General features: G+C 47.0%; 4 protein-coding genes, 1 long non-coding RNA gene and 7 other non-coding genes across 12 annotated transcripts; 6 read left to right on the top strand and 6 right to left on the bottom strand.

The window, feature by feature from the left end:
- The first annotated feature begins 17887 nt into the window (after nucleotides 1-17887).
- LOC122701446 (oxysterol binding protein) lies at nucleotides 17888-49165 on the top strand. Its single transcript, XM_043914390.1, has 14 exons — nucleotides 17888-18871; nucleotides 23042-23250; nucleotides 25395-25645; nucleotides 30401-30596; nucleotides 30819-30921; nucleotides 31230-31284; nucleotides 31467-31598; nucleotides 35951-36196; nucleotides 36463-36583; nucleotides 43143-43246; nucleotides 44280-44375; nucleotides 45107-45288; nucleotides 46126-46346; nucleotides 46504-49165. Exons 1-14 carry the CDS (start codon nucleotides 18498-18500, stop codon nucleotides 46644-46646), a joined length of 2433 nt encoding a protein of 810 aa, XP_043770325.1. The 5' UTR covers nucleotides 17888-18497; the 3' UTR covers nucleotides 46647-49165.
- Nucleotides 49166-53899: 4734 nt separating this feature from the next.
- On the top strand, nucleotides 53900-53972 carry TRNAF-GAA. Its single transcript has one exon. It is a non-coding gene; the product is annotated as a tRNA-Phe (tRNA).
- Nucleotides 53973-58459: 4487 nt separating this feature from the next.
- Nucleotides 58460-58532, top strand: TRNAK-UUU. Its single transcript has one exon. It is a non-coding gene; the product is annotated as a tRNA-Lys (tRNA).
- Nucleotides 58533-58687: 155 nt separating this feature from the next.
- LOC122701439 lies at nucleotides 58688-61505 on the top strand. Its single transcript, XR_006343084.1, has 3 exons — nucleotides 58688-59194; nucleotides 60384-60470; nucleotides 61313-61505. It is a non-coding gene; the product is annotated as an uncharacterized LOC122701439 (long non-coding RNA).
- Nucleotides 59292-59364, top strand: TRNAF-GAA. Its single transcript has one exon. It is a non-coding gene; the product is annotated as a tRNA-Phe (tRNA).
- On the bottom strand, nucleotides 60216-60288 carry TRNAK-UUU. The gene has a single exon. It is a non-coding gene; the product is annotated as a tRNA-Lys (tRNA).
- Nucleotides 61506-65165: 3660 nt separating the features above from the next.
- Nucleotides 65166-65248, bottom strand: TRNAL-UAA. The gene has a single exon. It is a non-coding gene; the product is annotated as a tRNA-Leu (tRNA).
- A 395-nt stretch (nucleotides 65249-65643) lies between these two features.
- TRNAR-UCU lies at nucleotides 65644-65729 on the bottom strand. Its single transcript is given in 2 exon segments — nucleotides 65644-65679; nucleotides 65693-65729. It is a non-coding gene; the product is annotated as a tRNA-Arg (tRNA).
- Nucleotides 65730-66014: 285 nt separating this feature from the next.
- Nucleotides 66015-66087, top strand: TRNAV-UAC. The gene has a single exon. It is a non-coding gene; the product is annotated as a tRNA-Val (tRNA).
- Nucleotides 66088-72190: 6103 nt separating this feature from the next.
- Nucleotides 72191-73126, bottom strand: LOC122701433 (olfactory receptor 4D9-like). Its single transcript, XM_043914372.1, has one exon. It carries the CDS (start codon nucleotides 73124-73126, stop codon nucleotides 72191-72193), a length of 936 nt encoding a protein of 311 aa, XP_043770307.1.
- An 11947-nt stretch (nucleotides 73127-85073) lies between these two features.
- LOC122679823 (olfactory receptor 4D9) lies at nucleotides 85074-86009 on the bottom strand. Its single transcript, XM_043880614.1, has one exon. The coding sequence runs from the start codon at nucleotides 86007-86009 to the stop codon at nucleotides 85074-85076; it is 936 nt and encodes a 311-aa protein (XP_043736549.1).
- A 15748-nt stretch (nucleotides 86010-101757) lies between these two features.
- On the bottom strand, nucleotides 101758-102693 carry LOC122679681 (olfactory receptor 4D11-like). Its single transcript, XM_043880570.1, has one exon. The coding sequence runs from the start codon at nucleotides 102691-102693 to the stop codon at nucleotides 101758-101760; it is 936 nt and encodes a 311-aa protein (XP_043736505.1).
- Nucleotides 102694-112261: the final 9568 nt, after the last annotated feature.

Raw genomic sequence — 112261 nt, 5'->3', positions numbered from 1 at the left:
TCACCCCCTGCCTTCCCTTCACAGCCGATCAAGTGAAGGCTTGATGATTATCTCTTCTTTTCTGTGCTTTTATCTTTTTTTGTTTGGTTTTAATTAATTAAAAAGTTTCTAAATTTACATTTTTATAGGGTATTGTAAATAAAAACAAATTGTATACTTGAAAAGAAATATGTGTCTACATTTCTGCTTGTTACTTCTGAACATGCTTTTTAACGTGTTTCTAGCATATTTAGATAGATCAGCAAACCTCTTGGTGCTGGGGATTGGCAAGGATGGTATCACCTGATGTTTTTATCTCTTATTTTGTCTTAAGGGAGACAGATAAAGACCTTATGTTTATGGGATAACTTTCCTTAAAAACCTAGGGCCTCCCCTGAGGGTTCAGTGGCTGAAACTGCAATCCCAGTGCAGGGGAAGTGGATTCAATCCCTGGTCCAATCCTGTGTGCCACAAATAAATGCATATTTTTAAAAAGAAAACCTAGGATGCTTTCAACAGTCACCGCCCCCCCCCCCCCCCACACACACACACACTTTTAACTGCAAAGCAGAATTAGAAAATTCAGTGGATAGACCACAGTTCACCTTCTTCTCCTCTGGGCAGCTGAGAGTTTATTTAAGAAACTTCACAAAGCCCAGTTTGACCTTAAGCTGCCCTCATGGTTGGTATTTCCTTAGCTATCATTTATATCTTCTCAAAAGAGGTAAGAAAAAAAAAAAAAAAAAGAGGTAAGAAAAAATTGGTAATTCTTTGTAGTAAATTCATGTTAGCTATTTCAAACTTAACCACAGCATCATTTATAATAGGAATATTAGAAATAACCTAAATGCTCACTAGTGGCTAAGTGATAATCTCTGTGTCATGGACAGGTATAATATTTAACCATGAAAAGTGTTTATGGTCTCGTGTGGGGGGAAAGCAGAAAGTATATATGCTTGGAGTGCAGTTCTTTTATGAAAATGTATATGTGATAGGGAAGAAATAGGGAGGATATGCTTCCCAGGTGGCTCAGTGGATGCAGGAGACACAGATTGAATCCCCGGGTCGGGAAGATTCCCTGGAGGAGGGCATGGCACCCCACTCCAGTATTCTGCCTGGGGAAGCCCATGGACAGAGGAGCCTGGCGGGCTGCAGTCCACGGGGTCACAGAGAGCTGGGCTGAGCGAGGGCGGTGCTCTGCAGGTGCTCCCCCAAAGACGCGCCTCTCTCGGTGGCGGGACCATGGGGAACTTCCTCCTGCTTTGTTTTCTCCAGATCTCCCATAGAGAGCAAGCATTGCTTATATTCTGAGAAGAAAGACTGAAGAGCTTAGTTACATTAGAAAACACTTAGGCGGATAATGTTGAGCATAAGTAAGTTCTATACATGTATATGACTTTATGGGGGCAGGGGGAATGGAAAAAGGAATACAATCCAGGGTGATTGGAGGGCGGTGGTTGCCTTTAAGGGGAGGGTTGTGGAGGATTTTGTGTGCAGGTGATTGTTCCTCGTCTCCATCGTACAGACTGGCTTCAGTGAGCATGTAGTGCTATTAGAACCAAAAGGGGGTTATTCTCAAAAAACTGCTTAAAATCATAGCCCCCTACCTTCTAGTGAGAAGTGCTAGTAGGACAAGAATGTCTGATCTCGTGCTTGATTTCAGAGCCAGTGTATTTGACTTTGAAAGGTGAATGTGCTGAAAAAAAATGTGAAAGCAAGGCAGTTATCCTGTGAGGTGTGGTCAGGTATTCCATTGTTAAACACTTAAAATTCCAGTGTTAAACAGTTGAGGAATCAAAGAACCACTTTAAGTCCAAGCCGTATCTCCCAGTGAGTTTCTATATTTACAGAAATTGCATTTTTTTCCTCACTTACTGCTGAATCAAAGTGGATGGATCTCAGCTCCATCCACACAGAAAATCTCCTCAGGTCCGTTGCGGCGTGAGAATCAGTCAGCTGGCTTTCACCAGAGCTGCCCTGTCTGTCTCAGAAAGGCTGCGATGACCTTCCGAGTTTGACGCAGACCACCGACTGCCCTCCACCGTCTCCCTGTGGAGAGCAGTGAAGTCCTTTGTGTGAAAAGTCCACGTGGGGAAGTAGTGGGAGGCATCTTACACTTCTCCTCCCCCAACTATGTTTAAGTATGTCGGCACTGTGATCCTTAAGAAAATAAAATGTGGGTTTTCAGGCAACAAGTCCAGTGTCTTAAGACCACAGGTAGCAGGGTTTTGACCATTAACCTTCTTGAAGCAGAGGCACTGTAGTGGATAGATTGCCGGTCACCTAACAACCTCAGCTTTGCCTTTTATTTTGTGAATGTGGCATGTAAGACTGTTGCAAGGAGCTTGTTTACTCACTGTGACACTCTAAGCTCTGCGGTTCAGCCAAGTGCATTCTCCAAGGTAACTGTTAGACAAAATCAGGCCTGAGACCTCGGAAACATCTCGACGGGGACTAGGTAGTCAGTGATGTGTGCACTTTCCCTGCTGTGAGTAGAGTATCTCTTAAATCGCTTATGATCTAGTACCACTCTAAAGGATTCCACCACCACCCCCAGAAAAACCCTGGCTGACAGTTTGATATATTGTCCTCCAGGTGGTTTCTCTATGCTTGTATGTCGATATAGAGAGATACCCCTTTTTATTTTAATGATTGTATGGTGTTCCACTGCATGCCATAATTTAACTGCTCCCCTGTTAATAGATTCCATCCTCATAGTTTTTGCTAAGTTATTATCGTTCATCCAGCAGTGAACAAAGGTAACCCAACAATTGCTGTTCAGTTGCTCAGTCATGGCTGACTCTTTGTGACCCTATGGACTGCAGCACGCCAGGCTTCCCTGTCCTTCACCACCTCCTAGAGCTTGCTCAAACTCACGTCCATTGAGTCAGTGATGCCATCCAACCATCTCATCCTCTATTGTGCCCTTCTCCTGCTGTTAATCTTCTGTAACATCAGGGTCTTTTCCAATGAGTCAGCTCTTCGCATCAGGTGGCCGAAGTTATTGGAGCTTCAGCTTCAGCATCAGTCTTTCCAATGAATATTGAGGGTTGATTTCCTTTTGGACTGACTGCTTTGATCTTGCAGTCCAAGGGACTCTCAAGAGTCTTCTCGAACACCACAGTTCAAAAGCATCAGTTCTTCAGCGCTCAGCCTTCTTTGTGGTCCAACTCTCAGATCCACACATGACTACTGGAAAAACCATAGCTTTGACTGTACCGACCTTTGTTGGGAAAGTGATGTGTGCTTTTTAATATGCTGTCCGTGTCTCTATAGCTGTTGTTTATAGTGTACAGAGAGCACTGACATTCATTTTCTAATTCAAGTCTTCTCTATTATCTTTTAAAATACTAGAATGGGCAGCTATGATTGCACAGTACCCAAACAAGATTAGCAAGACCATCCAGCTAGTAAGTGCTCCGGTTTAAGATTTAAACCGGAAGTTTCAAACTCCATATCCAGCATCGTGTCTACAAGAAGGCTCCTGCTTCTGGATACATGTTTCATGTAGCAGCAACTGAGAAGCTGCAAGCATTTAAGGACACATCTGCAAACTCTTCTGATTGGGTTTTAATGCCTTCATTTCCAGTAGGCAGATTAAATAATTCCCTCTCAGTAGTGTCAAAAATGTGATTCAGGTTTTAGCTATTGAGGTCCATTACAACATATAAGGATCAGAATTTCAGAAAGGCAGCTGTCAGGCATCTGTGTGGTCCTTTTGGTTTAAGCATTTTGAAGAGATTTTTAAAAAGATTTGCTCCCACACTTCCATCTCAATATTTGGAAATGCATTTTCATTTATTTTTTTTTTTGGAAATACATTTTTATATTGGATATATTCAGTCCTAGGTAGTCAGTTCACTCTTCAGCTCACTGCATTAATATGGGAACTCCACAAATGGAGCAGCTGCCTCATTCCCAACTGTGCCCCAGTTCCCAGCACACAGGCCACGCCAAGCAAGCCTCCAACTAACATCTTTTCATAAAATAGTTGGGCCACAAAGAAACAGCTTGAAGGGATTGTTCAGATCTTCAAAACTGAGAGGACAGACCTTAATGGCATGAACTCATCTGTGTGTGTTCAAGGCCCATTCCAAATGACACTGTCACTCATCACAACAACCCCTAGGTTGGAAACAATTTGGTACAGTAAGCCAGACAAGCACTCATGAATGTCCAGCATTACTCTAGGCACAGAGGTGACAAAGGCTCTGCTCTGGGGGGATCTGTACTATAGACAGGCCTTGAGGAGGAGGTGACATTGAAGTGGGCACATGAAGACTGAGAAGCTGGGAGGAGCATCCCAAGCAGGGTGAACAGGTGACCTCTGCCCGAGATGAGAATGGGTGGGGTGCTCCCGGGACCGTGGCAGGTTAATGTTGCTGGAATGGAGTGACCACACTGCCTTGAAGGGCTTTACTCACATTGCAGCGGGAAGCCTTCGCAGAGTTTGTAAGGAAAAGCTTGGCAGAGTTTTTAAGGAAAAGTACAAAACTCTTTTTAAAAAGTCATTTTGCTCCGTAGGGGGTGGGGAGGGAGAAATGAGGAATTTGGGAATAACAGATGCACACTACTGTATAAAATAGATTTAAACACCCTACCATATAGCACAGGGAACTATGTTCAGTATCTTGTACTGATCCATAGGGGGACAGAATCTGAAGAGGCTATAAGTGTATATATGGATGTGTGCGTGTGCACACATCACCGCTTCAGGCTCGCTGCGGAGCGGAAACGAAACGACGTTGCAAACCAGCTCTACTCCGGCAGCAACAGCAAGGCTCGCGGTGCAGCCCCGACGCCCCAGCCCAGCCTGGACTGTATTTGGGGACAGTGCCCTGGACAGGCATGAAGGCACAGTTAGGGAGCTTGGCTTGGACATGAACGTGCGGCTGTATTTCCACAACCAGCAGGACCTGCTGTATGCCACAGGGGACTCTGCTCAATGCTCTGTGCCAGCCTGGATGGGAGGGGGGTTTGGGCGAGGATGGGTCCATGGATGTGTGTGGCTGAGCCCTGTCGCTGTTCACCTAAAACTCACATCGTTAATCAGCTATAGGCCAATACAGAATAGAAAGTTCAAAAGAACAAGAACAAAGGTGAAAATGAAGTCATAAGTAAATAAATAAGATGAAGTCATTAGGGTGAGTTCTAGCCCACTGTGAGCAGCGTCCTTACCAGAAGCGGTGATGGGGACACAGGCGCAGGGCCTGTGAAGACTCCAGGAGAAGACAGCCGTCTCCACGGCCAGACGTCGGAAGAAACCGGTGCTGCTCACACCTTGATTTCAGACGTCTCGGCCCCAGAATTGTGACAAAACACATTTTTCATCATTTAAGCCACCCTGTCTTTGGCACTTTGTTATGACAGTCCTGGCAAACTAGTAGGTGTCAAACATTTATCATTAACTTTTTTTTAATTTTGAAAAACCCTCAGGATAGTAGAAGAATATATATCCAGCTATTAACAATGGTCATTTCTAGAAGGTGTGGTTAGGAAGAATTTTCATTTTCTATATTTGCATTTCTGAACCTTTATATCTTTTATAATGATTATGTTTTGGTTTGTATTTAAAGGAAGGAAGAAAAGGGAGAGAGCATGGACATGACTTGTCCAACATTGTAGTGAGTGAGCGGCAGAAAAAGAAAACCTGAATTACATTCACAGTCATTTTCCAACTTTTCTCCGTCTAACAGAGAAGCAGACACCTTGTATGGAACTTCCAAAAGTGCTCCTTAAAAGAAAGGAAATGCCTATTTGTCCTCCTTTCCTTCCTCTTCTTGCTGCCTAGAATGCAGTTACAATGACTGGAGCTCCAGCAGCCACCTTGGGGCAAAAGGGAATCTCAATGACAGCAACAAGGCACAGTGGAGCAGAAAGAAGGAGGCTTTGTCTGAGAAGAGTTCAGTGAGCTACCATACGAACCCTGAGCTGCCTCCCTCTGAATTCCTTTTATTATTATTTTTTAAATGTCTTTAGATGTGAGAATAAACTCTTATGTGTTTAAACCGACATAAAGTGGGCCTCTGTCCCCAGTGACTCAGTAGTAAATATCACCTGCAATGTGGGAAGGTGCAGGAGACTCAGGTTCAATCCCTGGGCCAGGAAGATCCCCTGGAGGAGGAGATGCAAACCCACTCCACTATCCTTGCCTGGAGAATCCCATGGACAGAGCAGCCTGGTGGGCTACAGTCCATGGGGTCGCAAAGAGTCAGACATGACTGAAGTGCCTCCACTTGTACTTGCAAATAAATCTAATCCGAATCATTACAAAGGATTTTTTTTTTCAGTCATTCAACATGAGAGTTCATTAAGTGCTCTTGGGGAAAAACATTTTTTGAATGATCTTTAAAAAAAATTATTACAAATTTGAAGGCATTCTTCACACACAGCCTCCATTTTCTCTGAAGTACAGTGCATGATTAGCTGGTGTGAAACCCAAGGCTCTGTGTAGCCTAAAGAGGTTGGTGAAAATGTTAGTATAGCCCCTGGGAGAAACAGGGATGGGGCCGGCTAGTGATACTTTTTAAAGATAAAGGTATCACAGTAGTTCTGTTACATTTAAACCAAACATCAGTTCGTTGTGCTTATGACACCCGATTTAATTCTTTGAATAGTTTCTGTCATTAAGAGAAAAAAAGATTTCCAGGCATCAGTTATATGAAGCCTGCCAAGGCTGAAGAGCTTTTTGTATCTATGTTTGAATGCTGGCTTTGCTTTTATAAGATATTTTGCTTGTTTGATTCTCAATTTTTTAAACTGTAGATGGGGTGGTAAAACAACTGGAACAGCGACAAAGAATAATTGAAATTACATTTGTAAAAGTGCTTAACACACAGTAAAAGTTGATACTCCCTCGCAAAGTACTAATCCGTTTGTACTTTGTAGAAAGTTCCAGTATTTCTAGGTTTGTCATACCCTCTAGGAAGGTGTGGGTGGGGTCCCACTTGGATGAGTTACGTTGTGCTGCAAAGATAGACTTGTGTTAATGAACACAGTAAGGCCCCTACATAGGAACCTTTAAGTTGTGAACTTTCAAAGCTGTGAATGTGCCCAGGGGAGGAATGGAGAGAGACAGAAGGAAGAATGAAGAACCCAGGAGATTCAGGACAGGAAATGGCCAGGGGATTGCCTTTGTTTGAGCCACGGTGTTAGTTTCTCGGGCCCAGGACCCAGATGTAGAACGGTGCACGAAGGCTGCCGCAGCCGTTCAGATTGCAATCCAGTGCTGCCGCCTCATCTAAGACAGGAAAGAGAGACCCACAGAGCCCAGGATCGTTTTTCTCAAGAGGGTAGATAAGGAACTGAATCCAGCAGGGAGCCAGGACCCGTGCCATCAGGGTCAGGCGTGAACACGCTTGCCGCTCGCCCCCGTCTCCTACCGCTGCCCACCCTGCAGCTCTGCCGTCTCCCCCTCCTCCCCCTCCTCCGTCAGTGACTCTTCCCGCCTGTTCGCTCGATGCCAGCCTCCGTGTGCCACTGTTCTTACTGTACTATTGTACTGGAGAAGGAAATCGCAACTCACTCCAGTGTTCTTGCCTGGAGAATCCCATGGATGGAGGAGCCTGGTAGGCTACAGTGCATGGGGTCGCAAAGAGTCAGACACGACTGAGCGAACTCCCACTCACTCACTGTACTTCTAAGGTACTGTACTGCAAGATTAAAAATGTTTATTTTTTGTCTTTGTTTTTTGTGAATTACTTGTATGAAAAGTATTATAAACCTATTACAGCGCAGCACTACAGAGACTGTATTAGTTGAGTACCTAGACTAACTGTGGTGGACTTACAAATTGGATTTACAAAAGCACTCTCAGAACTCACTCGTATGTCGGGGACTTACTGTAGTGTCTATCAGTCAATAGTGCCCCCTGCTAAGAGGTTAGGGATGTGAATTTTCCCAGCTAGTATGCAGCTTCCCTTTTAAAAATTTACAATCAATCCCTGTGTGATCGTCTGTAAGATACACAGAGAATGTGGTCTTTGCTCTCTGGTCACACCCAGTTCCCTTGTAAACTACAAGCAGAGAGTGAATAACCTCCCCGGAGACCTGGCTGAAGAATCTGTCCTCACTTCTGCGCCTTCCTAGTTTCAGTAAATTTCATCATCCTGCTGCACAAACTTGAATGCAAGAGGAAGACCAAAGGGCTGGGATGTAGTTCTGGCTCCTTCCACATGCCCAGCGTGCACCACTGGCCACCTCTGTGGAATAAGCACCCAGCTGTCTTGTCTCAAGACCGCACACCTGCAGTAGACCAACCCAAGTTCAGATTTCCCCGGAGCTGAGGCTTCTGCTGTGAGTGCCTCTCAGTTCAACTTCTCCCTCTGATCCTGTTTCCTTCACCCCTCATGGGTGTTGTCCCTGGGAGCACTCCTCAATTAACTTATGAGGCGAACCTGACTTAAACTTGAATTTCTGCTTCATTTGGTTGGGGACACACTGTTGCCTTTTGAAATCACAAATTACTTTTTTCCGGTAAAAATTTTTTGTATTGATTATAATGAAGGCAAGACTGGGAAACCAAATACCTGGACTGATCACATCGATAAGATCTGCATGATGAAACTATTATTTGGCAAAACTTGGGAGAGCAAGCCAGTGACAATGTGGAGAATAATAGAAAAAAAAAAAAAAAGCATGAAAGTTACCTAAATATGTTTAAAGCTACATCCACACAAAAGCATGCACAATAATCTTTATAGGAGCTTTACTCACAATTGCAAAACTTGGAAGCAACCAAGTTGTTCTTCAGTAGGTGAATAGATCAATTGTGGCCCATCCAGGCAACGGAATACCAGTCAGTGCTGAAAAGAGATCATCTATCAAGCCATGATGGGCTTCCCTGGTGGCTCAGTCAGTAAAGAATCTGCCTGTAATGCAGGAGACCCAGGTTTGATTCCTGGGTCAGGAAGATTCCCTGGAGAAGGAAATGGCAACCCATTCCAGCATTCTAGCTGGGAAATCCCATGGACAGAGGAACCTGGCAGGCAACAGTCCATGAGGCCACAAGAGGTGGACACAACTTAGGGACTAAGCCACCATCAAGCCATGAGCAAAATGCTGCAGGATCCACAAGACAGGAAAAGTTCTGTTTTCATTCCAATCCCAAATAAAGGCAACACAGAGAATGTTCCAACTACCATACAGTTGTGCTCATTTCACGTGCTAGTAAGGTTATGTTTAAAATCCTTCATGCTAAGCTTCATCAGTACTTGAATCAAGAACTTCCAGATATTCAAGTGGGGTTTAGAAAAGGCAGAGGAACTAGAGATTAAATTGCAACATTCATTGGATCATGGGAAAAGCAAGGGAACTCCAGAAAAACATCTACTTCTGCTTCATTGACTATGCTAAAGCCTTTGGCTGTGTGGATTGTAACAAACTGTGGAAAATTCTTAAAGAGATGAGAATACCAGACCACTTTACTTGTATCCTGAAAAACTTGTACTCGGGTCAAGAAGAAACAAACCAGACATGGAACAACTGACTGGTTCAAAATTTGGAAAGGATCATGACAAGGCTATATATTGTCACTCTGCTTATTTAACTTCTATGAAAAGTATATCACACAAAATGCCCAGCTGGATGAATCCCAAGCTGGAATCAAGATTGCTAGGAGAAATGTCAATAACCAGAGATATGCAGATGATACCACTCTAATGGCAGAAAGCAAAGAGGAACTAAAGAGCCTCTTGATGAGGGTGAAAGACAGTGAAAAAGCTAGCTTAAAGCTCAATATTTAAAAAACTAAGATCATGGCATCCAGTCCCATCACTTTATGGCAAACAGAAGGGGGAAAATTGGAATCAGTGGCAGATTTTTTTTTCTTGGGCCCCCAAATCATTGTGGACAGTGACTGAAGCCATGAATATGAAGATGCTTGCTCCTTGGAAGGAAAGCTATGACAAACCTAGACAGCATATTAAAAAACAGAAAAAAAAAAAACAGAAAAAAAAAACAAAAACAAAAACCAGAGACATCACTTTGCTGACAAAGTCTGTCTAGTCAAAGCTATGATTTTTCCAGTAGTCATGTACGGATGTGAGAGGTGGACCATAAAGAAGGCTGAAGAATTGATGCTTTCCAGTTGTGGTGCTGAAGAAGACTCTTGGGAGTCTGGACTGCAAGAAGATCAAACCAGTCAATCCTAAACCAGTCAAATCAGTCAGTGAAGCCAGTTGATTTCCAAGGAAAGCAACCTTGAATATTCAATGGAAGGACTAATGCTGAAGCAGAAGCTCCAATACTTTGGCCACTTGGTGTGAACAGGAAACTCACTGGAAAAGACTATGATGCCAGGAAAGATTGAGGGCAAAAGGAAAAGGGGGTGACAGAGGATGAGATGGTTAGACAGCATCACCTACTCAATGGACATGAGTTTGAGCAAACTCTGGGAGGCAGTGGAGGACAGAGGAGCCTGGTGTGCTGCACTCCATAGGGTTGCAAAGAGTCGGACACGGCTTAGCAACTAAGCAACAGCAACGAAGCATCAAGCCATGAAAAGACATGGAAGAACCATAAATGGATGTGACTAAGTGAAAGAAGCCAATCTGAAAAGGCTACATATTATGTGACTCCAACTCTATGACATTCTGAGAAAAAGCAAAACCATGGAGACAGGAAAACGATCACTGGTCACCAGGGGAAGGACGGAGGGATGGATACGCATGGAGGATTTTGAGATCAGGGAAACTGTTCTGTATGAAGATGCAGGTTTGTTTGTCTGTCTCGGCTGTGCCCCAAGGCATGTGGGCTCTTAGTTCCCCTGCCCGGGGTAAAGCCTGTGCCCCCTGCCTTGAAAGCACGGAGTGTTACCCACTGGGTCGCCAGTAAAGTCCCAAAACTATTCTCTATGATACTCTAATCGTGAACACACGTCAGCACACACTTGTAAGACTCACAGAATGTACAACACCAAGAGTGAACCCCAGGGATTTCCCTGGTGGCCCAGTGGTTAAGTCTCAGGGCTCTCACTCCCACGGAACTAAGACCCTGCAAACAATGTGGTGAGGCAAAAAAAAACTTAAAAACAGGGTCACTATCCTAACCCTGGGGCTTCCTAGGCGGTATAGAACCCACCTGTCAATGCAGGAATCATAAGAGACACGGGTTCCATCCCTGGGTCAGGAAGATCCCCTGGAGGAGGGCATGGCATCCCACTCCAGTACTCTAGATTGGAGAATCCCATGGACAGAGGGGCCTGAAGGGCTACAGTCCATGGGGTGGCCAAGAGTCAGACACGACTGAAGTGACCCAGCACGCCAGCACGCTACGCACTTTTAATTGCTTCCCATTGTTCCTGAAATAAAACCCACGCTCCTCAGGAGGCCCTGGAGGCCTTTCACACCTGCCTTCTCTGCCTCTAACCCCTCTGCCTCAGGTACTGCCTCTCTTCTTTCTTCACACAAGAAAGACTATCCCCATCCTTTCATTTCTCTTTCTAATTCCTCTCCAGCCCCCAGGTGCTTAAAGAGGGTTTACCCTGTTTGGAACAGGTTGCACCTGCCGTTCTTTCACAGCGCCCTGCTGGTCCTCCGGGTTACTTCAGGTATATTGCAACCGTCCATATTTTCTCTGTGCAAGTGTGTGTGTGTGCACACAGTCACGGCCGACTCTTTGCAACCCCATGGACTGTAGCCCGCCAGGTTGCTCTGTCCGTGGAATTTTCCAGGCCAGGAATACTGGAGCGGCTTGCCATTTCCTCCTCCAGGGGATCTTCTTGACCCAGGGATGTAGTCCCCATCTCTTGTATCTCCTGCATTGGCAGGCAGATTCTTGACCACTGCCCCACCTGGGAAGCCCATGCAGATACTGTATATACTCATTTGTATGCTTCTGGTTTAACATCTGCCTGTCCTTTACATTCCATGAGGAACTACAGCGTATCCATACATTCATTACTGTGCCTCCAACACTTGAAAAAGCCTGGGGATCATATGGGAGATGCTCAATTCATATTTGTGAAATGAGGAAACATACTGGGCTTGAGACAGAGCAGGATTCTACGGTCCTTGCCTCCCCTCCACCATGCCTTTTGTCTGTGGAAAACCTTAGTCAAAGAATATGTTTAATCAGAGAAGTGAAAGATGTGAAAACAAAGGGAAACAGTCAAAGGAGACTCAAGAATAACAATGCAGTCATTAAGCAAAGTCAAGGACTTTAGTTCTTTCTCAAGGGCTACAGATCATATTCAGAGCCACATCCTGTGAGCTGTCTTGTTGACACTGAAACACCAGGTGGAGAAGTTAACTACACTAATGACCGGACTGTACCCAGGACATGAGCGGCCACAATTCCGAGAACTAGCCTCAAAAAGTATAGGAATAAATGGACTGGAACTAATGATTAACTGTACCTAAAACAACAAAGATGATGCTGGTCAGACCACCAATAAGCAATCTGAAGCTGACTGTTCGAGCTGACTGTGCTGTTTCTGCACGTAGCACGCCCACCCCCCTACTCTGTCTATAAAGCTCTCCCTCACGGCTTGCAGGGTCAGGGGATGGGGAGTCAGCCTCTGGACAGCTGTCCACCACCCTCCCCGCACCCCCAGTTGCTGGCATCTGAAATAAAGCAAACTTCCCTTTCCACCAGCCTGGCCTATTTATTGGCTTTTGTTCGGCAAGCAGCCAGACCTCTCACCCACTCGGTAACAGGCTGTCATGAGGGAACCAGAGATGAAAGAGATACAGATCACACACTGGGGGATCTTACCCCGAGGAGGGGTGACGTGGTAGGAACACAGCTAGCTACAGAGCAAGACAGCGAGCATCACAGGACATCCCGAGTCCCAAGGAAGCAGCGCTCTTCTGAGCAGAGAGCTCAGAGCAGACTCTGTGGAGGGAGGGAAAGGAGAGCGAGAAGGCGGTGCAGACGCAGGGATCAACGCAACTGGAGTGCGGAGGGCATCAGGGCAAGAGAGGTGGAGCGGCTAGAAAGGAAGGGTAACCAGCTGCTCAAAGGCCTCACTTAGCAGGCAAAGAAGTGTGGGTGGCTGGAAGCGTCGGTGGGCAACAACATTAACTCAAGTCAGCCTTTTAAAACCTTTAAGGAAATGTTTTCAGATATACGACAGAAATAGGAATAATAGTACAACACCTGTGTACTTCTCACCAGCATTCAACCATTAACGTGTCTGCGTGCGTGCGAGTTGTGTCCGACTCTTTGCGGTCCTATGAACTGTAGCCTGCCAGACTCCTCTGTGCCTGGGACTTCCCAGGCAAGCATACTGCAGTGGGTTGCCGTGCCCTCCTCCAGGGGATCGAACCCGCTTCTCCTGGGGCTCCTGCACTGCAGGCGGATTCTTTACTGCTGGCCTACTGGGGAAGCCCAGCCTCTGTCTACTTGCCTTTATAAAGGAAACCAACCCTAAATATTCATTGGAAGGACTGATGCTGAAGCTGAAACTCCCAATACTTTGGCCCACCTGATGCGAAGAGGAAAAGATCCCGATGCTGGGAAAGACTGAAGGCCAAAGGAGAAGGAGGGAGCAGAGGACGAGACGGTTAGACAGCATTACTGACTCACTGGAGTGAGTCTAGGCAAATTCTGGGAAACAGTGGAGGACTGAGGAGCCTGGTGTGCTGCAGTCCACGGGGTCTCAGAGAGTCGGACAGGACTCGGCTACTGAACAGTGCTAACAGGCTGCCTTTATCATGTACAGGTACATAGATGTGCTATGATAAGCTGCTTCAGTCGTGTCAGATACACAGATACACACATGTAGATGTGTGTGCGTGCATATCAAAGTCCGTATTACTTTGGGAGGGGGGGCTTTCTTTCTTTCCTGTTCTGACCATTTCAGAAGAAATTTACAGATTCCTAATACTTCTCCAAAATCTGTTTCTTTTCGTTCAGTTTTACTGAGATCTAATTAATATACAGCACTGTGTAAGTTTAAGGTGTCCAGCACAATGATTCAACAACATCATTTCATGATGACTACAAGTTTAGTTCATATCTGTCATCTCATAGATACATAAGAAATAGAACGATTCTTTTTTCCTGTGATGAGCACTCTTAGGAGTTCCTCTAACTTTTATACATAAGGTAGAGCAGTATTTATTACACTTATCATGTTGTACACTACAGTTTCTAGGACTTATTTGTCTTGTAACTGAATGCTGGTAACCATTGGCTACCTTCACCCTACTCCTCTCGGCCCCCTGCCGCCGCCGCCACCACCGGCCCCTACCACAAATGTGATCTCCTTTTCTATGAATTTGTTCTTCAAGTATAATCGACCTACAACACTGCTAGTTCCTGTTACACAAGATAGAGATTTGATACTTATAGATTTCAAAATGTTCGCCACAGAATGTCTAGTTACCATCTGTCACAATACAAAGTTATTACATAATGACTCTATTCCCCACAGTCTACATTTCATACTTTTGCAACTGGAAGCGTGAACCTCTTAACTTCCCGGTTAATTCCTCTCCTTCCCCCACCTGCCTCCCCTCTGAGGACCACGTTTGTTTTTTGTATCTGCCACTCTGTTTCTGTTTAGTTATATGTTTGTTCATTTTTTGAGATTCCACAAGTGATAACATACTTTCTTTCATGTCTTTCTCCATTTACTTCAGTAAGCAGAACACCCTCAGGGTCCATCCATGTTGCAAAACCCCATCCTTTTTATGGTTTAGTAATATTCTACATTTTCTTTATCCATTCATCTCTCAGTGGATCCCTAGGCTGTTGCCATGTCTTGGCTATCGTAAGCAATGCTGCAGTGAACATGAGGCTGCAGATATCTTTTTTGAATTAGTATTTTCATTTTCTTCAGATAAATATCCAGAAGTGAGACTGCCGGATCGAATGGGGCTGTTCCACTTCTAGTTTTTGAGGAACCTCCGTGTTGTTTTCCGTCGTGGCCGTACCAACTCACATTCCCACCAACAGTGCACAAGGGGTCCCTTTACTCCACACCTCTGCCAACACTCGTTACTTGTTAAATATTTTTTTAAATAATAGCCATTCTGACAGTGTGAGGTGATAAAACACTGTGGTTTTGATTTGCCTTTCCCTGATGATTAGGGATCATCAGGGGAAACGATGATATTGAGCATCTTTTTACATGTCCAGTGCCCATCTATAAGTCTTTTTGGAAAAATGTCTATTCAGAGCCTCTGCCCATTTTTAAATTGGGTTGTTTGGTTTTTTGAAGTTGAGTTGTAGGAGTCTTATGTATATTTTAGATATTAATATCTTATCAAATATAGCTTGCAAATATCTTCTCCCATTCAGTAAGCTCTTTTCATTTTGTTGACAGTTTTCTTTGCTGTACAAAAGCTTTAAAACTCAAGTAGGCCCCATTCGCTTATATTTTTTTTCCCTTGCCTGAGGAGACATACCTTCCAAAACATTGCTAAGACTTATGTCAGAGAGCGTACTGCCTAAGCTTCCTTTTAGAAGTTTTATGGTTTCAGGCCCTACATTCAAGTCTTTGATCCATTTTGAACTTCTTTGGTAATATGGTGTGAGTTTGTAGTAGTAGTCCAGTTTGATTCTTTAGCAGGTAGTTTAGCCATGTTCCCCAAAACCATTTATTGAAGAGGGTGACATTTCTCCAGAGTCTAAAGATACTTTCATTCATAGCCATTATACAGTATTACATTGAACAAGTGCAATAACTGCCTAACATCATCTAGTACCAGTCCATTTTCAAATTTCCCCAGTTATCCTCCAATGTCTACAAGAATAGTTTTTTGTTTTTGTTTTGTTTTGTTTCATAATCAAAATAAAGTCAGGCATTTGTTGGGGAGGTCTTTTTTAAAAACATTCTTTTTTTTTTTTTAATTTACAACAATCACCACGTGACTCTGTTACTATATCACTTTTCCTTAATCTTTCTATCTTATCTTCTGTAAAACCAGTTGTCTTACAGACTGTCTCACATTCTTGATTTATTCAATTGTCTCCTTGGGGGGTTTTGTTTAACTGGTTCCTCCAGCCTCTGTAAATTGAAGGATAAATCTAAAGGCTTGACTGGACTCAGGATCAAGAAAACGTAATTAAGTGGAGCTGTATACTTCAAGCTGCAGCACACAAGTTCAGTTCAATTTAGTCACTCAGTCGTGTCTGACTCATTGCGACTCCATGGACTACAGCACACCAGGCCTCCCTGTCCATCACCAACTCCTAGAGTTTACTCAAACTCATGTCCATCGAGTTGGTGATGCCATCCAACCATCTCATTCTCTGTCATCCCCTTCTCCACCTCCCCTCAATCTTTCTCAGCATCAGGGGCTTTTCCAATGAGTCAGTTTTTCACATCAGGGGGCCAAAGTATTGGAGTTTCAGCTTCAACATCAGTACTTCCAATGAACACTCAGGACTGATTTCCTTTAGGATGGACTGATTGGATCTTTTTGCAGTCCAAGGGACTCTCAAGAGTCTTCTCCAACACCACAGTTCAAAAGCATCGATTCTTCGGCACTCAGCTTTCTTTACTGTCCAACTCTCACATCCATATGTGACTACTGGAAAAACCATAGACTTGACTAGATGGATCTTTTTTGGCATAGTAATGTCCCTGCTTTTTAATATGCTGTCTAGGTTGGTCATAGTTTTTCTTCCAAGGAACAAGCATCTTTTAAAGCAGCAGACAAGGGACCTCATAAAAAATGTTGGCTGTCCCAGGGTTAATGATAACCCAGTTGGTTAACTGGGTTAAGGTGGGGAGAGCCAGATTGTCCTCAGTGTAAAAGTATGTGTTTCTCCTTTGTGGTTGGCAACTAAACAGATGGATGTATTCGGCAATACAACTTACATTTTCTAGCTGTTTAGTTTATCAAACATGTTCATCTATGCATTTAATCAGAACAATATCGCTATAAGGTTTTATTCCTTTTTAACAGAAATGAAAACTGAGGCTGGGAATGCTTAAGTAACTTTCCCAGTCAGAGGGCCACTAAAGGTATGACTCAAGCATAAAGGAGTTCACTTTAGTTGAGTTAAAACAATCCTCTAACCTACATCTAACTGCAGATTTTCAAAGTGCATTTTATCTCCAGAATTCGATAAATGTCTCTTCTCTGAAAAACGTTTTCTAAAAAAGGATATTTTTCTTTATTTTCCTGATACTATGAAGCACATTGCCAAGAAAAAGCGATTTGTTTTCCAGCCAGCAGTACTTCTATTGTCCAGCAAAATTAGCAAAATGTAAGAGATGCCAGGTTCCCGAAAACTCCATTTGTTAACATCTAAACGTTAAATGAGTTACTTAAGTTCTTTCACAGATGTGTGAAAAAAATCAGTGTATCTAAAATATTCCGTGCAAAGTTAAGCATACACACGTGCGCTTATGATGCTAAAACCAACAAAGGCCTTTAGGACTGTTAGAGACATGGGTCCCAAGTACAAATAAAGTCAGGTCCTCGCAAGTCCACTTACGCTCACAGCTGGGTCAGCAACTCGTGGGACAAAATCAGGAGAAGCATATGACAGTCTAGAATCAAGAGATAAGGTGTGTGGTACTATGAGCAAACCAGGAAAGGGAGTTAGGATGGTAGATTCTGTAGGACACTGGGAAGCCATTTCTGGGGTCCCCAGGAGGTCGGGCCTCCAACTCGCAGGGAAAAACTCAGGCAAAGGCCGACTACGCAGAAACACTCTTCCCAACAAACTGGCGATCTTAACTCAGAAAGAGCTACTCCAACACTGACACCCAGCATCAAAACACGCGTTAGAGAAACGGACGGTCTTTCCCGACTCGCAAACTTCCCCAAAGGCGGAAGCAGGCGGGCACGCCCCCGAATTGCTCTTCCCGGGTTTTATTGGCTGCCCCGGCCTGCCCCGCCCCCTCTCAATTGGTCTCTTTCATTGGCCAGAAGTGTCACGCTCCAGCGTTCACAGACAATTCCAGGAGCCAATCATCTCCAACCACCGCCCCGGCTCTTCGCGGACTTGTGAGTGACATCCACTCCGACCAATAATAAATGAGAGTGAAGATGTGAAGCGTAGACTCCGCCCCTTTTCCCTCAACTCGTTCAGTGAATGGTAGTAAAGTTGAGCAGCTGATATCAACCACCAATCCGTCAGGGCGGAAGAGGGCCGCGGAGACGACTGATGGGAGGAGGTGACGTGGCGGTGACGAGTGCACAAACTGAATGAGTGGCAGAAATATTGGCCATTCGACAGCCACACAGGCTAGGCGGTCTGCATTCTCGAGTCCTCCCTGAGCGCCGGAGACTTCGGGAAAGCGCCAATGAGCTTGACCTGAGTCTGATTGGCCTTCACCTGCACCAATCAGCGCCGGGCCTGGCGGAAGCGTCCCTCCTCGGACGCTCACTGGGCGCTGCGGCATGACAGGCCCCAGAGAAATGCCAATGTCCTAGGGGCCCTCCGCAAGTGACACTCAGCGGCACCAATCGACTTTCTTCCTCCCCGCGGCCGGCCTGGCGGGGCGGGGACGCTGCGCGGCGGCGGCTGAGGCGCTCGCCGAGTGGGGCCCTCCGGGCGGCGACGGCGGCTCTCGTAGGCGGTTCCGGTCGTGTATCAGCGGGCGGCGGCGGCTCATGGCGGCGACGGAGCTCAGAGGAGCGCTGGGCCCGGGCCCGGCCACCATGGCGGCCCCGGGCGGCGGCGGCGCCGGTCCCCCCGGCGTGGGAGGTGGAGGCGCCGGCGGCCGCGGAGACTCCGGGCCGGGCTCCGGGCTCGTGCCGGGCGCGGCGGCCACGGTGGCGGCGGGCGGCCCGAGCCCTGGGGCCGGGGCAGTGGCGGCGGCGGGCCCGGCTCCCGCGCCGCCGGCGGGGGGCTCTGGCGGCTCGGGCGCCGGGGGCTCGGGCTCGGGCTCGGCTCGCGAGGGCTGGCTCTTCAAATGGACCAATTACATCAAAGGCTACCAGCGGCGGTGGTTCGTGCTGAGCAACGGGCTCCTCAGCTACTACAGGTAACTGCTTCCGGGGCGCGTCCCCCCAGCCGCCCGCGACACAAGCCCACCCTCGCGAGAGTGGGCGCGCCGGGACGTACGGCGCCGCCCGCGTGCCCCGCCCTCGGCATCCCCCGGCCCCCGGCCCCGCCAGTTGCTCCGGGAGCATCGCGTCTCCTCTTGCGTCGTGTCCTCAACAGCGCCTCGGTGCAGCGAGGAGTCCGCAGGGAGGGCGCCGGTGTCGGTGCTTACGGGGGCAGAACCCGGGCACCGCTCCCCGGGAACTTGCTGTCAGAGTCCCGAGGCTTGGTTGTCTGTGCCCCGGCTCCAGAATTCAGGGTTATCAGCGGCCCTTGACGTTCCCGCCGTTGCTCCCTCCACGTTCAGGCACAAGGACGCCACGCACAGGGTGGCCTCGGGGTCTGTCCCCAGTCCTAATCTCCTCAAGATTCGCCTCAACTCTCGCCTTTGCACAGCCCACAATGGAGACGCGCCCTCCAGGGTTTCTGATAGTTTTGTCAGCTCCCGCGCCCTCCCAAGGAAGATGGTTAAGTGTTCCAGCCAGGATTGCTGGGGGCCAGCTGGTTAGTTCGGTTCAAGTTTCCTCAAAAGTAGAGTCCATGTCTTTTGTTTGACTCCTGTTTTAGCAGCGCTTGTGTTGGGACGTTTAATACACGTTTGTGGTGACTCACAGTCTTGCCATAACATAACATGCTTTTGGCAAGACCATTCTATTTGAGACCCGAAGGAGTAGTGTTAAGGCTATATTTCTTGCCTTCTGCCAGGAGTCGCTTTGCCACTGGGACAGTTTGGGTGAAGGAATCTCTTTTCCCTCAATTTCACTGTCTTGACTCTTAAAGAATTTTGAAGGAGAACTGAAGATGGGAGTTGGAGGTTGTTGAAGTAGGAGCACATTTTTACCTGGTCTCTAACATGGTAGAAAATGCCTTAGTGCATCCTCACTGTTTAAGTGACATTAATTGTGAACGTTTATGTGTATCATTTGAATTATTCAGAATTAACTTTCGTTTTAATCCTTTTAAATTATTTGTCCGGGACTATCAGTTTAAGGTTAAATCACAAATCTAAAGTTTTTGTTTGTTCCAAAGTTTTTCCCCTGCTCAAGTTCATGTTTTCCTGTTACACTGACCATCATTCTAATGTTAACTGATTCATATCCTAGCTTGGCTTATAAGTCAGTATGAACACTGATTCCCCATTTTTTAATAGTTGTGTATGAGCTGAAAGCCTTAAGTGTGTGGTCATTTTTCCTCATTCAGGTTTTTAATCAGATCTACTTCCCAGCCCAGTTTAGTCTTTAATCAGTACCTGTCTTGGTCAGTATTGATCTTGGTTGGACAGTAATAATGTATATGTTGTTATCTCTTAAGTACTTGTGACCACTTTTAATTTCTCTCCTACAAGAGCTAGTGGTACCTGTCTGACCACAGCTAGAACGCCTTCCCAAACATAGCAAACTATGTATTGGGAAATATGCCCCCGGGCCTGTCCTTGCCAGCCAAGACAGTTCCACCCACAAACCAACCAAGGAACAGCGTTCAGAATTATCAAGTCTACACGCTACCCTCAAAATCACATTTAACTACTTTCTATCAACCAGTTGGTATTCTTCCAAACTGGTTCTTTGGATCCCCATGTTCTTAGGGTTCATTTAGCCAGGTCGTCTTGCCTTCTGCTTTTCATGCCTCCAAAACCATCTCCTGTATATGCCTTTTACAAAATACGGTTTCTTTTTAACCAAGTGCTTCCTAAACCCATCCTCTGATGAACTGTCCTAATAGGCTTTGGCAGGCCGCCTTTTTACCTATCCTGTTCTTCATTATATACAAAGTTACACAGCTGTCCTGTTACTTAAAACCATATGTAGAATTCCAGCTCTCCCAGACACATCATGACAAGCCCATAGAATTAGTTTTCTTGGCTAGCTTCTAGAGATGGAGCTACTGTTTTGGCTGGCCTTTTGCAGGAAGAACTTACTAATCAGAAAACACCACCTAATACTGTGGTGCCTGAAGAACTTCTCTTGCACCCTGAAAAGCAGTTCTTTTGAAATACTTCTGCACTAATCATTTATAAGCAGAGGTGTATCTGCTTGAGCCAAGAGCTCCAGAGTCAAGCCTGCTCAAACTTCCAGAGTCCTCTGGTATTTTTAAAAGCTATAGACTGTATGATTCGGGAAACTTTTTTAGTTCATGGACATGACCTGAGCAGAGGAGATTCCTAGGAAGCGGCCTGTGGAAAAGATCAGCGCGTTGTGAGGAATGTGGCAGAAGGTCTGAGTCGCACCTTTGGAGTAGAAAGTGAGGGTGAGCCGGGAATTCAGCCTGCATTATTCATAATGTAACTGAAGCGCGGGGCGGGGGAGGGGAGGAGGAGTAGAAAGCAGGAGTCACGTTACAGCGTGGCAGGTGCGGGAGGTGGAAAATGGCCTGGTTTATTGAGACCCCCGCCCTCCCCCCGGCAATCCCATGCTTCTCGGCTGTGCATCTGAGGAAGAAAAACCAGTTTCATGTGACAAACCGAACAATAGCCAAGCTGTCATCCTAAGCACAGTGAACAGGCTTTCTCAAACCTACCCCAATCTTGGTTTCTAGAGATGGAGAGAATGTCGTCATTTCCGGCATGCAGGAATTTGGGATGTGCTAGGTGTGTTTGGCCACTTGGCACTCGTGAAAGAGAGACGGCCCTGCTTTGCACGCTGGCAGTTGGCAAAGGACTTTGACCTCTTTCTGTTCCAAGTTGGTCAGGGAAAACTGCAGTCTCAACATGCAGGTCCCCTGGGCAGGTCCACCGGTGGCGGGGAAATGAGCGCAGGTCGCCCTGTACCCTCGGCTGCGCTGGCGGCTCTGTTTTATGCCAAGTCTCTTGTAGCTTGTTGTCACCAAGCAGGGCTGTAAGGTTTAAAAGTTAGCCTATTAATAGAACTGTCAGTCAGTAGCAATGGAGAAAATTTTTACACCCAGTCTTCTGAGAAGAGATTTGCTGAATTTCTCCTAGCTATTAATAGGGTGGCTTAGGAGTTCCCACCAATAGAGGTCAGTGGACCTTAGGAAAGAATATATTCCTGAAAGATTATACCACCCCGTGCTCCTTTAATGAATATTCTTTCTTCACTCCCACAGAGACCTAGTGATTCCTCTTTCATATCATTTAAGCTGTATTTTATGGCTTCCCTGGTGGCTCAATGGTAAAGAATATGCCTGCCAGTGTGGGAGACACAGTTCTATCCCTGGGTTGGGTTCGATCCTCTGAAGAAGGGAATGGCAACCCACTCCAGTACTCTTACCTGGGGGATCATACCGGGGACAGAGGAGCCTGGTGGGCTACAGCTCATGTGGTCGCAGAGAGTCAGACACCACTTAGAGGCTGAGCACACACACACAATATTTGATACTCTAAACATCTAAGTGTGCCTTACACGTCTGCAAGATGGTTTTAAGAGTGGTATGACAGTTCTCACTGGGGCTGAGTTATAGTGGATTGGGGGAGTGGATTGTTCAATATTTATAAAATGGAGCTATTCTTTTAACTTTTTTTTTTTTTTTTGGCCACACCACGTGGCATGTGGGAGGTAACCCATGCCCCCTGCCCTGGGAACAGTGTCTTAATCATTGGCCTGCCAGAGAACTCCCTCTTTCTCTTAGAGAATAAGATTATTATACAGAATTTGGTTGCGTGAGTTTATAAAGCACCCTTTGACCTTTGATAATTGTATCTTGCTAAATGAAAGGTAACTCCTGACTGTAAAGGGGCCTGAGGGGACTCTGGGGGGATGGAAGTGCTCTCCGTCTTGATTGTGAAGGTGGTTGCACAGTTGTTTACATTTGTCCAAGCTCACTAAATTGTACACTTAAAATTGCTGGGTTAATGCTCTCTGTAGTTCGCCTTCAGTGAAGCCTGTTTTTCCAAAGCTCAGGGTGAGGGGAAGAGCGGAGCAGTAAACTCCGACTCAGAACACTTACAGGCTCAGAAGGGAAGTCCCTGCTGATTGGCTTTTTAATTGGAGGGAGCCATGCGAGGAGAATATTGGAACTTGCTGATTCCTAAGACTGCGGTACTTTTGAAAGACGGAGCTGTGACGTAGGATGTGCCGAGGGAAGGCGCATGCGTCTGTGAAGTAGGCTGTGCTGAGGCCAGGCGCGCGCCCGCTCAGCTGTCTGCCTCTTGCAGGTCGAAGGCGGAGATGAGGCACACGTGCCGCGGCACCATCAACCTCGCCACGGCCAACATCACGGTGGAGGACTCCTGCAACTTCATCATCTCCAATGGGGGCGCGCAGACCTACCACCTGAAGGCGAGCTCGGAGGTGGAGCGGCAGCGCTGGGTCACGGCCCTGGAGCTGGCCAAGGCCAAGGCGGTGAAGATGCTGGCCGAGTCAGGTGGGGCGAGCCCCTGTCGCGCAGACCTCCTTTGCCCCCACTGTCATCTAATTACCAGCTGTCTGCTGGCTGAATCTCTCCTGGAGGGCTGGCTTTCAGCTCGGCAGTTCAGCCCCTCAGGGGACGTCTCGTGATGTCTGGAGACGTCTTATTGCCACTGAGGGGGGTGGTGCTCCTGAAACGCGGGAGCAGAGGCCAGGGCTGGAGCTCCCACCAGCGTTCAGGACAGCCCCTCGCCTGTCCCCGCCAGAGGCGGCTGGCCCCAAATGTCAGAACGGTTGAGATTGGGAAACTCTTGTCTTAGAAGCATGGCAGTTACCTTTTGGCTTCTAATGCCCACCGACTGCCTTAAAATCTTGAGAAAAGATGATTTTATAAATCAGTTTTATTGATTTTATTGATAAATCAGATCCAAACTGATAAGCTCACAGGTTGGATCTGTCCTTACTGTTTCCTTTTCTCCTGACATCTTCTCACTTAACTGTTTGTTTAGTTGAATTGAAACCAGCAATCTCCATAGACTGCCAAAAGCACGATATGTGAACCCCCTGGCACTGGGCAGAGACCCCTGATGGTGGGCTTGCTCTCATGGCAGTAGGGGCAGAGGGGCTCCAGCCATCCCTCATCTCTGCCTGACGCCTGGGTCGGCGACCGGAGCTGTTTCATGCCTGAGATACATGGGAAAAAATTACTTGTGATATTTTCTGTGAAAAATCTTAATTTTGCTAGCATAGTTTCACTAAAAAGCACAGCCTGCTTATGTTTTGATTTTTCTTAAAGGAAAATGGTAGTTTAATCATACTGAGCTTGTTCGCTTAGAGCTGACCGCGGTGCTCACCTGCTGACTTCTGTTCATCTCTTGTTCTTCTTATCTCTTGTGGTTCCCCATGCTGTGTTTAATGTCTCTTAAGCAATGAAAGGGAAGTTTCCTGCTTTATAAATCTCTGGGTCACAGGTATATTCTGACTCCGGCCCTGCCCCTTTATCTAGCAGATATAGATAGGGCAGGTCTTTCCGTGTTTCTTTTGTTTTATTTTAGTGCTGACTTTAGCTCCCCCAGAGGAAGGGACATGGCTGGAAAAGAACTTCGCAGTTACACAGCGTTAAGGAGAATACTTAAGGACAATACTGCCAGCGAGAGGCAGGCACAGCCCCTCCGTGCCTTGTTATTCAGGAGGCATTTAACAGCAGGCCTTGCATGGCTTCCAGTGCAGCGGTGACTTCAGTGTCAGATGAATTCATCATGAAGTTCCTGAGTTCTCCCGTAGGAAAGAGGAATTATGTGTCTTTTGATGATGTGAGAGTGGTTTACAGAGGGCTGGGCTGCAGGACATACAGGGGCCTGCTGACCACCCAACAGATGATTGTGGATTGGCACTCATAGTCAGATTGACTGTTTTGGGACCCTCACGCTAGGGTTAAAGGCTCAATAATTCATTCCCAACCGTAAGAGCCATTTAGTTTCTCCACCCTAACCTCTCGGTCACCTGTTCACAGACTTTAGTGTGCATCAGACTTACCCAGACAGCTTATTTGAAATGCAGGTTCCTGGACCTTGGCTCACACCAGCGAGATCAAAGCTTTTCTAGGGGTGGGACCGGAGGCTCTGCACCTTTAGGAAGAACCCTGAGTGGGCTGTGAGGGGATTGGATGAGGGTGGCCCAAAGATGCCGGCCTCTAGTTAGAAGGCAAGTAAGTACTAGGGATGTCGTGGACAGCACGTGACTGTGGTGAGCTCTGCTGTGTGGTGTGTTTGAAAGTTGCCAAGAGAGCAGATCCTGAAAGTCTCATCACAGGGAAATGCCTTCCTTTTGTGTCTGTGTGAGGTGACGGACGTTGGTTACTTTAGTCATTTCCTGATAGATGCAAGACGTGCGTGTGTACACCTGAAACTTACAGCAGCATCACACGCCAGTTACGTCTCAATAAAATCAGAAAAGCACCAGCAGGAGAAGTGCCCACTGTGGTCTGCCCCAGGCGTCTGCCGCAGCGGGCCGAGGACCGGTGCGGGGGATCGCCTGGCGGCGGGGAATCCGGCCGGTCACTGCGCAGGCTGAGGGTGCGGGTCCGCTCGCAGCGTGTTGGGAGCGTTCCGGCTCTCGGCCCTGGGCCCGGAGTTTACCGCTCCCCTTCTCGCCTCACAGATGAGTCAGGAGACGAAGAGTCTGTCTCCCAGACTGACAAGACGGAGCTGCAGAACACCCTGCGGACCCTGTCCAGCAAAGTGGAGGACCTGAGCACCTGCAATGACCTGATCGCCAAGCACGGCACGGCGCTGCAGCGCTCGCTCAGCGAGCTGGAGGCCCTGCGGCTGCCGGCCGAGAGCAGCGAGAAGATCAAGCAGGTCAACGAGCGCGCCACGCTCTTCAGGATCACGTCCAACGCCATGATCAACGTGAGCGCCCCGCGGGAAAGGCCACTCCCGCCGTGTGCTGGAAAAGGGCCACGCCCCTCCCGCGTGGTGGGAAAGGCTGTGATTGGCAAGGCATAAACCATGGGTCCTGCCTCCCTGTTCAAGGGATTTGAGTTGCAGTGTCTGTTGCGTGAAACTGAATAGGGTGCAGGAATAGAATGACCCTCCACGCTGCCCTGCTCGAGTGATCAGGAGGGCGCTGCCCAGCCTGGCTTCTGCCCCAGCAGGGCCTCTGATGGCGACGCTGAGTCCTTCACCTTCGGGGTTGCGACTCTTTCTTTCTCTCTCTTTTTCTTTCATTCTTTCTTTCTGTCTCTTCCTGCCTCCCTCCCTCCCTCCTTATCTATTTTTCTTAACTCTATCTGTTGGGACTGAAAGATCTTCATGGGTCCTTTCCACCTTTCAGTTCTTTGAGATTTCCATTGGAATCTGACCCCTGCTTTGCTAGTGCGTGCTGGCCTGCAGTGTGGTAAATGGGGGGCTGGGCCAAGTAGTACTGAAAACCTTGGAATCCGGGTGAGTCTCACCTTTAGGCTTTGAGAGGTGATAGATCTCTTTGAGAGAGCTCTAGGTGATGGAGCTTCCCTGGTGGCTCAGATGGTAAAGAATGCCTGCAATGCAGGAGACACGGGTTTGATCCCTGGGTCGGGAAGATCCCTGGAGAAGGAAATAGCAACCCACTCCAGTATTCTTGCCTGGAGAATCCCGTGGACAGAGGAGCCTGGCAGGCTACAGCCCATGCGATTGGAAATTGTCAGACACGACTGAGCGACTAACACTTCAACACACTTCGGGATGATAAGACGACAGACTCAACCTTGGGCACTTTGCTTTTCAAAAGAAGGGGCCAGTGCTTCTGCCCCCTGCGGCTCTTGGCTCGTGTGACTCGTGGGTCTGTGGGGCCCATCAGCCACCTGGAGGCAGGGCTCCCAGTAAGCCCAAAGTGCACTGGCACTGGCGATGTGGGCCGGGTGCCGGGTGCGGAGTGAGTGTGGTTTATAAACTGCCGCGTTTCCCTGCTGGAGACCAGTCCGCACCCGGCAGGTGATTTTAGTCACCTTCCAGGTAGGAGCACAAGAAGCATGGTTCTCAAGGCCCGTGAGAAGCCAACTCTGTGAGAAAGGGCTTACACAGGTGGTGCTTTGTTTTCCTGTCTAATTAAATGGCAGGAACGTAACGCTTCCCGATAGCTCGGTTGATAAAGGATCCGCCTGCAGTGTAGGAGACCCTGGGTTGATTCCTGGGTGGGGAAGATCCCCTGGAGAAGGGAAAGGCTTCCCACTCCAGTATTCTCCAGCTTCCCTTGTGGCTCAGCTGGTAAAGAATCTGCTTGCAATGCGGGAGATCTGGGTTCGATCCCTGGGTTGGGAAGATCTGGAGGAGGGCATGGCAACCCACTCCAGTGTTCTGGCCAGGGGAACTCCATGGACTCAGTCCATGCGGTCAGAACGACCTGGACACAATTAAACAACTTTCACACTACCTTCAGTAGGGTCAGATTTTCCCCCTTATTGAAGAAGTGATAAGGAGGATTCTGTTTAGAACTAGTTTAGTTCGTGCAGCTCCCAGAAATCAAAAGTCTTTTCCTTTGACCAAGGGAAATTTTACTTTCCTGCATGTAAAACCCCTCAGTAGAAAGTTGTGGTGACTTTTATTTTTGCTCCCTGTTCTGAGGCTCTGAGCGCTCCTCCGTGCTCCCACTCACACACAGGCGGGCAGGGAAGTCACTCTGTCCACTGAGGGCTTGGGGGCAGATCAGTGTCTCGGCAGCGTCAGCTGTGCTGCGCACCCCAGCGCGGGCGCCGGTGTCTCTGGCATCTGGTCCTCTTCTCTTTCCAGACTCGTCCACTTCTTGGCGCCTGTTTTTCTCGTCCTCCTCTGATCAGGAAAACTCATAAATCATACAGGTCATTTAATCAATAGTACATAAATATATGTATGAAATAGAACGGCTCAGGAAACAATTGTCTTACCTTTTATCCAAGTCTGCTCCCATGACAGTTTTTCTTTCTACTATGATAAATATTTGCTACATAAAACACCTCTTGCTTTAAAAATGTCTCACAAAACTGAAACTTTATTTTGGACTTTTCCCTCGAAGACATGCTTGTCTTTGTTCCCGAGCTCTAGGCGTCCGGAGCTTGTGTCTGCTCTCACTCTCTTCTCCAGCGTGCACGGCCTCTGCCCCTTTTGTAGCCAGTTATTGCTGGTAAGGCATTTTTTTAATCCATGTGTTGTTTCCTAGGGGATAATGGTAAGGCCTGAAAAGTGCTGTGTAGCACATCACATCTCAAAACAGGCAGTGTCAATGCAAAGGAAGAGTGCGTGAGTTTCGCTCAGCTGCCTGCTTGCTTAGGATACAGCTTTTCTTGCTACCAGAGTGAGTCGCTAAGCAGGGGAGTGAATTTGAGACTGTTAGTGTATCCATTTACTAATTCAGTGAACACCTATTGAGCACCTTCTGTGTTCTAGGCACAGTGCTAGGGGATATGGCCGTGGTCCCTGCCCTCAGGGAGATGACTCTCCGTTTAGGGGCCGAGAGGTGAACAGATGATTATGGAGTGTGCTGAGCGCCCCGAGAGACAGGGGCACAGGCTGCTGTGCTGTAATCCTTGGGGGTCCAGCTCAGACTGGGAGGATTTGAGAAGGTAACACCTCAACTAAATTCTGGAAGACCTGAGAGGTCTTCCTGTGAAAAAAAAGGCACCCCTGATTCGGGGCCGTGGAATCCAGTGGCCCCAGGTAACCGTCTCTGTTGTCTGGGGCGCCTCCTTCCCCTGTGACCCCAGTTCCTTTTCTGTAAGTGGCGATGGTTCTGCTCTTGGGGTGTGGAAAGGCTTTCATGAGCTCATGGGTGTTGAGAGATGGGCACAGTGCCTGGCATGCCGTCGCCTCTTGCTGACCGAGTTGTCACTGGTCTCAGGGGATGTGGGGCAGGAGCCTGTCCAGGTGTGGCCGGGGGGCCCATCTCTGCCCCGCAGGCTCTGGGAGCCGCTCCGGTGGAGGAAGGAGCTGAGAGAAGGCAGGAGAGGCGCTCGGGTGGCAGGCATGCTGTGCGTGCAGATCCTACATGGGCTTGAGGGGAGTCGGTTAGGAGGGGACAAGACCGACTCTGGTGCAGGCGTAACTGTAGTTGCAAACGCATTGTTGAGTGATGACTCGGAGCCAGGTCTTTCTGAGAGCTTTACCTGTTCCCGTTAAGCAACGCTGTGAGAGCGCTGCGGTTGTCATGCTTGTTTCACAGATGAGGACGGTGAGGAGCCTCTCGGTTCAATAACTTGCTAAAAGTCCAGTTAGACAGTGGGATGGAGCTGTGATGACCCAGGGTATGCTCTCTGTGCCACCTGGAGTACAGAGTTTGGAAAGAAGTATAAAGATGGCAGCAATGTCAAAGAACAGTCCGTAGGTTCTGATCGTTGGACGTGGGGAGGGAGGAAGGCTCAGAATCCAGGAAGCGCCTTCCTTCTCCGTTAGGGCAGGTGGAGAGCCTGCCACTGTCCTTGGGTGGAGATGTGAGTGGAAAGGGAGCGTGGCGAGTTCGGCAGGAGGATGCTGAGTTTGAGGTTACTTTGAGCTGTTGGGTAGTCTGATCTGCGGCTCCCCGAGCACAGAGCCGGAATTCCTGACTCCACAGGCCGTAGTCCATAGGTCAGGGTTGAAACCATGGGAGCAGATACTCTATTTACCTTTTAGTTTCTCTTTAACATTGTCTAGACTTTTAAGCTTCCATTGCTTTCTTCCTCCATTTATTTATTAAGTAAACTTTATGGACTCCCACTGTGTACAAAGCAGCCAAGTTAGGAGCTGGAGATAAGTATGTGAATAAGCTATGAACGGTATCTTCAAGTCACTCATGATCCATCTGGAGAGAAAGTCACGCCCCTGCTGTGGATGCTGAGAAAGAGAAACATGTGCAGAGGAGAGCCTGGCTCCTTTGGGGATGGGGGCGGGGAGTGTCCCAGAGAAGTAACAGTTGCCACAGATCTCAAAGAATGAGGCGCACTTGGCCAAGTAGAAGAAGGAGGCGGAGGGCATTCTGGGCCAAGGGAACAGCACTGGGGAAATCTGTGTGTCTGAGAAGGGCGCGCTGGGGGGGGCGGGGCTCCGGGGCGGGGGCGGGGCCCTGTGTGTCCGCAGCCAGCGGTCAGGCCTGGGTCTGACCCACGCGGAGCCTGGGGCAGGACTGAGCAGGTCGGGTTTGTGTTCTGTCTCTTCTCTGACCCCTCAGATAGGCGTTGGCTTTTGAGGTCGGTCGTTCTCTTAGTGACCGAGATAGAGGCCAAGGATGTTTCCCGTGTCTGGTCTGACGTGGTGCAGACTCGGCCACTGTTGGCGTTGCGTTCCTCTGCTGTCGGCAGCTTGAGTGTGGTCGGGAATGGGTCAGAAGCCACACGCGGCGCCCCAGGCTCTCTCCCCTCCCGGTCAGCAGCCCCCCGTGGCTGCCACAAACCTTGGTCTAGCTTTGCTGCTCAGCTGGCGTCCGTGTGGTCCTCATGACCAGGAAAATACTAACCGTGACAACCGCACTCGGGGTTCTCTGTCTGTTTTTCTGGGGTTGACCTTGGTTGTGTCACGGAGCTGGCTGTCCCTGACGCTGTGCCGTGACAGCGAAGGCCTTTCACTGTACTTCACTGGCTCGGGTCCCCAGAGTGAGATTACTCGGTGGGCTTCCAGAGGCCTGGGGGGTCTCTGAGTGGTCGAGGTGAGGGGACCCGTGTCCGCTCTGTCTCCATACAGGCCTGCAGAGATTTCCTCGTGCTGGCCCAAACCCACAGTAAGAAGTGGCAGAAGTCCCTGCAGTACGAGAGGGACCAGCGCATCCGCCTGGAGGAGACCCTGGAGCAGCTGGCGAAGCAGCACAACCACCTGGAGAGGGCCTTCCGGGGGGCCACGGTGCTGCCCGCAGGCGCGCCCGGCGCCGGTGCCAGCAAAGGTGGGGGGCTCGGGGGCTCGGTGGGGGGCTCGTGCGGCTGCCGGCGGAGCCCCGGGTCTGCAGTCAGTGCCTCACCCGAGATGGAATTCAGCCCTCCGTGTCTCCTGCCTCTCCCGCTGCTTTCTGCCTGTTCCTGTGTGTGGTTTGTGTTTGGAAGGCCTGCCGTGCCGGGTTTGATAAATGTAGCAAAGTGAACAAACGCGGCTTGTCCCCTCCTGGCAGATCAGTGCTGCTCTGGCAAAGGCGACCTGAGTGACGAGGATGACGAGAATGAGTTTTTTGACGCCCCTGAGATCATCACCGTGCCCGAGAACTTGGGCCACAAGTGAGTTAGGCTTGACTGCCCTCCCCCCTGCCTGGCCATTGAAAGGCTGGAAATGTTTCCTTGGGAACATCCTAGTTGTTCCCAAGGCCTGGACTCTTTGCCCTAAGTGCCTGGGAGAGTGTCTGTCTTTACATGAACAGCTTCTCCAGAGACGTTTATTCCTACACGCTCTTCTCAGTGGCGTCTCTCGGTCACTCGTGAATAAGTTGGTGCAGTGTCCTTAGCGTTCTGCTTTGTAAAGACGTGGCAAGGACCGCTGTCTAGTTCTGCTCGTTAGTCTCATCCTCATCCGTTTCCCACCCGTGTAGACGCACCGGCAGCAACATCAGCGGAGCCAGCAGCGACATCAGCCTTGATGAACAGGTAACGCTCACCTGGGGTGATCAGCAGGGGTGGACCGAGTGTGTCCAGGGATGTGCTTGTAAAGTACTAAAGTGGAACAGGAGATTCCGATTTTTTTTTTTTAGCATGGGGGAAGGGAGGCTTAGGAATCCTGGATTGTCTGTTCTTTGCGGGTCCCTGAATGGCTTTGTGTTTGTGCTCAGTACAAGCACCAGCTGGAGGAGACCAAGAAGGAGAAGCGGACGCGGATACCGTACAAGCCGAACTACAGCCTGAACCTGTGGAGCATCATGAAGAACTGCATTGGCAAAGAGCTCTCCAAGATCCCCATGCCGGTGAGGGTCTGGCCCACCGGGGCTGCTGCCCGGGGCCCCTCAGGCCTGGGGGGCTGCCGGGACAGCCAGGCCACGCCCCCCCGCCATGGCCGCCTGTGGCGGGACAGGTGTTATCCGTACAATCACAGACTAGAATCCATCATCTAGAACCAGGGGCTTTCATTTGGGCTAGGTTTCTGGTATGCTTCCAGATCAGTGAGAATCAGATGCGTTGTTCAGAAGCAGTGATTTATGAGCAGTTTCTTAGGCCAGATGTACTGGGGCCGTGCAGAGATAAATTCAGTATCGTTTCTGTTCTCACGACCCATGTAGTTCAAGAGACAGGCACGAAGATGGGTAGCGGACCTTCCTTTCAGTGATCGTCTGGTGGGAAATGCCGCTCTCACAGAGGCTTGGGGAGCGCAGAGCAGAGCAGCTCATTCCAGGCGGGACGCTGGGGCCCGTGTCCTGGGGATGGTGGCGTTTCCCTGCCTCCCATCAGGCCCACCTCGCGTCTGTCCAGGCTGCTTTAGAAGGGGCCGGTTTAGGATTGCACGCGTGGTCCTGTCACCGCTCCCCTGGGAATCCCTTGCTCGCTGCTCCCTGCTCTGAGCGGAGTCCACCTCCCCCGGGGCTTGCCCCACCCCCGCCCAGGAGGCGTGCCCTCTGCACAGGCATTGTGCCCCCGGGAGCCACCTCAGGTCCGCCCCGGCTCCTCGGCGTCTGCCCACACTGCTCTCTCTGCCCACACTTCCCTCAGCTCCCACCCGCCCTTGCCACTCCGCTTCTACCCTGGCTGGTGCCTTTTCTTCAGGAGCCGACTGCAGAGCCGTCTTCCAGCCCCCTTCACCCAGGCATCCCGTCAGGGCGAGCCGTCTCATCCCTGTGTCCCAGCAAGTGCCCCTGTTTATTTCTGGGCGGTGGGTTTCACCTTCTCTTTCATCCCCTGAGCGTTTACTGGCAGCCAAGCTGCTGGGGGTGTATCAGTTAGGCACAGGTTCAATTTACAGAGCTCAGAACACGTTGGTTTAGACCCAGGGTCAGCAGACTGTGGCCTTGGAGCCAACGCTGACTGCTCTCTGTACAGCTTACGAGCCGAGCGCCGCTTTCATAGTTTTAAATGGTTGGAAAATGTCAAAAAGAGGCTAGTATTTTGTGATGTGAAAACTATGTGAAGTTTAGATGTCAGTGTCCTTGAGGTTTTATTGGAATGCAGTAAACGCTCCTTCACGTACCGATTGTCCATGGCTGCCCTCCTCCTAGAACAGCAGTGCTGAGTAGGTGTGACAGAGGCCATATGGCCCTCAAAGCCCAAATAGTTACAGTCTGGCCTTTCACAGAAAAAGCTGGCCCACAAATACGAGCTTCAGTCACCATCACGCTGGAGTCCAGCAGCAGGTGGTCGGGTTCTGGTCAACACTTCCGCTGCCGTGACCAGCCTCCCCCGGCCTGTGGTCCTGCCCCGTGGCCTTGGTTCCTGGGTGCTGGGGGGCTGCTACAGCCCAGGCCCTTGGGGGGCGAGGAGAGGGCACGCCTGCCTTTTCTGGGTGCTTCCTGAAAAGTGCATGAACCATCCCCTTCAGTCTCTTTATGTACTCAGAACTCAGTTGCATGGCCTCAGCTTGCTAGGGATCACGACTTCTGTTTTTGGTGCCGTGGCCAGTATGATACCTGGGTATTCTGCTGCCTGTGGATGAAGGGGAGAGAGGAGTGGGGGGGCTGCAGATTCTGCCCATGTGCCGTCCGGAGACAGAGGCTCCCGGCCGCTCGGGGCCTACGGAGAGTGAGCGGTTCTGCCTCCCGTGGATGGCGTTCTGCGCAGACCATTTTACTAGTCTTCATACCTTTGGTGTGTAGCCAGGGCCTGGCAGATATATATCGTTCAGCAAATGTGAGTCTTGGAAAATAAATAGGTTTGTATATGAGCGTGTAGGATTTTGGTAGAAAAAGACTCCTCTCCAGACCGGAAGGGGCTGTGAGTAGGCACAGGAGAGAAACGTAAAATGATTGGTTCAAGGGGTGGGGCAGGGGGTCTGAAAAAGAAGCCCCACTCTTTTGGCCCAGCGCCCTAAGAAAGTGGTAGGAAAGGGGGCTGGAAAGGCCAGTCATTGCTGTGGAAATTCAGTTCCTGCTCAGAGGAGCGTCTCTGCCCCCATGACCCCTGTCCCCTTCGGTTCCTGCTGACGCTGCCGCAGCCCGGCCCTCACCCATCGCCCGCCTGTGCTGGCTCACAGGAGGCTGAGCCCCCAGGCGGCTTCTTCTCTGTCTGTCTGCGGGCTGTGCTGGGGCCCCAGGCGAGGCCCCAGAAGGCATCTGGAGTGGGCGGGAGGAGGGAGCCGCCCTGGGGTGCTCCCCGCAGCTGCGTCCTGGGCCGCACTCCTGCCGGATGGGCCCAAAGGCCTCAGCTCCTGCCCGGGCCTGTGGCCTCTGTGTGCAGTGACCCCACGTGGCCCTCGGTCCCTGCAGCCTCCCGACGCTGGCGGCTTCCTGCTGCTGCTCATCTCCAGGCTGTCTCTCACACTGCTCCGCGCTCCGTCAGCCATGTCACTAATGCCTGCTCCCTTCCACTTTGAAGTCTCAGATTTCTCTGTCCCCGGTGAGCCCTCTGAGTGGTAAAAACGACAAGTAGGAAAAGCCTGCCCGCTCTTGGAGACGCTGTGGGTCCTGGCACAGCTCTTGGGGGCAGGGCCGTGTAGTGTGATGAGTAGTGATCACCTGCCGGCAGGCTGATCTGTCCGTGGTCGCCAGCGGAGCGCATCCACGCCCCACTTTCCCCGAAACGTATGGAACTGTTACTGCCTGGTGGATGCAGCTCAGCTCCTGAGAAGTGTTGTCCGCATAGTTAATAAGTGCCCGCTTGTGAAAGACCTGGAGGATTTGCGTTCCGTCCATCCATTTCCCCTCCATGTGCATTTTCCTCATCATATAGCTCTTCTCTCCATGGACAGGTGGTGGTGGAGTCCGCTACTTGAAGACTGTTTTAGTTGAGGCGTGGTAGATCATCCTTCCCCATTGGGAAATTTTCACAGGGAAATGCTTGGCTTATTTCTCAGAAAAAACAGGCCCTTTTTAAAAATACATAAATGCATAGAAAAAATATGGAAACTACTAAGGATGGTTATCTTTGGGTGATGGTATTTCAAGTAGATTTTTTTTTCCTTTTAACTTTGTTTCTCCAAAGTGTTATAGCGGAAATTACAAGATATTTCGTAATTGGGAAGATAGTAAATATTAGGGTAATATGTGACTCATAGAGATTGACTGGCAGGAGGTTGGATAAAAATGCAGAAAAAGACAGGAAAAGAGATAGGACTCTAGGAAAGAAAAGTGTTGTTTTTGCATGTTTCAGTAACCAAAATGTTGCTTTCGGTCAGCCTCATTCAGTCCCAAGGGTGGTTCTTTCTTCCTTCTTCTCTTCTCTGGACTCAGAACTCAGCTGCCGGTATTCAGGCTTGTTTAGCTGGGCTGCTGATTAAACAGCGCCAACCTCGGAACAACTGGGAACCTAACCTCTTTTGATAATAAGTTTTTAAATAGTAAAGTCATCATACGTTCCAAATAATCAACTTAGAAGCTGAGTCTTTGGGGGTGAGGGAGAACAGTCTCTTCTTTTGACTTCTCTGCCCCCGGTGGGTTGTACAGGGCCTGGCACCTGTTAATTTGCGGCCTGAGTGGGTACCTTCTCCCCAAGAGAGGCACACACAGACACACGCTCGCTTCATCCTGTAGTCGAGTGCCCTCAGGTTGGCTCTAAACTTGAAGACAGGAGCCCTCTCTCTGCCCCTGGCGCGAACACTCCCGGGCCAGAAACACAGCTCTGCAGCCTCAGAGAAGGAGGCAGCACCCTGGCCTGATGGGGCCCTGGTCTGAGACCAGTGGTGGCCCAGTGTGGAGGGAAGCTGGCCGCTGCAGCCTGCTCCCCGTCAGGACTGCCCCCTCCTGGACTCTGCTAGCCTTCCTCTCCTCCTCAGAAGGGTTCCATGCCCAGCCTCCTCTCTGGGTGTCCTGGTACCACGTCCATTCCCCTTTCGTTCACTCATTCAATGCCTGTTTGGTGACAGGCGTCGTGGATATGCAGTGCTGAGCAGAAGAGGCGTGGTTCCCATCTCAGCTTTCAGTTAGCAAATCAGTGCAGGCGGAGATTTCCGCAGTCCCAGACGCGAGCAGCTCACCGCCGAGAACGGGCTGTTGTTGGGGTCAGAGCTTAGAGCGTCTCCGCTGAGCACAGGCTTCTTTTCCCAAGGATCCTCTTTATCTGAGATGTCTTGACATCTCAGTGTGTGTCTCCACCTGTGGGGATAAAAAAAAAAAAGAAGAAATGGTCTGGTGTGGCTGTGTGGGCAAGGCGTTTACATCTGCTCTTTTCCTGACAGGTGAACTTTAACGAGCCCTTATCCATGCTTCAGCGCCTCACTGAAGACCTGGAGTACCATGAGCTGTTAGACCGGGCTGCCAAGTGTGAGAACTCTCTAGAACAGCTCTGTTATGTTGCAGCTTTCACCGTGTCCTCCTACTCCACTACTGTCTTCCGTACCAGCAAGCCATTCAACCCACTCCTTGGGGAGACCTTTGAGCTGGACCGGTTAGAGGAGAATGGCTACCGATCCCTCTGTGAGCAGGTGAAGGAGCCTCAGGACTGTGGCACGCTTCCTGCTTGAGGAAGAGGGGATTCGGGGGGTTGCTCCCCACCCTGGGCGTTAGCATTTGCAGACATTCCAGACGCTGCCACCCCAGACTGCCTTCCTCTCCTTCTGGACGTCAGCCGTGGAGGCCCTGATGCTCACCTAGGGCTGTGGGCCTGCGCCCTCCAGCGGGAACCCGGGGCGTGACTGGGCGGCGTCTCCTCCCCTCCTGCCTTTTCATTGGAGCTCCCGGTCTCTTCCAGGTGAGCCACCACCCCCCCGCGGCTGCACACCATGCCGAGTCCAGAAACGGCTGGACGCTGCGGCAGGAGATCAAGATCACCAGCAAGTTTCGCGGCAAATACCTCTCCATTATGCCTCTCGGTAAGGCCAGCACCTGGGTGGGGGTGCTCCAGGAAGGAAGGCCGTCCTGGCGGGACAGAGGAGGTTGCTGGTTCTGGAGCCGGGAGCCTGGAGGCCTGGTTCGGGTACTGAACCTGGGAGCCAGCTCTGCAGGTCACGTAACTTCTCAGCCGTGGGGTGAATGAGGGCTGAGAGACTGTTTAGGGACCCACTCAGTCACAGGTTCTTTGTCTTCTTAGCTTACATCTGACGCATCTTTATTTTGGGGGGCTTCCCTGGTGGCTCAGATGGTAAAGAAACTGCCTGCAGTGCAGGGGAAACAGGTTTGATCCCTGCTCTAAAGATCCGCTGGAGAAGAGTGGCAGCCCACTCCAGTGTTCTTGCATGGAGGATCCCATGGACTGAGGAGTCCATCGGGTTGCAGAGAGCTGGACAGGACTGAGCAACTAACACTTTGACCCTTCCTTTTACTTTTAAGTACTATTTTAGGATATGCATCTCAGCGTGCTCTTTAAAAGTTCTGTCTTTAAACTGGTGGTGTTGCCCCTCCTTCCCTAGCAGGCAGTTTCTCGCCACAGACCAGAACTCCTGTGGCTGCAAGGTTAGGTTTCCTGGCAGCCCCTCCCCCTCCCTCCATCAGAGGGGTTAGGTATCCCTTATGTAAGGGGTAAGCTCCAGGTAAGGTGAAACTTTGTTTTAAAAGATCTTACTGGATTACACGTTAATTTTGCACTAAGACCTAAAGGATCCAGCCTGGGAATAGGAATCCTAGTATGCCGTGTTAGCATGTCTGTGCTTCAGGTGAAAAGCAGTTATTCAAAAAGTGTAGCAGGCTCTTGATGCTCTTTGCAAGTTCAGCAAGAGCAGCCACGTTTGACCCTGTATGTGTCGAAGAGTGAATGCTGGTCTGCAGGAAAAGAAACCCAGAGCAGATCGAGAGGCCAAGTCGCCTGGAGACAGCTGACAGTAGGCGCCTGAGCTCTGTGTGCCTTTCGCTTTCCGGGTTTTCATCTTTCAGGAGGCAGAGCTGCAGGGCTGGGTTGTTGCAGGACAGCCTTCTGCTCTATTCCACCCGCTTTCCCTCAGAAAACACACAGTGTAACAGGTACAGTGCAAACCAGACATTAGAAAAAAATCCAAGGATGTTGGAAGTGAAACTGAAGTGTTAACTTTATTGCTTCATGATTAATATGCAAGAGACCCCAAGGTGAAAAGGAGACTAACTGATTTCAGTCTTGATCTTATCCTGAGAACCTGTAAAAAGGTTCTAATTGCTTAACTGTCTTTGAAGCGAATAGTTTCAGAAGTGTGTTAGGTTGAGAGTAGTAAACACTTGAGATGTTCACTCCTAATCTGCAAACCTGAGTGTCAGTGGTTATGTTGCCGTGTAAATTCATCCATGCAGAAGAGTTTCAGAGCACCCTGAGGATCACTAAAGGGGTGGATTATATGTATTTAATTCTGAGAGGGTATGCATTTTAAAAAGAGTAGTAGACCCAAATTACCAATGATCTGCTGAACATTTTCTCTGTAATTTGACTAATCTCAAATTCTTTAAGGGGTAAATAACTATAGTAACATGATAAAAGTGGTAGATCCAATTTTTAAAGAGTTCAAAAATTGTTTGGATTCCATTCCTATGGTTTTTTAAGGATTCGATATTGAGTGTATCTACCACATACTAGATGTAGTTCTAAGATGTTTGGGAAAATATAAGTGAACAAAGCAGAGATCTCTGCCTTTGTAGGGAAATTGAACAAAGAATTGACGTGACAGGAATCTGAATACAGAGATATAAAGAGGGATTTCCAGATGTTAGCCCTGGGGATGGTTGTATTTAATACTTTTGCATCCGTGACTTGGAAGGAGAGTCATGCAATTTAATTTTCACATATTCAGGGATGTTCACCTCTCAGAGGGTAAATCGTTAAGCTGATGGATGTCACTGGTGAAAGAGGTACACACAGGGTTATAAGTGAGGCAGATAGAAGTCTGAGTCTTCTTGTAAAATAGACTTTGAAAAGGTTAGAATTCTTGCAATCTGGAAAAAAGAATGCTTCTAGGAAAGCAATGTAATTGATGTTTGTAAAATTATGAAGACTGTAGAGAGGATAGATACGAGTTTATTCATCCACTCACTTTGGAATTGAGTGGCAACTTGCAGTTTAAAGAGATTTAAGTAAGACTATTCTTTCACAGTTGGAGTTCTCAAACCTGAGAAGAGTCACCGTCTGAGGCTGAATGAAACCACACTCAGCCCGCTGGTCTGTGTGGTGACTGCCGGCCTCTGTGTGCCTTGAGTTTGCTCTAGTAGCACTGTGGTCAGAATTCCTCCTTATGCATTTTATCCATTTTTCCAGTTTCTGCTTTTTGCTTAGAGTGATTAATCCATCTATATTTATTATAATTACTGATTGATTAGTTAGGGTTTACATCTGCCCTTTTGGTATCTTGTTTCTGTACATCTTATGTCTTTTTTGTTCCTCTGTCCATTAGTTCTTTATATTAAATAGGTATTTTCCTAGCTTACCATTTTAATTCCCTTATTTCTTTTACTGTGATCTTTAAAGATATTTTTGTTGTGGTTACCCTGGGTATTAAAACCTTCTAATAATCTAGTTCAGATTAATACAACTGAATTTCTATAATATATAAAAACTTTGCCCTTGTATGGATCCATTACCTTCTCCCTCCTTTGTGCTTTTATTGTCATACAAACCATTTTTCTACATTGTAATTCCATCGACGTTTTATAACATAATTGTCTTTTAATGGTGGCTCAGATGAGAAAGAATCTGCCTGTAATGCGGCAGACCCAGATTCGATCCCTGGGTCCAGAAGATCCCCTGGAGAAGGGAATGACTACACACTTCAGTGTTCTGGCCTGGAGAATTCCGTGGACAGAGGAGCTTGGTGGGCGACAGTCCATGGGGTTGCAAAGAGGCATACGCGACTGAGCACTTACTGGTCTCTTCATTTCTTAAGGTGATTTAAGTCAGTGTCTAGTGTCTTTTCATTTCAGCCTGAAGGACTTCCTTGAGTATTTCTTGAAGGTGAGATCTGCTAATGATGAATTCTTTCAGGTTTTGTTTTTCTGGGAATGTCTTGAGTTCTCCTTTGTCTGTGAAGGACAGTTTTGCTGGACATGGACTTCTGGGCTTGACGGTCTTTGTCTTTTAGCCTCTTGACCGTGTGTTCCCACTGCCTCTGCCCCCGTGGTCTCTGCGGATGGCTTGCCTGTGATGCGGTCACCTCTGTTCCTTTTGGGCTTTTCCGATTCTCTTTGACGCTGTCTTTCTAATTTAATTGTGGAGGGTTTGTATGTCTTGCTCTTTGAGTTGATCCTGCTTGGCATTCAGTGGACTTCTTGGATGTGTAGATGAGTATTTTTCATCAAACTTGGGGAATTTTTGGCCATTATTTCTTCAAGTGCTCCAACTGTTATCACCACCTGGAGATGGGGAGATGGTCCGGATTTTTCTCTGGGCCTGATATAATCACAGGGTATTTATTAGAGAGAGGCTGGAGGTTCAGTCAGTGACAACAGAAGCAAGAGATGTGAGTGATCCTTGGAAACCAAAGAGTGCAGGTGGCCTGTGGCAGCTGGAAGAAACATGAGGATAGATTCTCCCCTAGAGACGTCATAAGGACACGCCTTTGCTGGCACCTGGTTGTTTTTTTTTTTTAATTTTAAATTTATTTATTTTTAATTGAAGGATAATTGCTTTACAGAATTGTGTTGGTTTCCGCCAGACATCACCAGGAATCAGCCGTAGGTACACACATATCCCCTCCCTCTGGAGCCTCCCTCCCGTCTTCTCCCCATCTCAGCCCTGGAGGGTGAGACGGAGCCGGGTTGAGTCCCCGGAGTCCTACAGCAAACTCTCGTTTCTATCTGTTCTACACACAGGGATGTGTGTTTCCCTGTTGCTCTCTGCAGACGCCACCCCCCCCCCGCCCCCCGCCCCATCATGTCCAGAAGTCTGTTCTCTTGTGTCTGCATTGCTGCCCTGCACATAATTTCATCAGCACCATCTTTCTAGATTCCATATATGTACATTAGTATATGAGATTTGTTTTTCTCTTTCTGACTTACTTCACTCTGTGTAATAGGCTCTAGGTAAGAATACTTCCCTGGGTTGGGAAGATCCCCTGGAGAAGGAAATGGCAACCCACTCCAGTATCCTTGCCAGGAAAATCTCATGGACAGAGGAGCCTGGTGGGCTGCAGTCCACGGGGTCGCAAAGAGTCGGGCACGACTGAATTAACTCAACAAAAGAACACTGGAGTGCATTGCCATTTCCTTCTCCAGGGGATTTTCCCAACCCAGGGATCGAACCCGGGTCTCTAGTGTTGCAGGCAGACTCTTAACCGTCAGAGCCACGCCTAGCTCCTGTAGGTAGTGCTGCAATGAGGACTGACATACATGTGTCTTTTTCAGTTTTGGTGTCCTTGGGGTATACGCCTAGGAGTGGGATTGCTGGGTCACATGGCGGTTTTATTCCTGGTTTTTTAAGGAATCTCCACACTGTTCTCCACAGTGGCTGTATCAGTTTACATTCCTACCACCAGTGCAAGAGCCTTCGTTCCCTTTTCCCCACACCCTCTCCAGCATTTATTGTTTGTAGACGTCTTGATGGTGGCCATTCTGACCAGTGTGAGGTGTTATCTCATTGTAATTTTGATTTGCATTTCTCTGATAATGAGTGATGTTGAGCATCTTTTCATGTGTTTGTTTGCCATCTGTATGTCTTCTTTGGAGAAATGTCTGTTTAGGTCTTTTCCCCACTTTTTGATTGGGTTGTTTGTTTTTCTGGTATTATTTCCATTACTCTAGGAGGTGGGTCATAGAGGATCTTGCTGTGATTTGTCATCGAGTGGTTCTGCCTTTGTTTTCCTCTAAGAGTTTTAGTTTCTGGTCTTACATGTAGGTCTTTAATCCATTTTGGGTTTATTTCTGTGTGTGGTGTTAGGAAGTGTTCTAATTTCATTCTTTTGAACATTGCTATCCAGTTCTCCCAGCACCACTTATTGCAGAGGCTGTCTTTGCCCCTTTGTTTATTCTTGCCTCCTTTGACACCTGATTTTAGATTCTGCCTTCAGAACTGTAAAAGAGTAAGCTGTGTTATTTTAAGCTGCGGAGTTTGTTGCAGTTGGTTCCAGCAGCAGTAGGAAGCAGATATAGGGGTTAACGATGCCTGCCAGCTAAGGTATCAGCAGGGATTTGAGTGCCCACTATCTGCTGGCAACTATCCTAGGTAGGTGTACGATGGTGAACAAAAGCCACTTTGTCCTCATTTAGTTTGCATTCTTTTCTTAAGTAGACAAAAAGTAAATAAATACTTTAATTTTAGATAGTGGTAGTCCCGTGAAGAAACTAGAGTGAGTGGGGGCTGGGGGTAGTGGTGGAGGAAGGCAGGGGGTGGCGTCTCCCTGGCTGGGGGAGTTGGGAGATTCTCTGAGAAGGTTACATCTGACCTGAGACCTGAGGATACAGGGAACCAAGACCAGGAGACGATCTGGGGGAGTGTGTTCCAGGCAGAGAGAGCCCAGAGCTGAGGGCCCCGAGCAAGCATAGCATGCGTGAGCAGCGGTAAGGCCACCGCGGCTGGTTTTGGGGCTCTGGGGAAGCTCTTGAGGGTCTTGTATTCTGTGGAAAGGAGTTGAGTCTTTCTCTCACTGCAGTGGGAGGAACTGAGGGATTCTCTGGCGTGGAAAGTTGACGTGGTATGTTTAGACAGATCATTTTGCCTAGAGACTTCAGGAGGACCAGTGTGGAAGCTGGGAGGCCAAGAAGGGGTCCAGGCCAGCGCTGCTGGGGCCGTCACTGCGGTGGCGGAGGGAAGGCAGGACTGTGGGCTGCGGTGGGCAGAGGAGATGTTTGCTCAGGGGTGGGGGCCCGGTGCAGCGTCTGGTGCAAGCACACGGACTGCGTGCCTGCCACTGCTGCCGTCAGCGTTGCTGCCCGAGGGCGTGTCCGAGGGCGTGCCTGTGGGCGTGTCCGAGGGCGTGTCTGAGGGCGCGCCCGCTGCGGCCCTCTGCACAAGGGGACGTCCCTGAGCCACAGGCACTGCTCCTTTCATCAGTGCTCCCGGGCTGTGACCCGGAAGGCGCTGTGCTATGTAGTGTGTGTCTTGGGATGTCCTTGGCGTCCAGTGGTTAAGACTTCACCTTCCAGTTTAGGCTGTTTGGGTTCAGTCCCTGCTCAGGGACCTCCCCTGTGCCTCAGAGCCAGAGATCCATAAAACAGAAGCAGTGTTGTAATGCATTCAATAAAGACTTGGGGAAAAAAGGTCCACATCGAAAAAAAAAATTTTTGAAAAAACTATATATGTCTTCTGAGATTTTTTAAATTATTTTGAATCTCCCATTCAAACCCCTGACTTTGGTTTGGTGTTCACCGAGACTATCTGGTGAGAGCTATAAAGTCAGGACCTGCCGGTGGAGAGACGCAGGGAAGCAGGCCCGGGAGGACCCTGGCCTGAGTTTCTGTCCCCTCCCCGTGAGATGAGGGCCGCAGCCAGCATGGTGCTGTTTTTCTAATGTTCAGCTTAATATGTGTACCACTCTCTGCTTCTAGGTAGCATCCACTGTATTTTCCATGCAACTGGGCACCACTACACTTGGAAGAAAGTGACCACAACAGTGCACAACATCATCGTGGGCAAATTGTGGATTGATCAGGTGAGCAAAGGGCCTCTCAGCGCTTCTGGAGCTCAGAAGAATCCTTTCGTCCATCTTTGCAGTGTTCAGGATGTGTGATCTGGACCCCGACTGCCATTCCTGGTTTCTCAGTTTCACCGAGGCAATTCCTCTCAGGCAGTAACCACACTCCCAAACTGCCGACTTTTCGTACCACAGACTGTTGTCTGTAAATGACCAGGTTCCCACATTGGTGGGTGACTGCTCTCCTAGGACTGTGTCAGGCACCAGGAGGGCTCCAAGAAAGTGATGAGCACGGCTCCCACCCTCTGTCCTCTCCTTGCGCATCAAGCATGCATTGCCGGGTGGAGCCTGGGGTTTTTGGGGTTCCAAGTCAGATGGGGCGTTGTCCCTCAAGAGTTATTTTATCATTGGAGACTTACGACAAATATGTGTAGGATGAAAAGTATTTGGCAAAACGACCCGCCTAAGAGGTGTGCTAAGATAATATCTAGTTCATTGTCAATTTGCTCTTAAGACAATGGTTGCAGTAAATTTAGGAAAAAGGAGAATATTGTCCGAACAGTGGGAGAGGCTTCACAGTAGGTGTGGGAATGAAGCTGAGTCTTCACGAGTGGATTGGGGTTCACAAGATGGAAAGGAGGAGAGAGTGAAATGAATAAAATACAGAAAGGCCCACCACGTGTAGTCTTGAAGCTGGGGGTAGAACCCTTTGATTTAAGCACGGAGTTCATGAAGGGTACGAGTGGAGGATCAGTTCGGGAAGGTAAATTATAATGTGAATGTCAACGTGCATGCCAAAGGCTGAATTATGCCACCTAACGTGACACACAGTTTTAAAAAAAAAAAGGTCATTTGGCCTTGATTCCAACCAGGAATACCAAGATGATAAAAGCATTTTAGAGCATCTCAAGAATGACTGAGACCTGAATCTTAAGTGTAGGAGTGCAAGAACATAAGACTGAAAAGAAAAGAATTATGAGGCGTGGGGCTTAGCGTATATCCAGGTCATTCAGTCTTAATAAAACAGTCCATGGTTCTTTTCATTTCATAGTCTGGTGAGATTGACATCGTGAATCACAAGACAGGGGACAAGTGCAATCTTAAATTTGTTCCTTATAGCTACTTCTCTCGGGACGTCGCGAGAAAGGTAAGAAGTTGGGATTAAAGTGTTTTTCACCTAGTGTATGTCCTGCAGAAAGTCTCTTCCTTTGAGGCTGGCATAGATGGATGTGTGTGCGTTCAAAAAAAGGAGAGGTAAAGGAGAACCTCAGCAAAAGACAGTAAGTTAGAAAGTGAAAGTCAAGAGCAGCGAGATAGTAGAGTTGGCCCAGTGCTGAGGGTGCTTTCACTGCTGTGGGCCCAGGTTCGATCCCTGGTCGGGGAGCTAGGATCCTGCAAACTGAGTGAGTGTGGCAAACAGACAGACAAACAGAACCAGGAGAGACTGAAAACGGGAACCGCTGCGGCAGGACTGAGGAGAGGACTGCGGGAAGAAGGCACGGGTGGCGCGACCCCTGTGAAGTCTGAGCAAGGCTTCTGTTACCGCCGCAGCGGAACTGTGCCGGGAGTTGTGTTGGGAGAGTGAACAGGTTCGTCTGTGGTCTCTCTGATTTCTGGGGAGAAGAACACAACATAATCCCGAGTACGGTCAGACCCTTTTCTTGTGTACATCGTTAGGAAAAAAAGCCCTGTACCACAAAATGGTAACGAAGCCCCCATTCATGAGGCTGGCCCTTTGAGCAGTTCAAGCACACTCCCACGGAGTAAGTCCAGCGGCTCCCGTAGTCTGCAGCGGGGTGCAAGCAGCCTGCCCCAGGGCCAGGCTCTGGGGCGCGTCCCCGGTGCCGCCGTGCTCCCGAGCCTGCTCTCCACCCCTAGGTGACGGGGGAGGTGACCGACCCGTCGGGCAGAGTTCACTTCGTGTTGCTGGGCACATGGGATGAGAAAATGGACTGCTTCAAAGCACAGCCGGTCCCCGGGGAGAACGGGGGTGACGCCCGGCAGCGCGGCCACGACGCGGAGGAGAGCAGGGTGCTGCTCTGGAAGCGGAACCCTCTACCGTGAGTATCGCCGTGGCGGCGTCCCTCCCCTGCCCTCCCGCCTAAGTCTGTGCGGACCAGCGCTGGCAGAGGACCGAAAGGCGGCCCTGTGGGGCGGGGTTGTTGCGGGCCTTGTCCCAGGAGAGTTCAAATGACTCAGACCACACCTGCCCAAAAATGATTTGGTGTCTCCTAAAGGTCCTTTGGTGGACAAGGAAACGGCAACCCACTCCAGTATTTTCTTGCCTGGGAAATCCCATGGACAGAAGAGCCTGGCAGACTGCAGTCCATGCGGTCACGGTCAGACCCGATGACTGAGCATGCACACACCAGAGCAGTCCTTCGGGTTGTGATTCAGAAGAATATTTTTCTGTAATTTAGAGCAAAACTGTTCAGAAAGGGCCAAGGGAGAAGGCTCCCTACCACCTGTGGCCTAAAGGCTCATGGCGATATGATGGTCCCTGAGACAATGTCCAGGACTTTGGAAATAATTAAGGTGGAGACCGTTTGTCTGCTGTCGTCATTTAATATGTTCAGTCCTAGTGATAGCCAAGGTTATCCCAGAAAGTAGCAAAAAGTAAAAGGAAACAAATTTGAAGTTTTATTTAGTAGAATGTTTCAGTCTTCCTAATTTCAACTGAGCATATCCCACACCCAGGAAACCGTCCAGGTGGGGGGCCCTGAGGTGGGGGAGCGGTGTCCTGGGAGGGGACGGTCCGCCAGGTCTCTTAGTTAGGCGCACCCACAGGCTCTGTGGGCACCTGGGGGCTGTATCCCTGGCGCGAGCTCAGCTGGGCTCTGGCTCACGGGGCTCTGGACTCTGGCGGTGCCCGTCCCTTCCTGACCCCTGCCCTGCAGGAAGAACGCGGAGAACATGTACTACTTCTCCGAGCTGGCTCTGACCCTCAACGCCTGGGAGGCCGGCACCGCGCCCACGGACAGCCGGCTGCGGCCCGACCAGAGGCTGATGGAGAACGGGCGCTGGGATGAGGCGAACGCGGAGAAGCAGCGCCTGGAGGAGAAGCAGCGGCTTGCGAGGAAGAAGCGCGAGGCCGAGGCCATGAGGGCCACGGAGGACGGTAAGGGCGCCTCTGCCGCGTGTCCGCGCCCCAGTTGACGGACAGGCCCCCATGTCCGCGCCCCAGTTGAGGGACGCGCCCCCGTGTCCGCGCCCCGGTTGAGGGAGGCGCCCGCGGCCCACGCCCTGATCCTGCCTCCCCGCCTCTTGCCCGACAGGCACGGCCCACGACCCCTACAAGGCGCTGTGGTTCGAGCGCAGGAAGGACCCGGTGACCCGGGAGCTGACGCACATCTACCGCGGCGGCTACTGGGAGTGCAAGGAGCGGCAGGACTGGGACTCGTGCCCTGACATCTTCTGAAGGAGCCGCCGAGGAGGAGGAGCCCGCGGACTGCTGCCGGCGCCGCCTGCTCGAGCTCGTCTGTCTTAACCAATCACTTCTTGTTCCGAATCAGTCACCAGAAGCAGACCCGGTTGGTGGTGATTGGCTGGTTGCCTTAGCTGATTGACCCTGAAATCAACATTCTGGACCCCGCGTGCTTGTCGGGGAGGCGCCCCCAACTTCTCCGGAGTCGGGGGCCCCACCCACCCCCTGAGATGCTGGCCCTCACCCCCACCCCGGAGCTGCCGCTCAGCCAGGCCCGCGGAGCACACTGCTGCGGGGCGCCCGGCCTTGTGCCGTGCGAGCTGATCCTAGAGGGTCCCTCGAAAAAGAAACACGTTCAGACTTGGCCACGGAGCATCGTGAGCGCCGTGGTGGAGCCGAGGCACAGCCCAGGAGATGGCCGGGCCGCACGAGGCGCCCGCGAGGGGCTCGTCTGCAGGACCGGGACGCGCAGAGGTCATGCTTGGCAGTGTCTTCGCTCGTTAGCACACCCCGCTGCTGTTCTCCACCTTCGCTGACGGCCGCCGAGGCCGCTCGGGCGTCGCAGGAGGGTTGCCTTGTCCTCACGAGGGACTTTACGGACTCGCTCAGGCAGAGTGCTTCAGAGAACCCGGAGCACGAGGCCACGTGGACACGGCTGGCTGCCGCACTCTCCCGCCCCCTCACCCCACCGTCCCCGCCGCCTTCTCCTCCCCTCTCCTGTCTTCTTCTCGCTCTCTCTCCATCTCTGGGCACATACCCGCTCAGGTTTGTGCCTCGAGGAACAAAGCATTACCTGCCCCATTCTGCCACACTTCAGAATCTGAGAGAAGGCGTTTATTCCGAGTGAGTTTTCACCATCTCTCAGAACCCACGGACTGAAGCCACTTCTGGAATAATGTGTTAAATACCTGTATATTATATATATGTAGAGAAAAGTCCGAATTTTCTGTTTGATTTCCCTCCCTCCCGTTAAGAATCTTGCTCTCTGATCTCACTTGTCCCCCAGGGACTCTCGGACACACTAGTGCGGATGGGAGCCCCCTTGGGCGGACACGTCCCGCGATCACCCGGCAGGGTCTGTGTCCGCGGGTCGCATCCTGGGCGCCCACTGCTGTCTCAGCTCCGCTCTCCTCACCCGACTCTGGAGGACGAAGCCCTGCCCCCTTGCCCAGCGTTCTGTCCTCCACCCGGGAGAGTGTGGGTAGTCGGGCAGGAGGGGCGTTTGCGGCTGCAGCCTGCCTCTGCCCAAGCGCAGCGCCGCATAGCTGATCCTCCTTCCTGGGAACCGGGGCTGATAAGAGAACCGCTCCTGTCTGGCCCAGATTTCCTTTTTTTTTCCCGTCTTTGTTTTGTTTCAGTTGTCTCTGGTCGGAAATCTGACCCCGTGCCGCCCACCCGTGGTTGAGGATCACAAATCGAGGTGCCTTCCTTGTCTGCTCTTCGTTGGTGTTCTCTGTTTCTGTTCCTTAACTGCCGAGCCTCAGCCAGCGTGGGTCCTTGCGGGGAATCATTCCAGGGGAAGCCGTCCCCGCAGGGAAACTGGATTTCTGCCGGGGAACCAGGCCTGCTCTTTCCCCGCCCGCCCTGCCTGGTGGCCGTGGGGAACTGCCTCCGGGGACTCGCTTCCCAGCACGAGTGAGGGGTTACGGCAGGGCTGCCACCTTCAGGGAGCCCCATGGAAGCAGTGACCCGCTCCTGGGGTGGGTGCTTCGGCCGGTGGGATTCCCCCGGAGACTGAACTCCCTGCTCTCTCCCCCCACCCCCTGCCTCCTCCATCTGCACTACGTCTCCAGCCTGATCCTCAGATTCCTGCTCAAGGAAGAGGCTTCCAGTCCTTCAGGTGAAATAAAGTCACACGGAAGCAAAACAAAACTATATATATTTTCAGTTTTTTTTGCCTTATTGAATTTTTTTTCCAAGAAAACTACTAAATTAAATAATTTTTTAAAAGTCAGATTGTTTGTCTGATTCACTTCTACTGAGTAGGAGGCAGCAGGAAGAGGTGGAGAACTGGCCCCACTGTGATTTGTTTTTTGGGAGTTGGGGAACTTGATCTTCATGAGAAACTGCGAGAAAAACTGGGCATGGATTTCCAGATGTTTGACTGAACTTAATTTCACCTGCCTGTTTAAATTCTCAGGATCTTAGCTGATCCACGCAGGGATTCAAATTCTGTGTTTTGAACATAAGCAACTGAGAGGTGATTGGAAGACCTTGGAAAGACATGAGGACACTGAAAATGCTAGTTTAGTTTTTCTCTGCAAAGTTCAAGGAGGGGAGAAGGTGGGCAAAGCTGTGGAAGCGGCTTGGAGGCCTCCGAGGAGGGCAATGCCAATTCCTGGCCTGAGGGGGCAGCCCCTGTCCTCTGAGCGTATGTTTCTCTGTCCAGGGTCCTGAGATCGAAGCGCTCAACGTTGCCTGGCTTCCACTCCAACAATTTTTAAGGTGTTCATGTTACAGTTGTCATGCTGAATATGAAGAAAGACACTCAGAAAATAAACTAATTTACTCAAGGTCACGTAGTTGATTGGTTAGTCACACCACTGGAATTCCAAGCTGGGTTTGTTTAACCCTGGAGTTTGCGACCTTTACAACCTTGTGTTCTGTGAGCCACTGGGTGGGAAGGCAGCGGGTAGCTAAGTCATTTCCTCCTCCTGGACTATACATCGTGAAGAAATGGGTATCTCTCTTTCCAGAAGCTTCTTAATGTGGATAATACCTTGTGGGGAGTCCTACCTGAAGGAAGGAGCATTCTTGAAGTTCGGCCTCCTGACGCCTTCACTTCTCACAGCTCTCATGCCCACAAAATCAGCTGCATTGTCAGGGTTTATTTTTTCGAGCCTGGTTCCCGGGAAGGCCACTTATCTGGTACAGTCATTTGCCCGATTCCCGTTACTGGGCTTGGTGTGAAGTGTCAGCAGTGGTTTTTCTGACAGCCATAACATGGTAGTAGACCCCTGACATTTGTGAGAGCTGCATCCTGCAATCTTGAATAGCAGGTGGTGTGTAATTTCCTCCAGTAGGGGCAGTCTAATGTACCCAAAACATTTCAACATTCTTTATTTTTTTAACGTATTATTTTGTGTTGGGGTGTAGCTGATGGTGAACAGTGGAGGGACTCAGCCATGCACATGCATGTATCCATTCTCCCCCCGCCAAATCCCCTCCCATCCAGACTGCCACATAACATTCAACAGGGTTCCACGTGCTGAACAATAGGTCCTGTTGGTTATCCATTTTAAATAAAATACAGCAGTGTGTGCATGTCCACCCCAAACTCCCTCACTGGCCCTCCCCACACTGCTCCCCACACAACCGTAAGTTCATTTGCTAAGTCTGTGAGTCTCTATGTTTTGTAAGTTCATTTGTATCCTTTCTTTTTAGATTCTACATGTAAGGGATGTCATATAATATTTCTCCTTCTCTTTCTTACTTCACTCAGTATGACGCTGTCTAGCTCCATCCTTTCAACATCCTTCCTTCAGTTCTTTAAGGGGCTGCTGTGACATGATGGGCTGGGACAGAGATCCCCAGGAGTCTACCTTCCTCATGATTCAAAATTACATATGACTCAGCGAAATGATACATTATTGCATCTGTCAGGGAACTCTGCCCAGTCACTCAGTCGTGTCCGACTCTGTGATCCCACGGACTGTAGCCCGCCAGGCTCCTCTGTCCGTGGGATTATCCCAGGCAAGCATACCGGAGTGGGTTGCCATTTCCTTCTCCACAGGGACGTCTGAAGTCCCACAAAAACATTACCTCTGCATTTCAAGGATCTGCTCTACTTTCAGCAGGACAAATGAAAATCAACTTATAGTCCTAAAAGGAAGTATAGAAAAATCATTAGAACGTATTTACTATAAGGTATATATCTTGTGAAACTCTTAACATTGTTCTAAAAACTTAAGAGTTTGCTTCTAAAGGTTTATTAAAAAAAATAAAAAAGGTTTATAAAGCTTTTGCCCAGTAATGTGCTCTGCCCTGTGGGAAGCATTCCCGAAGGCTTCCGTGGTTTTCCGTTCCAAAGTTCATAAAATAGATGGTGGTTACATTCTCCTCAGGCTTTCCTCCCTACCGTCTTTTCAGGTAAAGTGCTTCTCTTGGGGTTCACCTTGATTCCCCAGGGGAAGCTAACAAGCTGATCAGATGCAGCTTCCTTAAAGGTGAGAACTAGCGATCTCAGATTCTTCTATAAATAGCCTTGCAGAAGTCAGGCCTGAGTTTGGTAGGGTGATTTTAGACGTTAGGAAAGAACCAGATGTTTGGGCTTCCCTGTTGGCTCAGACAGCACAGAATCGGCCTGCAGCACAAGCGACACAGGTTCAATCCCTGGGTCTGGAAATCCCCTGGAGAAGGGAATGGCAACCTTCTCTAGTATTCTTGCCTGGAAAATTCCATGGACAGAGGAACTTGGTGGGCTACAGTCCATGGGGTCTCAAAGAGTTGGGCACAACTGAGTGACTAACACACACTGAAAAACCAGTAGGCCCTGAGATAGATATGGCTAAGTATGTCTTCATTCATTAAACACTGACTTCCAACTTGTTACATAATATACATTAGGGATAGCGAGCTCAGATAAATGGACAATTACAATCTAGGTTGATAAATGGCACTGTAGAGTGGCAACACGCCTATAGGGAGTAGGGAGGGGGGGATAAAGACATCACGGAAGCCTTCCACAACTAGGAGAATGTATCTGAGATGAGAGTTCCAAGTTAGAGGAAGAGCAAAGTATAAAATGCTGCCTGGACCAAAAATCAAGGACCAAAATCAAGGAAAGCATCCTGAGTTTGGACGGCTACATGAATGGCTAGAGTTTAGGATCAAGGAGAGGACACTGATTTGGTGATGGAGAGAGGTGAATCCCAAGTCACGCACGTCTTTATATACTTTAAAGAAGTCTTGGTTTCTGTTTTCAGTGAGAGAGCCAAAGAAAGATCTGTAAGCAGGATGGTGAGTTCCAGTGTGGAAAATGAGTGATAGGTAGTCAATCAAGAGGCTGGAGAAATTGTGAGAATGAGAGGTGCAGGAATTCCAGTCATGTTGAACAGGAATGAAGAGCACTTGAGCATGACTATTGGTGGAGAGCAGAGGGAAGGAGGAAGGAATCTGTATTTTTCTGGCTCTGGAAACATAGATGGAAGGTCTAGAGGGAAAGATGGGTTCACTTTGGGCATTCTGAGTTGGAGGAGCCTGTGGAGAGGTTAAGGAAGCAATTTAAAACATGGGCCCAGATTCATTTTGCTGTGCCCCTGAAGCTAACACAACATTGTAAATCAACCATATCCCAATAAACATTAAAGTCATAGGGCCAAATGTAATGGCTACATTTTTGTGAAAACTGAGGAATGAGATGCTGAGAGGCTGCACATTGAAATCACCTGCAAGTTAAAAAAAAAAAAAATATATATATATATATATATATATATATATATATATAATTCTGAGCCCCATCTACAGAGATTCTTACTCAGTTAGAGGTTAGAGCTTGGCCTAGTGCAGTTATATATATATAATATATGAATTGGAAGGGTCAAAAATTAAGAAATAGGAGAAGGTAGGATAAATCAGCATATTGGGGGATATTATTAAACTACAGCTTGCTTCTCAGAGTTTGAGAAAGGTCTGAGTCAATTCCACTTTTTGACAATGTCTATATGTTTCAAAATTTTTAAATGCCAAGATGAGATTACAAAAATTGAGGTTTTGTTGTTCAGTTGCTAAATCATGTCCGACTCTTTCCGACCCCATGGACTGCAGCACGCTAGGCTTCCCTGTCCATCACTTATCTCCCAGGAGTTTGCTCAAACTCACGTCCATTGAGTCACTGATGTTATCTAACCATCTCATCCTCTGCACCCCCTTGTCCTTCTGTCCTCAATCTTTCCCAGCATCAGAGTCTTTTCCAAAGAGTCGGCTCTTTGCATCAGGTGGCCAAAGTATTGGAGTTTCAGCTTCAGCATCAGTCCTTCCAGTGAAAATTCAGGGTTGATTTCCTTTAAGATGGACTGGTTTGATCTCCTAGCAGTCCAACGGACTCTCAAGGGTCTTCTCCAGCACCACAATTAGAAAGCATCAATTCTTTGGTGCTCAGCTTTCTTTATGGTCCAACTCTCACATCCATACATGACTACTGGAAAAACCACAGTTTGACTACAAGGACCTTTGTCGGCAAAGTGATGTCTCTGCTTTTTAGTACTCTGTCTAGGTTTATCATAACTTTTCTTCCAAGGAGCAAGTGACTTCTAATTTCATTGCTGCAATCATCATCTGCAGTGATTTTTGGAACCCAAGAAAATAAAATCTGTCACTGTTTTCACTTTTACCTCATTTATTTGCTGTGAAGTGATGGGACCAGATGCCATGATTTTAGTTTTTGAAGACAGTTTTAAGCCAGCTTTTTCACTCTCAGCAAGAGGATCTTTAGTTTCTCTTCATTTTCTGCCATAAAGGTGGAATCATCTGCATATCTGAGGTTGTTATTTCTCCTGGCAATCTTGGTTTCAGCTTGTGATTCATCCAGCCCAGCATTTCACACGATGTACTATTCATATAAGTTAAATAAGCAGGGTGACAATATACAGCCTCAACAAAATTGAAGTACACTTTAAATATTTAGGTTTTGCAAATCAATGCTTTTAACATACAGATACCATGACCCTGTGTATAATATTTCATCGGTAGGTTATATTGAAAACTTACATTGGGAATCTTTACAAATGGCCTTCCTGACTGTTTTCTTCCATACAAGTCTTGAGGCCACTTTGACAATATCTGAAAAATTCCAAATGTTCATAACTTTTGGTTTTGTGAAATCTGCCTTCTCACAAGAAAAACAAATACAAAAGAATAATCATTACAGTATTGTTTTTAATAATGAAAACTGAGGGAAAAAATTAAAATGTCCATCATTAAGAATTTGATTAAGTAGATTGTGTTATATCCACACAACCAATACTGTGTAAGCATTAAAAATAATGAAATAGGTCTACATAGCTAACATGAAAAAAAGTCCATGATTTATTTTTATTTATTTTTTTTCTTTTTTTTTTCATGATTTATTTTTACATGAGAAAAACAAATAGCAAGGTAGTTAGAAAAAGAGAAAAGTAAAATTATTACTTTTAGCTTATAAAGAGAGGCCTTGCCTACCTCTTGCTAAACATATATCCAAATCCTTCTTTTGCTACAAGGAAGCAGATATTTCATTACCGATATGAGGAAGCCACTTTTTACAAGTTGCCGAAATAGCTCAGTTGGGAGAGCGTTAGACTGAAGATCTAAAGGTCCCTGGCTCAATCCCGGGTTTCGGCAGTGGTTTTAGGCGTCCCCACCAACGGATGTTCCACTAATACCCTCTGTTTGCATCCTTGTCTCCCTCCAGTGAGGGGGACCTCATTTGCCCTTGGATGGACAGGAAGCCCTGGTCCCTATGCCTTTGCTTTTTTTTTTTTCCGACCTTTGCTTTTAAGCTGGTCAATATCAAGTCAGTGTCCCTTCCCTGCCCTTTTGTCCGTGAGTAACCAGCTCTCCCCAAGCACCACGAGCTCTTCGCTTTTTAAAAAAATTTTGCTTTTAATTAGAGGATAGTTGCGTTACAATAGTGTGTTCGCTTCTGCAGTCAGCCGTAGGCAGACATGCCCCTCCCTCTTGAACCCCCCCTCACCCCCACCCCACTCACCCCTCCAGGCGTCACAGCACGGATTTGAGCTCCCTGCCTCGCCAGCCAGTTCCCACTGGCTCTCTGTTTCACATGTGATGATGTATATTTTTCAACGTTACTCTTTCACTTCGTCCCTCCCTCTCCTCCCCCACCGTGTCCACTCCTCTGTTCCCTCTGTCTGCGTCTCCACGGCTACCCTGCAAATCGGTTCTTCAGTACCACCTTTCTAGGGTCCACACACACGCGTTAACATACATTTATTTTTTCTCTTCCTGACTTACTTCACTCTGTATAATAAGCACCAGGCTCTTCCACTTCATTCCCTTTCTAGTTCATCCCGCCTTCCTGGTTCGGACCACACGCCGCGAGCTGCGGGTTCCAATCTTCCCCGCGTGTTTGGGGGCCTGTAGCTCCCGGCTCTGCGGGGGCGGCGGGGGGTTGCAGGCAGGGAGCCGCCACTTGCGGGGTGGGGGGCTGCCTTCGGGGTTGGCCACAGCCCCGCCCCGTCTCTGCCAAAGAGACCCTCAACTGCAGCTTAGTTTGACTACACAAGGACAGTTTTCGGTGATGGTGGCGGAGGCCGGGTGAAGTGGGGTGAAAGGTTGGAATTCCTTTTTGGTTTATGTCTACACTAAAGTGAAAGTGAAGTCCCTCAGTCGTGTCCAACTCTTTGCAACCCCGTGGACTGTAGCCCACCAGGCTTCTCTATCCATGGAATTTTCTAGGCAAGAGAACTAGAGTGGGTTGCCATTACTAGGGTTACCAAATCAAATACAGGGCGCCCAATTGAATTTAAATTTCAGAGAAACAATGACTATTTTTAGTATAATCATGTCCTAAAGATTGCACTGGACATAATAATTACATACTTGTTATTTTCCTGAAATTCAAACATAACTATATTTTTATTTGCTAATCGCAAACCACTGTTGTCCATCACATTCCCACACCGCTCTGAATTGGATGTGCCCTCCCACCCTCACCGCCACCCCCACCCCGAACTTCCGGTAAAGACACTCAGAAACTCTCATCAGGAGGAACTGGATTTCAGAAGAGACTGGTAGTTTCTTGTTCTTAACAACTTGCAGATTTCAAAAGACATCAGCTGATTTGTTCTCGTCACCACCAGACAAGACCTCAGGGGGGGATCACCACGGAACACCCCAGGAATCAGCCATCTTACCTGGTTCCAGGTTTCTAGTGCTGCCCACATTGGTCTGGGATGGGGGCGTCAAGGAAAGGGAGATTTGAAAGCTCTGGAGTGAATCTTGAAAACAAACAGAAAACATCGAAAAATTTGTTGAGATCATGAGCCACTTCATTCAAGGCAGTGCAATGGCACACACAAGTAAAAGTGTTAGTCGCTTCAGTCATGTGCGACTCTTTGCAACCCTACAGACTGTAGCCCACCAGGCTCCTCTGTCCATGCGATTCTCCAGGCAAGAACACTGGGTAGCCATGCCCTCCTCCAGGGGAATCTTCCTGACCCAGGGATCGAAAGGTGGTCTCTTACTTCTCCTTCATTGGCTGGAGGTTCTCTGCCACTAAGGCACCTGGGAAGCCCCATGGACCACCCACTCTCAGGCAAGGCTCCGTTTTTTTGCCAGCTCCCAGGCTGGGACACAGGGAGAGAGGCAGAAGGCCTATATCTCACATTCTAAAAACTCAAGATGTGATGAAAGTCAGCATGGAGGACCTGTGATTTGCTCTCCCCTTTCTGTTAACCTGTGCCCAGAGAGCCGCTGAGGAGGAGCTTCATCCCCCAAATCTTTGTGCTTTTGGTGGAAGGATGCATTTTGATAAGGGCCTCTGAAAAAGTCAATGATGATCAAAAGAAAGGGAAAAAACGGTGGATAAATGTCAGGCAGACCAAGCTTTGCATGATTTATGTCAGCATGTGTGATGGTGGACTTGATGTGTCAATATAGCTAGCTCTGGTACATAAATGCATAAATACATCTGGTAAGATGGTGCTGTGAAGGTATTTTTTTTTTTTAAGGTATTCTTTAGATGTAATTAATATTTAAGTCAGTAGACTCTGAATAAAGCAGTGGATTACCCTCCATAAAGTGGGTATGCCTCATCCAATTATCTGAAAGTTTAAGAACAAAGATTGGGGTTTCCTAATGGAGAAAGAACTCTCCTCAAGACTAACATTGAAAACCTGCCCAAGCCTACCATTGGTTGCCCTGCTGAAGCTGGCCTAGAGACTGCAAAATCAACTCTTAACTGAATTTCCAGCTTGTTGGCCAACCCAGTAGATTTTAAACTTGCCAGCCCCCACAATCCCCTGAGCCAATGAAATAATAGTCTCTCAGTCCTGTGTGACTCCTTGTGACCCCATGGACTGTAACCTGCCAGGCTCCTCTGTCCATGGATTTTTCAGGCAAGAATACTGGAGTGGGTTGCCATTCCTTTCTCCAGGGGAAATTCTCAACCCAGGGATTGAATCTGGGTCTCCTGCATTGCAGGCAGATTCTTTACCATCTGAGCCACCAGGGAAGCCCCGATAAAATAATAAGTCTCGATCTATCCACCAGGATGGCAGGCTTTAAAGTGTTACACACAGGTAAGATGGAAGGGTGAGATAGTTATTATCGCTCCTGAGGAAAAAGTGCTCTGAACAACGTCAACCACCTCAGGACCATGAGGGTGGGCATTATATTCCTAGGAAATGTTGGGCCTTTGCCTTAAAAAGGCAAACTCTTCCCAGTTTCTAGTCTGAAGAATCTCTTCCAAAAGTATTTAGATAGAAGCAAGAGGCCCAGGGAAGACAGGTGTCACTTGCCTGCATCACCAAGCTTGAAAGCCTGGCACACTTCTAATCGCCTTTCAAGGCACAGTTCTAATTCTCCCCACACCCCCGCTGGCAGGTCCTTCTCTCCTTGCCTTCTATGCATTACTCTGTGTTATCTGAGCACTTCCCTCTTCCTGTATTAAAGCATTAATTACACGGCCCCAAAGGTCCCTAGACAGCATATTAGAAAGCAGAGACATTACTTTGCCAACAAAGGTCCCTCCAATCAAAGCTATGGTTTTTCCAGTACTCATGCATGGATGTGAGAGGTGAACTATAAAGAAAGCTGAGCACTGAAGAATTGATGCTTTTGAACTGTGGTGTTGGAGAAGACTCTTGAGGCTTGCAGGGAGATCCAACGAGTCTATCCTAAAGGAAATCAGTCCTGAATACTCATTGGAAGGACTGATGCTGAAGCTGAAAGTCCAAAACTTTGGCCACCTGATGCGAAGAACTGACTCATTGGAAAAGACCTGATGCTGGGAAAGATTGAAGGTGGGAGGAGAAGGGGACAACAGAGGATGAGATGGTTGGATGGCATCATCTACTCGATGGACATGAGTTTGGGACAGGGAGGCCTGGCGTGCTGCAGCCCATGCGGTCGCAGAGAGTCAGACACGACTGAGCGACTGAACTGAACTGAACTGAAAGGTCTGCTCCCAGCTCTATAGTGGAGCCACAGCGCAGGGCAGGGAGCACCAAGCATTCGGGTCACCCAGTGCCTCCCCAGGGCGCGGCGTGACGAGGCCCACAGGACCGAAAGGGCACGAAGGGGTCTGTGGCGCCGAAACAGGGCGTGTTCGGAGGGACGCGGGGTCGCGCGGCTCCCGGAGCCCTGGGCGGGGGAGCTCCACGGCTTCGGGCCGGGGCCCAGAGCGTCGCCCTCAGCTAATCCGTCTCGTGGGCCCAGAACGGGGACGGGAAAGTGCCGCGTGGCGCTTCTCGGACGAGGAATCGGCCGCACCCCGCCTCGCGCGCTGAACGAGGCCGCCGACCCCGCGCACTCCGGGGTGAGGGCGCCGCGCGGAGTGGGGGCCCTGAGGGCTGGCTTCTCCCGCCTCAGGGTTGTGCAGGTCTCAGGAGGCACGTTTGCCAGGGGATCGCTACAGAAAGGCGCACCTCTTCTATTTCACTGGAGAAACCTGCCTTCGGCTGCCAGAGAGCCACCTATTCCCCTTCCTTCCGTCCTCCCCACTTGGCCCGCGCCCCGCCGCAGGATCTGCTGACTGGAATTGGAACGCTCGCAGGAGGAAGCGGGAACGCCCGGAGCGTCTCCCCCACAATCCTCAGCGCCAGCGTCGGTACGGCTTTCACCCACCAGAATACAATTTTCAGCTGTGAGCCCGGATAGCTCAGTCGGTAGAGCATCAGACTTTTAATCTGAGGGTCCAGGGTTCAAGTCCCTGTTCGGGCGTAGCTTCTAGTTTTTTAAAAAAACCGGGATTTTTAAAAGTGAGAACCAGTTGTAGGAGCCTCTATTTGTTAGCCTCTTTCCTTTAGAAAAGGGAGTGAAATGTGGCGCGTGTACGCTGCTAATCCAGTCGCTTTCGGGGGAACAGCCCGGTAGACCCCGCGCGCCCTGGTTGCAGAGGCGCCGCGAAATGCGCGGTGCGTCGCGGACGCTCTAAAGCCGCTGGTTTCCGGGCAACCGCCGGCGGGCGGCGCTGCCTCGCCTGCTGAGGTGGACGGCTCCTCGGGCAGGCCGGGGCTCCCGCAGTGGTCGCCGCCCTCCGGTCTCACCCAGAGCTTTGGAGCAGGGCAGGCCTACTTCTGTTGTGGATGCTTTGAGGGCAGATGAGTGACTTCAGTTAAAAGATACCGTGTTCTGCCACCCTGACGGCGGGGGCGGCGCCTGAAGGGACCCGCGTCAATCACGCGCTGCGCGCCCGGCGGGCACCTAGAGGGCGCCTCTCCGTCCTCTCGTTGGCGTCCTGGGGAGAGGCCGGGGAAGCCTCAGGGGGCGAGAAAAGGCGACCTGGGACTCGGCAGGACGTGAATGTTCCTCAGGCGACAGGAATGCGGTTTCTTTCTCACTGCCCTGGAAAGCTCCGAGCTAAAAGCGGCGCACTTTGGAAGGTGAAGTTGGCAACTGAAAAAGCAGAGATGAGAGTCGAATCTTTTTAAAATTTTCTTTAAAATTTTCCTCAACAGGGTTGAAGGTGCAGCCAGCCTCGCCGAAATAGCTCAGTTGGGAGAGCGTTAGACTGAAGATCTAAAGGTCCCTGGTTCAATCCCGGGTTTCGGCAGGGCTTTTTGAGTGGGTCTGGAGTCCTTTTCTTTCCTTAGTGACTTCCCAAAGGCAAGCCACCACACACGGTGAAGATGCTTAAGTCTTTAAAGAAACCACAGATCATGGAATGACCTGGACCCAGTAGCACAGTCACTCCACTTAAACACTGTTGGATGCTGGGTCACAGCATGTGTCCTGACTCTCATTTATAATGTGTCAGCTCAGGTCTACAGGTGGAAGGTCTTGGGTTTGATGCCAAATATAATCGCGTTGGGCTTGCAAGTTTTCCTTATCGGAAGCAGACATGAAGACAGTGTTCAAAAACGTTTGTCTCTACAGCAGGACTGGCAAATCAGGGTCCCACCAGTGCGTTAGAAGAATGGTCGGGATGGTTCCTGGCTGGAGAGGTGATTTATAAGCACGTGTCACTACCTAAAATATTTTTTGCAACCTCAGTTTTCTCACCTCTCTTCTCATCAACAGTGCATTAAGTGTTACTGCTCAGCGCGAATATTTGCATATTTCCTGGCAGGAGCATTGGCATCGTGACTCTGACGACACGGATGCAAATATCTCGGTTATGTGTTTATTGATGTTTTGAATATAAACTAATACTACATATTAGTTTTAAGGTAAAAATATCCAAAGGCCAAGTATCTGTCATACAAACGCTGTAAAAGACTGAGGTTGGGAGAGAAAGTTATCTGGCACTTTCCTCCCCTTTCACTTTTTCTGCAAAACCCACCCCCGTCTCGCCTGCCTGCTGGGTTGTAAACTCCGTACAGAATCAAGTGTGTTTTGCACAACCTCACCTCAGAGAGTGGTGTGGACACATGCCAATTTGTTTCACGATTTTAAAATAACCGCCGCCCGAACAGGGACTTGAACCCTGGACCCTCAGATTAAAAGTCTGATGCTCTACCGACTGAGCTATCCGGGCTCTCAAAAACACCTCTTCTCTTAGTCTATCCACAGAAAATAGACCGCGTTGCCGGTCCTATTGGATTAAAATTCTGAGTCTTTTTGTTGATTTAGTGAATGGTGAAACTGCAAAGTCAAGTTCCAGCAGGCGCTTGGTGGAAGTCTTTTCTGATCCCATCACAGACTATGAAGAAAATATTAGTAAGTACCTGCCAACCCCTGCTCCGACCAAAGCAGGACTCTCACCCCTTGCATCCTAAAGGGAACATCCCAGGAGGAATTCTCCTGGTTTAGGATCTGTGGGCGGGTCTCCTGGTGAGCTGGGGATTTCTAAACCCAGTCTTGGTCCGTGAAGAGCCCCAGAGCATCTTGTGGGTGGAACCTTATGAATAATTGATTAGGCTTCCTGTCTTTATTCATCAGAACCTATCCAGCACCAACATACGGTGCGCGTCCTCAGTGAGGCGGGAAGACTCGAAATAGATGTCAAGCGCTTGGGTGGTGGGAAGCCGGTCAACAGCAGAAGTTAAGGATCCTAATTAGTCTTCCAGCGGGTGATGATGCCCAGCTGAGCTGCCAATGATAACTGGGGGCCTGAAGGCTCAGGAAGAGAATTCTGAGCAGAGGGAAGGGCAGAAAGGAAAAGACCTCTGCTAGTGAATCTGAACATTTTCCTCTAAGCTCTCATTGAAAAGTTCTGATCAGGTTGAATTTTATATTTTTAGGAAGTCCTATTACCCTGGAGGCAACCCGTGTTGCCTGTCATGCCTGTCATGACATGTTGCAGCCATCAAGCCATCAGTCACTGCAGCTTCCCTGTTGGTGCGCTCGCTCTAAGGGGCATTCAAAATGGAGAAAAAACAGGATATTGGCCCTAGATAGTTAAGATGCATGTCAGAGGAATAATTTCAATGAGCCCAAATCCTTGCATCATCCCATACTTAGAAAAGCACTAAAATAATTAACTTGAGGTGTCTGTTTTTCTGTGTTTAGCAGCAATCTTTTGATGTTCAATTACATGTTTGTTTGTTTTTCCCCTCCAGGAAAAACTCCTATATATCCTGGGTCCTGCCTTACTTTCTTTGGAATAGTTCCTCAGAGCTATCTGAGAGTCTGCTTCTCTGGCTATAGTCTTTAGTAAGGTCCTTGAATAAAACATAGCTCTTAAGTTGTGGGTTCTGTGTGTGTGCGTGTTTTGCAATTGTCACTTGTAGGCCCACCCCCTTTTATTTTCTTACTCCTGCTCCTTCATGGCCATGTTATTTATTGAGGTGTTGGATAAGATCCCTTGAAAGAGAAAGGAAGGGAAGGGAATCCTATGGGAGTAGAGCCTCATAAAAGTTTTAGCCTTCCCTGGAATTCAGACACTTCCTTTGTCCGGGAAGAATAATTGCAGTTCTTTTATGGAGAAATGTATCAGTGTAACCAAGCAGGATCCTAGGGGGCCTTCCTGGGATACACCCCTCCCTCCTCACTACAAGCTCTACCTGTCTCTTGTTTGTAGAAAGGTTTAGTCTCCCAGGCCTCCCAAAGGCTAGCTCTAGACATAAGGATTGGAAAAATGTAAAGATATAGTAACAAAAGCTAGCAGTTGGGCCAGCAGTTTTTATTCAGTCACTAAGTTGTGTCCAACTCTTTGCAACCCCATGGACTGCAGCACACTAGGCTTCCCTGTCCTTCACTATGTTCCAGAGTTTGCGCAAATTCATGCCCACTGAGTGGTGATGCTATCTGACCATCTCAACCTCCGCCGCCCACTTCCTGGGCCAGGAGAACTGGTAACAATGGAAACAGATCAGCCATGTAAGTCACAGAATCTTTAGTTCCTCCCTGAAGGACACAGATAGTATCTGATGCACATTCCTGAGGTGGTTTGCAGATGCTAAAACCACCACCAGAAGGAAAAAGCTAACTGCACAGTGAGCAGACTACAGCCTTGACACTAATGACTCCATCTTGAGCAGTACCGAATCTGTGGCTTGCATACTTCCAGAAACTCACCTCAAGAAAGTGGAACCCAACTGACCCTGGAGTTGAAGATTACCTGTGATTAAAACAAGATGAGTCCAGCCAGACCACAGCATTACTCATTTTGAGATGATTGTCAGAGCTGGCTGTGCTGTTCTGCACACAAGCCCCACCTGCTCACCCCGGACACTTCCTGGTTTTTCCTATGAAATCTTTTTCTCTCCAACTGAAAACTTGGAGATGGTTTGGGGGACACCAGCCTTCTATTTTCCTAGGTTGCTGGCTTCCTGAATAAAGCTTCTTTCTTTTCCCACCAGTTCTTGTGTCTCTCGAACACTGACTTTTGAGTGAGAGCAGCTGAACCTGAGTTCATTTCCAGCTCCTGCTGGTAACCTCAGGAACTATGAGCAAAGTTTAAAAAGTAATCCAGTATGGAAAGATATTCACGTTCCGTTGAAAAAAAATGACAGAAGGTGCCAAACAATATGCATGACATAATATGTGTCGAAGAGTCAAAGGATGTGTACAGAAATATACATCCTTTAAATGTATATATCTGTATATATATGTATTAAACATATGTATACATGCATTAAATATGTATATTTATATATTTGTTTTTTGCATATACACGAGATGTTTAAGGATAGAAAACAATCTAATAAAAATGACCACCTTTTGAGGAACAGCTTTGAAGTGTGTGTTTCCTCTAAGTACATCTGTATTATTGGCTAAAAAAAACAAGCATGTATTGTTTTAAATAATAAATGAAGAATAAAAAATGTATCAGATTATTCTATCCTTCAGAGATCACATAGGCAGTCCTTCAGATCAAAGCGTCCCTGATCCTGTGTTTTCTACAGACCCCAGCAGACAAAAGTGAAAAGCAAACTTCCCTCCCAGTAGGGGCTGGGTCTCCCTCTGAGCCTCAGGGTTTTGGAGGGGGGTTCCTGGTGTCCAGGAGGACTTTTCCCCTGTATCCTTTTAGTTCTTCTGGATGGTCTAAGAATTAAATTGATGAGACATATTAACAGGAGAAAATCAAACAAAAGTTGAATAACATGTATATATGGAAGTGACCCAGAAAAATCAGTAACTTGCCAAAACGTCTGAAACCCTCACCACAAGTATTTTCAGCTCAAGCCAAAAGAGGATGCTAGGGGTAGTGATTTGGGACCTCAAAGAGGGAGAAGGCAACTGACATGGGGATGGAAAAGCAAATGTTTGATAAACCAATGTTGGCTGGGCCATGCAGAGGCCATGGGCGGGACAGAGGGGACTTTTAATGCAGAGCCTATGCTAGATTTTTCCCTGTCTACAAACCTGTTAGTACTCTAGCTGTCTATGGTGGCGTTAGCTTTCTGCCTGAAACAGGTCCTCCATCCCCTGTCTTCAGGCAGTTAGGGAGAAGGTCAAAAGTCACACTTTCTTCCCGAGTCTTTTGGACTTTGACTGTTTTCAGCTTTAGACAATCCGCGTGCCAAAGACACATTTTGAGGGGGTGAATTTGCTGCCCTACACTGGTAGTGAAAAATCACCAGTGAAATTAGAAACATCTTTCACAAATGAAGGTGTGGATCCCTATGACTCATATGACATTGAGTTAACCAAGAAAAATAAAAGCAGCTCCCCGCACCCCCACCGCAGGAGTTCCCTGTCTGATGAAGTCAATCCTCTGAGGAGCTGGTGAGAGGTTTTGGCATAACCTCAGCTTCTAGTACAGCTCGGGCTTCAAAGCTGAGTACGGCTTTGAATGCAACTCGGGGGAGCATGAAGATCTGTTTGCTCTTCTCCTGAAGGCAGACTAGATGGACAGGCACCGAACACGGAGAACCGAAGTCTCAGAGGGCGAAACATCAAGTGTTGATGGTGTGGAACTGGGTTGCTTAGCACAGAGAGAGTTAACTGGAGTTGTGTGCAATCTCATTTAACAAACTGTAGTGTTTTTTTTTCCCCCTATGCACGATCCCTCCATCTCTTCATCCTCCATCCTGAAACGCCACTGTCTTCCCACATTCTAAGTTCTTTGGTTTGGGAAGTTCCCTCCAATCCTTAAAGTCAGGGATCTTGCCTGTCTTTGCCACAGAGATCCCGGCTTGATACCTTCCAGAGGGCGTCCGGGCCTGAGGACTCTTAGACCGTCGGCATTGCTGCGCCCACCACTGGTAGGACCACCTTCAGCCCCCGTTGAATGGGTCTGTCTTTCCTCCCGGAATGTTTCTGCTGTGGTTCAGGAACTCTGCACATCTCCAAGGCCTAGGTGAGTGGCTGGCACCACGCAAGCTCTCGAACACTGGGGAATGAACTAGGGAATGAACACTGGGGAGTGCAACCAGGGCCAGAGGTCAGGGACGGCGCTCAGTGGGGGAGGGGCAGAACCGGTCCTTGGAAGCTTTTGTTCGCTGGAGCGAGGGGAGAGACCGTGAACGTCAAGGTGAGTGATTTCCACAGTCAAACGGAACAAGTTTGTTCTGAAAAAGTTCTGTGGCACTGTATCGTGCCAGCCCACTTAATTGTGCATAGCGCTTACCACCATCTGGAATTCTCCTATTTATTTGCTGGTTTATAAACCATCTCTCCCCTCTCTTACTCTACTCTGGAAGCTTGCTGGTAAGGACCTTGTATATTTGTTGCTGTTCATGTTATTTTCTGTTTATTTTTTTAATCTTCGCATTCCCACAACCTCAGCGTTTAGAGCGCTATTTGGCACATAGCATGAACTTAAACGGTGACTGTTTCAAAAAGCGAACGTTTTTACTGCACAATGTACCTCCTCTCCTGCTCGCTATACTTAGTGTAGCTTCAGGCGGACGTGTACTTTTTAACTTTCCAAACCGTAAATTCTGAAGTTATTGCTACACTTTCCAGGTCTGCTACTCTCAGATTAAAACGTCATCGCGCCTCAGGCTGGAAAAGCAGGACCCGCTGTACCAGAAGTGGGGTTCGAACCCACGAGGATATAAATCCATTGGATCTTAAGTCCAACGCCTTAACCACTCGGCCATTCTGGTACTTGTCGAAGAGAGCCCTATTTTTACGCAAATTGAGGCATATTAAGCTAGTGCTAAATTGTAAAACAAAAAATTTTATTCCTTGTTAATTTTTAATAAATTAAAAATTTTATTCCTGGTGTAAAAGAACAGCAAGGGAATGGGGGTGGGGAGGGGACGCTCAGCAGCTTTCACCACGACCCGTTAACTTCCGCAGGTCGAGTTAGCAGAGACTCTGGAGCCACATTAAAGCGATGGGGGAAGACTCAGGTAGCAGGACTCCCAGTGGACTCAGGCCTGAGGCCATCACAGCGAAGTGGGACGGGACCCTTCCCAATGTGGGCGAAAGTCGCTGGACGCGGTAGGTGATATGTTTGTCTCCCTCCGAGCTCTTTCCTCATTTATCAAAAGGGAAGCGACTCTGGTGGGACTCGAACCCACAACCTTTGAATGTCTCCGTCTGTCTAGAAGTCCAATGCGCTATCCATTGCGCCACAGAGCCCGGTGCTCGGACCCCCTCCGCGCAAGTGACATCAAGGCGGAGCGGCGGCGTCTGGGGGCAGCCGCGGCCGCGTCCAGACCCGCTTTCTGTCCCGGACAAGTGGGGGAGCTCGTGTCGCCGAGGACAAGTGTGGATGGGAGTTGTGCTGGGAGGTCTGAGGGCCGTCTGAACGCTTCCCTGCGCGGGCCGTCACCGGCCCCCACCCTCCATCTCGCTGACTGTGCGGAGGGAAAAGTCTCTGTGCGAGGTTTCTGTATCCCATCCTGGCAGACACTCGCAGCGCGCGGTTCCATAGTGTAGCGGTTATCACGTCTGCTTTACACGCAGAAGGTCCTGGGTTCGAGCCCCAGTGGAACCACGAGGCGGGGATCGCTCTCTTTTAGAGGCATTTTAAATTGAGATTTCTTGGTGCTAGCCGCAACTTGAGTTTTAACCCGGGAAGTGGCTGACTGCGACTCCCAACGGGGCTCGACGCCGCTCCCCAAGCGCAGTCTCGCGCCGGGATGCCCGCGCAGACGGGCAGCCAAGGATCCCTCTTCTTGGCGTTTCTAGGAGCGTGCGGGCGACCCCGCCCGCCTCAGGGCGTCGCGTGTCGCTGCGCCTGCGCGCTAGCGCCTGCCGGTGGATCTGCCTCTGGGTCCCTGAGGGGGCCGCGGGCGTTGCGCGCCGCTGCGCCTGCGCGCTCGCTCCCGCCAGTGGCTCTGTTTCCGGGTCTCTGAGGGAGTCCGCGGGCGGCTGAGGAGGGCGGACCCGCGTCTTCCGCCCTGCCCCGTCCACACCTGCTTGGCCGCGAAGGACATCCCTACGGTCCCCTCCCTTGTTTGTTCATTACTTCACGTCCGCTGACCTGCTGCTTCGTTTATTTATGTTTACAGTACTTTTTGAAACATTGTGTGCTGGTGGTCGTGGACTTGGGCAAACCCTGGGAGACAGTGAGGGACAGGGAGGCCCGGCGAGCTGCAGCCCCTGGGGTCGCAAAGAGTCGGAGACTGAGCGCTGAGCCGTAACACGCTGGTGCTGGAGAATCCAAACCAGCCCCTCTGTTTTGAGAGTGTTGTTTCCCCCTGGCTAAGAATTTCTCTGACCAAATTGTAGCCGGCCCCTCTGAGCCCTTCTCTTAAATAGCCGGTTTATACGGCTTGAAGAGACAGGAGCACTAATATTGCTCTTAGTGAACTGTGGTGTTGGAGAAGACTCTTGAGAGTCCCTTGGACAGCAAGGAGATCCAACCAGTCAATCCTAAGGCAAATTAGTCCTAAATATTCATTGGAAGGACTGATGCTGAAGCTGAAACTCCAATACTTTGGCCACCTGATGTGAAGAACCGACTCATTGGAAAACATCCTGATGCTGAGAAAGATTGAAGGCGGGAGGAAAAGGGGATGACAGAAGATGAGATGGTTGGATGGCATCACCGACGTGATGGACATGAGTTTGAGTAAACTCCGGGAGTTGGTGATGGACAGGGAGGCCTGGTGTGCTGCAGTCTATGGGGTCTCGAAGAGGCAGACACGACTGAACTGACTGAATTCAAGGTTGCACCCCTAAAATGACCCGACTTTCAATTACAGAGCCTGCCTGAGAAAGCTGAATGCTGCCGCCCCGTTCTGCCTTTACTGTTTGTTCCAGACAGGAGCTGAATCTGCCCTCATCGCCTGTGTCTCCTGCATCAGGCGGGTGTTTTTTTGTGTTTTTTTTTTTAAACCACTAGCACCGCCTGGGAAGCCCCTCTTCATAAAAGACTTATGATTATTGTACAAAAGGTAGCATGCCATAAGGACCGCTCCCCCGCCCCAGCAATGTCCTAGAAGTCTTTCTAGTTCCTTCGTAAGCCTTCGCTTATCCTTTCACTTCATGGTTTGGGTATAGCCCAATTCTTTAATCTGTGCCTTTTAATGAGCAATTACATTGTATTCAGTCTTACAGGCCATGCTCTAGTGGGTTTCCTTATTTGTAGGTGTTGAAGTGGATCAGTCTGTAGAGTAATAATAGCAGAAATCTTGAATGGTCACTATTATCTAACCTATTTTACAAATGAGGAAGAGAAAGAACAGAGAAGTTAAGTGATAGCCCAAGTCACACACTGCCCTAGACAGTTAAGGTGCACATCAAAGCAATGATTCCATTAAGCCCAACTCTTGCATCTTCCCATACATAAAAAAGGTGCAAAATCCATTAACTTGTGATGTCTCTTTAATTAGCAGTAATCTTTTGATGTTTGACTTTTTGTTTTTCTTTTCAAAAAACTATACATCCTGGTCCTCTTTCCTCTTCAGAACAACCCCTCAGAGCTACCTGAGAGGCCGGACCCAGGTTTAAGTCCTCAGTAAGTCCACCGAATAAAACATAGTTCTTGATTCTTAGGTTGTGTGTACCCCCCCCCCCCCCCCCCCCCCCTTTTCTACATGGGTTTTCAGGCCTCCTTTCTGGAAATAAAAATCTCAGTTAACAACTCTTAGTTTGCCAAAGGGAGAATTATGGAAAAGGAATGTCGCCCTCTAGTGGTGAGAAGACATTATAAAACATTTTGCTCTGTAGACTCTGCTCCTATTGAAGAGGTTCTTTAGAAATATAGCTCCCCACCCACTTCAAAAAACAGAAAGAAATACAGCTTCCCAGGGTGGGAGATGTTGAACAGTTTAGTCAAAATACAAATACCCTGTGTTAGAACTCATATGTTAAAAGATTGTTGTCAAGCAACATGTTCTTATCACACTGAAGGAGAAACACATTTTCATGAAAAGTATATAGATATATATATTTAAAAAGCACAAACTTATTTAAAAGAACTTGGCTGCACAGAAAGCTGGGGGTCTTAGTTCCCCAGCCAGGGACGGAACCTGCACCCCTGACAGTGAAAGCACAGAATCTTAACTGCTGAACTGCCAGGGAATTCCCTTGGGAAAACAGATTTTAATGTATACTATGTCTCCAAAGCACCATCGTCTTTTAGGACCCAGTAATCGATTAATTGGGCTTCTCTGGTGACTCAGATGGTGAAAAATCTGCTTGCAATGCGGGAGGCCTGGGCTCAATCCTTGGGTAGGGAAGATTCCCAGGAGAAGGGAACGGCTATCCACTCCAGTGTTCTTGCCTGGAGAATTCCATGGACAGGAACCTGGCGGGCTACAGCCAATGGGGTCGAAAAGACTGAGAGGCTAATACTTTCACTTTCTTTAAAATCAGTTGTTTCTTAAAAGTAAATGTGTGGGTATTTGTGTGTGTATAAATTTGTGTGTGTGTGTGTGTGTGTGTGTGTGTATTTGGAATCCTCAATTCACTGTTTGCCTCTAGCAAGTAAAGATTAAATGCTGAGAAAAGGTATGAGGAAGGGAATTTTTTTTTTTTTTTTGGTATAAAAATTGATTTACAAGGAACCAAATAGCTATTGGTGATAAAGGAACATACTTATTATGGGAGACTATGATTCTGTATTCTTTGGTTCGAGAGGAAGTTTGAATTGTTCTTGACTTTCTGTTGTTGTTGTTCTTGATGTTTTTTCATGTGGGTAGCTAGGTACAAAGTTCAAAGCTATAGTCAGAAATCTGGTGAATGATTTTAATTATAGTCAGGAAGTAACAGTCACCCCAAAGAAGCAAATGTAGATTTTTTTTGAAATGTAGAGTTTTAAAAGCCCAGGATCAGATATGAGTGTATGTGAATTTTGTCAATAGCTCCTGTCTTGTGTCGCCCCATCACCTTGCTGAAGTATTTCACTTGTCTGTACCTGGGCCTCTCAGGTTACCTCTGACACCTGGGCTTGGACTTATCTCCCGCATGTGCAACCATTGCACTTGTCCTGTCCTGTATCTCTTCCATTCTGAGATGACACCTGGGGCCATTGATTGGGCTGGTAGACCACCTGAAATTAATCACTAGTGAGACACTACTGAGAATGGGCTTGCAGATGCCCTTGCTGCACCTTAACCACCAGAAGATGACCATGGCCTTCCAGAGATGTATCTAACTTTTGTAGTGATGGTGAAACAGGGGGGAACTGGTTCCAAATCAGGAAAGGAGTACGTCAAGGCTGTATATTGTCACCCTGCTTATTTAACTTGTATCCAGACTACATCATGTGAAATGCTGGGCTGGATGAAGCATAAGCTGGAATCAAGATTGCCAGGAGAAATAGCAATAACCTCAGATATGCCGATAACACTACCCTTATGGCAGAAAGCAAAGAAGAACTAAAGAGCCTGTTGATGAAAGTGAGAGGAGAGTGAAAAAGTTGGCTTAACACTCAACATTCAGAAAACTAAGATCATGGCATCTGGTCCCATCACTTCATGGCAAATAGATGGGGAAACAATGGAAACAGTGACAGACTTTATTTTTGGGGGCTCCAAAATCACTGGAGATGGTGACTGCAGCCATGAAATTAAAAGACACTTGCTCCTTGGAAGAAAAACTATGACCAACCTAGACAGCATATTAAAAAGTAGAGACATTACTTTGTGGACCAAGGTCCATCTAGTCAATGCATGCATGCTAAGTCCCTTCATTTGTGTCCTACTTGGTGTGAGCCCATAGATGGCAGCCCACCAGGTTCCTCTGTCCCTGGGATTCTCATACTGGAGTGGGTTGCCATTTCCTTCTCCACCATCTAGTCAAAGCTATGGTTTTTCCTGTAGTCATGTATGGATTGTAATACACTAGCATCTAAATGACATACCCACAGGCACCATGACAATTCTCCTAGAGGAGGAAATGGCAACCCACTCCAGTATTCTTGCCGGGATAATCCCAAGGACAGGGGAGCCTGGTGGGCTACAGTCTGACTGGATGCAAACAGTCAGACACAACAGAGCACCATGATCAGCACCATTGGTCTTTGATGGTTGGCCTCAGAATTGTCATGGTGACTGTGGGTATGGCATTTAGATGCTAGTGATTTACAATGAGAGTATAATGAGGCTCAAGGTCCACTGGAAGTCAAATCTGCCATCTTGGACCCAGTCGGTTTGAGCCAGTTTGTCATATCCTCAAGGGCTATGTCATTCATTTAAAGGTTGTGGCCTGCCCGCTTCCCTCCTCCAGGGGATATTCCTGACCCAGGGGTTGAACCTGCATCTCCTGCAGCTTCTACCTTGACAGGCGGATTCTTTACCATTGTGCCACATGGGAAGCACAACACTACAATAGAGGATAAATAGACGAGCTTGTTTCAGATGCCATCAAATCCTGCCTGAGGCAACAGGAGTAGTCAGACATGAATTTAGCTGAGGTCAGATATCTCAGATCTAGCCTGTCTCAGCTATTTATCAATGACAAAAACTTTGATAAAATATGAACCATCTCAGCTTCTGTAAGGGAAACCCAGAGGTTTCCTTAGAAAAACAGAACTGATATCCTCAAAATGGGCAATGGAAATTTTCCACAAAGGGAGGAGTGGCTGGATTTTACAGGACCAGGACTCTGGTTCCTGAAGATCATTTTACTAATTGTTGCTTGCAGAAGGTACAGCCACAACTCAAGAACTAAGAGGTAATTTTCTTTCAGATTTCATTTCCTCACCTGTGAAATGAGGTGTTTGAGTGATATAAACTTTGGAGTTCCTTTAAGATTACAGCATCAAGTCCCATCGCTTCATGGCAAATAGAAGGGGAAAAAGTGGAAGTAGTGACAGATTTTATTTATTTGGGCTCCAAAATCACTGCGGACAGTGACTGCAGCCATGATATTAAAAAATGCTTGCTTCTTGGAAAGAAAGCTATGACAAACCTAAACAGCATATTAAAAAGCAGAGATATCACTTTGCTGACAAAGGTCCATGTGGTCAAAGCCTTGGTTTTCCCAGTAGTCATGTAAGGATGTGAGAGTTGGACTATAAAGAAGGCTGAGCACCAAAGAATTGATGCTTTTGAGCTGTGGTGTTGGAGAAGGTTCTTGAGAGTCCCTTGGACTGCAAGGAGATCCAACCAGTCCATCCTAAAGGAGATCAGTCCTGGTTGTTCATTGGAAGGACTGATGTTGAAGCTGAAACTCCAATACTTTGGGCACCTGATATGGAGAGCTGACTCATTGGAAAAGACCCTGATGCTGGGAGGGATTGAAGGCAAAAGGAGAAGTAGTGACAGAGGATGAGATGGTTTGATAACATCACTGACTCAATGGACGTGAATTTGAGTAAATGCTGGGAGATAGTGAAGCACATGGGAGCCTGGTGTGCTGTAGACCATGGGGTCCGACAAAGAGCCGGACACAACTTAGCAACTCAACAACAACAACAACAACATCATGAGCTAATGGCTTTTGGATCTGAGACTTAAGTTGCAGACAATCTCGCCATGACAAATCCTTATTGAAACAATTATTTCAGACCATCTTTATTAGAAGATTCTGCCATAGGGTAAAGATGGCCTCATCTGGCCTCATGATGGTCTATTGATAAGGGTCTTCTACTGTGTGTGAGAAAATACTTTTCAGTTCTGACTCTTCCATTCTAGACTGCATGGTATCTATTTCTTTTCAGAAGGTCCAAGTCTCCTCTTCAGTCTCTTCATGGCTGCCTTCATCTCCTGGTTCCTCAGGGTGTAGATCAGGGGGTTCAGGACAGGAATGATGACAGTGAAGGTGATGGAGACAGCTCTGTCCATGGGGAGGGCGGAGAAGGGCCGGGCGTAGACGTAGATGCAGGGCACAAAGTGGAGGGTGACCACCGTGATGTGGGCGGTGCAGGTGGAGACGGCCTTCCCCCGGCCCTCCCCGGCGTGCGACCTCAGCATGGTCAGGATGACTCCGTAGGACACAAGGAGGAAGACGAACCACAGGGTAGAGATCAAGCCATTGTTGGAAATCATTAAGACCTCAAGGGCAAAGGTGTCGGCGCAGGCGAGTGTGAGGACCTGGGGGACGTCGCAGTAGAAACCGTCCACGACGTTGGGTCCGCAGAAGGGGAGCGGCAGCAGGAGGGAGATCTGCACGATGGAGTGGACGAAGCCCCCCGCCCAGGAGGCCGCGATGAGGACGGTGCAGCGCCCCCGACTCATGACGCTCACGTAGTGCAGGGGCCTGGAGATGGCCACGTAGCGGTCAAAGGCCATCACCGAGAGGGAGAAGATGTCCGCGCCCCCGAGGAGGTGGAAGAAGAACATCTGCGTGAGGCAGCCGCGGAAGGAGATGGTCTTTCTCTCCGAAAGGAGGTCCACCAGGACCTTGGGGGCGGTGATGGAGGAGAAGCAGATGTCCAGGACGGAGAGGTTGCGGAGCAGGAAGTACATGGGGGTCTGCAGGCGGGACTCGCAGCTCACAGTGACCATGATGAGGAGGTTGCCCAACACGGTAGCTGTGTACACCAATGATAAGAAAAGAAATAAGACCCGGCTCAGTTCTCGGGACTGGGTCAGTCCTTGAAAAATAAATTCTTTCACCCTGGTATGATTTCCCTGCTCCATTGGGTCATGTTTTTTCTTCTTTCTCAACTTCCTGGAGAGAAGACAGAAAATAGAATATAGAAAAGATATCATTAAAAACCGAAGGAGTGTGAATTATATGACTGGGCTGCCTTGGGTGTTACTTTTGCAGTTGTTTTCCTTTTGGGGAAAGACGCCAACTCCTGTAGATGGTGTTTTTTGAGTTATCTCAGAGCAAAACCAAGAGTGGGTTTTCGAAGGATGTAATTAATTAAAACCTTTTCATATTGTTCATGGGGTTCTTGAGGCAAAAATACTGGAGTGGTTTGCCATTCCAGGGGTCTTCCAGTCATGGCACATAGAAGGGGAAAAAGTGGAAGCAGTGACAGATTTTATTTTCTTGGGCTCCAAAATCATTGCAGACAGTGACTGCAGCCATGAAATTAGAAGACGCTTGCTCCTTGGAAGGAAAGCTATGACAAACCTAAACAGCATATTAAAACGCAGAGACATCACTTTGCTGACAAAGGTCTGTATAGTCAAAGTTATGGTTTTTCCAATAGTCATGTACAGATGTGAGAGTTGGACCATTAAGAAGGCTGAGCAGGAGGAACTGATGCTTTCAAACTGTGGTGTTGGAGAAGACTCTTGATAGTCACTTGAACTGCAAGGCGATCAAACCAAAGGGAATCAACACTGAATATTCATTGGAAGGAATGATGCTGAAGCTGAAGCTCCAGTAGTTTGGCCACCTGATTCGAAGAGCCAGCTCATTGGAAAAGACCCTGATGCTGGGAAAGATTGAAGGCGGGAAGAGAAGAGGGCATCAGAGCATGAAATAGTTTGTTAGCATCACTGACTCAATGCACATAGATCTGAGCAAACTCCAGGAGACAGTGAAGGACAGGGGAGCCTGGCGTGCTGCAGTCCATGGGGTTGTGAAGAGTAGGACATGACTTAATGAGTGAACACCAACAAATTAATTAAAACACCTTAATTAATGCATTATTCTTACTAAAATTTTTATGGTCTCATCATTTTATTCTTGAAAAACCACTGAATGCTCTGAGAAGTGAAGAGACTAGGGAACAGTATAATACATAGTCTGTGGCTCTAATGGAAGCTCATAGCTTCTCCTTCATTTTCTTCCACCGGAGACAATCTACTTAGCATAGTCTTGCTGAATCTTCATGATACCAGTGATCAGCACTAAATTAAGGCCAGAAAGACAGTTTACATTTTACTTTCTCCTTAGGACAAACAGCTTTGCAGCAGCTAAGACAATTTAATTGAGTGCATCTCTCTTTCTTTTTTTCTTCTTTCCTTCCTTCCTTCTCCTCCTCCTCCTTCTTTTCCTTTTTAGTCTCCCTTCTCTTTGGTGTCTTGTTTTCTTCTGATTTCTGTGGCCCAAGATCAGGACTTGGCAACTACAGTCTCTGCTTTTCATAGTGCTCTTGGCAAAGACTTCACCACCCTGGCCACTGGACCAATGGTTTTCCTTCCTCAGTCTCCCTCCCTTTCATCACCTACATTTGTGCATCACTTCGGTATTTGTAGAGGTTTTAGTTTTGCACAAAGAGCAAAGATGTTAGCATCACACACTGCTGTATTTAAAATGGGTAACCAACAAGGACCCACTGTAGAACAGGGGACTCTGCTCAATGTTCTGTGGCAGCCGGGATGGAAGGGGCTTTGGGGGAGAGTGGATCTTGATACATGCATATGTCTGGCTGAGTCCTTTTGCTCTTCACCTGAAACTATCACAATGTTTTTAATTAGCTATACCCCGATACAAAATAAAAAGTTCAAAAGAAAAAAAAAAGATGCTGGTTTCAGTAGACCTGAATTTGTGTGTGTGTATTCAAATTTATTTTATTGAAGTGTGGCTGATTTACAGTGTGTGTACATTTCTGCTGTTCAGCAAAGTGACTCAGATTTAGTAAATACACATATTTAGTCATTTCATCATGGTTTACCACAGGCTGTTGAATATAGTTCCGTGTGCTCTACAGTAGGACCTGGTTGCTTATCCACTCTGCGTATAATAGTTTTGCATACAGTAGTCCCAAACTCCCGATTCACCCCTCCCCAACCCTCATCCCTGGCAACCACAAGTCTGCTCTCTATGCAGCAGACCTGAATTTGAATGTAGATGCTGCTACTTAATTGGCAGGTAACCCTGACCCTCAGTTCATCATCAGTAAAAATGAGTCTCATCGCGTTTGTGTTACAGGACTGTGGACCTTGAGGAGACTTGCTTAATACAGTCAACCGGAGGTGACACAGACCACATCTCCCCCATGTATAATACACTTAACATTTAGCAGGGTCAGTCTTTTACACATTTTTTTTTTTTTTGAAAATGCTGACAAAAATGCACTTCTATACTTTTGTTATAAAATATGGTTCTTTGAAATAATTGCAACTATTATCTAATCTAACATCTCAAAAGCAGATATGTTCTGTACAATGGGATATTATTCAGTGATCACAGGAAATGAGGTACCAGGCCAGAAAAAGACAGGGATGAAATGTTATTCATAGTACTAAGTGAAAGAAGCCAATCTGAAAATGTACTTCCTGTATGATCCCACTATATGATAGCCTGGAAATGACAATATGATAAATCATAATTGAAAGATTATAACAAAATTATAATAAAATATTAACGGCTGCCCGGGGCTGGGTGTGGAAGCTGGGAGGGATAAATAGGTGAGACACAGGGAATTTTTGAGGCTTCCCGGGTGGCTCAGAGGGTAAAGAGTCTGCCAGCCAACTCAGGAGACCCGGGTCAGTCCCTGGGTCAGGAAGACTCTGTGGAGATGGAAATGGCAACCCACTCCAGTATTCTTGCCTGGAGAATTCCATGGCCAGAGGAGCCTGGTGGGGTACAGTCCATGGGGTCGCAAAGAGTCGGACCCGACTGAGAGGCTAACACACACGCACATGGGATTTTGGGGGCTGGAGCTACTCTGTAGGCTGCTCAGATGGTGGGTACACGGCATCGTGTGAACCCACAGAACGTACACTAAGAGGGGCGTTTGAGGTCGGGATCTCAAGCTCCCAGTGGGTCGTGACTGGACTTTCCATGTGCCTGGAGCACCTTCACCTTGCACAAGCACACTTAATAACATTCTTGCTTTGCAGTATGTGGAAGGGTTTGCGTCACATATTTGAAACAGCTACTGCCAGGGAAAGTTCTACACTGAAGCCAAATTTGCACTCATGACTCAGGTTAGCTTAAAATATTATAAGTTGTTATTCTAGAGAGCTTTAGGAATACTCTAATTGTCATGCTATCATTGTTAGTGATACTTAAAAGAATTTTCAGCAAATGCTTAAAAATCCTTTAAATCATGTTTTTAGGAAGTACTGCAGTTCTTCAATACTAGGTCATTGCAGGGTAGATCTACTTTTAAAAAAACATTACTAAAATCATGCAAGTACTATACTCATGACATATGGTTTATTATTCTGTTATTATTGGCAGGAAAATTGAAATGCTCAGCACTAAGTGAGTTAATGGATAAAAGTTAATATCCATTATCTTTTATGGATAAAAGCCACAACCTGTTTTTATGATTAAGCTGTTAGGACTATTTGAACTATTGTTTTTTATCGGAAAGAATAAGAATGTGATAAGTGTCTATTTTCCTCCCTTTTTAAAAGTAATGCTAAAGTATCAGTACTGTAAACACATCTAGAATATGGAAAACTGTGATTGCAAACAACTTTCTTTTCCTCATAGTAAATGATCAGGTATGGCGTGGAAAGGAAACTTAAAATTTCCTTTAGCTTTCTTAACAAAAAGAGTGAGCCCTCATGCAAAACATGGGCTTCAGTTTATAATAATGTATCCGTACTGGTCTGTCAGTTTTTACCCAGTGGAGCCCGCTGTGTGCAGTGGGAGTAATAGGCCCACTGGGGTGGTAGTGGGGAGAGGTAGTTGATGGGAGCTCTTTGTACATTCTGTCCAATTTTCCTGTAAACTTAAAATTGCTCCAAGAAATAAAATCTATTCCTCTGAACCCTCCTGCCCCAACACATATAGCAAAGGATAAAACAATTGAGAACATTTCTACATTGCCAAGGAACACAATTTTTACAACACTTATCGCTGAGCTTCATTTGCTGATCCTAATTTGTTGCTGTTCTCCTGTTTACCACCCTGTTTTAAAGAAGATATTTAGAATAAATTCTAGTTTGGGTGTTAACAGGCATCAGTCTATTGTGATTTTAGCAACAAAACAAAACTCTCCTTTGCACCTTTTTTCTTTTTTTAAAATCAGCTTTGTTGAGGTATAACTTACTTGCAATGAACTGCACACATTTAAAGGTTTGGTTTGATGAGCTTTGATATACACATACACCCATGAAACCATCACCAAGTTAGGATAAAGAACATCTCCCTCATCCCAAAGTTCACTTGTGCCCCCGAGAACCACAGAATTTTGGCACCTAAGGACTCTGTCCAAACCTGCTCAAAAAGAGATGATCAGACCGCAGCATGGCCTCTGGACACACAAGACAGTGTCCTTAGGATGACCCCAGGCCCTCATTTAAAATGCCTGCCTGGGAAAGCACAAAGCTGCCTGGAAAATTCACTGTTTGTTCCAGCCAACATCAGAGGTGGCCCCCGATCTCTCCTGCTTAGAGCATTTACCGACCAGTCCTGACAACTGTGATGTGTATCTCTGGCAACTTACAAGCATCTCTTTCAAGGACCAAGAGCCATTTCTTTGAATGTGATCATCATGAAGGAAGGAACCTTTGTCTCCCAGTCTGCGTGGGGGGGTGACTTACATAAATGCTAGCTGGCAGACAAGCGGCCTGATTGCACCAACGCTGCAATTTCCCACTTTTTTGACTCTGCGGAGCCCTAGCTTTCCCCCTCCTTCGCGCCTCCTTTGATCACTCTGAGCAAATAGGCACGGAGCCCAGCTGTTCTCAGGAACATCAGGCTGTGTTCACCTCTGACACTTCTTTCTACTCCTTCCTGTTTTGTGCCCGCATTGAAGCCATCCTTTTGTTCTGCTGTTGTTGCTCTTCAGTCGCTCAGTCGTGTCCGACTCTTTGTGACCCCATGAATCACAGCACGCCAGGCCTCCCTGTCCATCACCCACTCCCGGAGTTTACTCAAACTCATGTCCATTGAGTCAGTGATGCCATCCAACCACCTCATCTTCTGCCACATTCCCCTCCAGCCATCAACCTTTCCCAGCATCAGAGTCTTTCCCAATGAGTCAACTCTTCACATCAGGTGGCCAAAGTATTGGAGCTTCAGCTTCAGTTAACGACTCAGATCTCTGGATCCCACTGTACTTTATGTCTCACTTTCTCATCAGAACAGAACTTCATGTTGGTAACTTTCCTCCTATTCTCTTTTCTTTGAAGCCCAAGCCACACAAAGCTAATTTTCTTGGCTTACTCCCAGTGACTTAATAACTCCCCAAAGATTTCATCCCCTTCAAATGTTTTCTGTTTTTAAAAGGGCCAGTTATTTAAAAAATTTTTTTTAAATAAAGTGATCAGAGCATATGCAGCTTTTTAGTTTTTTAGATAATGCTGCTGCTGCTAAGGCGCTTCAGTCGTGTCTGACTCTGTGCGACCCCATGGACTGCAGCCCACCAAGCTCCTCCGTCCATGGGATTTTCCAGGCAAGAGGACTGGAGTGGGGTGCCATTGCCTTCCCCACTGCACGGAGGATTTATTTTTAAAAATTTTGAACTATAGTGGGAAGTATTGTGGCTCAGAAAGAAGATACCAGCTTGGGAGATGTGAACTCTGAGGTCTTCATGAAACAACAGTGGAATCTTTAAAGGCATCTAAACTCCAGGATATTCAGTCTTTTCATGAGTGAAATGGGAGCACACACTGCCTCAAGTCCCTTTGTAAGTGGGCAAGGCCTGCCTGGTGTTACACAATATTAAATGGATCCGTTGATCCAGGTGATTTCCAGACTTTGGCAGCTTTTTAAAAAAATCCTTTTCATTTTTTTAAAAATTAAAAATATTTTTGACTGCACCATGAGATATGTGGGAGCTTAGTTCCAGAGTCAGTGCCCCTTGCATGGAAGCATAGTCTTAACCACTGGACTGCCAGGTAAGTCCTCTGGAACTTTTTAAAAATAAATATATATTAATTTTTTTTTGTTTAAGTATAATTGACTTATAATATTGTGTTAGTTTCAGGTGTACAACAACATGATTCAGTTCTATATATATATCTGTAAATATCTATATTCTTTAAAAAGTTTGTTTCCATTATAGCTTTACCGTTTATTACAAGATATCAAACATAGTTTCCTGTGCTATATAGTAAATGCTTGTTTATCTATTTTAATATATGACAGTGTGCATTTGTTAATGCCAACTTATCCCGACCCCCTACCCCTGCTCTAGACCTTTGGAGCTTTAATTCTCAATTGTTTTAAATAGTGTTGCCCTCAATTATCTTGTGATGAGTCTAAGATTATATTCTGTCTATTGCTTACCAGCATTTGAATCTCAGTTAACCTATAAATCTCAAGTGTGTCTTGGTAGTTAACTGATGGCCGGTTGGTGGTGGCAAGAAGTGCCAGGGGGGCAGTTTGTCCTAGTGGTGAGGAGAATGGGCTCTGAAACCCAGACGCCAAGATTCTCTGCAGAAGGGAGTGGTGAGAGTGATCACGTCACCGATCCAACTGAAATGCTGAAACTTCGGCTCCTCCTTCCACAGGGTATTTGCACAGCTAAGAAAGTAAACCCGGAGGGTGGGAAGATAGATGAGCATCTCTGTGTATGCGTGTCTGTTTGCAACAGGAAAGAATAGAAAGGTGAAAATTATTGTTTATAAGTTTCCTTTAGTTTTTGCTTTTGGCAAGAACGAGTTCAAGACCCTAAGCACTGCTTTAGAAACAGGTCCAGGGACCAATCGAGAGAGTGACATTGACGTGTACACTACTCTGCGTAAGACAGATAGCTGGGGGGGGGGCTGCTGGGTAGCAAGGGGGCTCAGCTAGGTGCTCTGTGACGCCTGGAGGGGTGGCGTGGGGAGGGCATGTATGTATACATATGGCTGATTCACTCTGCTGCACTGTGGACACCTAACACAACATTGTAATTATATTTCAGTTAAAAAAATAAATGTACTACTCATAAAAGAAACCCTCATAAAAACAAAATGGTAACTTCTAAAGGGAATGTTTTAATCTAAATAATAAAGTTTAGAAAGAATAAAAAAAAAAAAGAAAAAGGGCCAGGGAAACCCATTCTGGTAAAACAGGCTAGGGAATTCCCTGGCCATCCTGTGGTTAGGACTCTGTGTTTTCACTGCTGGGGCCTGGGTTCAAACCCCGGTCAGGAACCGAAGATCCCGCGAGCTGAACGGCTCAGCCAAAATGCAAAACAACAGTAGCGACCAAAAAGCGACATCCCCCAACCAAAACAGGCTTAATGAATGTCATGGAGCCCCCAGCTTGCGGGACTCCTCACCCCCTCAACTGTCCACCAAGCGTGTGTCTCCCGGGCCCTCTTGACAAGCTGACCTCTCTCTGTTCCTCAAGGACTCTTCTGAATACTGAAGGGCTAATTGCACTGCGTCTCTGAAGTTTTGAGCTTTCATGTCCAGCATCCTCTACCTTTCAGGAGCATTATTACCATTCATTGTATTTCTGAAATCCACAAGAAGATTTTCCAAGCTGGTAGTGCTTAGATTCCACACACAGGCACACAGACACAGATGTACAATCAGACACACAGGCCCGCACCCTGAAGCCCCAAAATAATGCCACTTAAAGGTCCTGACCTCTAACTCCTACCTGAGAAGTAGTGCTGGCCATCCGGTGGCATAGGCTGATCTTAGGAGTCATCGATGCTCATGAACAGTCCCCTTTAAGACGGACATGCCGCTGGAGGTTGGCCGCACAGTATCTCTTATGCTGCAAAGGCAAAGGGCAGGCTCCAAGAATCGCCTCTGCGTGGTCCTGCCACTCAGCCCTATGATGCGGCTGCCCTGAGTCCCTCAGCCCCTGGTGAAGGAGGGCATGCTTCCAGATGTGATTGTTCAACTTGCGTAGCCAGACTTTCCTAATGGGATGCCCTTCCCTTGAGTCTTATTAAGAAATTGAACACGCACGGGAAAAGGTATGCGAACGTGCACATTTTGGTTTTGAAATTCTCCTAGGGCAGGGGGGGAGTGACTCCTCTTAGATCTTCTGATTAGGACCCAAATAACTTTACCTGAAGGGCTCATGGGGACAGACAGAGGATTCTGTCTCCTTAAGAGGTGGGAACTCGGCGAAAATGAATAGAACTCCCTGGAGGGTGTGTGTCAGCCTATTTCTTTTCATTTCTTTCTTTCTTTTTTTAAGACAGGTAGTCTGCTTGTCCTGACAGTATACATAATCAGATGCATCATAGAGACTTGGAGATGCATTTCTTTTTGTTTCCCCCCAAACTTCTCATACAAAGAAGGCATATAAACAGACAAAAGATAGGTTGGGACAATTCATCTCTAAATATGTACTGAGTGTCTCCCTTGTTCCAGACCCTGTGAGTCCCAAAACTCCATTTTCCCCTTCCTCTTATTTTCAATATCATTTTTGAAACCTTGTCTCTCAACATATATCCATGGATTGTCTCACTTGGATATAGGGCACACCTTCAACTCAACATATCTAAAATAGATCTGATCATTGCTATCAAGAACTAATACATCCGGCACTTCCCTGATGGCCCAGTGGCTAAGACTCTGTGCTCCCAAAGCAGGGGGCCCAGGTTCAATCCTTGGTCAGGGAATTAGATTCCACATGCAGCAACTAATTCTTCCCACACCACAGCAAAAGATCCTGCGTGTTGCAACCAAGACCTAGGACAGCCAAATACATTAATAAATATTTTTAAAGAACTAGGACTTCCTTGGTGGTCCAGCGGTTAAGAATCCGCTACTAATGCAGAGGGTCTGGGTTCCATCTCGGGTCTGGGAAGATTTCACAGGGTGTGGGGAGCTACGCCCGTGGGCCACAAGTACTGAAGCCCCGGAGTCCGTGCTCTGCGACAGAAGCCACAGCCGAGAGCAGTCCGCGCACCACAGCTGGAGAGTAGTCCCGACTTTACGCGGCTAGGGAAAGGCCGAGAACAGCAGTGCAGGCCCCCGGCAGCCAAAAAAAAAAGGAAACCTAAATCCTTCTTTTGGTGTACCTGGCACTGTTATTCTGCTTGTCACAAGGACTCAGTGTTTCTGAAATACCTCGGACACTTCCCTTCCCCCCCTTTTTTTTGGGCGGGGGCTGTTCTTTTGCAACCCTTCCTGAATCAATTGCTTTTAGGTTTCTTTCATCATTTGCAATCATTTTTCCCTAGTTTATTTGGAGAGCTTGTCAGTTCCTGCTCTAATATTCATGCTCTTGTGCCATCCCCTTGCTTGTGTGTGGACTGGACTTAGTTAAGTTGCTTCTAATGAAGGGACGTTGGCAACAACGATAGCCGGCCCTTTTCCAGATGAGGCTCTAAGAGCTGATGACTTCTGTCTTGCTGACACACTCCTCTTCTTGTTTGTGCACTCTGGTGAAGGAAGGTGCCCTGTGAGAGAGGCCCGAGAGGATCAGAACCGGGAGATGACCTCCAGACACAGCCAGGGAGGAACTGCAGCCCCCAGGCCAATGGCTCACGATATGAGCGAGCTTGGAAGCCGAACCTTCCCCGGTCGAAACTTGTGATAAGACTGCAGCTCCCAGCTGATGCCGTGACTGAGAGATTCTATGCAGAAGATGTAGCTAAGCTGTGCCTGGATTCCCAACTCACACGAACTGTGACTTAATGAATGTGTGTGGGACTTCCCTGGGTACCGGGGGTGGGAATCCACCTGCTGATGCAGGGCACTCGGGTTCCCTCCCTGGTCGGGGGGGATGCTGCGTGCCACAGAGCAAGCAAGCCTGTGGCCACAGCTGCTGGGCCCCACTCTGGAGCCCTCAAGCCCCGACAACTGCCTGCTTGCCGCAACCACTGAGGCCTGTGTGCTCTGGAGCCCGGGCCCCACAAGAGAAGCTGCCACAGAGAAGGGCAGCCCGCGCACTGCAGCTGGAGGAGGCACATGTGCCGAAACCAAGACCCAGCACAGCCATAAAGAAAGAAAGACGAAGAAATGGGTGTTGTTTTAAGTCACTGAGTTTTCAGGTGATGTGTTACGCAGCAATAACTCACTAACATCGTACTGAACTGATAGTCTATTTCCTAGTAAGAGCTATGTGGACAAGGCTCTCTTTCAGACTCGAAAGACAAGTTACGTAACAGTAACAACAGCAGAACTCTGCAGACCTGTCCAGGGTAGGGTTTTGTGCCTGGAATCTCACAGTTGCTTCAGTATAGTTTCTGTGGTGCTGACTACATTAGCATCTTGGAAACAAAGCTGAAACAGCCTGACACTTCTTTGAATTTTTCAAAGACATCCAGAATGACAGGATCACTCCCAAATCAGCCCACTTGTGTATACAGATACATTTATTTGCTTATGAAAAATATTGTGGAAGTTTAAAATCAATGATCCTGGGGTAGGAAAAAAAATCACAAATGATAGGGGTCAAATATATGGAATGTGTATGGGATAAACTAGAATCAGTTCAATATCTATAGTTCCCTAAGAAAATGTCCCTACTTGGAGAAAAAATATGTATATATATTAATTCAAGTAATTATTTGATATCATGGTGACAGATAAGTAAATTTAATGGTGTTCTGAATTCAACTGCTTTTCCTCACTGTGTTTTATCAGGTTGTTTTGAATGTTGTAAATGGGCCAAGTCAGCTTCATGAACAACTTTAGCTAGGTTACAGTCGTTTGTGGGGTCCTACACTTGGGAATGGGCTTCCCTGGTAGCTCAGCTGGTAAAGAATCTGCTTGCAATGCAGGAGACCCCAGTTCGATTCCTGGGTGAGGAAGATCCCCTAGAGGAAGGCATGGCAACCCACTCTAGTATTCTTGCCTGGAGAATCCCCATGGGTAGAGGAGCCTGGCAGGCTGCAGTCCATGGGGTTGAAAAGAGTTGTACAGGGCTGAGCGACGCACACAGACTTGGGAACACAAATTCTGATGTATAGATCTTTGATTATTTAAAATTTTGCCCAGTCATAACAGTTTTGCTCAAGGTAAAGTCAAAAGAGAAGTAGGGGGAAAAAAAAGACCTCTTTGTGAGGAGCATAGAGGATGCGGGGAACAATGGTACCAGAGTAAAGATGGAACCAGGGCGTAAAGGCGGGTTTATTCTACAGATGGATCCAACTGAAGACGAGTATATGTCTTTACTGGGACTTTAATGCTTGGAGGAAGAATGTCTAATCTTGGAAAATAATTCAGAACATTTTTGAGTGGTGGAAATAGAACAGAACATTGGAAAGGACAATAAGAAAAAGACGCTCATCTCTTTAGGAGCCTCTGTATTAATAAATGTTTGCGTCAACAGGCATTCCCAGGTGGTGCTGCTGGCCGGGAATCTGCCGGCCAGTGCAGGAGACGCAAGAGACGCTGCTTCAATCCCTGGGTCGGGGAAGTTAGGTTTCTTTATCTCATGGCTCTTTCCCTTCACTGTGGTTCTCTGTGCATTTCAAGTGTCCAGTACTCCTTCCAGCAAACATGTCTATGTATTAAGAGAATCCTGAGCACAATGTCCTAGTCCTTGTACTCTGATCCGATCGTGATTTCTTAGCAATGAGTCATAAATGTCAAAGAGATTTCTAGCACTCACCATTTTTATGTTCTCTCCTCTTCCTTCTGGGCGCAGAGCTAGGTTACATTCCCCAGACTCCCTTGCAGTTAGTCGGGGCTACAGGCTAGAATACAGTCCAGTTTCAGGACTGGCTCAAATGGACCCTTCTCCTGTGTATGTATATATATTTGATCACACCAAGCAGTTTTCAGGACCTTCGTTCCCCGACCAGGGATTGAGCGACTAGACTGCCAGAGAAGTCCCTAATGTTTATCTTTGAGTTCTGGTATTATCTTGTCCTCACAGACGCTAAACCCTTTCTGAATGCCCTAGCTGTTTCTTCAGTCTCCGCATGGCCGCCTTCATCTCCTGGTTCCTCAGGGTGTAGATCAGGGGGTTCAGCAGAGGGGAGATGACAGTGAAGGTCACAGAGACGGCCTTATCGGTGGGGAGGGCGGAGAAGGGCCGGGCGTAGACGTAGATGCAGGGCACAAAGTGGAGGGTGACCACCGTGATGTGGGCGGTGCAGGTGGAGACGGCTTTCCCCCGGCCCTCCCCGGCGTGCGACCTCAGCATCGTCAGGATGACTGTGTAGGAGATAAGGAGGAAGAAGAATATGAACCAACTGACTAAGCCATTGTTGGAAATCATCAGGAGCTCAAGGACAGCAGTGTCAGTGCAGGCGAGTGTGAGGACCTGGGGGACGTCGCAGTAGAAAGTGTCCAGGACGTTGGGTCCGCAGAAGGGGAGGGGCAGGAGGAGGGAGATCTGCACGATGGAGTGGACGAAGCCCCCCGCCCAGGAGGCCGCGATGAGGGCGGTGCAGCGCCCCCGACTCATGATGGTCAGATAGTGGAGGGGTCTTGAGATGGCCACGTAGCGGTCAAATGCCATCACAGAGAGGGAAAAGACATCCGCTCCTCCGAGCAGGTGAAAGAAGAACATCTGAGAGATACAGCCATTGAAGGAGATGGTCTTCCTCTCTGACAGCAGATCCACCAGGACCTTAGGAGCTGTGATGGAGGAGAAGCAGATGTCAAGAACCGACAGGTTACGGAGCAGGAAGTACATGGGGGTGTGGAGACGAGAGTCCCAGGTCACCGTGACCATGATGAGTAGGTTTCCCAGCAGAGTCGTCACGTACACCAGAAACAAAAAGGCGAACAAGACCCAGCTGAGCTCTCGAGACTGGGTGATGCCCAGGAAGACAAATTCTTTCACTCTGGTGTAATTTCCCTGATCCATGGGCTCATAGATTCTTTTTCAGGAATATCTCTGGAAGAAATAACAGCACAGTTAAAGCATGTATTAAGAGATCTACCCTTGTCTTTTCTGTCCTTGGGTTTCGGTGTTGGCCTGAGAAGTGCTTTATTTTCTGTGCAGGCTCTGTGCCTGCAATTCTGGATGCCATCGTGAGGGAGAAGATGACCCACGTTTCCGATGACAGTCGTTTGAGCAGGTCAGTTCTATCACTGTGGCCACCGAAACACAGGTGACAGCTCTGTGAACCTATTCAATTCTACATTTACTATAACACGTGACACTTGCAATAATAAAGAGTAAGCATACATTTTAGGACACATAAAGAATTTGGGGTCTCAAAAGACATCACTATGAGGATTAAAAGAACCCTCAAATGGAAGAAGACATTTACAATACTTATAGCTGAGAGAGGATTGACATCCAGAGTATGTAAACAACTTCTACAAATCAGTAAAAGGAGACAGATGAGCAAAGCAGAAAAGGCCAAAGAGAGGAACCAAAACTTCACTGAAGGGCTTTTCCTGGTGGCTCCGTGGCGAGGAGTCTGCCTGCCAGTGCAGGAGAGATGGGTTTGCTCTCCGGTCGGGGAAGAGCCGGTTCGCCGTAGAGCAGCTCAGCCTGTGAGCCCCAAGTATTGAGCCTGTGCTCCAGAGCCCGGGAGCCGCAACTACTGAGCCCCAGCACCCTAGAGCCCAGTGCTCCACGGCAGGAGAAGCCGCCGCCAGGAGGAGCCCTCACGCCACAGCTAGAGCGGAGCCCTTGCTCCCTGCAACTAGAGAACCCTGCGCAGCGAGGAAGGCCCAGCACGGCTGAAATAATAAATGCAAATTTATTAGAAAAAAATTCACAACCGAGTATCCAGAAGTGTAGTCAGCTTCATTAATTACCAGGGAAATGCAAATTAAAATCACAGCAAGAAACTGCTGTTCATACAGAAAATGGCTAAGTTAGAAAACATGAAAAGTAACAGGTGATGGTGAAGCTATGGGACAGTTGGAACCCTGCTGGTGGGGTGTACAATAACCATTTTGCCGTTTGATTATATCTGCTAACACTGATCTCTACACCTTTATTAGCTATTATTTTAAGACAGAGATCTATACATATCTCTCTGTCATCTTTTTACCTATCTCCATCTTAAGAACAATCTATTCTGTTCTTATGACATTTGGACATATGTTATGTCTACTGAAAGACATATCCTAGAATATTCATAGCACTGTTTATAATTGCCTCAAACTGGAGAATGGCATAAATACCCACTAACAGTAGAAAAGATAAATTGTTAAATTCACACACTGCTACGTAGCAGTGGGAAAGATCTCACTGCATGTAACAACATAGACGAATCTCACAAATATGTTGAGCCAAATGATCCAGGCACAAGAGATACACACACTCTCAGTTTGTTCATATAAAAAACCGAGATGTACAAAAGGGAACATGAAGCAGACTTTTGAGGTACTGATAATGTTCTGTTTCTTTGATCTGGGTACTTATTGCAAAGATATATTCAGCTTGTGTGGAAATTCATCAGACTCCAGGCTTATGTACATTTTTCTATATGTATGTACATTGTACTTCAGTAAAATGTTAAAAAATATAAACATATGGTAATGACTTTATAATATTTTAGTCTCATGTGTAATGACTGAATTTCGTTTCAAGGAAAATTTAATTGACTACTCGGGATGATTCCCGGGAGAAGGAAATGGCAACCTGCTCCAGTATTTTTGCCTGGGAAATGCCAAGGACAGAGGAACCTGAGCTACGTATAGTCCATGGGGTCACAAAAGAGTCAGACATGCCTTAATGACTAAACAACAACATTTTCATAATTATTATCTTATAACAAATAAACTTATAGACTTTATCAAATAGAACCTGAAAATTATCTTATCTTTCTCTCAGTTGTCTACTTTGAAAAGTAAAAGTGAAAGTGAAGTTGCTCAGTCGTGTCCAACTCTTTGTGATCCCATGAATCGCAGCACGCCAAGCCTCCCTGTGCATCACCAACTCCCGGAGCTTACTCAAACTCATCTCCTTCGAGTCGGTGATGCCATCCAGCCATCTCATCCTCTGTCGTCCCCTTCTCCTCCTGCCCCCAATCCCTCGCAGCATCAGGGTCTTTTCCAATGAGTCAGCTCTTCGCATGAGGTGGCCAAAGTATTGGAGTTTCAGCTTCAGCATCAGTCCTTCCAATGAACACCCAGGACTGAGCTCCTTTAGGATGGACTGGTTGGATCTCCTTGCAGTCCAAGGGAATCTCAAGAGTCTTCTCCAACACCACAGTTCAAAAGCATCAATTTTCCGGCGCTCAGCTTTCTTCACAGTCCAACTCTCGCATCCATACATGACGACTGGAAAAACCATAGCCTTGACTAGATGGACCTTTGTTGGGAAAGCAATGTCTCTGCTTTTTAATATGCTGTCTAGGTTGGTAATGACTTTCCTTCCAAGGAGTAAGCATCTTTTAATTTCATGGCTGCAATCACCATCTGCAGTGATTTTGGAGCCCCCAAAAAATAAAAATAAAGTCTGACACTGCTTCCACTGTCTCCCCATCTATTTGCCATGAAGTGATGGGACCAGATGCCATGATCTTAGTTTCCTGATTGTTGAGCTTTAAGCCTGCTTTTTCACTCTCCTCTTTCACTTTCATCAAGAGGCTTTTTAGTTCCTCTTCACTTTCTGCCATAAGAGTGGTATCATCTGCATGTCTGAGGTTATTGATATTTCCCCCGGCAATCTTGATTCCAGCTTGTGCTTCTTCCAGCCCAGTGTTTCTCATGATGTGCTCTGCATATAAGTTAAATAAGCAGGGTGACAATATACAGCCTTGACATGCTCCTTTTCGTATTTGGAACCAGTCTGTTGGTCCATGTCCAGTTCTAACTGTTGTTTCCTGACCTGCATACAGGTTTCTCAAGAGGTGGATCAGGTGGTCTGGTATTCCCATCTCTTTCAGAATTTTCCAGTTTATTGTGATCCACACAGTCAAGGGCTTTGGCATATTCAATAAAGCAGAAATAGATGTTTTTCTGGAACTCTCTTGCTTTTTTGATGATCCAGCGGATCATCACTTGCTGGCGATAGAAGTAAGGTCCGATGCTGTAAAGAACAATATTGCATAGGAACCTGCAATGTTAGGTCCATGAATCAAGGCAAATTGGAAGTGGTCAAATAGGAGAAGGCAAGAGTGAATGTCAACATTCTAGTAATCAGTGAACTAAAATGGACTGGAATGGGTGAATTTAACTCAAATGACCATTATATCTACTATTGTGGGTAGGAATCCCTTAGAAGAAATGGAGTAGCCATCATGGTCAACAAAAGAGTCCAAAATGCAGTACTTGGATGCAATCTCAAAAACGACAGAATGATCTCTGTTCGTTTCCAAGGCAAACCATTCAATATCATGGTAGTCCAAGCCTATACCCCAACCAGTAACGCTGAAGAAGCTGACGTTGAATGGTTTTATGAAGACATACAAGACCTTTTAGAACTAACACCCCAAAAAGACATCCTTTACATTATAGGGGACAGGAATGCAAAAGTAGGAAGTCAAAAAACACCTGGAGTAACAGGCAAATTTGGCCTTGGAGTATGGAATGAAACAGGGCAAAGGCTAATAGAGTTTTAGCAAAGGCTAATAGAGTTTTGCCAAGAGAACACACTGGTCATAGCAAACACCCTCTTCCAACAACACAAGAGAAGACTCTACACATGGACATCACCAGATGGTCAACACTGAAATCAGATTCTTTGCAGTCAAAGATGGAGAAGCTCTATACAGTCAGCAAAAACAAGACTGGGAGCTGACTGTGGCTCAGATCATGAACTACTTATTGCCAAATTCAGACTTAAATTGAAGAAAGTAGGGAAAACCACTAGACCATTCAGGTATGGCCTAAATAAAATCCCTTATGACCATACAGTGGAAGTGAGAAATAGATTTAAGGGACTAGATCTGATAGACAGAGTGCCTGATGAACTGTGGATGGAGGTTTGTGACACTGTACAGGAGACAGTAATCAAGATCATCCCCATGGAAAAGAAATGCAAAAAGGCAAAATGGTTGTCTGAGGAGACCTTACAAATAGCTGTGAAAAGAAGAGAAGCAAAAAGCAAAGGAGAAAAGGAAAGATATTCCCATTTGAATGCAGAGTTCCAAAGAATAGCAAGGAGAAATAAGAAAGCCTTCCTCAGCGATCAATGCAAAGAAATAGAGGAAAACAACAGAATGGGAAAGACTAGAGATCTCTTCAAGAAAATTAGAGATACCAAGGGAACATTTCATGCAAAGATGGGTTCGATAAAGGACAGAGATGGTATGAACCTAACAGAAGCAGAAGATATTAAGAAGAGGTGGCAAGAATACACAGTAGAACTGTACAAAAAAGATCTTCATGACCCAGATAATCGCAATGGTGTGATCACTCACCTAGAGCCTGACATCTTCGAAAGTGAAGTCAGATGGGCCTTAGGAAGCATCACTTCGAACAAAGCTAGTGGAGGTGATGGAATTCCAGTTGAGCTAACTCAAATCCTGAAAGATAATGCTGTGAACGTGCTGCACTCAATAAGCCAGCAAATTTGGAAAACTCAGCAGTGGCCACAGGACTGGAAAAGGTCAGTTTTCATTCCAATCCCAAAGAATGCTCCAACTACTGAACAGTTGCACTCATCTCACACGCTAGTAAAGTAATGCTCAAAATTCTCCAAGCCAAGCAACAGCAATACGTGAACCGTGAATTTCCAGATGTTCATGCCGGTTTTAGAAAAGGCAGAGGAATCAGAGATCAAATTGCCAACATCCACCATCTACTTTAGGTCCTACCAAATTCTTGTCTTATGCAGTTACCCTGCTGTAGTTCTTTCTCTGATTCTGGTTTTAATTCCTGTATTCCCCCATCTCCACCCCTTTTGCTTTTCTAATCTTAGAAAGTCTTATAAATTAGTTGCTCAGTCATGTCTGACACTTTGCAAATCCATGGGCTGTAGCCCACCAGGCTCCTCTGTCCATGGGATTCTCTAGGCAAGAATACTGGAGTGGGTTGCCATTTCCTTCTCCAAATCTTAGGAAAAAAATCCTTTAAAGAGCACAGTTCCCCAGGCAGCATTCTCCTTTTATTCACACAGAAAAATAAGATAAGAACCCCTTTTTCATTTCATTGCCATTACTGCTTGTTGTTTACGTCAACAACATAGAGTGATAAGAATAATGTTATTGATAAGAATAAATGTTCAGAATCATGATCACAGAAAATTTCAGCTCTCAAGAATCCTAACATTCCCCACAATAACTACCTACCATAACCAATGGAGAAATCATCCTCAAAGCCTTTGGTTTATCTGGAACATAGAAATATTTTAGTTGATGACAGCATCTTATTCTAGAATCTTTCTTTCAAATATTGGAGTGATAAGTGAATGGTTTTCAAATTTTCTGCTCAGGAAACCACTGTGACAAGATTAAGAGCTTCTTTGTCAACTGTTCTCCCTTCCTTCTTGCCCCTGTGTTTCTTCCCTATTTCTATTTTCTTTCCTTCCTCTATATTCCATTTCCATGGCTGTATTAGGGTTCTCTAGAACCCCAATACAGAACCAATAAGATCTGTATTTATATCTGTATCCATCACATATATGGGGCTTCCCTGGTAGCTCAGTTGGTGGCCCTGGTTCAATTCCTGGGTCAGGAAGATCCGCTGGAGAAGGGATTGGCTCCCCACTCCAGTATTCTTGGGCTTCCCTCGTGGCTCCCCCCTGCAGTGTGGGAGACCTGGGTTTTGTTTTTTTTTTCCCTTCCTCTATATACCATTTCCATGGCTGTGTTAGGGTCCTCCAGAAAAAGAACCAGTAAGATCAGTATTTATATTTGTATCCATCATATGAATATATGTATATATGTACATACATATATACACATATGCACATTTAGTGAAAGAGAGAATTATTATGCAAAATTGGCTCATGCTGCTATGGAGGCTGAGAAGTCCCTCAGTCTGCCTTCTGCAAGCTGGAGACCCAGGAAAGCTGATAGTGGAATTCAGTCCTAATTCATCAACCTGAGGACTGGAAGAGCTAATGGTATAAAATGATGAGATGGCCGAACTCGAGCTGTGAGGCCAAAATAAGGGGTCCAGGGACGTCCCTGTCCGTCCAAGGGCTAAGATGCCACACTTCCACTGCCAGGGGCGTGGGTTTGATCCCTGGTCAGGGAACTAAGATCCCACAGGCTGTGCTGTGTGGCCAAAAACAAATAATAAAATGGAAACTGGAAAATTTTTTTCTTTTTTCTCTTTATCTTTTTTTTCTTAAAAAAAAAACACAACAGAATGGGGGTTACATTTCTCCTTCCTCCACCTCTTTTGTTCTATTGGGGTCTTCAACAGGTGGGGGGATATCCACCTACTGGGGGACGGGTGACTAATCTGATTTACTGAGTCCCCAAATCCAAACGCTAATCTCATCTGAAACAGCCTCTCAGACACAACCAGCAACCAGGTTTAATCTGAATCCCTGCGGCCAGTCCAGTTGACACATAAAAGTAGTCATCCTAATGACATTGAGGAAATGGTGACTCTAACAAGATCCTCTCCTGAAGGCATTTACAGTTAAGACAAGAAGCATGTTGCAGCTTGTGGAATCAGCAGAAAGAAAAGTGAGGCGGTACAAAATCACAGGGAGATATATGAAAAAGCATCCCACTTGGACATAGAATATTTGCAAACCTTGTCCAAGAGGCCTGCTGAGACAGTATCACACCCTACACTCCCATTTTGGATAAACCTTTGTAGATCATCTGGAGCATTTATGCAGTTTGGGATTGACCACTTCGTAGCTGGTTTGACCTTGGGCAGGTTACTCAATAGTAGTACCAAACTCATGAGAAATACATGTGAGGTTCATAGGACGTGAATTAGAGTCAGTTCTCAGCCTGCATCACTAGAATTGATTTACAATATGGTGACAGTTGGGCATGAACTTAGGCAAACTCTGGGAGATGGTGAGCGACTGGGAAGCCTGGAGTGCTACAGTCCGTGGGGTCTCAAAGAGTTGGATACGACTTGGCGACTAAGACCTACCTCATAAGCAGGGTTCTTCTAAGGGGTAGGTGAGACCGCATGTCTGTTTTGCAAACTAGAAGCTGTTGAGGAACCTGAGTTGCCAGTCGCTACCCCGTCTCACCAGCTTCAGGAGCATGCTGCTTCCTTACGCAAGCCAGGTCCCTTTCGGGGACTTGACCGAGAGTAGGTCATCTTGCCACCAACCCTGTGATTCAAAGCTTTCTTCCCAGCACTTTGGAATAAGTGTAAAATGCCATTTATCCTCTAGTGAAGTTTTTCTTTTTTTTACACAGCAATTTAAACTAAGGCATATGTTGAAAAAAAATCAGAGTATTATATCCCACACCTGCTTATAACCATAGGTAAGTTTATCTCTGTATGCAGTCATAAATATAGGTATTTATATTAAAAAATCTTTACAGAAAGAAAATAAACTATAACCCTCACTTTGAAACCCAGTCATCTGGATATTTGGCCTTGGGGTGGGGTGGGGTGGGATGGGGTGGGAGTCCAGACAGCTTTCAAGGTTTCAGCATTATAGAAATGTTAGCAGAATAATGGAGCTCTGCTTTGCTAATTTTTTTCTTGCTCTTTGTGAATATTTATGTTCATTTTATTGCTTCTAAAACCTGTCATATCCATGTGAAATAAATATCATTATCCTGGTCTTATAGATGAGGAGACTGAGGAAGAGAAAGATTAAGTAATTTGGTCAAAATCTCACTGCTGGTAGATCCATGTCTACCATCCATGTCTCCAACCAAGATGTGTCTTAATCCAAAGACTGATGCTATTAACTATTGCAACTATACTTTTTCCTGGTGTTGATCAGCCCTTCTCAGAAAATCCTGCAGAGAAAAAAAATCTTTTGCAAAACAAGTGAAAGTAGAAAGTGGGGGTAAGGTGGTGAAGGTAGAAACTGGCACACAGTGAGTGAAAAGTTTGACTGAAAGTAACTTACATGAGAGGATGTCATAGTGACTTGGAAAAAAATGCGGAGTTTGATAAGCAGACTTTTCATTTTTCAGAGGTACCTTCACCAGGAACCTCCCTCAGTCACAGAGTGTTCCAATGCAAGGTGCAGAAATGAGTGCCCAGTAGCATAAACTCAAACACAAACTCCTCCTGAAAATCATGAATCTTGTGGGTCCCTAAGGATGCTGTCTTTGTTCAGAGTGAGAAGGATGCTTTGAAACTGTAAGATTATCACATTGCATTGAAACACAGGCACAGGAGCGGGGTAGTGGGTAAAGAAATACAATTGGGGGGAGGGTTTGGGATTAACATATACACATTACTATACATAAATTAGATAACCAACAAGGAGCTACTGGATAGCACTGAGAACTAAATATTTTGTAATAATCTATAAGGGAAAATAATCTGAAAAAGAATATATGTATATATATATATATATACATATATATATGTAGAAATGAATCACTTTGCTATACACCTGAAACTAACACAACATTGTAAATCAACTATACTTCAATCAAAAAAAGAAAAAAGAAAGATAATTTTTTGTGTTTTTACAAGGTGAAAAGGATCATGAAGTTTTCTTAGAAATCACCCCCAAGGGGAGCATCCTTTGGAAATAAGCTTATCAGACACCTTCGCGTCTGCAAACTCAGGTTACCTATCAGTTCAGTTTCCTACTAAGCATGCTGTCCCACTCCCTACATGGAGTTGAATCTCAGAGAGGCCCCCCCTGTCACAATTTTCTCTTTTCCTGTGTTGAAAAGCATTTAGTCTTGATTAAATCCCTCCAGATTTTAGGAACATTATTCATATACAGTAGCACACAAGAGTACAGATTAGCTAGCTGTTAAAACACCTTACTCAAAGCTTTCCAAATTCCATTCCCAGCCGAGAAGCAAAGCTGGCCAGAGTGCACATACTGAATTAGGAACTGCTGTCTTGGAGAGCAGTTTTTCCAAGGCTGTCGCCTCCAGAGAGCTGGGGTATCAGCAACCTTCTCAACTACCTTGAAAACAATTCAAATCTCAACATCTTACCAAGTAAAAATGTTTCATGCCCTTGGAGCCACCTGACCTTCTATTTTGCAAGCCCCAGTTCCCTTTTTCCTAATAGTGAAAAGCTACCACTTTTCTTGGCTTCATTAAGAGTTTGCTTTCACTAAGAATATTCTACATACTTACACCATTTCTGAAAAGTCAGCAGTTTTTCAGTTTCAGTTCACATCTCCCAGCAAATTGCCTGACTCAGTCTCCAAGGGAAAAATCGATCTTCTTATGATGCTCCAGCTGCATCTTAGAAGTTGGTTCTGGGGAAATTCTACGTTTCCTGGACAGCCTACCTCAAGGCTAGTGATTTTGCTGTTTTTCCTTCAGGTGGGAAATGGCAACCTCGGGAAATCACATCATCTTGTCTCTTCCGTGTTGCCACGCAGCACCTTGGCCACCTCTATTAGTTCCCCAGCCACAGCCTAATCAAGGAATCCGCAGTGGGAACGTTGTTGGGTATGAATGCAGAAGCTAAGTGGCCAATTCAGTGGTGTTCTTGTGGGACTCATTAAAGGGTCACCAAGCCCTCTTTCTCTCTCTCCGTCTGCCTCATCCCCGCTCTGACCCATCTCACAGGTTCCTGCAGAGACACTGGTGAACATCCAGGTCATATCCTTTTCTCTAGAGGAAGCATGTGAGATAGTGTGTTCCCTCCTTGGCTTAGGAAGAAAACGTTCTGTGAAATCACACCATGGATCACGCAACTTTCTTCCTCAACAAAATTGCTTTGCTTGCCATCAGCTGCGAAATGAAACTTAAGTAAAAGGGCAACAATAGAAAAACCAAAGCTCTGTGGCCACAGTCAGGGTGTCTCTCAGAGACTGTATGGCGTAGATTATAGATGCAGTTTCTTTTCTCAAAAATTAATTGGTTGCGCCACATCTTAGTTGCAGCACTGAGGATGTTTGGTCTTCCTTGTGGCCCATAGGATCTTTTATAGTTGTGGCATTCGGGATTTTTTTTTTTTTTTTTAGCTATAGCATGTGGGATCTTTGGTTGCAGCACATGGCATATTTAGTTGCAAGCATGTAAAATCTTAGTTGTGGCATATGGGATCTAGTTCCCTGACCAGGGATGGAACCTGGGCCCCCCTGCAATGGGAGCACAGTCTTAGCCACTGGACCACCAGGGAATTCCCTGCAATTTCTGTTTAACGTGGCATAATGTCAGCCCTATGTGATTGTTTTAATCTACATCTCTGAGGTCCATGGCTCACTTAGAGCCTAGGGAGGTAGCACGGCGACAGTTCTTGATATTCATCAGTTTAGTTACTTCAGAATTATTTTATGGCATCGGGTTCATGGGTACCCAGAGATGTTTATCATTAAAATGCCTGATTAAAAGGAGTGAGGTAGGAAAGGGTAGTTTGAAAGCTAGTATATGACCTATGGTGGTGAAAGTCACTCAGTCATGTCTGACTCTTTGCGACCCCATGGACTGTAGTCCATGGAATTCTCCAGGCCAGAATACTGGAGTGGGTAGCCTGTCCCTTCTCCAGGGGATCTTCCCAACCCAGGGATCCCGCACTGCAGCCGGATTCTTTACCAGCTGAGCCACAAGGGAAGCCCATGTATATGACCAGAGTCTGTTAAATTTTCTATGGCTCTTAGCAATAGAGCTTATGCAATAATAACAACTGATTTAAATGGGAAAAATGCAGCCCAGCCTGTGACTTTTATGTCATCCAGAGAAACAATAAATCTTGGTATAATGAGATGCAATTGCTTTCCCCTTCTCCGGAATTATTGAATCAGGTTATATCGTGTTTTAGACACAGTTGGAGGAAGTGTCAGGGACAGTGGTGTGGCTGGGGTTCCTGGGTTCCTGTCCCCTGGGAACTATGCTTCTGTGATACAGTGACTCACACTCCATAGGTCCAGTGCCAACGCAGTGATAAAACTCTGATGTGAGTGAGTCATAAGAAGGAAAGGGAAGGATGCATTTGCATGAAATGGGCTATAAAGTGCTTTGTGGTATGAATTTTTCATAAGCAGTTTCATAAAGAAAAGCTTCAGGAGTCTAGAGACCAGGGCTACCTGATCAACGTTAGCAGAACCGTAGGAGTGGTGACGACAAGTATGGATTATTCTTAGAATTTGCAGGCTGGGTTAGTACTGTGAAAGATTAGAGCTGATTGATCAGGTGGCAGGAAATGACCAAGTGAGCTGGTTAGCTCATGGGTCCTTATGAGGTCAGCCCAGATCCAATGAGGGGTGTGAAGGAAGTCTGTCTTTAAGACTCACTGTGTGTGCTCAACTGGGCAGCCCCACAGACGCAGCCTCTCAGGCTTCACTGTCCATGGAGTGTTCCAGGTAGGAGTAGTGCAGCAGGTTGCCACGCTCCGCTCCATGACCTTCTCCACCCGGGGACTGAACCTGAGTCTCCAGTTGGCAGGCGGACTCTTCAGCACTGAGCCCCCTGGGAGGCCCCCTCAATCCGCACTATCCTTTGGCTAACTAACTCCCGCAGGGCTCTCTTTCATCAGCTAGGGTCTGCCTTCTTGGCCTGATCCCTTATCTCTACTCTCAAAGCCAGTTTATCTTTGAGTCATTGTTTTCTTTCGCTTTCTTGTGCTATACTGCATCAGCTTCAGGGTAATGCGTCAAGCTATGTAAATAGGAAGTCCTATTGTCATGCCATTGAATGTCATGCTCAACATTCAGAAAACTAAGATCATGGCATCTGGTCCCACCACTTCATGGGAAATAGATGGGGAAACAGTGGAAGCAGTGTCAGACTTTATTTTTTGGGGCTCCTAAATCACTGCGGATGGTGATTGCAGCCATGAAATTAAAAGATGCTTACTCCTTGGAAGGAAAGTTATGACCAACCTAGATAGCATATTAAAAAGCAGAGACATTACTTTGCCAACAAAGGTCTGTCTCATCAAGGCTACGGTTTTTCCAGTAGTCATGTATGGATGTGAGAGTTGGACGGTGAAGAAATCTGAGCACTGAAGAATTGATGCTTTTGAACTGTGGTGTTGGAGAAGACTCTTGAGAGTCCCTTGGACTGCAAGGAGATCCAACCAGTCCATCCTAAAGGAGATCAATCCTGGGTGTTCATTGGAAGGACTGATGCTGAAGCTGAAATTCCAATACTTTGACCACTGCCGGGAGCCAACACACGAGACCCTACCCATGACAAGGCCATGAGGGAGGAAACCTGACAGGCAAGGCAGATCAGGTTTTCAGGGATTCCGAAAAGCTGCCCCTGGCGCTCACCTTAAAGATGATATCTGTCTTTCTGATGCCTGCCTCAATAGACTACTCCCTAATTTCTGTGACACAGGCAGAAGGCCTTCCCCAATCTCTTCCCAAATAAGAATCAATTTAGAACTTTAATCAATAAGTTTCCCAGGTGGTGGTATTTTATGAGATTATCCAGGGTGAAAGGAGTGTTTTAATTTAAACTCCTTTGCTGGTAGTTTGTTAGCCAAATGCATTTATGCCCTTGGTACTAATATGCATGATTGCTTATAATATCCTAATCATAAAATAGCATAAAGAACCTGATTATATAAAAGCCCTAATAGACATAGAGCCTTCTTAAGGGGTAAAGGAGTCCTATTAGAAAACACAAGAAAAATTATTCTATAGGTGGTTATTGGGTTGAGATCTGCTTGCTGTGATTTTGCTTTTAATGTGCTAAGGTTGTGTTATACAAACCATTGTTAATATAGTTAAAGATCTAGAGAAATAAGAACTTAGCCCTAGTGTGGTAACAATGAGATGGTTGTTAATTGTCATCCAGGCATGCTAGGCAGAAGCTGCCTCACCAAAGTTGCAGAGTCAGTATGGGGTAAACTTCTTAGATAAACACAACTGATAACTTTTGTAGAAGGATTAATTTTTGTATTAACAAAGATATAATTCTACTCTGTACTATTGCCCTATGAGACTGCTACCTTTCAGTTAAGGTCACCATAAAAACGGAAAATAGGTTTACATTCACCTGACCTGCATAAAATGTTAATAGCCTCAAGGCCAGAAGATCATGTGCTAAGAATTACTATAGAATTAGAAAGCAAAAAACATCCTGCTTTTCCTAAAAAACAAAATGATGTAATATTGATCCTGTGTAATCATGAGTAAGCATCTTGTACCTTGAAAACATTCTGAGAAAGGGTATAAAACCTGTTGTCAAAAAGTAAAACACAGACTTGGCCCTGTCAAGGCTGGTCTCACGTGTCTTCTCTCTCTCTCTCTCGCCGACGCCATTCATCCTGAGGGTATCCCCTGGATCCTGCCGAGGCTGGACCCCGGCAGACCACCTCATGTGAAGAGTTGACTTATTGGAAAAGACCCTGATCCTGGGAGGGGCTGGGGGCAGGAGGAGAAGGGGACGACAGAGGATGAGATGACTCGATGGCATCACCGACTCGATGGACATGGGTTTGAGTAAGCTCCAGGAGTTGGTGATGGACAGGGAGGCCTGGCGTGCTGTGATTCATGGGGTCGCAAAGAGTCGGACGCGACTGAGTGACTGAACTGACTGATTGTCATGCTTAAGTGACATAAAGCTAGAATTAAAAAAAAAAAATTATTAATTTATTTGGCCGCACTAGGCCTTAGTGCAGGATCTTTGCTCTTCATTGCAGCATGCAAGATAGTTTTTTAGTTGCAGGCATGCAGACTCTTAGTGGCTTGTGGTTCCCTGACCAGTACTGGAACTCCAGGCCCCCTGCATTGTGAGTATGCAGGCTTAACTACTGGGGAGGCTTAACTACCAGGGAAGTTTCAGAAAGCTAGAAATTTTAAGATGATAGCTGCTTTGAATTTAATGTACATTCCCATGTTTTCTACACTATTTTTTCCCCCCTAATAATGATGAATATGGGCCATATAGGAGAAGAGTGTAACAGGCTGATGGGGGACAGAATGTGTGTTAGGAAGAGCAAAAAGGATCATATCAAAATGGACCCATTTGTGGTTTTTACTGCATATGGGCAAAGCAGTTAGCTGTAGGAGATTTTTAACTATCTGCTTTATGCTTTCTAAGCTTTCTGCATTTTAGGTAATAAATATATAATAAGTGTAATTTTATTTTATTTTAATAAGTGTAATTTTAAAATAAAGTTATTTTCATTTTGGAAAAGAGAGAAGCACAAACACTAATATAAAAAACAAATAAATAAAATGGACCCGTTTGCCTCTGACTGAGCATTTACCGTCTGCCAGGGATTGTGTTTCATATATGCCATCACCAGGAGATCGTATAAGTACATTTGGATAGGTGAACTGTTACCTGTGAAGGGTTAAAGTAACTCAAGGGACTTCCCTGATGGTCCAGTGGTTAAGAATCTGCCTGTCAAAACAGGGGACACGGGGCTTGACCCCCGATCTGGGAAGATCCTACATTCCGAGGAGCGACTAACCAAGCCTGTGAGCCACGACTACTAAGCCCACCACCCTGGAGCTCTTGCTCTGTAAAAAGAGAAGCCCCTGCTCTGCTTCTCTGGAGGGTAAACTAACTGGAGGGTATCTCTGCTCACCGCAGCTCGGGACAGCCTGCTCACAGCAGTGAAGACCCAGCACAGCCAAAATAAGTAACTAAAAAAGAAAAAAGTTAAACGAACTCAAGATCACACAGTTGGTGGGTGGTGGAGGTAGGATTTAGAACCAGGTTTGTATAACTCTGAAGTCAGAGCTCTCAGCTACAATGCTTTACTTCTTACGTAGTCCATATTTGCAGACAAAAACGCTAACCTATGCTGCCTCTTCACAAACACTAACAGATTGAAAAATGGACAATCTGGTTAGAGTTTTATCTGTCTTTCTCTCTCTTTCCAGTGGGAAGAATGTAAATCCTATCTGAGTTTGGCCCTGGAAAGGTTTGCAACTGAAAACTAGCCCTTGAATAAGGAGAATGGGTTACTCTTTGTGTAGGATCCCTGAGGTTCTGCCTGCCTTTGTCTAAACTTATGAGAGTGTGAATCTGGCATGTCTGGTTCTGCATGAGGTAAATGCCTTGAGGCCATGATGGGAAATCTTCCCAAGCTTCTTCATTCTGATAAGAATCTAGGGGTACAACAGTTGTGTACCTTTGAGGTGCTCACTAGGTTGGGAGCCCAGATGGAGTTAAGCCCAGCAGAACAAATTCCTTAATCTGTGATAGGCCATATGTATTCATATACGTGTATTTCAGGGGCACTGATCATGAGACCTTTCTAGAAAAGCACTGCAGTTTGGTATGGACAGCTCCAGTAATGAAGTAAATTGCATTCATATGGTGAGAGCAATGACTGAGTATCTGAGTATCTGAAGACTTCTCTCTGGAATTAACTCGAGATAAGAGCTTGAGCAAGTCACTCTATCTTTATTCTTCTGTTTACTTTTGAGAAAGGGATTAGATTCAGTCAGTCTCTTCATCTGCCATGTAGCTTTCATGATTGACACATGGTCACTTTAGTCTTTGAGTAAAAACACATCAGAAAACTTAATCCTGTAACACTGATACTGTGCTCATCAGAGGCTTGGGTTACCAGTAGTCTATTAATTTAAATTGCAAAATAAAGTGTTGCCTAGTACATGCAGTTGGGTTATTGACAGTATATTTGAGTATATAAATATGACTCTCTGGGAAAAATAATGAAAGGGGTCCTTGCTGATGAAGAAGTTGGAAAGTCTTACTCTACTTCATTACAGAAGGCCCGAGTCTTGCCCTCAGCCTCCGCATGGCCGCCTTCATCTCCTGGTTCCTCAGGGTGTAGATCAGGGGGTTCAGCAGAGGGGAGATGACAGTGAAGGTCACAGAGACGGCCTTATCGGTGGGGAGGGCGGAGAAGGGCCGGGCGTAGACGTAGATGCAGGGCACAAAGTGGAGGGTGACCACCGTGATGTGGGCGGTGCAGGTGGAGACGGCCTTCCCCCGGCCCTCCCCGGCGCGCGACCTCAGCATCGTCAGGATGACTGCGTAGGACGCAAGAAGCAGGACGAACCACACGGTGGTGACCAGGCCGTTGTTGGAAATCATCGGGAGCTCAAGGACAGCAGTGTCGGCGCAGGCGAGTGTGAGGACCTGGGGGACGTCGCAGTAGAAACCGTCCACGACGTTGGGGCCGCAGAAGGGGAGCGGCAGCAGGAGGGAGATCTGCACGATGGAGTGGACGAAGCCCCCCGCCCAGGAGGCCGCGACGAGGGCGGCGCAGCGCCCCCGACTCATGACGCTCACGTAGTGCAGGGGCCTGGAGATGGCCACGGAGCGGTCAAAGGCCATCACCGAGAGGGAGAAGATGTCCGCGCCCCCGAGGAGGTGGAAGAAGAACATCTGCGTGAGGCAGCCGCGGAAGGAGACGGTCTTTCTCTCCGAAAGGAGGTCCACCAGGACCTTGGGGGCGGTGATGGAGGAGAAGCAGATGTCCAGGACGGAGAGGTTGCGGAGCAGGAAGTACATGGGGGTCTGCAGGCGGGACTCGCAGCTCACAGTGACCATGATGAGGAGGTTGCCCAGCAGCGTGGTCACGTACACGAAGCATAAAAAGAGAAATAGGACCCAGCTCAGGCCTGGGGACTTAGCAAGCCCCAGAAACACCAATTCACTTACTCTGCTACCATTTCCCAGCTCCATTGGATCATGTGTCCTCTTCCTGTGTACCGGGGAAAAATGGAAAGTGTTATTTCAGGGAGTGTTCGCCCTAACCCACCAGAGTCAGGTTTAGAGAGTCAGGTATTAGGTCTAAACACTAGTGAGATATTTTACCTGGTGCATATCTGTTCTGGGGTTACAGCTCACATGAGCAAAGTGATCCCTCCTGACACAAGCATGCATTTAGTTATCGTTTCCCACGCAAATCATAAACATTTCATAAAATGAATACTGTAATGCTCTGCATATATAAGTTCTAAGTATCCAAGATAAAGTGACTACTGTAGCACGGGGGATATGAAGTTGGAGTCAGCTTGGTGAGTGGCAGTGTCTGATACCCCTGAGTTTCCATGAGTGCCTGTTCAATATGACTGAGTTCCCCGGAGGTCCATTTCCCGCCCCCCAGATGATGCCTTATGTAAATGACTTAAAAACTGTTATCTTTAGGATGGTTCTTTTTGGACTGAGTTCTATAGAAGCACTTCTCTCTTTTTCAAACCACCCTCCCCCCCCCCCCCATTATTTGATTTATTATTTTAAAGAGAATCCCACATTGTACATAAATTTACCTATTACTACTTGATATGCTAACATATAATGATGTATCTACCATGCCATTAGCACACCTAGTACAAAAATGCCTCACATTTCCTGATAGAAGTGATACCCAAATGTTGTGATTTCTTAAAAAGTGTTTGTTAGGACTTTCCTGGTGGCGCCGTGGATAAGACTGCCTGCCAATGCAGAGGGCGCGGGTTCCATCCCTGGTCCGGGAAGAGTCCACATGCTAAGGAGCAACTGAGCCACAGCCGCCAAGCCGAGCTCACCAGCCTGAGGTCCACAGCCTAGAGCCATGCCCACAGCAAGAGAAAACTCGAGAGCAGCAATGAAGTCCGAGTGTGGCCAAAAATAAAGAAATGAATAAGACATCTTGGCAGTTTCTTAAAATGCTAAACATACACTTACTGTTTAGTCTTATGGCTTTTGAGTTACTACTTTTTTGGTGTGTGTGTGTGAATCCTTGAAATGGCCCTTAACTTATTTCTTTGCAGTTTGCCTCCCTTTTCTTGCTATCATCAGAAACAAAGGAAAGGTGAAATACACTCCCCTCCTACTTTCTGGGTGTGTCTTCCAGTTCCAATGAAGATCTTTCTTTCCACCCTGCTCACTTTCCCTTCAAGCTGTCTTTCCCCTGGGTGCAGTTTTGTCCACAGTCTATTTAGTATGGAAAACTAGTAAAGCTGCAGGAGGTCTCATGGCATACAGCAGAGACCTGGGGAACTCTGGCATCCCAAAACCTGTTCAAGTCCCAGATAGACCCTAACTGGTTATGTGAAAATGGACAGGTTGCTTCATCCCTTTCGCCTCCGGCTCTGCACTGGTGTTTAGAAACAGTAGCAACTCCTATATAATTTTTATAAGGATTACATGAACTCACCTATGTAAAACATCAGTACTTCAGCAGGTGTACAAGCTGGATTTAGAAAGGGTAGAAACATCAGAGATCAAATTGCCAACATCCGTTGGATCATAGAAAAAGAGAAAATTCCAGAAAAACATCTACTTTCTGCTTCATTAACTACACTAAAGCTTTTGTCTGTGTCTATCACAACAAACTGGAGAATTCTTAAAGAGATGGGAATATCAGACCACTTTACCTGTCTCCTGAAACATCTGAATGGAGGTCAAGAAGAAGCAATCAGAGCTGGACATGGAACAACGGACTGGCTCAAAATTGTGAAAAGAGTACATCAAGGCTGTATATTGTCACCCTGCTTATTTAACTTATATGCAGAGCACACTATGTGAAATGCCAGGGTGGAAGAATCACAAGCTGGAATCAAGGTTGCCGGGAGAAATATCAACAACCTCAGGTATGCAGATAATACCGTTCTAATGGCAGAAAGTGAAGAAGAAGTAAACAACCTCTTGATGAAGGTGAAAGAGGAGACTGAAAAAGCTGGCTTAACACCACTTTCATAAAATGAAGATCATAGCATCCAGTTACATTACTTCATGGCAAATAGATGCGGAAAAAATGGAAACAGTGACAAATTTTATTCTCTTTGGCTCCGAAATCACTGTGGACAGTGACTGCAGCCATGAATTTAAGAGATGCTTGCTCCTTGAAGGAAAAGCTATGACCAACTTAGACAGCATATTAAAAAGCAGAGACATCACTTTGCCAACAAAGGTCTGCATAGTCAAAGCTTTGGTTTTTCCAGTGGTCATGTGTGGATGTGAGAGTTTGACTATAACAAAGATGCCGAGGAATTGATGCTTTGCAGTCAATCTTAAGGGAAATCAGTCCTGAATATTCATTGGAAGGACTGGTGCTGAAGCTGAAACTCCAATACTCTGTCCACCTGATGCGAAGAACTGACTCATTGGAAAAGACCCTGGTGCTGGGGAGTTGAAGGGGATGACAGAGGATGAGATGGTTGGATGGCATCACTGACTTGATGGACATGAGTTTGAGCAAGCTCTGGGAGATGGTGAAGAACAGGGAAGCCTGGTGAGCTGCCATCCATGGGGTTGCAAAGAGTCGGACATGGCTGAGTGACTGAACCACAACAAAGCATCAGTGGTGGGAGCACTGCCTAGCCCATAATAAGTGTGATTACATGTGTGTTATCTCAAAGAAAAGCTTTAGGTTATTAATTCTCACAGACATACAACTTTTTTTTTTTTCTGGAAGCTTCCCTTTTAAAATTCCTTTTGAAGACACGAAAGTCACATTTGAGAGCTTTATAATAATTATTATTTTAACATTTAAGACTCATGAAATCGTCTATGAAATAAGAATAACAATTGGCTCAGAGGCCAGGCATAGTTTTGTTCTTTAATCTCTCAGTCCTTTATTTGCTTTTGTGGGATGCTGCAGGCCAATATACCTTCCTATTCTTTAGTTTAAAAATTTTTTTATTTTATCTGGAGCATAGTTGATCAGCAATGTAATATTAATTTCAGGTGTTCAGCAAAGTGATTCAGTTATATGTATACTTGTGTCTGCTTCCAAAGTGACTCAGTGGTAAAGAGCCCACCTGTCAATGCAAGAGACGCAGGTTTGATCCCTGGGTCAGAAAGATCCCCTGAAGAAGGAAGCGGCACCCCCTCCAGTATTCTTGCCTGGAAAATTCCATGGTCAGAGGATCCTGGCGGGGTACAGTCCACGGGGTTGCAGAGTGGGACACGACTGAGTGTGTACACGCACACATACGTGTATCTATTCTTTTTCAGATTCTTTCTCCATTGAGGTTATTACAGGGTATTGAGCAGGGTTCCCTGGACTATACAGTAGGTCTTTATCAGTTATCTGTTTTAAATACAACAGGGACACACAACTTCTTTAAATATACTGGCCATCTCTTGGAGGAGCTAAACATTTCCGAGAACATGTGTTTTACAGCTTCATCAGAACATCCTGCTTTGAGGAAAATAGAAGGCGGTTTCTCTTTCCATGGCAAGCAGAGTGACCCAGAAGGTGGCAGCAGTGCATGGCCTAAGAAGAGGGCTGGCTTGTTTGGGCTTCTCGTGGGATCTCATCTTAGCAGACCAGAGAAGGCTGGGGCATGATGTCTGCATGGAGAATCACAGGTTCTCAAGTTCTGGTTTTGCCCCTGTGTGATTCATGTGAATTAGAGACCTACTGAGTCCCACCTCATCTGTGGAATGGGGGTTGTAATACCTGCCTCCCAGGGAGGTTAGGAGGATTAAGGGAATGAACTTCTGCAGCCGTCTCAGCGCACAGGCTTGTTGTGGTTGTCTCTAAGTCATGTCCTACTCTTTGCAACCCCATCAAAGGCAGCACTCCAGGCTTGCCCGTCCTTCACCATCTCCCAGACCTGGCCCTCATGTCCACTGAGTCGGTGATGCCACCCAACCATCTCACCCTCTGTCATCCCCTTCTCCTCCTGCCCTCAATCTTTCCCAGCATCAGGGTCTTTTCCAATGAGTCAGCTCTTTGCATCAGGTGACCAAAGTATTGGAGCTTCAGCTTCAGTATCAGTCCTTCCAATGAATATTCAGGGTTGATTTCCTTCAGGATGGACTGGTTCAATCTCCTTGCAGTCCAAGGGACTCTCAAGAGTCTTCCCCAACACCACAGTCTGAAACATCAATTCCTTGGCGCTCAGCCTTCTTAATGGTCCAACCCTCACATTCGTACATGACTACTGGCAAAGCTATAGCTTTGACTATACGATGATTACTACTCTGTTGAGTAACCTTAATACAAGAGGCTTATCAGTAAATAAGTGTATTGAACTAAGTGGTAGCTGAGCTATCAACCCTGATCAGTTTAAAAAGAGAGGAAATGGTCACCAGAAAAAACCAACTCCATATAGTTACTGGAGAGATTGAGAGAATCCATCCTACTTACAGAAGCCTTCCACAGGGTCCCCCAAGTAAATAACAGACTATGGTCTGCACAGCAGGGTAGAAGTTAGTTACCTCGGGCCCCGAGGTGAGCCCATTTATCAGACAGGAACAGGTCCCATGTTCACAAACTACCTTTGATAATTCAGCATCCTCCAGGTGCTGCTCCATCTTTTTGCTATTTTGAATCCATCTGATTATTTAGCAAGCATTAAAGGAAAATTGGCAGAGTTCTATGCTATTTGTGAGAAAACAGTGTAATCCTAAACCAGTGGAAAAACAATAGAAATCTAACAGTAGTAAGGCCATGATGGGGATCGTCTAAAGACAGACGAAGAGCTGTGTGTGGGGAAAGGGTGATTTCTCCCTGAGATGCTCAGGGAATCCTGCGTGGAAGAGGTGGCATTATGTTTGGGGCACATAGGAATGGAGAGAAAGGGAGTTCTGACTCTTGGGGACCGTTTGGATGAAAGCTACTTGTGAGTGGGAAGTTTGGTGGGAATGAAGAGATGTAAACAGGCAGGCCTGGAAAGATACAGGAAAGAAAATCATTGCTATGCCTTTTCTTTTTTGTAAATGTAAGAAAAGATATGTAGATGTTCATCATTGTACAATTCTTTCCATTTATTTCAGGACTGTAACTATTTTATTTTTCTCTCTAATTTTAAATTTAGCATAAGAAAACTCTCTCCTTTGTGCAACTCAAGAGATGCCAGAAAGCAAAATGTGCTTTTCCCCCATTCCAAACTGATCCTGTTTTCATGTCTCTCCTCTTGCAATGCCTTCTTTGTTAACGTTTCTTGTCTGTGTTGTTCTATCTCTGGGTACACTGGGATATTGTGTACTTATTATTTGTAGCTACAATATATCTATAAATATTAACAATTAAATCTAGATTTCAGTTTTTCTCCCTGTTATGCATAAACACCCAGACACCACAGATGCACACACCCAGGTAGAGTTGTGTGTGGGTGCTACGTTGCTTCAGTCCTGTCGACTCTGCGAACCTCTGGACTGTAGCCTGCCAGGCTCCTCTGTCTGTGAGATTCTCCAGGCAAGAATACTGGAGTGGGTTGTTACACCCTCCTCCAGGGGATCTTCCTGACTCAGGGATCGAACCTGCACCCATTATGTCTCCTGCATTGGCAGGCGGGTTCCTTACCACTAGCGTCTCCTGGAAACCCAGGGAGAGTTATACATCTTACCTAAAATCTCCAGTCTCCTTTCCAGGTCTCTGACATTCTAAATAATGTTCACGTGAATCACTCAGCTTCAGAAAGTTCTGTTAAGTACCCCTCTGAAAGCCAGTGATTTCAGTGGCTTCCATCTTTATGAGGAAAAGGGCAGACACAAGGAATCACATTGTCTTGACTTTTTCATGCTGAGACACAGTGCTGCACCCTATTGACCAATTCCTTAATCCCCAAGCCAGTGTGAGAATTATCAGAGGGAAAGTAGACGGATGTGGCTCTGGAAATATTCTGCTGATGGAGAGGTGGTTTCACTGGGAGTAATTAAAAGGCTATTCAGGCACATACACTTTGTTATCAAACTGTGTATTTTGTATTGGAGTACAGCCAATAAACAACTTGGTGGTAGTTTCAGGGGGACAGCAAAGGGACTCAGACATACATGTACCTGTATCCATTCTTCCCCCAACTTCCCTTCCATCCAGTCTGCCACAGAGCACTGAGCAGAGTTCCATGTGCCGTACAGTATGTCTTTGTTGGTTATTCATTTTAAACATAGCAGTGTGTACATATCCATCCCAAACTCCCTAACTCTCCTCCCAGCCTTCCCCCACTGGCAACCAGAAGCTGGTCTCTAAGTCTATGAGTCTATTTCTGTTTTGTAATTAAGTTTATTTGTATCAAACCTTTTTAGATTCTACATATAAGGGATTTCGTGATGTTTCTGCTTCTCTGTCTGACTTGACTCAGTATGACACTCTCTAGGTTCATGCATGTTGCTGCAGATGGCATTATTTCATTCTTTCTGATGACTGAGTAACATTCCATTGTACATATGTACCAAATCTTCTAAGGATAATGTTCATCTGTCAATGGACATTTAGGTTGCTTCCATGTCTTGGTGATTGTAAACAGTGCTGCAGTGAACATTCGGGGTGCATGTATCTTTTTGGACCATATTTTCCTCCAGATATATGCCTACTAGTGGGATTGTTGGGTCATACAGTAGCCCTATTTTTAGTTTTTGAAGGAACCCCCATATTGCTCTCCATAGTGACTGTACCAGTTTACATTCCCACCAATAGTGTAGGAAGGTCCCCTTCTCAGCATTTACACTTTGTGGACTTTTTGATGATAGCAATTTTGACTGGTGTGAGGTGATATCTCATTGTAGCTTTAATTTGCATTTCTCTAATAATTGGAATGCTGAGCATCTTTTCATGCAGGCACATACACTTTGAAACAGACATTTGTTTGGGGTCTAAAATTTTCCAGCTGTGGTAAAGATTCTCTCCTTGATCAAATACTGCACAGCTTCCCCTGAATTTTTCAACAAACCCTCCACTTTTGGACCTCCATGTTTTTCTCTGCATTGTCCAATTTTAGCAAAAATCCTGCTAAGATACTTTACCCATAATTCCCCATCTTCCCGATCCGATCACCTTCCTCGTCCAATCAGCTTTCTCATCCTCCACCACCTCCTAGGTGATGTCTGATCACCCTGGATGCCTTCAGCAAGAATCCTGTTAGGTCAGGTTAGTCAGGATGCCTCCTTACCCTAATGGTTTCCTTTGTAATTTTTTTATAAGGAAATAAATGTTGTCTTTAAGGATTGTGAACTTCCTCAGGCAGTTTCACCCTGGCAGGGAGATTCCTGAAGTGTGACACAGGTGTTGGCAGGAGCCCTTGGATCGGAAGAGTCGTGTAGGTGAGAGTGAAGGAGGGCTCGGCAGGGTGATGACCAAAGTGGATGATGGAGTCCTCGTGTTAGGTAGTTAGAACAGGGAAAAAGAGTCCAAAATGGCGGTGGCTAAAAGACCTGGAAGGGAAAGCCCGTGAAAATAGAACAAAGGAAGGTCCAAGGACTGGAGTGAGAACCTCAGGTAAAACAAACACTCCTGGCTGGCCCAGTTTACATAAGACAGGCCCAGGGACGGAGAAACATATAAAAAGAGGAGCCAAAGCCCCCCCCCCCCCCCCCCCGTGTGATGGGGCACTCTTCTCTTTGCGTCTTTGGATCGACGTGCCCTCACGCCTCAAAGATGGATTTTCCTGCTATTATCTAAATAAATAGAGCTGTAACACTGAGCTGTAACACTAATTTATTTAAGAGCTGTAACACAGTCTGTCCTTCGAGAGCTGTGACCCGCCGAGGGGGCTTCAATGTCCGTCACTCCAAATTTTTGTTGTGACGAAACAAAGAACTGAGGAGCATACACTCGCCTGACACTCGTAAGGTCTACACCGGCTCCACCAGCAAATCCTACTTGCTTGACCTTCAAAGTTTTTCAACAATCTTACTACCTCCACCATGACTACCCGAAGTCATCTCTTCGTTATTTCTGCTGTAGTAACTTCTTAACTGGTCTCCAAGTTTTTGTCCTCAACCCTCTTTGTTTGTTCGTAACAGTAGCACCTACAATTCCATTAAAACTTGCATAATTAGCCCATTTTTCAAAGTCCTCCAAGTGCAGCTCATCTTACATGTTGTGACAGCCAAAATCCTTACAATGGTTTAAAAAGTCCTAATGAGCTGATCTTATGACCTGGTTCTCTCTCTGACCTCAGTGACTACCCCTCTCTGCTTCCTCTCATCTAATTACAAAGTCTTTCTCACTGTTTCCTGGATACTCTGGGCACATCCCCCACCCCAACCTCCGGGCATTTGCATGTCTGATTTGTGGGCTGATATGTATATCACAACGTGAACATGTTTCTAATTTCAAAAATTTTAAGACCTATAATTTACCTCCAGAAAAGGAGAGAAACAAAAACCCTCCCATCACCTGTAAGCAGTAAACAAATGAAATATGGATTTATGGAAAAATATGTGGGAAAATATAGAAAAAATATGTGGAAACATGTTTTCCACTTCATCCCAACTCTTTTAAGTATATGTGCATCGTCTGAAGCAACTTCAAAGGTTTCTGTCTGTTTTAGGAAGTCAGGTTGTCAGGACATAAAGAAAGAGTTGGTTGCTTTCTTAACCTATTCTCCAATGATCTGAGCAGCAAAAAAGTAACTGAGAGGCAATATTCATTTATTGACTTTTTACTTTTAAAATTTAATTTGTTTATTTTTGGCTGCCCTGGGTCTTCTCTGCTTTCCTTGGGCTTTCTCTGGTGTGGAGCGGGAGGGCTACCCTTTGCTGTGATGTCAGGCCTCTTATCATGGTGGCTTCTCTTGTTGTGGCTTCCAGGCTCTGGGGACGGGCTCCAGGAGTTGCGGTGTATGGGCTTAGTTGCTCCATGGCCTGTGGAATCTTCCTGGACCAGACACTGAACCGATGTTTCCTGTGCTGGCAGACAGATTCTGATCCACTGTGCCACCAGGGAAGCCCCATTGTTTTTTTAATTCAACGGTTTTTATAAGTGTTTTCTATGGTCTGCTTGCTCTGCCAGGTGCTGGGGACAAAACCATAAACACAGTGTAAAGAGAATCAGGAATGGGAAACAGTGTCCTGAGTGCTGGCTGGGAGCCCAGCACTGGGCGTGGAAGGAGACCAGTGGATGGTGGTCAGTGGACCAGGGCTTCAGAGGAAGGTCACAGTGAGGACCTTTCGTGAGGTGACAGAACTCCTCAGTTTCATTCAGTTCAGTCGCTAAGTCTTGTCTGACTCTCTGGGACCCCATGGACTGCAGCACGCCAGGCCTCCCTGTCTATCACCAGCTCCCGGAGTTCACCCAAACTCATGTCCATTGAGTCGGTGATGACATCCAACCATCTCATCCTCTGTCATTCCTTTCTCCTCCCGCCTTCAATCTTTCTCAGCATCAGCATCTTTTCCAACGAGTCAGCTCTTCGCATCAGGTGGCCAAAGTATTGGAGTTTCAGCTTCAGCATCAGTCATTCCAGTGAATATTCAGGACTGATCTCCTCTAGGATGGACTGGTTGGATCTCCTTGCTGTCCAAGGGACTCTCAAGAGTCTTCTCCAACACCACAGTTCAAAAGCATCAATTCTTCGGTGCTCAGCTTTCTTTA

Source organism: Cervus elaphus, chromosome 1 (assembly GCF_910594005.1).
Source record: "Cervus elaphus chromosome 1, mCerEla1.1, whole genome shotgun sequence".
Classification (NCBI taxonomy): domain Eukaryota; kingdom Metazoa; phylum Chordata; class Mammalia; order Artiodactyla; family Cervidae; genus Cervus; species Cervus elaphus.
The sequence above is the reverse complement of the archived record's forward strand: the minus strand, read 5'-3'. Positions and strand labels throughout refer to the sequence as shown.

What these genes read in the sequence shown, in the direction of transcription:
- LOC122701433 (XM_043914372.1), bottom strand. Translation starts at nt 73,126, where the DNA reads ATGGAGCAGGGAAATCATACCAGGGTGAAAGAATTTATTTTTCAAGGA.
- LOC122679823 (XM_043880614.1), bottom strand. Translation starts at nt 86,009, where the DNA reads ATGGATCAGGGAAATTACACCAGAGTGAAAGAATTTGTCTTCCTGGGC.
- LOC122701446 (XM_043914390.1), top strand. Translation starts at nt 18,498, where the DNA reads ATGGCGGCGACGGAGCTCAGAGGAGCGCTGGGCCCGGGCCCGGCCACC. An exon ending in CGTCCAACGCCATGATCAAC is followed by an intron (nt 25,646 to 30,400) that starts GTGAGCGCCCCG and finishes GTCTCCATACAG; the next exon opens with GCCTGCAGAGATTTCCTCGT. An exon ending in TGGAAGCGGAACCCTCTACC is followed by an intron (nt 45,289 to 46,125) that starts GTGAGTATCGCC and finishes CCTGCCCTGCAG; the next exon opens with GAAGAACGCGGAGAACATGT.
- LOC122679681 (XM_043880570.1), bottom strand. Translation starts at nt 102,693, where the DNA reads ATGGAGCTGGGAAATGGTAGCAGAGTAAGTGAATTGGTGTTTCTGGGG.